General features: G+C 39.6%; 1 protein-coding gene across 2 annotated transcripts; it reads right to left on the bottom strand.

The window, feature by feature from the left end:
* Positions 1-3,971: 3,971 nt before the first annotated feature.
* MBOAT2 (membrane bound O-acyltransferase domain containing 2) lies at positions 3,972-100,500 on the bottom strand. 2 transcript variants are annotated; one of them, XM_040551317.1, is made up of 14 exons: positions 100,274-100,404; positions 94,569-95,279; positions 84,850-84,995; positions 82,220-82,297; positions 41,132-41,227; positions 37,538-37,593; positions 29,183-29,237; positions 28,172-28,355; positions 22,348-22,540; positions 19,334-19,437; positions 18,930-18,994; positions 13,919-14,051; positions 11,121-11,272; positions 3,972-10,529 (listed from the first exon to the last, which is right to left on the bottom strand). In XM_040551317.1, the coding sequence occupies exons 4-14, from the start codon at positions 82,249-82,251 to the stop codon at positions 10,307-10,309; spliced, it is 1,293 nt and encodes a 430-aa protein (XP_040407251.1). In that variant the 5' UTR covers positions 82,252-82,297; positions 84,850-84,995; positions 94,569-95,279; positions 100,274-100,404; the 3' UTR covers positions 3,972-10,306. The 2 variants fall into 2 exon arrangements, with proteins under 2 accessions (XP_040407251.1, XP_040407250.1); XM_040551316.1 differs by lacking the exon at positions 94,569-95,279 and having other exon boundaries at positions 100,274-100,500.
* Positions 100,501-117,794: the final 17,294 nt, after the last annotated feature.

The following is a 117,794-nucleotide window of genomic DNA, read 5'->3' as shown; positions in this document are numbered from 1 at the left end:
AGGCAGCTTCTGAAGGTCTCCAAGGAAGAGACCCCACCGCCTCTCTGGGCAACCTATCCCAGTGCTCTGTCAAACACACAATAAAAAAGCAAACAAAAAAACATTTCCCAGTGCTCAGATGCCACCTCCCATGTTTCAGTTGTGTCCATTACCTCTTGTCCAGGCACTGGGCACCACTGAAAGGAGCCAGGCTCCATCCTCTTTGCACACTCCCTTCAGGTATTTTTACACGCTGATGAGATCACAGAATCATAGAATGGCCGAGGTTGGGAGGGACCTCTGAAGATCATCTAGATCCATTCCGAGCTTTCTCTTCTCCAGGCTAAACAGCCCCAGCTCTCTCAGCCTTTACTCCCAGGACAGATGCCCCAGTCCCTTCGTTATCTTAGCGGCCCTTCATTGAACTCAGTATTTCAGGGGTGGCCTCACCAGTACTGAATAGAGGGGAAGGGTCACCTCCCTCAGCCTGCTGGCAATGTTTTGCCTAATACAGCCAAAGATACCATCAGCCTTCCTCGTGGCATGGGCACAAAGAACTTGGTGTCCACCGGGACCCTTGGGTCCTTTTCTGAGATTGATTTCCAGCTGGGCAGCACCCAGCATGTGCTGGTGCCTGGGGTTGTTCCTCCCCAGGTGTAGGACCTTGCATTTCTCCTTGTCAAATTTCACGAGGTTCCTGCCAGCCCATTCCTCCAGCCTGTTGAGGTCCCTCTGGATGGCATGAGCCACTCCTCCCGGTTTTGTGTCATCTGCAAACTTGCTGAAGGTGCACCCTGTCCAGATCATTAATGAAGGTGTTGAACAGAACTGGACCCAGTATTCGCCCCAAGGTACACCACTAGTTACGGGCCTCCAACTAGTCTACGTGCCGCTAATCACCACACCCTGGGCCTGGCTGTTCAGTCAGTTTTCGATCCACCTCACTGCCCACGCAGCCCATACTTCATGAGCTTCTCTGTGAAGATCTTATGAGAGACAGTGCTAAAAGTCTTACCGAAGTCCAGGTAGACAATACCCACTGCTCTCATCTACCGAGCCAGTCATTTCATCGTACAGTTGTTGGGCTGGCCAAGCACAACTTCCCCTTGGTGAATCCATGCTGATTACTTCCAGTCTCCTTCTTGACTTTGAAATGCCTCAAAATGGCTTCTGAGATTAGCAGGGGTCACCTTGCTGGGGATTGAGGTAAGGCTCACCAGTTAATTAACAGCCTAGAAACACATGAGACTCAATGAAATAATTAGTACAACTGAACAAAACTGTTGTATGAAAACCCAGAGCTCCAAGAGCACCATGAAAACAATGAGACTTTATAAAAGCAGCAGGTCAATTCATCAAAAGCAGGTATTTAATTCCTTCCCCACTGGAACAGGTTTTTCTCATCTAAGTCTGGAGGTGCTCTTACCCACTTATTTTTACAGTTTTTCCATTATCACAGCCACAGTTCTCCAGTCTGATCTCTTTTGATGTATAATACTCCAAAATCATGGATGAAACTTAGCAAGACTCACCAAAAAATCATCAAGTGCATTTAAAAACTTTTTATTTGCCTCTCTCATCCATGTATGATTTTTAATTTTTAAACAACTGAAAAGTTTAACTGTCACAGTAAACAAGCTTGTCTCAGGCACACAATTGCCCAGCTATATCAGCTGTCAACATCTGCCCAATACAAATAAACATTAAAGATGATTACTGTACTTTAATGATTAATGAGCTTATTATTCTACTGATTATAATTACTACAATACTTGAACTGTTTTCTTTCCTTCATCTGATTTCCTCAACCTAAATTGATCAAAATCGTGACCACTTAACATGCATATTTTTGTCTTTGGACCAAAGCATTAATATGGGAAGAGGCTATCATGGGATGGAGTACATTACTCATTTTGTAATGACCCAAATGATAAAGTAGGAGACTGAGAGCAAACCAGCAAGATTTGACATGAAGGCCAAGGTGTTTCAAACAAAAGAAAAGCTGGCGAGGAATTCTCCCCCAATGAAATAAGTTATTAACTACCAAGCTAGTAACTTAGGTATCCCATGGGGAACTCACTGCGAAAACATCACTTTAATTATGTGAAATATGAGTGTTTTATTTATATCATGCTTGATTCATATTTAAATGTGTTTTTTTTTGTTTGGTTGGTTGGTTGGTTTTTGTAACACCAGAATAACTAGAATAAAAAATGGAGATTCCCTTTACTGTTATCGTTTACTTAGTTTGGAAAGATAGTGAATAACCCACATGGAGAAACATTTCTTTGCTATGAGATACGACCATCCTAGGAAGAACTGTAAGATGTACTGGCAAACCCCACTGAGGGTACTCGCCTCCACTTCTAATTCACTAAGTAGGTTGGAGATATCTTCCCCTAGAACTAATTCTGCATTCTGTACTAAAACATCCTGCATGTTATCAGGAAGTTACTCAGATGGAATTAAGTTCAATTACAGGCACAGGAAAATATCTGCTTGTTCCAGGATGTTCTTAATCAGGACTTTTTCTTCAGTGTCTTAAAAAAGTGGAGTTTCAGTTTTCCATCATAAGAATAAATCAGATGCACCAACAAGTTTCATCGTCCTGAAATGGTAACAGAAAACTGTATTTTATCTTAATATGTTCATATGTTTCTCACTAAATGCATTGATAAATCAGTTAGTTAATTTAGTTCATGGGAATACTTTTCAGACTGGTGACCCCCACCCTTGTGAACCTGAGGAGGCAATTTCCATTGCAGTATCTAAGTTCTGGTTGAAATGACAAATCATGAGAGTTTCTATAACTGTATCTGTAGTCCTTTGTGTTGAAATGGCAAGTCTTTTTTTGTCCTTGTTGCTTTGTTTTGTTTTAATCTCCCATGATACGACTTCCTAAAGGGGAATTCTAAACACAACGTTTAAAAATATCATTAGCACAGTTGGGAAGAGACCACCTTTGAAGAGACCAACACGTACATTCTAGTGTTGCTCCAAGCAGAGACATATTTGTAAAGATCTCTTCACAAAATTATATTGGTTTTTCCAAGTACGCTCTGAATCATTAATACCAGATAAAGAGAAGGGAGAAAATGATTCATTATTACATAGGAAGCGACAGAAACAGCACTTGAGTAGTACTGGCATACTATATACCTTCTAGCCTGTAACAATTTATAGGTGCATGGTAAAGAGCCTATAGGTCAAGGAGTCTCAGTCTGCTTTAATATACCATCACCAGCCAACTCTCGCACTGGAGTCCTAATAGGGAAGCTTCAACCAGCAAAAGAAACGCACATGTATAGTACACATTTAGTCGTGTTTCTTTTGAGTCAGCAATTAAATAAGCAACTTGTTTGAAACACTGATGTTGGTTTGTTAGTTATGAAGTTACCAGCTGAAAAAAACCTTGAGTTGTCATGTTCAGAAACAGGGCACACAAGGTAGCAATAGGCTTTTAGACGGAATTTTAAAGTTGTGTAAGTACAGTTCCCAAGTAACAAGTAGCGGGCTTTGAAATTCTATTTACCAGCTCTACTGAAAAATAATTATATGTATACATTTGTATGCCAGCTCCAGACAACATATGGGATAAAAACAATTTTTAAACAGAATACTCCAAATAACAGTGTAAATGCGTGTGTCGTGATGCTTAGTAATCTATAAAGGAGAAACTGCATTAAAATAATGCCATTTTTAGCACTCATTAAAAACAGACAGACACCAATGAATTTAGAAAAACAAGTTCACATTTTTTTAAACTACAGTTTAATCAGATTTAAAGACACAAATTAGAAAAAAAACATTTATAGGCAAGTTAAAAACACCTTTAAAACATAACAGCATGCTGCTTCTGCAGCACTGCTGAGACAAATTAGAAATAAGTAATTATTAAAATATCACAATCACAGTGTAACTAACAGTGGTATTTTAATTTTACCATACACCAACACTTAGTTTATGGATCTGTTGAAAAATAACACTTTTTAAAAAATATATATTTTGGAATAATAAAAATGAAATTCACTGACAATGCATTATATTCTGAATCAGGAAAGGCAAATTTAGGAATACTGTAGCTATCCACACTTTCAGGGGTGTTTTCTCATCTGAACGTATGGGTATTTGGAGGCATTACTACTTCTGCATTGAGGTAAAACTATTCCCTTGAACGTTTGACCAAGGCAGAAAATAATGTAGTTCTGTATTTTAAAGTCTTAAATTCGATAACTTATTACAACATCTTCGAATAATGCTATTTTCACCCATCTTACGCTATTTTTCCATTCAATGTATTTTGAATGTTCTCTTCTAACTGATCTAGAATACATCTGAGGTCTGGGATTTACAAATGACTACCTAGTTACTATTTATCATTTTTGACACCTTTGTCACAGTAAGACACATCAGAAGGTTCTTCAGAGAAATAGTCAATACCACTGGACAAAAAAAATGTACAAACAAAAGACGTAAAGAGAACTGAAACACATAGAAAGGCAAAATATGCGTAGGCAAATACTCCTTTAACTTATTGTGACAAAAGATTGTTGCACCTTTAGTATGTAGTGTTACACTATTCTGATTGCCAGTCTCTAGGCACCCTATTTTTTATCTCAGATTTCACTACTTTTTGTATCTCAGATTACATCTTCACCATTTGGACGGAAGAAGGATACCCTCCCAGTCTGACTAAAGCATGGACCACAGCTGTCTGTTCATACTACGGATCATGGGGAAACCTAAATGTAAATCCAGCCTGGGGTATTTCTCCCTCAGAACAAAAGGAAGGAGATTCTGCAGAGATGTCTCTTGCCCAGAGGTTCCTTTGGAATAAGGTGCTAGACCGAGCCACTATTAACAAAAGAAGCTTCCTCCACAAGTGGCCCAGTTTCCAACTCAGATTTCAGTCATGTATCTGCAGTCCAATTTTGCCTACATGGTCTGCAGCAGAAAACCCAAACTGAAAGAAGCCCTTTACCTTCCACTCAAGCCGTAACCACCAGATTCTGTTTGCACTTCCAGAAGCAGAACGCTTAGTGCTCCAAGACCAGAGCTGAAGAGACGTCAGCAGATGCAGCATACAACCTGCGGGCTCAATGCTACTGTCATGTAAATATTGATATGACCTATTTTAAACATATTTGTGCACACCATAGGCAGCTACAGCTTGTCAATTCGTAAGTGTTTATTTATATGGATATGCACATGGAGCCAGGCCATCTAAAAGTGCCTAAAACCAAAACCAGGCCTGTGTCACTGGACACTGAACTAACTCACAGAAAAGGGTGAAGTGGCAAAATTTGCTTTTGCACGTTTGTATCGCTGCGAAGTGAGCAGGTTATGTTTTAGATATTATTCTATGGGGTGAAAATTGTTACACTTGATAGGTTTTGTTAAAAATATACAAAAAGCTCATCTCAAAACTCGCTTTTAAGAAATTAAAAAAAAATCGTTTAGTTTTAATCATAATAAGTAACTGTTGCAACATATGAAGTTAAAACATCTCAGGGAAACTTTGCAGATGCCTGTATTTTGTGGAGTTTGTGAAGTGTCCAGGTTAGGATAGCAACACCCACCGCAGTTCCAGGCAGATCTAGCACAGAGCGGCAGCAGCTGGGGCTGCAAGAAGCTCCTCTGTCCAGCCCTGCCTGTAGCATTAGCAGCGTGAGCCACCCCAGGAACTCTGTGCCAAATCCTCCTGGCCACTGATGGGACACGCTCAGACTGCACAGACTTCTGTGCAGGGAGCTGTGAGGAGGGGAAAGGCTAACGGTGCCAACTAGCTGAGATTCAGACCTCAGATCTGGTAATCTGGGCAGAGAGTAGGTGCGATTCAGTAGAGTATCTGCTTAGATACTTACTCAGCATAGCATTTAAGTACTTGTTTAACTTGAAGCACTTACAGCCAGCTGATGTTTTGCCAGCACTTAAAAATATACCAAGTGCTGTTCTGAGCACTACTGGACCTAAATAAAGAATAATTGTGTACTTAAATGCTGTGATGGATCGGCACAGAACATGTTTTTATATGTAGGGTTGGCATCATAATAAAAAGCTGAAATTTATTTCCATCTGTTTTTCTAACACTGATCACCTTACAAAATAAATGGCAGCATTTCCAAATTCATTGGGAAAATAAAAAATCAAACCTGCTTTCAGAATTCAATGAGAATTACAAAGTGAAAGAGTTAAGGGTAAAGGAAAAAAAAGCCTAAAATTATTCTAGCTCGTGCTTTTAAACTTCTCTGTCTCTCCAGGTCAACTTATAAAGTTGAACACGTGAAAGTTTACATGTAAGCAACAGTGACACATTTGTATGCAAACACAAGTATACACCTGCCCGTGTACTTAAACAAATTGTCAACAATTTGTTTGCAAAGCTTCCGAGAGAAAAATCCAGACTCTGTTAAAATTACTTTTGATATTGATTTGACAGGAGGCCAGGCTCTCACAAGGGTGTTTGGAAAACAGATCTAATCTGCATCAGAAGTTCTACAACCAACTAGATGAATGCCAGTAAAAGGGGCACAACTACCTCGTGTCCATCCTGTCATACAAGCTTAGTGCTTGTGTTTATATTACTTATTCCCACAGGGGAAAGGGACCAAGTTAAATAAGTGTAAAATTCTTTTACTATTTGATATACTCTACTGGTAAAACTCATATCACAAGTCAGCGTAGAGCACGGAATACACAAAGATCTCTTTGCAAAGTCTTCTCATTAAAGCATGATTTCTATTAAGAGCATATTAAAATGCATATCAATATTTTTACATGATAATGTTTTTTACATGATAATATGTTTTAAAGTGTCACCTATTACTGAAACCTTGTCTACGTCAGTGGAAGGAATGGCCACAGAAGAATAAGTTTCCTCAAGAAGGGCATAATGTAACTGTAAAGCTAACAAAGCCTTCCCTATTACAACAGTAGTAGGCACCACTGAAACTAGTCTTTAAATATATATATAACACATATCTCTTTCATTAATACAGAAGCATAAAAGGTTAAAAAAAGGTTAAGCAAGCGAATAGTTACTAGCAGGGTGACTACATTTAGTAACTAATATTAACTCATTAAGTGCCTCTTTGAATTGTTCACAATAGGCAAATATCTGCAAAGCACCATAAAATTATGAATAATATGTTACATTTACTTTTTGAAGAGTGCTCATCTGGAATACAGAAAAGACTTCTGTCTTTTGGATATACATTAGTTAAGTGAAAGAACACTGAAAACCACGTTTCCTTTATGTCCAAAATGGTTCTAGTCAATTTGCTTTCCACCTTTTTTTTTTCAGCAAGAGTAATAGTAAATCACTATCACCCTTTCAAGTTCATTATTAGGAAGTTAAGTGTGTAAAACTTGAAGATAATCTAAAGCATCTGGGCTGGCTGCTCTTGTCTTTTTGACTGACTGAATAAAAAGGATCCAGTGCCACATTTTCATTTGTGGTAGCAAGGCAGAACACTAGCAAAGCTGATGGAAAACAACGACTAAAACCCAATTTGACTAATATCAGAGTGCTGCCATTTAAAAGAAAAACCAAAAAACCTCCTTATGTAGTCCTCAAGAGAACTCATCTGCATAAGGAGCAATTTTTGTTACAACTACTTCAAGTACTTCTATATTCCACAATGATATTTAAAAAACTAAATTTTAGGACACTACAATTAAAAAGAAATTCTACGCAAAATAAAATTGTCATCATTTTCTTATGTTGCAATTATTTAAGGGGTTCAAATCATGAAGAAAAAACTAATTGTATTGCACACAGACACCAGTCATGTCCAGTTTTGAAACCCGTATCTTGCTACTTGTGACCAGCTAAAGCAAGCACATTTTCTTATCAGTTTTAACTTGCACGTAAGTTCTGAACAAAACTGTATCTGTGAATTCACTCACGCTGAAGTACCGGCCTTCACTAGCCTAAATCTGCTTATTTTCTGGGAGTGCTTGCAATTGCTTTTGTATTTCTCAATGAAGAATTCAGAAGCCTCCCTCACACGTATTGGCACTTCTGCCAAAACAAGAAGAGAATACCAGAATATTAATGGAAAAATGGCACATGAGGTGTACTGGCATCCAAAACTGCTTGTTTGAGTAGGTATATAGCCTGCACCAACAAGAAGAGGAATTCAAGTCGAACAGCAACAAATACTGAAAGAATCAACCCAAAATCTACTCACCCACCCAGAAATGTGCAGTTCTATTTGTTATTTAACGTGAATGTCCTTCCAAGAACAGAAAGTGGAAAATGTCTTTCCTGATTCTATCTCTAATAAGGATAAATAAGCATAAAGAAATTAGTGTGCCCTTGCTTATAAACAATGGAAGAAAAAAATGTCATTTTGTAGAGACAAATGATTACAATGGCAACACCATGGGGAGGTCTACTTGGGTAATCAACAGAAGGATTTAGAAATCAGATTATTTTCTTTTAAAGATAATACGGCTGTCACTGAAACACTTAACGTCCCTGCCCACCTAAGACTCATTCCATATTTAGTTCCACCTTTCTGTGTCAGTTAAGTAGTGCTAACCTACACGTAATAATTTCTAAAAGTGTGTTTTCCTCCTGGACTTTTAAGCAAGGAGACAAAGGACAGACACAGAACTACCACAGCAAGGAAACAGCTCTGACCTGACTTAGGATTTGGTTCTTCAGAGAGTAAGTCAGACAAGTATTGTGACTAATTCTGCATGGTAATGTCCTTAGAGGGCTGATGATGACCATTACGGTTCCCCTGGTATTAGGAATATTGACCCCACCAGTCCAGATACTTGATCAAAAATTTCAGGATCAAAATAGTATGATAAAACTTTTCATTCATTTCATTCATTCATAGGTTACTAACCAACAAGCTGCATTATTTTTCTCCAGTAGTATTTTTTTTCTAGCTTTAAAACTGGTACAACATGTGGATAAACAGTTCATTTACTAAAATAAAATCATATGAAAACACAGAATATAAGCAATATGTAGCCCTTTAACACAGTACTTTTGCAGGGACAATCATCACAACAAATGATCTGGAATAGATATAACCAATGCATTATTCCCTTGACTTTCTTCTATAATTCAGTTAGTTTGATATTCTCAAGGATTTCTCTCTTTCACTGTTACCCACAAATACTATGTGAAATCTGCATTTTAAATCCTAATTTAAAGAGAAATCTTTTCCTCTAATTCATATACTTATTTGCATAAAGGGCCATCAATGATTAAGCATACAGAACTTGGTTATCATGGCGATTTCACATTTCACCATATGAATTAGATCTCAAGTTAATTTTGACATTTTTACACCTCAAGCATCATCAACTAACTACTGTATGCCTTAAAATTCAAAATGACTTTGTTTTTAAGTATTAAAAATCATTTTTTGGTGAAATAGTTCTATTCTAGAACAAGTATTTCTGGCATTTAAGGGTAAAAACACTTTTTCATTGAAGTCCTGCTGCTTGCACAGTGTCCTTCAGTGTCCTACGGCTGCCTTTCCTTCTGTAGCTGCAAAGCCTACTTGGTGATGTTTTGTAGTGGTTTTATACTTTAAATTAAAAGAAACAGTATGGAGCTGTCAAGCTCTGGAAAAGGTGAACCTCCAGGTGTATGTGTTTTTTTTTTTTTAATCCATTCAGAAGGGTCATGTGTAATTAGACTCTTTATCACAGAAACCTAACTATAATTTGGCATCAGTAAAGTTTACAGTTCCATAATGTACTGTAATTGTTTGAGATACTTTAAGAAAACCCTCCAAATACTGAGATGCTTATTGCAATTCCCTTTTAAAGAGGAGGTTCAAAAACCTTCTAATGACTTTGCATTTCACATTTTTATCTTCTTTATAGCATATAGGATCATATATTTGAAATACGCTTTCCACAAAATCAGTCGTGAAAATACCACTTAGAAACAATATTTCAGTAAATAGAGGGTTTAAGGCAAGTCATTCATTTGGAAAAATTAATTTCCATTTGTTAATCCTAGATTGACACAATTTTATTTCACCCCATCAGTGCCTTGGGATACACAACGTACATTCAGCAAAGGGCACACATATGACCCTATGGACATACGTTGCAAGTCCTGAGTGCCCATTGAAATAATGGTAATATCTTCATATAAGGCGTGACCCACAGGGACATGGCATGGGAGGGGTTAATCTGTTTTGTTTCCAGTCTTGCTATTGTATGTGATTTTCCTAGGTAATGCATTCTTTTCATACTAAACATCTTTGCAAACAAATACAAACCCCTTTAAAAGGTGCTAAAAATGGGTTTCTGAAAACATACAAAATATATTCATCATAGTACTCCTCAATCACTGCTTTAGTGCTTGATATCTGCAGGTTATTTCTTCTTTCTGACTGAAACTATTATTTGTTGTGGAATAACTGTTCTTTTGCAAAAGATTTTCTTCTTCTAGTTTTTTGGACCACACAGGCTGGATGCTTTCATGCTTTTTACTTCCTTTTTGAGTTCTTTTCAATGGAAATACCAACAGCACCAGGATGCTGGCAATATGAAGACAGAAATAGCAGGAGCTAAAAAAAAAATACAAAAAAACACAACAACAAGTAAAAACACTAGTTCAACAAAACTCTTGACTAGTCTTATGAGATACTTAAGGAGACCTACTTGCATACAGTACTCTTCACATAAAATATCTAAGCAAAACATTAATATTTTCTTTTTAAATTAAAAAGTAGTAAGGGGAGAAATAGAAATAAAGTCTTCTCCCATGGTATTTAGTGCTGTATCAGAGATGGTACCAAATTTCTGAAGTACCAGATGCCAAGTGAAGAGAAATCTGCTTTGATCTCTTTACTATTTCAAAAAAGTTACTTGTAGGAAGTCATTATCTAGTCTTGATATAAAATAGGTCAAGGACATAAACTCATCTCAAAGGTTTTATTTTCCCGCTGCAAGAAAAAATAAGTCCATTATGATAGGAAAACAAGAGCACTCCATGGTTTCTTAAACAAAAACCAAGCTCACATGTTAGAATACAAATAGCTTGCTCAACTGACAAATCTGATAATTATCACTAATATAATTCAGAAATCTTCTGCCACAGAAAATACATCCATTTCCTTTGAGTTAAAGAAAAGAGAAAGGAAACAGAACACGCTTACCTGTAAAAGGTGAGAGAGGGTTTCACAGAAAGCAGTACAAATGGCACAACTGTGTAACTTATTGCTACTTGAGTTGTCATCCATGTTACAATATCATAACATAGTTTAACAGTAGGAGATTCAACAAAATAGCGTCTGATATTGTTTCTTATCTGAAAAAGCAGATAATAGTAAGTTAGATTAGTAATAAACTAATTACTGCTATCTTCCTGTATAGAATTTTTCCATAAAATTCATAGGATGAATAGAAATGCTACTGTCTGGACAAGCATCTTGTCCGTTTAAAATACTTAAAATACATTAACTTCAAAGGGAGTCAATTCAAATTCCTTGCCTTTTAGGATAGCATGCTTCATCCGGTGCAGGAATTTTAACTATTTAAGAATTTAAGCCAAATTAAAAGAATGTATAAGCACCCATCCGCCCTAAATCCAGTGCATCTTTAGACTGCTTATCTGAATGTGGCAGGCGCATTCTATTCTACCAACACATTTTGTAAATACGAAGTTTTAGAGTAAATGAAAACCAGAAGGCTTCTGCTGAAAGCCCCTGTGTAGTAAGCAGCTAACATATGTAAATGGCTAAGATATATTTTAAGACTAGTGGGATAAAAACAAAACAAAACAAACAAAAACCAAACAAATAAAAAAAAAAAGAAACCAGAAAATTCCAAATGTCAGTTCTAATGACAAATGTCAGGTATCTTAATGAGAACTAATATCAAGTGGGACTATTATAAAAAGATTTATTATTTCATATGCTGAGTCTTCTTTTGCTTGTAAAATACTGTTTGAATAATGGAATAGGAAAGGTATTTCAAAAAATCCCAAACCTGCATAGGTTTGAGTTCAATTTTGTTTAAGCCGAGACAGAACCTCTAATATGAGTCCACTAAACAAGTGTCTTAAGTGGGGATGCCATCAACCCCTCTTGGTAATATAGATACAAAATGGATTCCTCTAAGGTTTACATTTTCCTCCTAATTACATTTTCCTCCAAAATAACTCCTAAATTATCTCAATCATCTGCTGACTTCCAGACTCCAACAAGGTTCCTGCGCCTCACAAATAAAGATTTTAGGATTGACGTGGGGGAAAATTAACTAATGCCCTCCATGAAAGGTCGTTCCACTAACCACTCCTCTGAAGGCTTCCTGCCAAAACACAATTCTAGGCTGGCTTATGCTGATTTCCTTCTTTACATTAAAACCCTTTTTCAGTTTTCTTGCCCTCTTTACCCATATTCCCATGTACGTATCACATTCCCACTAAGACTTTGTTAGTTAAGCTAAGAAAGATAAGTCATTCTAGCCTCATACCCTTCTACCTTGCTGCCTGTCATCTCCCCTGCTTTCTCCTATCACCACGTACAGTGACTTGCTCCTGAGTTCTGTAAAGCTTCATCCAAGTTTTACAGAATTTCTTGTAGAGAAATGGAGTACTGTAGGACCTGAAGGATGACATTTAAGATAAATCTATAATTGCCCATAGTAAACATCTGATTATGAAGCATGTAATGATTAAAGGGAATAAAACAAGTTGAATACACATTTAGGCATGGCAAGAGAAGAAAATGTGAATCGGAGTTGCCAGTTCATTCAGTCTTAATAAAGGCTAATAGAGTTAAATAATAAACATGCTAAAGTGCCTCTAACATATCTTACCAGTTAGTATTAAGTACTTGTTTGTACAAAAACTGAAAATCTTTTTATTCAATATTTTATTGATTGATGGTATGAAATGGGAATACAACACAGCTTCCTAGCAAAGCCCAGGACTAAGTGCAGGAAGCAGTCTGATTTACTGGACTTGCGCTGCTGAGAAAACACAACTTCTACCTGTGAACTGTCCCTGAACCCTGGCTTTTGCCCCTGGTTGACAGATGCCACAGTTCACTGTGACAGAGACTGGAATGGAGATGGGAAATACACTTATTCTAAAGAAAGGAGTCAATTCTGTCAAACAAAGACTATACCCACATCTCCATGAAGTAAGAGAAGCAGGTGTTTTATTACTGTTAGCAACAATCTAAATCTGAAGTACCACCTTCCCCTAGCTATCACAGCAAGAAAGAGCAGTCTGCTTCATTTCTCAGTCTCCTGGCTCTTTCAATGGAAAAGCGGTCTGCTATTCTGCTCTGGGCTGACATCTGAATATTTTGCTCCTCTTTCCCCTTGAGCAGCTGAAAAACCTGCCTTTGTTCTTATTCAGCTTCTCCAGCAGGACTGTGAGAAATTTTTTGACAGATTTGCTGGGTCCATTTTGCTCTAAATAGCAACAGCAAAGTTTGTTATTATTACTGTGCTGCTGGTTGGACAATTTTAAATAGTAACTGCCCTACAGATGTTTATGTGCTGTTGAGGGGGAGAATTCTTTAGTTACCATCGTTGTAACAGTATTGGACAGAAATTAGGGAGGGGATGGAGTCTATAAATATCTAGCACTAACCCTCTAATTTCAAGCTAATGATCATCAATGATAAGAGAGGCTTTTTCAGAATGATCCCAGATAACATCTTGTTTAGCATGGCATAATAACACATGATCAGTTACAGGAGAGGAAGAGTTTACACAAAAGATATGCCACAAAGATGTTATAGGATGTGTACATTGCTTCATTCTGCTGATTACTCCCTCTTTGTAATTAATCATTCCCACTGTTCTCATAAATAAAAAGTAAACACTATCAGACACACTGTTTGTGTCATCTGTAAAGCACATCTGTGGACTACAGAACATGGTCTCAATTTTCTTTCATAAAACAACTTATTATTTAAGAAGATACTTGGTTGGTACTTACAGCTCGTGCTGCTAGTGTCATTAGTACTCCTGTTAAAAATGTTAAATAATATCCCGGGTAAACCCCATGCCAAATGGCAGAAAGGATGAACGTCTGGATCGTCGGGCTGAAGGTGGCTCGCTCATAGCACACTCTAACAAATGAAAGACAAACCAAGATAAATAACATGAGAGACAGATCAATCTTTCCTGTTACTATTTATACATTTATACTTTTAGCAGGTTCGCCTCTAACATAATATTTGCAATGCAACTGCAGTTTACTATTATTTAATAACATTGCCACTACATTATGACTTAGAGAAAATATCTAAAGCTACTCACAGCTGCAGATGTAACCCCTCAGTGCTAACCTAAGCTGAGTGCCATCATTTATGGTACTTATTTATAGTGAAGTGATACAGAAGCATCCAAAGACAGGTGTTGGTATTAATAAGGGATCTTGAGCCATCTAAAAATACGTTGAAAAGCTAGACTGGAAGGCACAGAATATCCCACAAGCTCTTGCAGTAAGTCCGATATATATTTTTCATAAAATGGAATCTGCTTATGGGTAAAGGGGAAAAGTAACAACTACCTTCAATTTTGAGTAACAGAGAGACCGTAGTTGTACGTGTGTGTAGGGCAATCAGGTGAGCATGATGATGAAGTGATAATTAATGAGTCTAGGGATGCAAGAATATTAAATAAGGAGAATGCTGAACTTTGCTGTTTAAAAATTGAGCCTCTGAATTACTTGGCAAGGTCCTACAATACGGAGTTCTAGAAGGACAAAGGGAAAAAGGAATCCAAGAGAGGTAGTAGCTTCTAAAAGACAACATTAAATGACACAGTGACAAACCATCATGATGTGGAAGAATGATAGGAAGCATGGTAAGGTCCTGATATGGCTTCATCAAGAGTTCTTTAATGATCTGAAAACCAAAAAGCAATAGGAAATATGGAAACAGATGCATACTAAAGTGAAGCAAAAATAAACAGCACAAGCATGCATGAACAGAAATCTAAGACTAACATATAAAAATGAGTTTTAACTAAAAAAAGGGCATTGACACCAATATGCGAAAAGGTTTTTATAAATACATAGCATGTAACAGGAAGACAGAAGAGAATGCAAGTCTACTATTGAAAGAGGAAGACAAGCTAATGATACAGAAAACCGAAACATTCACTATTTAACTATTTTACTACTACTTCCATATATACAAAAGATTGTTAAGGCTAAGTAATACAGTTGGTGTTAAAAAGCAGAAGGTAAAGAGACAGAAGCTGAACAGGGAAAGATCAAAATTGTATTCTGCTAATTTATTTCAGACAAACAGATGCGGTGAGTTTTATCTCACGAGCTCTTCAGGGTGGGGCACCACTACAGCCCCCTCCCCTCACCAAAGGGCTTTGCTAACAACAGCTGTTAAGAAAAGAATGTGCGCCTTAAGTAGGGTGCAAGCGTATACCTGCCTAAGTAATACACAAAACTATTTTGGGCGAATGACCTCAGATAGATAACCTTAATGAAGAAAGTAACACTGGCCAGATTAAACAATAACCAAGAATTTCAAAGAGACTTTTGAAACAAAGAAGGTGTCAGCCTGGAAAGAAGTACAAAAGCAGCATGAAAAGTTGCAACAATTCAGAGATGCCTTGGAATAAAAACACCGGGAGTCAAAACCTGGTTTCACGCTGCCAGAAGTCACCCCACGAGCATCACGACCTCTGCCAATGCCAAGACAGAGCAGCCTTCCCAGTGGACACCAAGTAGCCTTCATCCAGCAAGGGGAATGTCAGTACAGTAAGCAATACACAGGGAGCAATATCTCACCCCTATCAGCTGCATTCATGTGAATTCGTTGCCTGCTTTTCTAATTGGCATGTGAATCAGCAGGTTCACATAAAACTGGGGAACTCAATCTCCCACAGGCAATGTGCACAAGCAGGAGGCCCACACTTGGAAAAAGGAGGTGTGTTTTTGTAACCTGCATGGTTTTTGGCATGTAGGCAGGCTGCATGTAACTGTGGGCACGTACGTGCATTTTTAAAACTCTTTGGGATTAGCTACAGAAGAGGGTTTAGAAATTTGTTTATTAAGTCACAACACCATGCTCTTACAAAATGTTACCTGTTGTAGTACTGATATGAATCCTGAATGTGTATTTCACTGACTGCTGGCTAATTACGTATCATTAATATATTGATAAATGGCTTAAAACTCCTTTTTCTTTAGTTTAAGCTACTTTAACTGAGCAGATTTTCCCCTGTAAGGAATTCAGGAGCTAAAAATCTAACTTCATTAACTAACCAAATATCAGTCATATCAACACAAGTCAGGCAAGATACATACTAGAAACAATCATCAGGTTTTAACTGCAAAGAGTTAAAAGCAAGCTTAAAAATTCCGCTGTGGATTTTTCAATAAGAATTTCTGTTCAAATGCTTCACTTGACATTCCTAAAAGCAAACCAAGATAATAGGGTCCTTATAACAGGCTCAGAAAATCTGTTCAAATGTGGGTTGTTCAGGTTATTTGTGATTTGCTCTAGCAGTGGGAAGATGCATCAACTGCTCAGCAAGGTACTGTCCTCGGCCTGGTTCTAGACGTTCATTACTTGCTTGGGTGGTAGGCTAAGAAGTGTGTTTTTCTCCCTGTCTTCCCTTCCTTCTTTATGGGAGGGAAAGTGAGGTAGAGAAGATGTGCGTTGTATTCTCACCAGATAAAGAACTAGAATCCAAAATGATCTTTGACAGATTTGAAATGGTTTGAAATCGATAAGATGAAGTCCAAAGACTACAACACCTCAGAACAGTGGAAGATACAAACCAGTAACTGCCTACGTAACACTACTGGAAAAGTAATGATCATGAATATGAATCTACGGTATGGAAAACCTGAGTTATCAGCTGAGCATGAATAAACAGTCAATTGCTGCTGCAAACAAAGACAGATGCAATACTGATGTACTAGCAGGAGTGCTATCTAAGGAAAAGAAAGGTAATTAAGCCATTTTAATAATTCATTCTGCCTGTAACAAGCCACGGAAAGACCTTGGAGGTCTTAGAAGTACTACATCCACTGTAAGAAGAAAAGAAATCTGGGAAGAAGCCAGAGGAGAGAAACAAGGACCACTGAGGTTTTGCAAACATAATTAGATGTTTCCTTTGGGGGGAAAAAAAAAAAAAAGAATGAACAGGCTGAGGAATTTCCCAATGAGGAAACATTATCATGATATATATATTGTTGATACATGCTAATGTGTAAATATCTATTTTGAAATGCATGCTTCTAACCATAATACTTTTGCACTGCTATATTTTCTGATATGCTCATTAAACTTTATGATCTGTAGACCAGTCAGCTGAATAACAGTCTTTACAAAAGGTTTTTTTTTTTTTTTCCCCACACAATCAGGGTTTAAAACCTGTAATTCTGATGGCTTCCGAGAGCATCAGAAAAGAAACAGAAACAATATTTACTTTTGGCAGTTCTGTATTTCTTGTGAGGTAAATATCTAAGATTTTAGGTACTTCTATGAAGGGAAAATAAGTGAGATATTAAGTTTTTAACCTTTAAAGTAATGTATGAGCTTATCTTATTTAAACTGCTGTAGCATTGCAACTAGCAAAGTGATAGGTATTCGTATCATATATTCACTGTCACTACTTGTAGTCTTTGCATGTAATCATTAAAACAATCTTTTACTCAAAATTTAACTTTAAGAAAAATTTCCACCTTTCTCCCTTTCACTGCGGCAAGAATCAATACGTATTTGGACTATCCTCAAAGATTCTTCTCCAATTGTTCTAAAAACATTTATTAAAGAAGATGCATTAATTTCTTTGGCACCTTCTTTTAATGTCACCCTAAGAGCAATTGATTCGCCTTTTTTTCTCCTTTCAATTTAATGGAAATGGTAACATTTTCTGCAGTAAACCAATTTTCCTTTAAAATCATTCAATATAAGAGTTTGAATGGTTACTGAAATATAACCATACTAAGTATTAATACTGATAAACTTCTATTCTATATATAAATTTAAAACTTGCTTTATTAAATGATACACTTTTATAACTGTGGCATACAATTCTTCCTTGCTGTCCTAGCAACAGATTCTAGGGCTTATGGAGCCAACTAAAACATTCACATGAAATTCTATTTCTGTTTTTTTTTTTTGTTTTGTTTGTTTGTTTAAATTTTATTACTAAGTCAGATAAATATTCAGGGAAGAAATTATGAAAAAAGAGCACTGACTATAAAGAAATTTGATGGAGGCAACTTCCTGCTGCCAGCCATCCAAGAATGAGATAAAGTCCTCTGAGTGATCCCAAGATGGGGGTCTAGGTTAAATTTGCACCTATTTATAAAAGGTTATCTATACGGAGACTGGAAGAAGGGAAACAAAACCCGTGTACTACTCTCAAGAACACTTTATTATTTTACTTTCTAGTTACCACAAAGAAGTGGTAGAAGTAGAACGATTTACTTCACCGGGCACTATGCCTGTTTCCCAGACAAGGGAAGAAATGCATCTGAGGGATATTCATTTGCAAATTTTTTTTGATAGCACATTGTACGGTTGATATTTCCCATGCACCCATTACAGAAGGAGTGCAAAATGTTCTCTCAGGAAATATATGGAAGTTCCTGTATCACTGTGTGAATTCAGAACTTCCACATGCTAGAAGCCAAAGATGTATGCTTTGCCTACTGCTCTCAGCTACATGCACAGCTTTGAATGGGAACAGGAAAAAAAGAAAAGAGATTCCTCTGTAGATTAATACTTTTAGGTTACCTATAGCCAGTGGTGAATTTAAACAGTTTCCATCACTAGCTGACAGTTTACACTAAGTGATCAAAATTCAGAGGCTTTAATACAAGTATTATGAGAAGAATGTTCCATGCAGTTGCTAAACAACTGTATTGTTTTGTGGGCTCTAGCTTTAAGTGCTAAATTATCTTCAAAGAAATATTTATTTTAGAAACTTCTGTGCAGAATAGCTTGCCTTTAAGAAATAAATACCTTTTAAGCCAAAGAGCTGTTTGGATATTCCAGTTATCAAGAAACATCTTGAAACTTGTGGAAGACTAAAACAAAACAAAACCAGTTATTTCAGTAATTGTGAAATGTTACAAAACATTCCAGAATTCTGGCATATAAACTGCTCAAAAAGTATTTTGAGATTAACTGAATAAGGAATATACTCAACTATTTATAAGCACAAAATATTTTGGAAATCAACCGACAAGTAAAACATATTCAAAGCAGATTCTATTTTCTATTCTTCCCTAAGGGTGTGAACTTGTCATTTCTGATTTAAAACATAATCACTATCTTGATAAACAAAATGCTTAGAAAAAGTTAATGAAATTGCAATTAAATACATACATGGGCACGTATTTTATTTAAAAGAGCAATGAACAAACCTCTATTTGCTGGATTCTCAGATTTGATATTAGGTCCCAACGTGTAACTCCGTTTTTGTCATAGCCTCTAAAACCAAATCCTGCTGCATTATTAATTGCATCTGCTGCAATGGGACAAAAAGAAACAAAGGAATTATAAACTGCCTGTATTACAAATATTGCGCAGTACACAGCATGGAGTTTGTTCAAAATATTTGTGACATTTCAAAGGCTACGCACAGATTTTTAAATACTGAGGATCACTGCATTAGATGCTTGAACAAACAGAAAACAATCCAAGCAACATACTTGCTTTCAATTAAAAAGACTTGTACTGAAGCAAAAGAATGGGTGGCAGTGACAGTACAGATGCCTCCCTCTCTTATACAGCCTACTTTGATCTGCTTGAGCAATTTTACAGAAAAACAAACTCAATGAGATGCATCAAGACTATGACACAGTGGCTGGTTGTGATGACTTGAGACAGCAGCTCAACTCTCAGGTACATGCCTTCAGTGTGTGTTATGCAGCAGTAGTGATGGGTAAAGCCCAACGATAAACCTGCACGATTCAGTTAGGTGCACATTCACAGCACCCACCACATGTAACCAGTGAAGACCTAATAGAAGTACACAGCAATTTACTAAGCAGTGCACAGTTTGTCAGACTTCCACTGATGGCACAAGGCTGCTGTTTACATCCCACCTCTGAGTGTTTACAATGCACGTCAAAGCTCAAACACTTCAAAACAAACTATTTTTCTGCAGGAAAGCAGCTACCATCATGTGGATTGTGCAGGGAAAAGCAAGAGGTCTCACCCTGAACACCGCCTCTCACTTTCAGTACTCACCTCTGGCTCCGCTTTGTCAGCTCAGCCACTAAAGCTTCCTCAGCTGAACTTCTCAAATTAGGATGGCCACTTACACGTGGGCTGGAGTCCTTCCCAAATATTGCCTCTGCTGAGCCAGGCATTGGGTGCATGCACCCAACCACCATAACCACGGGGCACTTGGCTACACCAATGACCATGGGGAGGAGAATGCCCATTGCTCTCACAATTCAAAGTAATCCGAAGGAATTGGAAGCAAGGTAGCCAAAAGGCGCTGCAGCAGCAATACAGATCTAGTCCTCCAGTTGCAGGACATTAGCCCTCTGTGTGAGCTCACAGCTCTTCCAAAGCACTCTGATCAGATTGTCCCTTGCTTTTTAAATTACAACTAGCAAGGCAAGAAAAAATCCTCAACTTTTATTACGATATTAAAAAGAATTTACTTTATATAATAGTGATACGTAAGTGAAATTCATCAATTCATTTTCCTTTCTCCTCAACAGCTTTTTCAAGGTACTAATCCAACATACTCAGAAAATAAAAGATGTGATTGATCCAAACACTCAAACAGTTCCTTTCCTGAAGTTGAGTTTCTTCAACTATTCACAGGACTTGAAGAGGCTGACTTGAAGATGGCTGATTTGATTTAATACAGGGTAATTTATAATATTTTTTCCCTCTTCAACAACAATTTTAAAAGATATCTATCTGGTATAACTGATGTCACCTGCAAACATTAGACAACAATTTTACGCTGTTAGAAATAGCTGAATACATGAACTCCACAATCCCTTGCTAGCTAGAGCACAAAGACTACAGCTAGAGTAGTCATTTTATTAACTAGCATTTAGTAAGTATTCAGTTTATTAACAGATCTTTTTTCTTAAGTGCAAAGAATAGCAATATGCAACTCAGAAGTATACCATCCAATAAAAATGTTAAGGGCTCTGCACATTCAACTCACACCATTAGAAGTTTAGATGAAGGAGAAAGTTGAAAAAAGTTACTTAGCAAACCAAAAGTACAGAATCGATATGGTGTATTTTTGCAGTAGTTTACCAAAAGAATGCTAACACTACACTGATAGCAAACAGAAGTAGAAATCTATCTGAAGAATGACAGAGGGGGAAAGAAGAAAATTATTCATTTTTCAGCTGACTCCTGCTTTTGACAGATGATGATACTGGTGCATAAGAGCATAATATTCAAAAATATTTCATTCCACAACAAGCCCCAGAATTACTATATCCAAACGTGCTGAAAGCACTTCATTCATTGACCGGGAATGAAACCAGCAGCTGTAAATGAGTCATGCTGCTCTGCTACACTGAGGCTTTCTTTATTGCATTGTTTCCCACAGATTTTCTCTCCAAAGACTTATGAAACAAATATGTAAAACTGAAGAGGAGGAGGAAACCAACGAAATCTGTTTTGTGAGACACATCCAATATGCCAACTTATATAAATACAGCATTGTTTTTCTTTTTTTTGTTTTGTTTTTATTTTAAATAACATGATATGAAAAGCAAAACATAGTTTAAACTGTATCATCTATTCAGTGTCTTAGATCAGTGACTATGGGTGTCCTGTCATTTGTCAACTAGAATTTTTAGCAAGCAAAGACTAAAAATGAAGTGCCATCCATCAAATTCTGGAAAAACCACTGCGAACACTACCTACTATTAACAACACTACTACACATCTGAATTTCAATATACTCATTTTCCCTCCATGCTTGAAAAAAACATCAAGCAAATTACTACTGCTAACGAACCAGAGAAAGAGGCTAAGAATAACTTTTCAGACATGCTGAAGGCAAAGAATCCAAAAAAAACCAAAAAACATAAAAGCACCCCCAAGGACTGTACATCAAACTAGTTCCATAAATTTTTAAAAAGCAAAAAACACATTGCTCATTAAAACACCGTCACTCTCCAAAAACCCTCATGTTTCACTCAGATTTGTTCAGTAGACCATGATCTCATTTGCAATACTGTCACAACGTTGTGCTTAGTTTTATGATAGGTTTTGTTTCACAAAGAAAAGACATCATTCAATACATTTGACAATCCCTTGTAATACTTAAATATAATAATGTTTGCCTAAGGCCTCAAGAGGGCACTGTCACTTTTTAATACATACTTAGCGTGCAGCATCTCAAATGAAACTCAATACATATAGCTGAGTTTTTTTTTTCTGCACTTACCTAAAGTCCATGCAAAATAATATTTGGGTCTGGCAGCCATAAGAGACACGTATAGGTAGAAAAACCTTACAGGCCATGATGCTGTAGCTCTGAAGTTCTCATCAATGTTGTATTCCACAGGCAAAGTTTTTGTAATAGTCATGTGAAAGAGTAAGGAGAGTCCGCAGATTAAGAGTTTCTGTGCCACAGCTATCTGAAAAGTTTAAGATAAGAGACTTCGTAAGCTTCGTTTTTTGTTAGTCTAATGGAAACAAGGGCAAGTTATAATTCTCCTTCCCTAAACAGATGTGTATATACATCAATTTTTCAGTAATATTTACTACCAAATTTAAAATAGATGGTAACAATTTATAGAGGTTCATGAAATATCCTTATCTTGGTTACACTGTGAGCAGCACATCTTCTGGCAAACAGAAAAACAAATTCAACTACACCGAGCCCCTACTAGGCCCTTTCAATAAGGGGAAGATCTGCAACACCAGTTTCTATTCCATTGTCAAATTACCTAACCAAGTAAGATGCTAAGACATCGCAACACAAAGAAAATAACCTAGCACAGAATGAGATGAGTACAATTATTGCAGAGATTCCAGAAATAATGGCAAAATTTTAGTGCATTTTTGGTAATCTTTGGCGTAATACATGTGTTCAATTGCAGCCCAACTCAATGGATCAATCATCTCTGTTGGATTATTACAATATCTAAACCAGTAAAATAAAGAAATAATTTATGAATTTACACCCAAAATAATTTATGAATTTACACCCAAAATGCCTCAGTACTACAAAGATCTGTTTTCCCAACTAGAATGATCAAGCTATAAGGAGGCAAATAATATGCTCACAGACATGTTAAAAATAAGTTCTTCAGCTAGAATCTGGACTCAAATTACCCCAAAATTCAGTTTTGCTGTAACCACCACAGTAAATAGTACGCTATTTTTAGGAAACCAGTACTTCTAAGTTTCTGTTATAAAATGCACAGAGCGCTAATGTATGACATTCACTGCTTTGAGTAGTTAGGATCATCCATATGCCAAGGGTGGACAGCACGGTCTGTGCAAATGCCTAAAGGAACACACTAACCAAGCACTTCTAGATGAGAAGTTTGAGAGCTTTAGCATTTAAAAGTAATTAGCAAATTTTTGTTGTAAGCAAACTCAGTATTTAAATATTACAATTTTAATTTATGTTATTATTCCATCAACACTAAACTTGGCAGGAAAATAGTCACAGCTATTTTTCTTTGAAGCATTGGAACAAAAAGATAACCAAAAGCCTTTTTTTGCCCATCCTGCTTCCAGTACACCTACCCAAACCTTTAAGGTCCTAGTTCAATTCGAGTGCAGCTACACGCACCTAGCTCCAAAATAAAGAATAGCTCAGTTCCATAATACAGAATACAGCATTAAGTGCCCAACTGGAAACATGTTTCTGCAAGATGCACAGTATCAAAGACTCCCTCAGTCACGCAGGTGCATGAGGTGGTACAGCCTGATCAAAAAGTCTGGAAAAGCTGTAAAATGGTAACTGCTAACTTTAGAGACTGCATGTATTTCATGCGGATCGCCAGAGAGGATTAGAAAACCCAGCCAGTTAAACAAACCAGCTGGATAATTCAGGAGGCAACTACCTATCAACAGCTAAACGGGGTTTTACTTATTTTTTTTCTACTTGTTTTCTAATAATCTTCTTTTCACTATTTTACTCTATTACGAGAGTTCAAAGTAGAAAGCATTAGCTTTCTAAACGTGTTCCTTTGTTTTTCTAGCAACTATTAATCCATCTCCTTCTTTGGAAGAGCAAAGAGAAAGTTCAGTTGGCATAACTTCTTATCTTCAGGAATTTATATAGAAATGAATGTTGCTCAGTTATTACTAACACTAATCAATCTTTGATTTTGGTAGGCAATATCTAATACTTTAAAAAAGCTGGCTATTTGTAAATACAAAAAAGTATCAATCCTAAACAACAAAGACAAGTTGCAAAGACTTAACTTCAATAAAATTTTCAATGAAATTCATCTTAAGAAAAAACAATGAGCTCACATAGCTGTACTTTTACAAAATAAACTCTGCAGTTTTCAATATGTAGTTGCAGAACTCCTACGTACTATAGGAGGAAGGTGTTTTTATTTAAATGATGCATTTCTACAATTTTTTTTTAGCAGCAACATTTAACTACAGGGACGAGTATAATAATATCCAGACACAACATGACATATTATTTAATTTTGCTGTTGTTGTTTTGGGATTTTAAATACTACTTCACTCTATACTTTTAAGTCCCAGAACCCCAATCAAGCATGCTGACACCACTCACGGGGATCAGTATAGGTGTATTAAAGTCCTTAGCAAACAAGTATGGAGATAATCTCCTGACCCTACAAAGACTGGGAGCTGCGGTTTCAGGACTGGTTTAAGCAGAGTTTCTGAAGAACAATCCAAGCATAGGCTGCAATGCAAAGAAGCAGTCCTTTCTTTTTTCCTCACCTTAGCTGCAAGTTTTTCCTTCTGTTGAGTCAGATTAGGGAAGCAAATGAGGTGAAATGGTAGCCTTTGCAGGTTTTGGCTTTTTTTTTTTTTTTTTGACAAGCTAGCTTCAGATGGGATCAAATGATGTGAATCAGATCACCATGCCATGGAATGCACATTAGCATTTATATGATAAGCAAATGACTCAGAAGCCCCAAGTTGATACTTGGGTTGGCCTCAATAGATTATAAAATTACAGTCTGAGACTTGTTTAGCATACTCAAGTTGTGAATAAATTTACACAGAAACAGAAGCCCTCACCTGACACCACAGTAATTGTTCTATTACCCATATAAATGCATTTGGTAAAGCATTGATTCACGTCATTTTACTTAATCAACTAGGCTATTGATATTAACTTGTTTGCCAAGGCATAAATGGGTAATAACTGGATTTCACGTTCATGGGAGGATTGGTCAGTCTTTACAGGGATGAAGTAACTAATTTTAAAAAGTTTGAAGTTCATTTCATTCACTCTTCAAAGTTTTCAATGCATCAAGTTGAAAAGTAAAACCTGTTTATTGTGGAATAACTCAAAAACTGCACTCCAAAACAATTGTTCCATTAATGAATTAAGAGAACATCAGCTGCAAGATATCTTTCACCTCGTGTGAAGTAGAATATACAATTTACTTTACAACAAAAAGGTAGAAGGGCCTGGCTTATTTAGTTTTGATGAATAAAAATTGAGCATACCTGTATAAAAATATCAAATATGGTTAACACCGGGAAGGGAAAAAGATATTTAAGGTAGAAAACAGTGCCAGGAGAAAAACAAATGTGCATAAATCAGATGGCAATGCAAGCAGGTTGAAAGCTGGATTCCTAATCAGTGAAAGGAGTTCCGGAACAGCTTTCTAATTGAGGCAATAAACACTCACTGAGCTCCAGATTATATAAATATATCGCTGTATGAACAATATAATGTATATAAAATACATATAAAAAGTAGTAAAGGATCTTCTAAGTTTATTTGAATATTTGTTGTTGTTGTTCTTGGCTGATAAACAATAAGGAGCTCAATATAATATTGAAGTATGTTAAAGCGTATCATTTTGTGGAGGATAGCACCTCAATTAAAAATTACAGGTAATTAAGCAAGAACTTTATAACTTGTAGGAAGAGTCTGCATAATATGCAAGAAAGCAGATATCTGCTGACAGGCATCTTGAATTTTAAGGGTAGCCATAATAAAAAGAAACTTACAAAGACAGATATTAATTTCTGAGAGTTGACACCACTTTGAGCACCAACAATTGATAGCTTGCAAAAAGGCACAATAGGAGGGATATAAGAAATAAATTTTAATATGCTGACTTGATTCATTTAACATGCAATGAGCACAGCAAATATACTAAACCAAGTTAATATCATGCAGTCAACACAGTATAGAGGAGGAGGCTGGCATGAACTGCTTTTGTTATATAAATGATAACTAACAAGAAATGAAGCTTATATTATTATACTCAACTCAGCTGAAGGATTTTTTTTTCATTTACTATATTAACATTTGCTGATCCCCTTTATATTTCATTTTTTGAGTTACCTAACAATTTATTCTTCTTGAAATAATTAAGTAACAAGGAACACATTTAAAATATTAACATGAAGCTAATGGGCTGTAAGCATTCTTCTAGAACAAAACAATGAATACTTTAATTGATGCAGCAAATGCAGTAAACAAGTTATATCATCCATATTTCTCCAAAAGCACACAATACTCTCTGGTGTTATAAAATGCAGCCAGATTTCTCTAACACCAGTCAGGAGATGAAGTATCAACAGCATAGACAGCTTCTCTTTATTTTTTATGTCAAAAGCTAATACAGCATAAATCGCAAAAAATGTCAAGCACTTTAAGAGCAATACATTTTAGAGAAAACTGCTTACCTGAAAGAAGAATGTGTTATAGGTTTATGCTTTTATTTTTATTGACTTTGTTCTGATCACTAGCAAGATTATGTGGTAAAAAGCTATGAAGACCTACCAAGCACTCGGTAGATGAATGTCCAGAAGTAGTGATATTGACAGATCTGGTTAGTTCCATTTATTTGCAATAAATTTACTACACAATATTTTTCCCCAGAAATAGGATTTTAGTACATAAGATGTGATGCATCTGTTGAGCTAAGAGGACGTTTAAAAACAAGTGTGCAACTTTGCCAATACAACATATCGATGCAGTCTACAGACTGTGAGGTGCCCATCTATGCAGGGAAGTCTCATTCGTCCTCCTCCCTTCTTGACTACTTGCTCAACAGCACATTTTTATGACCTTAGGTACTTTATCAACATGTAAAACAGTTTCAAATATTATCATCCTCCAACCACTAGTTTACATTCCTGTGGTGCAAGTTACTACAACCACACGAGGCTTGTAGAACAGAATGTGCAAAAAATCATCACCCACATTCAAAGGATGGAAGTGGATAGATATCCACTTAATTCTTTGGATTAAAATAGACAAGTAACAAGCTTTGGGAGCTTTTGATTTTAACTGCGACCATAAAATCTCTCTGGTAAAGAGAGAGTATGACCAAGAGAGAAAGTATGATCAACTGGACTTTCTTCTGTACAGATGTGTTCTCTTTTCCAACAAAAAAACAAAGAGAAAAGAAATAGACTGTATGGATGACAAGCCATACTGTTACTTTTTTTTTTTTAATCTGAAGGTGTAGTAAAAGATGGACTATCCATTACAGTATGCATCTGTTTTAGATGAATTTGTAAACTCTCCACGGCATTATTGCTAGTCCATCTTCTATGACACCTTCAGATAAAAGAAAAAAATACATCCATCCTTAGTATATCTCTAGACAAATAAAAGCGAAAAAGAACTATTTTGATCAGTATTTTTCAACTTAATGCATATGAACGTTTTCTACTTGCTGCATGCAGACATTAAAAAACAGTAGCATTCAAGAATTTTCACTGAACTTTGCTGGAACTATTAAGACGTGCAGTTCGTCCTTACCAGGACACTTTTGTACACGGTATATGCTTTGAAGAAAAGATACATTAACTGCTTCATCAAAAGATGGCTTTTTACCATATAAGCTTGGTAGGAAGCACCGATTTCATTTGCTTTTGTCCACAAGATCCAGACTGGAAACCATGGAGAAAACCTGCCTTAAAGAATAAGTATTTAACTTTTGGAACAGAGAACTGTACTGTTGATGAACGAAATCCAGATACAGCTCAGAAGTTATGCCTGTAAATGAACAGTGCAAATCAAGCTTTTCATGCAATGATTACATCAGCATCGGCACTGCAAGAGTCATACATCTTACATTTGGAGAAGGATCCGTTTGTTCATATTTTGTATCTTCCTTCCCATTTGCTTCAGACTGTTGCAGTTGGTATGATCTGCCTTCAATGAAATTAATATAGTCTTTGTAAGAGCATAACGGGCCTGCCAGGATACCCATGAAATTACAGTTGTAACTTAAATACTCCAGTAGACTTGGCATGCGTCTGTAATTCAAAGACAAGCAGCTCGTGAGATGGCGTGTGTGTTTCCACAAAATTTCCACAGTAGGAGAAGTCATACTGCATGTCATTGCTCACTCTCATTGCAACAAGAACCAAACGCAGAAAAGCACTTCATGTGTATTTTGCAATCACAACTTAAAACATTCTAAACACAGTATTGCTTTCCAATCTGTACTGAGCATTTTCAGACTGATGTCTTTAACTCTGGTGACTTTCTCCTTGCCCTGAGGAGGCATTTGACTGAAGTTGAGACTGGGGAAGGAGAAGGAAGGGTGTTTCCCTAAGTGTTCAATTGTTTCTGTTTTCTTTTTTCCCCTCAATAACTGAATCAGTAAACAAAGGTGTGTGTTAACTGGCGATAAATTAAGTTAAGCAAAATTCCTCAAGTCAAGACTGTTTTGCCCAGGACAACATATTATTTTCAAGTCTCCTGAATAAAGAAAGGAGAAAATGTAAGTTAAATGCTGAAAAACAGAAATTAGACAAATATGTTCCTTCACCAACTACTTTATATGTGTACTAAATGTTAACTAGTCTCCTATCTGATCTGGCATTAATTTGCATATAATGCATAGAACTTTGTTTTTATACTTAAGAAAAACCATTCCATTTCAAGTGGTATTTTCCAGGAGAATAAATGCATGTAATTAAGTTACAAATATACAAAGCGTGGACCTGTTTTAGATGAGTTTGTAAATTCTCCATCTTGAACATGAACTGCAGCAATTTCATAAAGCATCAATAAAGCACACAAACCACTGGCTTCTCCCTGCCCCTAAAACTAAACTCTCAGATCACTGAAAGCCTACCTTACAGCCAAGCATCTTTGTGACGGTGTCAAATCTTCATTTTTTCGAAACATTCCTAAGGAAGAGCACAGGGAAAAGGAAAAATAAAGAAAAGGTAGAATACCACAAATTAATTATCAGTGTCTTTAATCAGTAGAGCAAACCTCATGCTACAATGTATTTTTTTAATGTCCTCAAGTACTTTCAGAGAAATTATAACACGTGTAACTGCTGAAATTGGATTGAACATCTCTTACCGTTGACAAAATTACAAAATTTCATATTCTCAGTTACATCCAACAGTGCCTAAACCTGAAACCACACGGATTTCAGGAAAGTGTTAAAAAGGCTTGTAATAAGCTTTGAAAAATACAGTTCCCTTACATTTTTAAGATTTCAAAATGTACAGGTTTCAAAACCTTTTATTGCCAGTCAGGGAAGTCGAACTTCAAACCCCATTAACCCAGCAGTAACCCAGGGACACCACACTAGCCACACGCCTTTGATGCGTATATGAACACAGTCCAAGACAGATTTATGTTACCCAAAACGCAATGCAGACCTAAAAACCACCATCATGCTGCAAGTAAAGATTATAAACAAGGTCCAGTGAAGCAGACAGGACAGTAAAGGGTGCCTGAGTCTTTTCCATGAGCCCTAACCCCTGCCAGCAGAAGGGGGCAGGCCAAGCCTAAATTCAGCAGCAAGGCCTAAGCTACATTCCTGTCATACCCCGCCCTTTCTGAAATGCTGGTGGCCTACTCCTGAAAAACAAGTTTCTGAATTCATGTTGCTGTAAAAGAGAAAGGTCAACAATATAACCTTCAACACTTTAAATAATTATAAAATACGTTAATCTGAGGCCAGGGTGCAGAACAAGCCGAGTTCCCTCCTTCCAACAGGCCTGGCTGCTTCAGCTCCTCCTGCAGGCTCGCCTCCAGCCCAGACCCTTGTGGGGGCATCCGTTCTGTGCTGTTCGCATCTGCAAGCGTCCTTTGTGACTGCAGACACTCAAAAATTTATTTTCTAAAGCATCGCTTCCTACGGGAAATTAAGCTTGTGGAATCCCACTTCAATTATCTTCCTCTCTAGCAGTTCCTAAACCCAAAAGCGAATTTCCAATCAAGTTTAATGAAAGAGTAGAGGTAATATAGATATGAAATTCTAATGTGTTTTATAAAAATAGGTGATTGTATAGATAATATAGAAGGAAAAGATCCTCCTCCGCTCACAGAAAGATTGCCTTCAAGGCCTGCCCCTTGATGCCAGTAAATCCACGGACAGGAGCCTTTATATTTGATGTAAGCTTATATAAGGAAAGTCTCAACTGGAGTCTCTCTCTCTATATATATTAAAAAACTATATATATATATATATATATATATACACACTATATATATATATATGTAGGATATCAAAATCAGTAAAGTTTGAGACTAGAAAAAGAGGGGGGAATCAAAACTTGTTTAATTCTATGACTCATGGCAATACTTCTTATCTAAAGAGAAGGTATCTGTTGTCTTCGTGTGACTCTAGGAACTCTGACCTATAGACACTTAGGACTTAAAAACTGCACTCTTAGTCTTCAAAGCTGAGACAATAGAGAGGGCTTAACAAACTGGCATCTCCTACAACCTGAAAAAGTGCCTTCTTCATTCCTGATCCTCCCCATTCATTCATACTCAAGGGAAATAAATAAATAAATTTTAGCACAATCCCTAATTCCACACAGGCACTTTCTCTTCCCCACAATTACAGTGTCACATCTCCTTAATACTACAGCAAAGATTTCTATGCTGATAAACTGCACTGAACAAAAACATGTGGGAGAAGCTTCTTGAAAGGTCCTTTAACCTTTAAGGCTGTAGCATTAGAGGTCTCAGGTACTGAATCCTGGAATTCAGCACCATCTAAAAAAGAAATTCAACACAGAGACTCATGTAGGATGTGGATCACAAGACATGAACTGTATAGGGAAGAAGCTTGTACAGAGACTTACAAGCCCTTACAAAACAGCCCAGAGCAGGATCCTCCCTAGCGGCTGTATCCCACGTGGATACCTTCTTCTCTGAGTAAGGAGGAGGAAGCAGTGACCACGTGTGTCCAAATTAACTTGCCCAAAGCCAGACTAACCACTAAAGAAAGGTAATTAGCCAAACAAAAGATTTCACACCATTGACATGTTATGAAAAATGAGGGGAAAAAAGCTGAAATAGAGTAATCTAACCACTGAAATATGCCCTTTGGGGCATATTTATATACATATTTATATACAATACATAATTTTGGAGGGGTAAAGAGCTGGCATATTTAAAATGAGTTAAAATGAGTACACTTACGTATGTATATGAGGATTTACTTTCCACCTACATAAGCTGGCGGGCAATACACCTGCTGTCTCAAACCTGTACAGTGTACAAGTAAGCCTCCTTGTAGTCTTCACCTCCCTGTCTCACTGACATTTCACTCCATCCATCAGCTTCGTGGAGGTCAGTGGCTTTCCCCATGAGCTTTTTTTAATGTCTTTTCAGTGCCTGTGTCACACTCTCAAAAGCTTTCAGGAAGCTGCTGCTAACACTTTTTAATTGACAGAAAAGGGCATAAGGTGCTTTTAAAATCATAGAACAGCCCAGGCTGGAAAGGACCTTGAAAGACCATCAAACCCAACCTTATCTAACACAAGCTAAATGCATACAAGTTCTTTCAATATTTCCAAGGCAGTGTATCTGCCCATGGGGTCAGAGGCCTCAAATCATAGCTGTTCCCGAACACAAGAGATAAAGAAACCCCATTTCATCAGCATGCCACTGCCAGGGAATTCATGAAGTTTTCTAACTTTTCTCTGGGGTTTGTGAGAAATATTTTCTCCTGTCCTAAAGCACCAAACTACTGCAATGGCTGCATCTTTCAGTGGCTACCAAATCACACAGTGGGGATTTGAGAGTATAGGTTTTATTGAACATCTGTTAGAACGGTGAAATGATTTGGCCACTCAGCAACTGTAACTCAGTTTTCTCATCTGTAAAGTAAGAAACGAGCCTACATTCCTTCCTTGGTGAAAGAATTTTGTAAATCACCCCTAGCAAAATTTATCCCCATTGGTCTAAATCATGAGGAAGCTGCACCTGTTCATTCCTCCTCAGGAGATGACATCCTAAAGGTAGCAAAATCAACGTCTTTAGGTACATGCCAACATCCTTCCCTCCCAATAGGCTTTATTAAAGCTTGTTTTGACTACTACCATGCATCCTCACAATTACAATACAACGTTATCATCATATCCTGGCATTACCCCAGCTTTGTAGTTAAGCTGCTTGAATATATCCACCTTTATATTTGCATGAAAATCTGGCTATTCAATAACTCATTAATAATGCTTAAACGTGAGATTATATTACATTAATAATACTTAAACATGGAGATCCTATCACAAGCCTCGTTGTAACTACAGCAAATTTTAATTTGAGGTTCTGAAATGGATCACCAGCTGAGCTCAAATGCATGCTGCTATTGAAACGTTTTAAGACCTGAAGAAGACACAGATATTCAATAACAGTTTTAGTTGTTACTAGCACGCTGGAAGCAAACAGACAAAGATGCCAGCTGAGTAAAATTGCACAGAAACTACAAAAAAAAAGAAAAAAATCAGAAATTTTGAAATCCAGAAAGCCACACCAGCAAACATAGGCTGAAAACAACACTTAAAGACTTAGGGGTGGAGAAATACAATATAACCCTTTAAACACTAATAATGTGTACGGTAGTGAACGTGATTTGGTAACTCCAATAATGGCCATGTTGTCACTAACACAAGAGGGAACACTTAAAAAAAAAAAAAGACATACAAAAATACAGATCAACAGACAATTGACAAGAAAAGCAATTCCTAGACTTGTGAAGAAAGTATCATAACTAAAAAAAGCAAAAACCAAAACCAAACCAGACAAACAAACAAACAAAAACACACCACACCATTCCTACTGAATATGGTAAGTATCTGCCTTTGAGGGAAGTAAAAGGTAAAGCGTCAATTAACTGAAAATAAAGATGGAATGTTTTGATCAACTACAACAAGAAACATTCCTCAATACTTTTGACAGCATTACGTTATTTGAGAAACCACTACTATTAACAAAATAGCAGGTACTGCAGTTTGGATAGGACTACTCATTACCTGCCAACCAAGAAGGAATTTACCTTTTTTTCTTTTAAATTATATTGCTTAAAAACATTCCAAGTGCATGGTGCGCTGCTACAATTGTATGAAGCTGGTAGCAATAGATAATCAAGACCACTGCAACTAACATGGTGTTTGCATGCAAGTTTCTCCAACTTTAGGCTTGTTTCTTTCTCCTTATCTGTTTTTTTCCATTTTTCCATGTGTTTTTTCTATCCATTAAAATCTTCCTCCCAGGGGCCATATGGGACAGAGACATAATTTTCTGGGGAAAGTAACTCTAATGGCCAATTTGGAAATCTTACAACCCTATAATAGTACAATAGTAATACAAGCACAAAACAATCCAGCCATTGCCCTCATATGCTGCTGTTGAAGTGAAGTAAATGTAGGGAGATCAAAAAAAAATTTTGGTGTACAATTATCATATAACTATATTTTGCCAAATCATGATTCAAAGGAAAAGGCAGAAGCTAAAAACAAAACAAACAAACAGAAATCAGCCCTTTAGAGTACACTGAATATGCAACTCATCTCCTTCTAGCTCTCACAGTAAATGCAGTGCCTTATCAGATCAGCATCAATGTCTACTCTATTGCTTTTAAAAATGGAGGGCGCCAGATACATCATCATAATTAGAAAAAAGCAAGCAGTGTTCCAGGAACAGCACATTTAAGCACCGGCAACTACAAAGCTGAAAACCAAGACATGAGGGATGGCAGAAGGGCGCATACAGGACAGGAAAGTTTTTTTTTTTTGTGGTCAGAAAGCATATGAGAGATAAGCCCCCGGGAACAAAGAAGAAGCTGACAGAAGAGCGTTATGGTTCTGGTTTCCTACCTGTGTCTAAACACATTTTTCTGACTAATGCAACATGGAAATATGGAGAAATAATTTGGAAGAATTACACTTCTTTCTTAGTAGATGAGTACTACATTTAAGAAGTTACTACTTTTCCTGTTCATGTATTATTTAATTTAAGTTAGAGAAAAGAAATAAGAATGAGGTTGGAAGAAGTTGTGACCATTTTGCCCCTTTTAAATAGCAAATATCAAGTCTAATGTTCTCTGTTTTTGCTGACTGAATCTCTTGGTGACTTGAAAAATAAGTATGTCGTGAGCTCCAGAACTTCCTTGGGTAATGAATATAACTGATGAAGAGACTCTTTGTTTAAGATTCATTAAGCACTAGAGTTAAAAATAAGCTGTCAAAGTCCATACAGATTAGTGAGATTAGATTTTGATATGCGTACTTCCTGTAAAGATCCCCCAGCTCATACAGAATTGCAGAAAATGAGTGAGGCTCATGTGCGGGTGCATGCATTATAAGCAAAAGAGGGAGAACTCAGTATGTAACTCATCACAAGTTACAGGAGTTAAGCAGTCACAGTATCTTTCTTCTCTTCTGCTCAACTTTTGGTACCTTATAATTGCAAAGGCTTCTCTATTTGACACCACCTTCTAGCTAGGAATTTCGCACGCACATTTTTAGCCTTTCTAAACCAGCTGCAGGCTATCGTCGTGCTTCTGGAACGGCTGCAATGCACCTTTCCTTCTCAAAAATATGCCAGTTTTGAATTTGGTGAAAAAAGGTACTTCAGACAGAATCTGAAGTACAAAAAGTTCCTTTTTCCCCCTAATTCTGTCATTAGCCTAACAAATCTGTATCTTATATCTATATTAATACACAAATCTAAATCTTGCCATAAAGAATGAATATGGACACAAGCAGTCTCCAAATAATGTGAATACTTCTGCCTTTAAAATGTACATGTGTGATGCCAAAAATAATCTGCAAGAACTTAACATACTGACTATTCATTTTTGGCAGTGCTCACTTAAGTAGCAAGAACCTGTATGAAGGCAAGAACTATCAAGGGCTTAAGTTCAAAACACAAATCAAAGTACACCAAAGGCATAGTCTAAGTTTATGCAGGTGTAAATTTGTGATCCAAATAACCTTCTGAAAAGAATCATAGAATCATTAAGGTCGGAAAAGACATTCAAGATCATCTGGTCCAACCATCCCCCTACTACCACTATCACCCACTAAACCAAGTCCCTAAGCACCACGTCCAACCTCTCCTTGAACACCTCCGGGGACTGTGACTCCACTACAAAGCAAACTTAAATTATTCCTATGGAATTTGCATAGAATTCTCCTGCTGTAATAAAAAATAAGCCCACAGTAAGTACGCAGGGTTCTAACAGTTAAAGGAGTTGTCACTGTTTATGTAAAGAAGTACTAGAGTTCGACTTGGAATCAAGGACATCCACCAAGACTAGAAAGACTCATTAGCATGCAACGTGAGTGAGTGAACTTCGTGATTACATCCAGTTCTTTCCAGGACCTTCATATGTAATACCAAAACCATCTGAACACAATGAATAGGCTGCCAGGAAAAGATCGGGTCCAGGAGACTTGCCTTTACCACAAAACCAACTGTTTTCATTGATTTCTCTTGATGGATCCCTTATAAGTTGTGTAAGTTCTCTGGGGTTAAAAATCATTGTTTTAATACAATCTCATTTTCCCTTGTATATCTTTTCTTGCCGTCTCCTGACATCAGACTCATAGTTGCTCCTGAATTTATACTGGTCTCACCAACTTTTGAAAGTCATACTCACACTGTGCTTCTAGCAGCTGTCCTTCTCCAGCTCAACTCAAGAACTCTGCTGAACTGCAAATGCAACCAGAGAGAAAGCTTTCCAGTACTTTATCAGCTACTCCCCAGAGGCTGACAAAAAATCTGGAAGATCTCTGATGTGGGGGCAGCAATGAAAAAAATTCAAGATTGATGCTCAGAATTCAATGACACCCCCAAGAAATTCAGACAGAAAATAACCTGGATTTACTAGGAAACTACAAATTGTCTGTATTAAGTAGGAAAAAAATCTAGCATAGTCCGTAATGAAAGTTAAGAATAGAGCTGACTAAATGAAATATTTTTTTCAAGACTACCAGAAACACCCACATGCTTGTCCCATACCCCAACTCCACTACTTGTGCATGATGTCAGCAAGTCTAGAATAGCTCTTTCCCCTAGCAAAATAATAGTAGGAGGAAGCATTTATCTTTGATACTAGAATTATTACTTCCTTAGAGTAAGTTGTTTCCTCTAATCTGCATACTCTGTGCTCAAATTGATTATAGCTTGCAAAACTAATACCGTATGTGTTTCCTCTGGAAGTTAGACATCAGCTTTCTGACCAATTAGACATGTCTAGCATTATTCATTCATTTTCATTCATTCAAGAATTCATACAGGAAGTGTTTTCCAGGCTTTTCATCTTTATGAATGTTGTTGCCTACAGGCTTCTCTAGGCAGTGTCTTATGAGAAAGGAAAAAATGCAACAACAGCATTAAAGTTTGTACACACATGAGACAAAAAAAATATATTGAACTCCAAATATAATGTTACTAAAGACTTCTCAGAAAAACAGGTGGCTTGATCCAGGTGTCTGGGGCCACATACCCAAATCTTCAGGTGACAGCTGAAGTTTCAAGAAACTCAAGCTGATTAGATAGATTCACTGGATACTTTCAAACTAAGAGAAAGACAATTTAAAAGTGACTAAATACCTAGATACCCTACCCTTGAAACAAACATTAGAATCCATTTTTGTCACGACTAGGGCTCATTCATCTGCTGGAAAAACTTGGTAGGAGAAAAGACATAAAGGTAATTATATAATCTCCCTGTTTGCACTTTCACACATTAGCAGTGAGTGCAGCTATGACAATAAACTACATGAAATGTATATAAAGGTTTCATACACATTGGTATACATATCACAAATTAGGAAGAGATCAACTGTTAGCATTTTAAGACAAGAGGTGCTCAACAACAGAGATCACAGGTACCACAAACCTCTCAACAACAGTAATACCTGAATTGGGAAATTATTTCCAAATTATTTCTCAGGATCTATACACCGGCACAAAAAAATGTCAGTGGTATTTGGCCCCCAAAACATCACTCATCTCTTTCAGAGCTTGTATAGTGTTTGAGCTATGTTTCTTGGTATTTCCTATAGCAAGCACCAGAAGAATCAATTGACACATAAAAATACATTTTGTCCTCAAACACAAATTAGCCTAGAGTAACTCACTGTAGTGGTTTGTGACTAACATTCCTTGAATTCATTTTGTTTAGAACATTAAATGGAAAATTAAAGACGGTTTAAAGAAAACTTACCATCATGAATCTCAAAAGCCAAACTAGTGATCTTCTGTGTAATTATCATCATGGGACTGTTACGAGAAAAGAAAGAATCATTTAGAGAAAAAGAGTTCTGAATTTTCTTTCACATGTAAACATATCAGGGAAAAGTTTATAAGACTAGACCAGGTTAATTGCTCTCTACTGGAAGATTTCTAATACAAGGACAAAGTGGTTAGTTTTTAGAGGTCAAAACATTACAGAGCTTTCAAACTATCAAAATAATTTACTCCTTAGATACAGTATTTGAAAAATCATGCCTTTTGTTGGTGCATTAGGTTCCACAAACACAGCCAAAGTATTCTACATTTACTTTCTAATAGTATAGTCTTTTGTTGTTGTTCTTGTTGTTGTTTTAAACAGCAGGAATAGTAAAGAAAAAAGCGCTGTAAGAACAATCATAGGCATTATAAATTACAGCAGCAAGCAAAGGACAATATATATGCCAAAGCTGAGCAGCATTATTATTTATTTAGATATGCAGACCATTTTCATTGTTTCTCCTAAGAGCTGGTCCTGTGCTTAATTTTTCGACTACAATTATTATGTGCTTCAAGTAAATGTATCTGGCAAAACTAAAACCTAGCATAATTATGCTGACTCTAATGGAATTCAGTTTGTGCTGAATTTGGTACACTTGATTGGATCTTGAGCTTCCCAAGAGAGATTATTCACTGGCTAAGTAACTCAGCTTTAACTGTATTGGAAAACGAAAAACTTTACTGTGAAATGGTAACCACCTCCATAATATCTAAGAATTATCAACTGATATAAATCCCAGCATTGCTAACCCCTAACAGGGGTAGTGGAGAAAAAAAGCATAAAGAAGACTATCAGAATATAGAAACTTAACTTTGAAATCAGATCTTAAAAATATATTGGAGACTTTATTTGCCTAGTAGTATCTGAGCTGAAGATATAAATAAAGAAATATATATTTAAAATATAAAATATGATATATATAATTTGTATAAAATATGACTAAATAAATAAATCATACTGTAGGATGAGTGTGTAACTTTGTTCAAGTCTTGACTGCACTCAGCCTTTTTTCACATATTTAAATTACAATAGAAAAGTAAATCCAAAAGCCATCAAGTCCTCCTTTACTGACAGTATTTTGCCAGATGGTTCAGTCTGTCAACTGATATTTTTTAGGTTTTAGGTTATTTCAAAGCACAATATATTTTCAGTCCTCAAAATGCGATCAGGGAAAAAAAGTTTTCCATTGTATTATCAGTGCCCTAAAAATCCTGTTATCGAGGCTAGAGTGACAGGCAAGTGTCAGCAAGGAAAGAACCCAAATGAGAATAGGCAGTCTGGGAAATCCCTCACATCCCTTTCCAGCATTTAAGCTGAAGACCTGCTTGGTAGTGTCACAGATCCCTAACTGATTCCGAACAGAATGGGTTTTCCTTCTGTAAATGGACATTTTCAGTGAATGGACAAGCATAGATTGGCTGAAGGATGGAGCCCAAGAGGAGCTCGGCCAGACCTTACATTAATTCTAGCTCATACATCTGTTACTGTTATCATAGCAGACCCTGGCATTTTTTCCTTCTGAGGTGGCTATTCCAGCATCTTCAGAGACTTGGCTGAGGAGCAGCAATCTAGAGACTAAAAGAGGAAGAGCCCTTCCTGGAACAGTGAGGCTGTGTAAGAGAATTTTAATTTTAATTTTAATTTCCCTTTTAGGTGCTGGCAGAAGGGCAAAGGAAGCTGTGGAAGGCTTGCTGGCAGCTGGGATCTGTCACTACTGAAGCCAGGATTGCAATGCTCTGCACAAGCAATGGCACCTCCAGCATGGGTCAAATTTCCTTGGCAGATTCTCTGGGCCTGGATACCTCAGATTTGCACAATGGGCTAGGAGAAATATCTAGGTATCCATTCAAAGCTCTGTCAGGGCTAACCACTATACGAAGCCCTGCCAATTTCTTCAGTACCAAGAAAGAACTTGATGGGGCTGGGATTCATTGGCTGTTTTGGGCATTTTTGTTAATTTTGAGCTTACTCTCCTCCCCTGGAACTAGAGAAAATTGGTGGAACATAGCCTTCTTCAGTTCAAGTTGCAGCATGTCGTTCTCCTTCTGTTTTGGAAGTAACATCTGTCTCAGGCCTCAAGGGAGCAGATGCAGCTTATGCCAGAGACTTAATACAATATGCATGCACCAAGCTCCCAAACCAAGGCATGAAAGGGTGTTTTAAATCAGGCAGCTCAAGCACACAATCAGAGAGACAGATCTAGGCTTTAGAACAGTTCCATCCAGAGCAGAGGCCTCATGGATCTCCGGACATGTTTAGACCTAGCAGAAATCTCTGCACCAAACCAACAGAGCCACAAAGACAGCTGGTATCTGAAAGCAATACGGTCCCATTTGAGCAAGTGTGCTCAAGCTACTATTAATAGTTTGAGAGCAGCAACAAGCAAATGCAATTACACTGCTTCCCGACACAGCTGAGAGCTTTGGTCACTGCAAGGCTATACCCACTTTGGCCCTACAGTGAACTGGGAGGGACAGCGTTTGGATTCTTGTCCCACTCGTAACGGTGACATTCAATTCAACATTGGTAATCTAGCTTTGTGTGTCTTTATGCTTATTTCTGCATTACAATCTCTCATTAAAGTCAGCGGAGATGTAGACAATACAGTCGGGCATATGTCAAGTCATCCAGTTCACATCAAGGTGGATACGTAGTGGTGGGTCAGCTGAGATGCCCTCCAGGCTCTGCTGTCTACATTGATCAGATCTCCTCTGCCTGTAACAAGAACTTGGATATCTGGCTTGAAGGCAGACACTTGTGTGCAGACACAAATACAGAAAGATGTTTCAGAAGGTTAAGAGCCAGCTTACAACAACAGAAAATATTAACTTAACCACAAAAGCTAGAGGCTTCAGCCTAAAGTTAGTTTCTGGGCTCTTACCAATGAGGATTAAGAAGTGATGAGGCTAACACACACACAACTCTACTACACAGTACAGGTACCACTGAACTGCAAACACCAATGCCATTCACAGTATTCCTGAAATATATTTAATGCATTTTATTATTTTTTTTCCAAACAGACTTGCAAACAGTTCTCTTGCCTTTTTTTCCAATATGCTCCCTTAAATCAAAGCACCATCAGGAGAAAACATTTATAGAAATTGTTGTGCTTTGTTTCTGTCTGCCATACAAAGAAGAATCACCATTTTTTTTTATTTTTACTTTGCATTTTTATTATATTTTGCTCATATATAGCTCCAACCAAATATAGGTTAAGCTCATTATATAAAATGAGGACACATACAGGCATAGCTGTCTATTTCCAAGGGCTGTATGATTACCCAACCACACCTCTGCTCAGCTTTCACTTTCTGAAACACTTAACATAAAACCCAAAACAGAGCAAAGCTAAAAGCTAATTTCCTTAAAACATTCAGTTTCCTCATGTTGTGGGATCAGACCGCATAAGACATACATGTGCATCAGACAATTCAGGTTTCATCGTGTGGTAGTAAAGGGTGGAAAGAAAAACAGATACAGAATCACATAGCAAGGCAAGATGGGAAGATTTTTTTTTCTCCTTACCCAGAAAAATCAGCAGAATACTGTCCATAATCAAAGATATAGACTCTGGTAATTTGGCACACAGTGAGGTATCCCAAAGCAAAAACGAAGCAATACCTGGAAGGAAAAGAGGAAAAAAATGCTTTTCAATTAAAAAACATTAACATTTCTCCATTAAGTCAGCAATCTTTAATTAGCTTTTAATCTCCAATTATCTCCAGCAAGTATTACATAATTTGCATGTGCAAATACACTTTCATCCCAACTACTTTTGCTAATATTTATCCTACAGAACCATGTAGATTTTTTTTTTTTAAGTGCACAGTATTAAATTACAAATGCTATTGTCATTATCATATTTGTATTCACATCAAGCATAGGATTTATAATTTAAATCCTGCTGTAAAAATCAGAAGCTCTAAAGAGAAAATGAATCTATTACTTTTAGATCAAAGTTAATTTTTGTCCATATGAGTACACAAATTAGGCAAATTATGCATTGAACATCATCTCCATTGAATGTACTTCTATACATTTAGAAGTCAGCACCACAAATCCCACTGCTTCTGTTTTCAGAGATTAGAAATGACTGATTTTCAAATACACGCATTAAAACATATCTGAGTGAAAAGGGAACAATGCACCTTTATGCCTCCTGTTAAAGCCAATCCTTGCAAATATAAAAAAATTAGATAAAAATAACCTTTTTTAAGTATTATAAGTTTAATTTCACATATCATTTTTCAGGTCATTTTTTTCTCCCCTTTTTAAGATGTAAAACGGTAAACCGATGAGACTTGATTTGCCAATATATCTCCCAAAATCTGCTAAAATCTTTGCAGTCAAAAAGAACGGTGAATGCCAGCAGAAGCTTCACTAATTCTTTAAAACTTTATATATGAACTTTACAGTCTTGAATATTCCCATGCAACTAATGAAGCATTCATGGTAATGAAATCATGTTCTTGCTTAATGTTCACAAGACTAATGTTCAGCCCCTACAGCAGACCATGCTGTACAATCAAAATCCAGTTAAAATGAAAATATTCATACACTAAATGGAAAATCATGACTAGGGCTGTATTTAGATGAAATAGCGAGGGATGCTACAGGAGGAGTTTGGAACAGGCCTTTCCTTTCTTTTCCAAATTATTATTTTAGCAAAACAGTGTTTACAGAATAAATTCTAAAGTCTTAGAAATTATTCTTCAACATCAAAGTGATACCCACTTTTGGCACACAGAACACTTGCAATTTAACCTTCAGTTAAGAATTGTGCTAGGTATGAACTGCTTAACATTTTCAAATGCTCAACCTTCAAATTAGAGAACTATTTCCTACCATATATAACACATACCAGTAGCTACATTAACCCATGCTTATTTGTGGTTTTAAAGCTTTAGGTTGACTGCTTTAGCAAAAAATAGTCTTTCCTGTTTTCACCAATATAAACAATCCAGAAACAACTATTAAATGGGGTGGCTAATTGGCACAAAAATGCGTGTAATAGAAATCCAACAAAATTAAACAATAATTGGCTCAGAACATTACTGAATTATTTCAGCAAGGAAAACAATTTCACACAAATAAGTAGTATGTAGTGGCTGGCCAATATCAGGATCATGATACACTGTAAAATGAGTTCAGAATTAAAATTTTCACAGAGTATTTTAAGAAAAACTACTCTCCCAAAAAATCACACAGGTTTCACATGAACAGTGACTTTGCGAGTTTGATTTGCCCACTCTGAAATCGGTCCTAGTTCTTCTGTTTGCTAAAATTCCAACATGATTTTCAGCTTTACCAGCCTCTTGATTTACACACTAAATAATCGCAGACAAAAAATAACTTGCTACATGTAGGGATACCTACATACCCACCCACAGATACCAAGAAAAAAATAAAAATTAAAATTAAATACTGTAGTTTTCTTTAAGAAAGTCTCAAGTTATCCTCACTAGGGAGAGGATGCATTTATTAATGACAGTCTACTCACCGTATATTGCAATAGACCTAAAATAAACAGAATAACACATGACGCTGACTGCAGCCTTCCTAACTTACAGTGCTACCCATAGCAGCAATGCTTACTTTGTTAGGAGAAGGAACACGTAATACATTAGTGGATCAGTCACATCCCACCAGATGAATAAAAGCAGGCACCAGTTTCAAGCTCACAGTTTATCTTGTAAATACATTTACACCAAGTTTTTAACAAAACATTATGAAGGCTTCTTTTTACAAAGCAGAAAAGCTACATTGATCCTACGGCTGAAGAAAAACAAATATCCTAAAAGAAGAAAAACACTGAAAATTGAGGAAACCTTAGGTTTGTTTCTATATAGTCATTATGATACGGGCCTGCAGCACTATGTGAACATGCAACTCAAAATTCCTGTCTCATTATAGAGATGGGTCATTACTGTGCATATCTTTAAGGCTTTGCATTCAAGTTCAGGACTCCTAGTGGTTTTACTTATTGTGTACCTTCCACAAGCTGTACCTGAGAAATTTGGGATCTCCCACAAGTACTTCCTCTGTTACTCTCAGTGCATTAAAAAAAGCATTTCATAAAAATTGCATTCCTCTTATTCCTCTTTAAGACGAATTCTAGCAATACTCAGCGTTATCCCAATTCTACATAAAGCAAATTAAAAAATAAATAATTATGCAGGTCTGAATACTAAGCTCAGTGGATGCAAGGTCAATTCTGGCAAACTCAGCTCTTCTAAAGCTGAGAGAAAGCACATTAGGAGGAATTTCAGTCACACAAATGTTCTGTATTTCTACAACTCTAACCCAAAGTGTTTTGTGAAAGATGTCCAGAAATGGCCAGTCATTATTTATATCTAAAGCAAGTAGTTTAAACCAAATTGCATTATACATTTCCACTTAGGAACACAGACTGAGGCAATGATCCTACCTGGTTATGGACCGGTAAAATGTGCAAGAGTTTTAAAGGTACTGGCAGGTGGCTATGGAATTGCTTAAATCCTTTACAACTTCTACAGCAAGCTAACTTTCTACAGTGAAATGACTGTCTTGGCAAACAAGTGGAGAGCAGTGGATATTATATACTCAGATTTCAGTAGGGCTTTTGACACCGTCTCCGTAAGATCTTCATAGAGAAGCTGTTGACATATGGGCTGCATGGGCACTGAGGTAGATCGAAAACTGCCTGAACAGCCAGGCCCAGAGCGTGGTGATCAGCGGCCTGTAGTCTTGTGGGAGGCCCGTAACTCGTGGTGTACCTCAGGGGTCAATACAGTGTCCAGTCCTGCTCAACACCTTCGTTAACGATCTGGATGGTGGGACAGCACCCTCAGCGTGGCTGCCGATCGCACAAGACTGGGAAAAGTGCCTGATATGCCAGAGGGCCATGCTGCCATTCTGAGGGACCTCAACAGGCTGGAGAAATGGGCTGACAAGAACCTCATGGCAACAAGGGAAAGTGCAAGGTCCTGCACCTGGGGAGGAACAACACCAGGCACCAGGACGTGCTGGGGGCCACCCAGCCGGACAGCAGCTCTGCAGAAGAGGACCTGAGGGTCCTGGGCCCGGTAGGCCTCCAAGCACCGCTTCCAGCCTCAGGCCTTCTGTGATTCCGTTACGCAAATGTCCAATGACAAGAACACTTTTTTACATTTCATGTTCTTAAACACTGAGCAACTTCCAGATTACTACGCTTTGACATCCTTATATAATCCAGCCATAAATTTGCATTAATGTGCATAGCCTAGACTCCAGGGCAAACAATCCTACTTCTGACATTCCCTGATGCTGGAGCACCTGTCTGCACACATTAACAGCTCTTTGAGAGTGGAAGCTGTTAAAAATGAAGAGTAGAAAAGCCTTACATTTCATAAAGGATTTCCTTTTTTCCATTTTCTTATAAAACTGTAGAGGTTCATGCTCACCATTAAACCCAATGCATTTTTTACCAAAGAAAGCGGCCAAAGTCCTAAAAACTTAAGCAATGAACTTTGAAACATGAATCAGCTCCAAAAAAGACTCAAAACCTGAATTCAGTTGCAAGCTAAATTTAAGGCTTTGATTAGTCAAACGTCAAATAGACTTTGACGTCAAAACTCCGTGTTCCTTGTGTCTGAATTTTGCCTAAGAATTTATTAATTAATATCCCCATCCAAACCACAGCTTCAGTGATAGAAAGGATGATAGAGACAGCAGGGCACACGCCTTGTCACACACCCTGTATGACAGCCGCTCTGCTACACGTGTCAGTAGTCCATATAATAGCTCCCAGCAGAAGATAACTCAGACCCTTCTGCCCTGCTGTGACAAGCTGCAGAAACTGTTGACGAAGAAGGTGAGTTGAGCCAATTTGCAGAAGTGAAGGCCATCCAGCTGGCTTTAGATGTTGCTGAACAAATTAAACAGGAAATAGTTCCTGCAGTAGCCCTCGGGCCAGTCTGGGCAGGGCAAGATGTAAAAAAAAAAAAAAAAAAAGTGCTGCACACCTCAGCTGGGGAGAACAGCCCCAGCTGGAGCCCCTGGCAGAAAGAGCCCAGGGAGACTCAAGGTCAGCCCCTAGGGTTTTGGAGTCAGGCATACAGAGGATCCAAGGCCCACTATACTCCACCTGAAAAAGAGGTATTGGCAGTGCATGAAGGGTTTCAAACTGCTTCAGAAGTGATTGGTACTGAAGCACAGCTCCTCACGGCACCCCAGAAAGAATCGAGTCAGACAACGGGACTCATTTCCAAAATAACCTCATAGACACCTGGGCCAAAGAGCACGGTGCCGAGTGGGTATATTACGTCCCCTAACACACACCAGCCTCTGGGGAAAAAGAGTTGAACATCACTGTTAAAGAGACTGCTCTGAGAGTAATGGGTGCTGGGACATCCAAACATTGGAACACACATCTGGCAAAGGCCCGCTGGTTAGTCAACACTACTAGGGGTCTGCCAACTGAGCTGGCCCTGCCCAGTCAAACCTGTTACGTGCTGTGGAAGGGGAAAATGTCCCTGCAGTGCACATAAAGAACCTGCTGGGAAAGACAGCCTGGGCTATTCCTGCCTCAGGCAAGGCAAACCCATCCATGGGTCTGCTTTTGCCCAAGGACCTGGGTAAGGCAGAAGGATGGGGAAGTCCAACGTGTATCTCAAAGGGGCCTGATGCTGCATGAGAATAGCCCATGATTTGAATTGTACGGTGCTAATTTGTGCTACATAATATCGTATGTCATCACCGCTATGGTTGCTATATGCCAAATCAATGGTATTACAGTAAAAATCACCCAGATCAATGAAAAATGAATTCTGACAGAACCAGACAAGCACAGCAGTGAGGGAACCAGAACTGGCTTCAGCAACAATCTGATTGCTACAACAGATGGAGCCCAAAGTCATGGATTAAATGAACTCAGACATTTTAGAGGGATGGCTCATAGATTAAGGGAAAGTTATCTGTGTGTGTATGTATCAAAGGACAGGAAAGGTGGGGGTGATTAATTGGAATGTAGTGGAAAGTGGGGGACCTGAGGATGATGGATAGTATGGAATAAGGGGTGGATATTGTCCTGGTTTTAGCTGGGATAGAATTAACTGTCTCCCTAACAGTTGGTATGGTGCTGTGCTTTGGGTTTAGGATGAGCATAGCGCTGATAGCACAGGGGTGGTTGAGCTTTGCAGAGCAGTGCTCACACTGCCCAGGGCTGTTCTGCTCCTCGCGCTGCCCTGCCAGCGAGGTGCCTGGGGGGGCACCAGGAGCTGGGGGGCACACGGCCAGGACAGGTGGCCCAGGCTGGCCAAAGGGGTGTCCCACACCACGTGGGGTCATGCTCAGCAACAGAACTGGGGTAAAGGAGGAAAGGGGAGAATGCTTGGGTTGATGGCATTTGTCTTCCCACGAAACCGTTCCACGTGCTGAGCCCCTCTCTCCTGGCAGGGGCTGACACCTGCCTGCCGAGGGGAAGCAGCGAACGGGTTCCCTGGTTTGCTTTGTTTGCACAGGCAGTTTCTGCTTGTCCTAGCAAACCATCTATGTCTCAACCCATGAGTTCTCACATTTTTACTTCTCCAATTCTCTCCCCCATCGCGCCTAGGGAGAGCAAGCAAGCAGCTGGGTGGTGCTGAGTTGCCTGCCAGGGCTAACCTACAACTTCTTATGTTAGGACGCAACCATGCACTACAGCCAGGTTTGACAAAACAGGCTTCTGGAGATTTATTTTTATTGCTTTAGCACTGCAAGTTTGAGCATGATACATAATTCTATGCAAAGACCTTCAGTAATAACTGAAAGATCAATACATACAGAAGTAAAAGATAGAAAACTTGGTGCTTCATCAAGTGAAACCTACCATTTCAAAGTCGTATTTGCTTTACGTGCAAGTGAGAAATACACCTTTCTAGCATGATATAACCCGACATTGTCAACACTTGGCATTTAAGTCTAAGTAGGATTATTATAGTTTGTCATGTGGCAGACCAATAGGTCCATGTAAAATAGGAAAACAACACTACACACTTTGCAAAGACAGCAATAATTAAGTACTACCTAAATTGACTTGAAAGAAACCTGAGATTGTTTCTGGATGGGAATACAGACTTTTTACTGTTAGCAGTGACAATAAAATAAATCGCAAGAACCATATGGCAAGACACAGAAAACAAGTGGCCAAAGTAAATATCAGTAATCCTCTAACGATTTCTTACATAGATAAATAAAATCAGAGAACCACAGCAGTAATGCCTCCAATTCTGCAATATATAATTTACTATTATTTTTCGTTGGGATTTTGCCTGATAATTAACTTCTGGTTATTTCCAAAATATTTTATGTTTACCTTATCAATGAAGAACTTGAACTTCCCAGGTAGTAAAACTAGAAGATTATTTTCTAAACATAACAAAAAACTTGTTCATCACTGTAAAACACAGTAATAAAAAATGTCTAATTCTGTCCTGTTACAAGAGATGAGAAAAAAAATAAGGAAAAGAAATCCATAATTATAAGCCAATTCCCTCATTCCCCTAAATTTGGGAAAAGGGGTGTCAATGACATTCCCCTCTCTGCTACCTCCCAGAAAGGAGGAAATAGAAGGAATTATATACTACTACAAATGCAAATCCAAGTTTGTGTTCAAGATTCAAAGGAAGTGTTTAGGGTGCACAAAGTTGCTATAACCATCCATGGTGAATCCCACTGTCCGTACAGGAAAAACAAATATCAGAAGCCAAGACGAAAACCAAGATCGTAAATTCTCTGAGCGTTCATGAGGGGTTAGAAATACAAGGGACACCTGCCTATGACGAACCCGACTATCAAATGTGCGTATGAGTCTTTCAATAATCCATCAATACAGCTCCAGAGCTTACTGGCTACAAGCTCCTTGTTTGCTCTCCCCTTTTTTCTGTTTCTTCATCAGATTTACTTTAAAGTTTTTTCTAAATAAGACAGACAATGGAAACAAGGTGATACAACTCAGAAGAAAACTAAATGAGAAACCAGTGATATTTTAGCCCCACTGAATGAAAATATCAAATCCAGCCATAGCAACCAGGAGTTGACAGGCAGTTGTCACAGTTAATGACAGAAAAAAAAACAAAGCATCAGAGCCATGTGCTGAGCAAGTGTACCTATGTGATCATCCTGTAACAAAAAAATAAATAAATGCAGCTTTTATGGCACACTTAGCAGGAAAATGGGGGTTTACAAGTATTCAATTATTTTAACAGATTATTAGATGATACCTTGGGGGGGATGGGACAGACATCTTTCCCAACATCTTCACAAGAGTTATTCGTTGTGACGCTTGAGCAGGAGCCCGACTAGCACCTTGCCTCAAGGAGAACCAGAAATATCCAACAGATCCAGCATCTGCTATGCCCACCAATATCCTCTTCCAAAGCAAAACCTAACTTTATTTATCAGCTGACCAAAGCATCAGCCACCTGGGTACTTCCAGATAACCTTTGAAATAGATGTTGGCCATCATGACCTACGTGGTAGGATTTTTTTTTTGCCACATTCAGCTGATGTCCACACTGAAGTTATCATGCAGAAATGGAAAGAAAAACCCTCAGACTTCTTGATGGGATTTCAGATTCCGTTTTATGATTTCTCTAAAACGGAGCTGTCTTCCCACAGAGTAGTAAAACTTACTGCTGTGTTATGTTAATGAGTTACAACTGAATTGCAACTATCTTCCTACTATGTCAACCACCAGCCCCAAATTACACAGAGCTCTGAAGAGCTCAGATTTTTAACTGATGAGGGAGATGGAAGAACTTGCAGTAGTCCATGCAATGGTTTTCATTTTCCAAGTGAATCACTGCATTTCTTCCATGCAACACTGTATCCCTTGTTAATGAGAACTGTAACTTAACCAGGGAAAGTAGAGCACTGTGTTCTCCCCAGAGGAGAGCTAAAAGGTTTAGAGCAGCTTGCGTCAGTCCTGTTGGTTCTCCTGCAGGTTTGTGGTGCAACTTGCTGAGCATCTCAACTCCTGTGCATGTTCAGGTTTACTTGAAAGGATTCAAACCAGATGTGAAAATGCTTCAAAAACATCCAGGAGTACTCTTCCTGTACCTTTCCCTGATGTTAAAGAACCAGAAAAACAAGCTAACGGACCCTTTCACCAAAAACACCCCACAGAAAAGATCAGAAAAATGAGTAAAGTTTTGCAGAGCTCAAATACATCAAGTTCTTTCACCCAACTACCACAACATTAATCATAGGCTGTACATGAATGCAACATTACTCAATGCTAAGTTTTCTCCTCCAGTACAAAAGCTGTTGGTCTTAAAAAAAAATCCATGTTATTCTTCTACCTATACCTGCTACTAGGTAAATAATGTTCTCATGAGCAGAATTACAGAAGTAATTCACATTGGAAGAATTACTAAAAACAAGTTGCAACATGCTTATACTAATAACTCTAAGACACAGTGACCTGTAACGCACGTTGTGCTATATATAATTAATAGACACCAAGACATTAATTTAGAATTTGTCTAGGACTAATTCACAGGATCTCTGTCAAAATGACCTTGCTTATCTATCAACAGCTGCAACGAAGTCAGGCATGTCTGAGACATTGCGATAATGAAATAGCAGAAAGCAGAACAGATTGTCTGATATGTCTAACTTCAGCTTTAAAGTTTAAAAACAAAAACAACCAAAAGAAAAGAAAACCACCACCAACACCCTCACACACCAGAAAATAGATTATAAGCAAACAAGACTAGATATCCCATTAGAAAGAAGGATTTTTGTTGTACAAGTCTGCCATATTGTTTTAATTCATTACTATTTTGGACTTCAGACAAATAAAAATAGTAATATTTATTTATTTCCCCATTAAATTCATTCCTTTTAAAAACAAAAATGTTAAGTAATGAACGTTTAAATATGTTTACGTATATTCTAACATACTATACAGTAAATATAACATGCTATATATATACACACATGCATATATTTTATACTATATAAAAAAGTACTAAGCTGCCTCTACCAGTGGTACTCTGCAGAACGTGCAGATCAAGAAAATTTGTTTAACCTTGCTAAAAAAAAAAGAAATGCAAAGGTCTCTCTTATTAGCAAAGAAAGTGCATTGCCCTATAGCATTATTTCTTGTCCAATCTTTTTTGGTGTTGAGTAACATCAAAAAAAGGTTTTTTTTAACCTGTATATATATATACGAGTCTAAATATATATGCCAAAAGATGTCCTATATATATATATATACACACATATATATATATATATATATACAAAAACTTATAAACACACATACAGATATGCACAGGCTTTAGTTCTTTTACCACATGGATTTTCTTTTGGTTTCTCAACTTCTCTGTGGAATTCAATATATATTTTCTATTAGTCGCACTGGTTAACAGTACAGAGTGTACATTTAATAGATTCCTGGGCATCATTTCTGCCAGTAGTTAATACTTCCTAAAACTCATCCCTGTATAATCCCTCTTGTTGATTGTCCCCACAAACACAGCAGAACCAGTAGCACATTCACACCAGCACAGACCACCTTGCGCTGAAGTAAATAAGCAGATTTTGGTTGAACAACTAGTTTTGCTTTTACAGGCAAACCCTTTTTCATTTAGCATTGCCTTATTAATTCATTCCACTTGATAATCCTGCCGTTCTGCCCAGCACCTCATCTATAACAAAGAAGGATATGAAGGCCCCATACAAGCAAGCAGTACTGGGTCAGGCTAAGTCTCCATCTAGCCCAGCATCCGGGTTCGTTTTCCTCCCCAGAAGGGGCTAAATGCAGATACCCACAAGCAGACCAAGGAGAGAAACTACTTCCCAATGCTCTCCAAGACCCAAACCATCAGCATCTTAAAAGCCTGGAGTCAAACATTGCATCCACACATTTAATAACCTGCTATAAACTCCCCCCACTCCTCAAAAAAAATGCGCACCCTTATCTTTACCACCCTCTGTTGCTCCGAATACAGGGCAGAAATAGCTGTTCGGCATTTCTAAGTTTCCAGCATAACTACATAAAAATTAGGTAGAGCAGAAGCACCTGCAGATACAGAGCTTCAGTCCCCGTGTCCCTCAGAGTCTTTGGTTTGCCAGCTAAGAAAGAGCAACCACATCCATAGGTTAAGTCCAGAGCTCTGCATATGCTGACCAGTCACAGTCCCAGGCTAACCATAACATACATTAGCTGGTTGTATTTGTATAACCGGGGGCAGGAGTTGCATTTTTGTTTGATTTTACACTTCTGGGGGGACTCGTCATCTTATAAATACAATATTTGGCCAAGTACCTAACATACCTATCTCTATTTGCACAAAATCCAATGAAAATAGGAACCATGACCTTGACAAAGCCACCCTTCGGGAGCTGTCGTAACAGCTTTTGTTATTTTAGGCTCTTCCCTTGCAGTGGAAGGACAACAACATAGTACGCTATCTTGCTGGAAGAAAGTTAAATAAACCAACCAACCCAGGGCACTTTTTCACCAGCTAGTCGGCACATCCTACAGATTTAGCCTTGAAACAAAGCTTTCATGTCCAGTCAAACCCCATTTCTTCCATTACATTAGGAAACAATACAGGCTTTTTTTTTTTTTTTTTAAGTGTCTAGTTATACAGTTTTAAAAGGCAGACCTGACCACCACATAGCATCACACCACAATTTTTTCTGAAATTGATTTTCAGAAAAGGTGACAGAATAGCCTCAGAGTTTCCCTGTGGCCGTGTTCCAGCCCTGTGTTGAAAGCTGCTGCCTGGGTTGGGTGGTTTGATTTTTTCCCATTGCTTGTGCCAAGGTAAAAATCACTAAGAAATAAATTCTTGTCCCTAGGGTCAGAAGTGACTTGTTATTAAATGCAGCTATATTAGCTGTTTCACTTCTAATGAGCATAATTAGCTTTCATTGCTCACACAGCAAAATTCCACTCGATGCAGTTACAACATACAACACGTTTGCGAAACTTCTGAGGGAAAAACATCAAGCAAAAAGGTCCAAAGTGCCAAAGCTCAACATCTAATTCTGTAAGCATCAAGTCCAGGCCAATAAAAATACTGATTAGAATTACTTTTGACTGTGTAACATTTCACAGGGTAAGCTAGCCTGCCCCAACCTGTTGTTGTTAGAGGCAGAAGAGATTCCTTATTTACACAATTCCTGTTCAAAGTATAGATATACTACTGACGTACATCCTCTGGATTGCTTTGCACATGGAGCTGCTTTTAGGGTACAGATAACCAGTCACAGAGTCGGATTATGTGGCCTTAAACAAGTCACAATTCTCTGTGTTTCAAGAGACAACCCTCTAAAACGTGAGCAATATTAATCCCTGTAATTCATCTGGACATCTTCTGACCCATATGCTAGTCTGTACTCTCATTACTTCAAGCAGAGATCCAAAATGCATTGAAACAAAGTCAAAAGAGACAAAACCAGACTGCCTATTAGTCTGTGGCCAGAAGGAAGTGCTTATTACCATCACGCTTTGGCGATGAGCAACCTGGTCATCCCACTCTCCTCAACCTCCACGTGAAGGCTGTTGGGTCCGATGGCCATCCTAAAGTACACTTACCAAGTGGACATGTAGAAATAACAGCAGTCCTACATAGCTTTTGGCACAGCTGCTGCACCTAGCCTCCAAAGCCATTTGCTTGGCCTACCTGCCATGAGTTGGCTTGCTCAGCCAGTCACGCAGGGTGCAGTAACATGGCGCTGACAGGCCTAGCAGCTGGCCTAGCCTCAGGGCCTCGTCTCCAGGCTAATTAGCATCTGTAATACATTCACTCAGCCAGAGAAATATATCCAGGCCCATTGGTTTTCCTGCATACAGCCAGGCACATGAAGCCAGGGGAAAGGAGGCTTCATTAGCTCTCGTACACCCAGAAGCACTGGGGATCTCTGGAAGAGCTAGCTTTGTTTACTACAGATCAGCCAGAGATGTTACCGCTCGCCTAACATATTTTGATGTTTTTCTACAGAATGGTAATGTAGTGGCCTGGTAAAGTAAATCTCAGACCAAGCTAAATTAAACAATCAGTCCATTTATATCTGCAGGCCGTGTTCCAAATGCACCATTAACATATGACAGACACAGCCACAGACATTCTTGTCAAAAATGAATACTCAGATTTTGCTATTATCCACATGCTCTCACACGGTGCTCTCTCTCACTTTCTGACCTCTTCCCCCTGCTCCCTCCAAATCTGGAACATCTCAAGGACAAGGAGATCAGCTCTGGGCTCTTGTACAAAGGAGGAACATCAACCGCAACTGAAGCGTGGGGGGAGCACTTTCATTGCTTCCCTGGGATGGAAGAAATGTGTTGTTCACTTCATTCTTCCTGTGTGTCTCCAAAGAAACGTGGAACCAGGAAGGATGGGAATAGAAAAAATTGCTTTATCCCTTATTGGACTAGAAGCTGAGAGCTGAAGTTGATCCTGTCCAAACTCTAATATTAAACTGAGATGATACCTAAGAGGTCACCCAAGTTCTCTCTCACCAGCGTGTACCACAGTGTGTCATGCCAACCCTTATTTCTGCAATCACTTGGAAGTGTAACAGTAAACAGTGTAGATAAGAGCACCAGATCTGACCTTTATATTTTAAAAAGCTGCTAACAGTATCTAACAGTTAAAAAACGTGTACAAAGAAGAAAACCTAACAGCTTCACAGACAGGAAACACAAAGGCAAAGTTCTCTAACCTTGGAATCTGCCTTACAAACCCCCAGGCGAGGGAAGGAGATCCCTTACACATCTTCTGATCAAGATGAATAGGCATAGCTCAGAAATAAAATAGCTGCTAAATTCCACAAACGCTGCTATTCTAGTGCTGTGAATTTTCAGCTGTTCACCTATATTGTTATACAATATTTGCCTGTCTATATGATATTGCAGCATCACAGCATGCTATTGATTTTATCCTTCCTCTTTCTTCCACGTGATGAACACTAGAAGCATTCCCAGTGCCTTTACTTCTACAAACCAGCAGAAATCCATGGGTGGAAAACAGTTTCCTTTAAGGAGGCAGGCAGCAAGACAATTTCTGTAGAATATTTTTCAGGAAATAAAGATGTTAGTACAGAACACTGACAGTAGCAGGCCTATTGATAAGAAAGCACTATTTTAAAAGACAGCCCTACTAGCCATAATAGTTTAGCAACTGTAAACTAGAACTGCTAAAAATAAAATATTTTGTAAGACTAAAACATTTTGTTTCGGCAGACCATAAAGTTAGGGTAAGCGCACCGGAACAAGTTCTCAACTGGCAGACCCACAATGAGGTCAATCATTAAACCCATTACCGTCGTAATCTCAGTACTTGGCAAGTATCATCTTGGATAAAGATAAGAGCAAGCTGTTATTTTCGTTCACCCACTCATCGCCCCACTCCAGCTCCACACCCCTCCCTGGCCCCACTCACACCCCCACGTGTCGCAGCTGTTGTCTGTCCTGGCCAAAGCCCAGGGCACAGTCCCAGCTGTCTCAGCCTCCCCAGCTCTGCTGCTACCCCCACATCTTCTGCAAACACCTGAGACAGAGAAACAGGGCAACTGCAACCCCACCAGGAGAGAGGGGGAAGTTTTGCTCAGTCCTGAGGTGATGCCAGCTGGAATTTGCGTTTGGCCAGCCAGGAGACGTTCTCTACAGGCGTTAAGGATGGCAACAGCTGTGGGGATGTGATTTGCAGAGAAGGTGGTTGTGCAGTCAGAGTCAGGGCACGCAGCAGGTTGCAGATTAATAAACAACCCAATTCCTGAAAGGTGGAATATGCAAAAGGAAAGGCCACAGGAATCAAATTTAGTTACAGGAACGGAGGATTTGAATGATTTGTGTATCACGGGGAAGCCCGGAGTTTGTGTTAAGAGCCTAATGTATCCAGAACACTGCTGAATTTTCTTTTAAACTGTTCATCAAAGCAAAACACCTTTTGTTTTATAGAGGTACTCACCAGAGGGAACGATGGCACTATTTCCCAGCCTATTTCTTGCTTCTCCAGAAAGGAAAGACACAGCCCTTTAGTTTCAACTGGCTACAAGTAACCCTCTGCCCTCTCGCCAGCAAGCCCCACAGCCAGTCCAACCTACACCAGATCTGCAGCTCTACTCTCAACAAGGGAGTGATCGATCTAGTGGGTCAGGCACATAACTCAAACAGTGCATTTGGAATAAAAGCTTATCTGAAAAAAATCTTATTTACAATATTGTTTGAATTAAATTCCTGCTTTGCTCTGATGCATAATACACTTCAAACCTGGAAACACCCATTCCTGCAGATGACTTGTTTCATTTTGGGCTGGTTTTATCACATCTCAGCCATCCCAAGCTAAACTAAATCACCACAATCACCCAACTGTTTCATATCTTCGACATCCTTTAATTAATGCATGGCAACAGATATAACGCATTCACATGATGCATCAGCTTTGCCACTGTCACAGTCCTTGTCATATGCTCCTGCAGAATCATATTTAGAGATCAAAGTCAGCTCTCTCCTACTCCCAGCCTGGAGAAAACCTGTCGGTACCTCCATTTTCTTTCTTAAATGGTGAAGCCTGAGACAAGTTACTCCTGAAAACAGGAGTGGTAACTTACATTTTCATGCAGATTTCTTTTGTCCCACATGAAAGGAACACAAATGAATCATTTCCAAGAGCGAATCTGAGCTGCTCCACAAAAAGGATATGCAATGGAAATAGCATGGCAGGAAACCAATTGTCAGCACATGTGAGCTGTACACATAATGATTATTTGTGATATATAGGAATCCTATTGCGTATTAATATGGAGATACTTCAAAATGCTGATTCCTGAGAAGAATTAGTACTTGCATGCAAGTGTAGAAGGAACCCTTTATGAAAAAAACCTGCATTTAATTTTGGAACGTTTTTCCTTATTTCAGATAACAATGGGACACTGAAAAATGAATATTAATAACTTGGTGACAGTCCAAGACATGGCATAATCACTCATGGAAGTGTCACACTTTAACCCCAAACAATAATTATTCAAAGCTACATTTATGATCTCTAAGTTAGAAGGTATTTTCATAACCTATCTATATATTCTATACATATCTATTCATAATTATATATTTAGTTTTACTTGGATACTGTCTCGATCCTGTCTCCATATGCATTTGAACTTAGTCACACGTTCAGCCTACAGTTGCTGCTAAACTGCTTGCACCCAGCTTTGTAATCCTGCCATTCTTCAGTAAAGATGATCTTCTTGTACACTTTGGGCAACTAAATCATCTCACAATTAACTAAAAACATTAATAAAAATTAGAATTGCTAAGTTTACTCTAGCCAAAAGAGTCATACGACCTGTCCCTAGAAACATACTGTATAAAGTCAACAAGCAGATGTTTTAATAACAGGAAATTTAGTAACAATATATGCTTGTTGAAGAGGCTGTATAAATGCAGATTTAATGTCAATGCAAGAAAGATAATGAACATCAGGTTGTTCACCAATTATCCTTTGAGATGTGAAATCAAAAATCATAAATCCTTCACTTATGTGTGCACCCATATTAGTGCCATTTGCCTATAGCTCCTAACAAAGGTGTTCCATTACATTCCCAAATTCTTCTCTCGTATTTCCTAAAAAACTCACTATAGACCTCAGTTTACAATTAAATAAATTCATATATTTTAGAAGAAAAGTCACTTCGAAATCTTTTTTTGGTGTAAAAAATAAAAGCAATCATCTGAATCTTACTTTAACAATTTATTTCTCCCAGCATTCAATCACTTTTCATACTCACGGAGTAACTGGGAAAGTTCTTCCTGCTACGGATTTATTCTGTTTTGTACAGGCAGCGGTATGTCCAGACACAATGAGCCATTCTTCAGTTGAGCTAAGACCAGTTCTTTTTCTCGTCACAAACAGGGTGTCCAAGGAAATAAATTCTCACTCCTGAACCTTTTGCGACACTGTCTTATCAGCGACAAAAATCTTTTGCTGCTAGCACGACTGCAGGCTACAGATTATATACAAGAAAGGTATCTGGCAATAATTTTGCCAGTTTAAAACTTCCTTTGTGAAAATTTTCATTAAATACATATATATATATTCCTTTAACTATAGGTAACAACAGTCAAAACAAAAATCTAAAAAATAAACTTACGGATTTTAAGCACAAACCACGAAGAGACTGAGAAGAAAGTTTGTCTAGCATCAGTCTTGAAAAATAAAAATCAAGACTGAATTAAGAAAGGAAGTATGCTGCTATATCTTTTTATCACAATTCTAGACAGTATGGAGTGAAATGTGTTTAGGCTATTAAAATACAAATATTATCACGTCAAAGCAAGTTAGTTAAATCAACAGCCAAGAAGTAATTTACATGGAATAGTTTATGCCTATTTGTTCATAGCAGGAAATAGACCTGCATATGTATATAAACAATTTAGATAGTTCACCATAACACCACTCAACAGCCAAAGCAAAAAAGTAGAACTATCAAGGGACAGAACACAACTCGTGCAGCCTGGAAACCCATCACATGCTTATTGTAAGGCTATGAGCAGGTGACTTAAACCAAGATCCACAAATGTAAGCGTTCCTATTTATGTAGTGCTTGTTTAGGCATACAATTTCCCAGTGTATAAGTCCACAGAAGCTTGGGATTTAGGAGCTAAATTTACAGAAATATTTCAGTCCCTCCGACTGCCTCTTCTATGGAACATGAATAGAAACACTTACCTAGCTCGCAAGAGCATTCTAGGAGCAAGCGTGTTAAAGATGACAATTTGCTGAACTAGTAATGGTCACTCTTACATGAATACCTAAACACTGAACTTATCCACTCTTCAAAACAAGTTTAGTTAGAAGACATGAAACACGTAGCAATGTATTAATTCTGTTCCAGTTAATTAAAATGACTAATTTTCAAATGGAATGAAATTAAGATCTCTTCCAAGCATGTTAGGCTTCACAATGCAACCCTTAAGCCTAAAAATAGACTGATTGTCAGTCAGCCAGAAATTCTGCATGCATCCAGAATCTCCTACGCTGCACTTGCCAGGAATGTCAAGACTTCGAAAAATCACGTATATTGTAACAGTGAAGACAAACTAATCTGTAACACAAGCACACAATGTGCAATCTCTGATTATTCATTGTTGTGATGCCTAGCAGTGTCGCTGCAGCTAAGCTGCCTTCTGTGTGGCCATTATAAACCCAATTTGAGCAAAGTTTCAGCTAAACGTGCATGCCATGTTGTACATGCCTTAAAAACAGTTTAACGTGTTTGGGTTTTATGACACTCATTAGCGACTTAAATTGAGCGGGAAATGGACTGTATCTTTTAAGAGAACAGAATTTCATACTGGTTTGGCCCCTGAGAGCCATGGGCCCCACTGCATATCTGTATGGTCACAGACTGCAGTAATGAGCACTCCCCCAGGACGTGTTTGAATCAGCTATACTCTCTTCTGGTGAAATGAAAACCAGGGTTCATACTCCTATTTTTGCCTCAGTTATTTATCAGTTAATGCTATTTTCAAAAGGTAAATAACTTCTTGACAGCATCTTATATCCACTCATTGCTTGATCACCAGGTACCCATGTTCATATCCCTCCACTCATGGCTCAATTTCAATTATTCAATAGCCAGTCCTTCTGCAATGGTTTGTGATGCTCCTGCTGATCTAGTCAGTCACTCTCTCTCCTGCCATCTTGTTAGAGCAGTTGAGAAAGCACTCTGTAAAGACAGTGCTAGTCTGAAAATATATCATCTTTAGGCCTTTTTGTTCCTTAGAAAATTTAAATGGTTTTATTTCGGAAAAATGTCAAGACTGAATGCTTTTCAAACTTGTCCTAGCTGTTAAGGGACAAATCCAGCTTGCTGTAACACTCCTTCACATAGTGAACCTTACCCAAGCGCACACAAACTAGAAAGCAGCAAGAGGAAGGGAAGTGTTGGTGGCAGCGTTTCGAGAAGAGCCCAGAATTAACAGCAAGCAAACAGCTTGTAGCATTCATGTTTTGCTTTGGTGAGTTCAGCCAAGCACCAGAACTTCAAGTCATGCTGTCTCTGGAGATGCAAAGCCAAGTGTGGAACGAAATAGGAGGGGAAAAACAAACAAGAAAAAAAAACAAGTAACAGACATCACCATGTGAAAAAGCATTCTGCTTCAAGCTGCTTAAGATACAGCATCAACTGTAAACTACACTTCCAAGAGGGAGCTTTATTCTTCTCACAATTCATAATGAATTGATTAATGGCTAAAGCCCCAACAATCGTAAACTTCTAGGTTGTTTTACTGAAGTATTCCCAATCCGTATGAAGGCTCCGCCATACTAGTTGGATCAGACATTTCTACTACAACTGAACGCACGTAAGGTAGCCTTCAGCTGCTAGTAAATTAAAATCAGTGACAGCAAAAAAAAACAACCCACAGTGTTTCCTTAAGTTATTTGTATCTTTGCCAGAGAACACCCTATGAGGGTATCATAAACATGCTGGCACGCCTTTAGGGTAAACTCACTACTGCCATTAGGTACAGAGGTAATACACCTCTATAACAACTTCTGTCTCAATTTATTTCAACAATGAAGCAATAAAGCTTGGTTCTCAAGGTCCACTTGGGTTTTTTAATACATCTAACTTTCTGATTATCAGCTTTAAGGAGAACAGCCTAAGTTGTTGATGGTTATCCAGACCCAACGGGAATCTGAGCAACCTGGCCTGACCCCACCTCTGACCCTGTTTTGAGCAGGAGGTTGGCTCAGAGACCTCTTCAGGTTCCTTCCACCTGAATTAAGTAAACGTTCAAAGGCTCCAGTTAGCTGTTAATTTTCTAAGACAAAAAGTGGTAACAAAAATCGGTGTTTTTCTTAACAAAATTTGCCATCTAATGATGAAGTAGCTGCATCCTGCACATACAGTAGTTGGGTCTAGTAGCTTTTTTGTTCCAAAACAAGTTAATTTTCCTCAAATAGTTCAAGTCATTCCTAACACTTGCAAGAGAAGAAGTTTGTGAGATTTCTGCAGGATGCAGGGTGAGGCCGACCACTAGTCATCAGTGCTCCAAACCTGGAGCACAACTGAGATGTTGTCACATGGGATAAATATACTAATGACACTTCTGCATGTACATTTGCCTATTATCTACACATCACCAACTAGTAAGTTATCAAACATTAGTGTATTTACAGAATTGTGCAAAAAGCACTGAGTGAAATATTTTTATTAGATATATATATAGGAGGTACATGTTTATACTTGTGTATAAATTTGTAAATTACCCAAACAAGGATTCAAATAAGAAATTCTATTGTGCTGTAAGCACCATAGTTACATCTCAGGTTTCTCTTACTGCTCTAAAGGCAAAATAATTTAGTCCTGAAGACATATCGGTAAGTTATGGATGCCTGTAACAACGAGAGCAAATGCATCATCACAATTTTCAGTATTAGTATCAAAGATTAATAAAAAGATGGGGAATTTTCTGCAAAAACACTAAAGATTTGTAACGATGCTTCAAAATAAATTATCAAAGAAATGATAGGGGAGTATCTGAGAGGTAAGGATTCAAAAAAAATCATTTACCTCACTTAACCATATGCTCCATCAGCCACTATGAAATGATGTTTTCCCACAGCAAATAAGAAAAAAATCTCCAAATGTGCATGCCCCAAACCATTTAGTCTAAGAAGGACAGGAGTTAAACAAAGGACCCAAAGTTAGCCACAGTTTTAAAATTATGTGTCTGGATCCCTTCCTTATGGGAAGCTTTCCAGAACTTAAGCTAAACAAAAAACAACCTTTCCCCTCTCGCCAAGCATTGCTAGAACAAGAACCAGAACCCTAAGTTTTAAATACAAAAAGATCCCTGAGCAACTAGGGCAGGCAGAACAAAAAGCACATCTCTCCTTATGTTCATTGTGTCCTTGGCAGACCAGCCCGCGCTTCCAGCCAACTCTGCTGCTTTCTGAATGGTGGCAGACTCTGCTCCATTACCCCGAGTTCCTGGGAAGCTCTTCGTGTCCCTTCCAAAGCCTGGCTGCCCACTCCTGGCTCCCCTCTGAAGCCCCACAGCCTCCGGACGAGTCCTGGGCATCGTCTCCGTCTGCTGCCCCTTTGCCCCACTGCGCAATCCCTCATTGCCTCCATGCCTAAGCAAGCTCTCAGAAGGATAGAGCCATTTCCCCATCCTCATTGAAGATCCACCACATCACAATGTTTGTTTATCACTATTTATTTTGTTAGTTTAAAAAAATATATATTTTAGATAAAGGATCAAACCACTAGTTCACTTAAACCAGTACCCTTACCAGCACCAGCTGAAGCAGAAGCAGTTGGGAGAACCCCACGGCACAGCAATTCAGAATAGAAAATATCTGATTACAACACAAATGTTACTGTCAGAGTGAAAGAATGTGAGGTCCATTAGGAAACCTTTTAAAAGGCAACAAGTGGGCATAACAAGAATTAATGGCAGGAATATAGCAACAAAAGATTCAGTTTAGAATCAGTAAGAGTCATTACGGGAATCAGCTTTTAAATGAAGGCATTTTCTGACTCTCAGAATATTTCACAAAACCATCCGATCTTGAAATATATTTAATTAGTAGTGTTTAGTTTTCATAACTGTCAAAAGTACCATGTCTATGCTGTATATCAGAAGCCAGGTAAGAAGAACAAACACTCCCTTTTAAAAGTTGAGCCTATCCTCGTGAAGACCTTATCTTGTTCTTACAGCTGGAAGCCATTCCAGATTTTGAGGCCTAGCATTAATAAATCTTCCAGCATCCTTCCAATTCAATTCATCAAGGATATTCAAGCTCTTCTTGGCTTTTGCCTCTGGTCTTCGCCCCAGGAACATCCTACAAAGTTAAAAGCTAGATTTCCATTATGTACTAAGATAGAAGCAATTCCATTACATACTGAGATAGAAGTGATCCCTTGCATCTTTTAGCAGTGGAATTTTAACAATTTCTTTTTACATTATTTGTGAGGAAAAAAAAAATCTCATGCTGTCTTATACGTTCATTTACATCACTATTCGTAGCCCAAACTAGACATAGCATTAAAAGTAGGTACTTTCTACAAGCAACAGATTACCAGGAACAAAAATACTTATTTTTAGAAACGGGTACCCCTATTGGACAGGGCAGTCATAACTCCTACAACTTCTATTTTCCCAGAAGCAACAGGAACATCAAATCCAGATTTCCAGCCCAGATCCCTTACCAGTCTCCTCCCAACTGTCCTATAACAGAATTGCAGCTTCACCTGTGCAAACTTCAGGTAGGTTGTGACCTTATGCACCTTCTAATTAACTTTCTTTTCAAGATAAACTCAAATTCTCATCGAAGTTCCTCATCCAAGCCTCTTGTTTTTTAGTGACCTCTAAATCCTCAGTAATTCTGCGGTACTCCACATGAGGTAAAGCGTTCTGACCTTGACATGGAGCTCTATATGACAGCAGATTCCCAATCCATATAGGGACAGCATCACATCTCCCTTGTTATTCTCCACTTCAAATCTGAGGCTTCGTGTAGTTTGTTTTATGAAGCTTGTCTTATCTGTCTTCTATGACATGCAGGTCTCATTCCTAATTTCAAGCCAACTGTTTTAAGACCAAATGAAAAGTCAGCTCCAATGACTGCTTTTCTGGTGTCGAACTAAAAGCCTGTCATTTTTCTCCAGTTATTGACTTCTATTAGTTTCAAAGTTCCTCAAACTCCTCCCCTGTCTCAACAAAACACTAATATCTGCAATTACTTGCTGCATTAGGCAGAGCGTTGCTAGCAAGTCAAGGGAAGTGATCTTCCCCTTCTGCTCAGCACTGATGAGCCACAGCTGGATGGAGTATCAAGTCCAGCAAAAGGGCAGAGGTGAAGGTACCGGAGCATCTCTCCTGTGATTAAGGGCTGAAGGAGCTGGAACTCTTCAGTCTAGAAAAGAGGTGACTCAGGAGGATTTTATAAATGTCCGTCAATACCCAAAGGGAAATGCCAAGAGGATGGTGCCAGGCTCTGCTCAGTGGTGCCCGGTACTGGGACAAGAGGCAACATGCACAAACTGGAACAGGAGCAGTTCCGTCTGAACATCAGGAAGCACTTAATATGTTGGTGATGGAGACCCAGCACAGGTTGCCCAGAGAGATTGTGAAGTCTAATTCCTTAGAGATCTTCAGAAGCTACGTGGTCTTGGACAACCTGCTCTGGGTGGCTCTGCTAAGAGAAGGCGGTTGGACCAGATGACCTCCAGAGGTCCCTGCCAACTTCAGCCATTGCAATTCTGATCTTCAGTGTCTAATCTCCTTCAGACCATTAGTATGTTTAATTCTGAGTTGTGGGCCTGCTAAGCTTTCATCCACGTTTAATTCTACTAGCTTCCTTTTAGTAGGAATATTCAATCCACAGCAACATTTCGCCTCTAACAAGCAAACGCTGCTTTTCACAAGGAATGGCTTTTGATCGATCTTTCTTTCTAACCACAACTACAAAACATTCAAAAGCATATAAATCAAAGGGCCAGTAAGCCAGGGACACTATTGCCAATTTCAGAAAACTTCAGAGATAAGGTTCAAAGCTCTTCTCTAAGGTGTCAGTGACAGGACCCAAGGAAACATCATAGAGCTATGAGGGGAGGGTCAGGCTGGGTGTTAGAAAAAAGGTTCTTCACCCAGAGGGTGGTCAGGCACTGGGACAGGCCCCCCAGGACAGTGGTCACAGCACTGAGCCTGCTGGAAGTGAAGAGGTGTTTGGACGACACTCCAGACATAGGGTCTGATTTTGGGGTGGTCCTGTGTGGAGTCAGGAGTTGGACTCAATGATCCTTGTGGGTCCCCTCCCTCCAACTCGGGATGTTCTGTGGTTCTATGAAACTGGAAAATAGGGTAAAGAATCTTTATCTTTAAAAGTAGAAAGGGGACCTCAGAAAATCACAGACCTCCAAATTTGATTTCAAGTACTAAGCACAACACAACTGAACTACAGGATTGTCCAGAATTAGTATGATCAAAATAGTCTATTTAATGACTTGGTTAGGTGACTGTAACAGAGGTTGCTGTCTCCACTGTGAACACCCAAAGCCTAATGACTGCCACAAACAAGCCTACGCAAACAGCAAAGCCAGTGTGAGATAAGGGTATGCAGCCAGTAACTCCAACTGAATCCTAACGTTTTAGTTACTGCAGACCACCTGCCAATAGCCAGGTTGTACAAAAAGGTATTGGTGACACAGCATCAAGTCATAAGGACATATCAGATACAGTTCTGACTCAAATGTGTACCAGAACAAGAAACAGTAAGTATTTTGTTAACAGTAAGTACGCCGATTAAATCAGCAGGTGGACATTCTACAAACTGCAAATACTTTCTTAGCTGGATCGGAAAACAAAGTTACCTTGAAAGAAAATGAAGGCAGGCTTAAAAGCATCAGATGGAGTGGAATTAAGTTGCGTGCAAAGCACCATTCTGGCTGTAAATAATCAACCATAGAAATCTGTAATGGAAACCAACTATTAAGGAGCATTACAGCAGAAAAGGATCCGTGGAAAGGCACAGCACTGCAAAACTGACAGACGAAGCTTTTATTCTGCTTAGCATTACAAATGCCTCAACCTGTTTTGAAAAGCACATCTCCAAATGACATAGAACAACTGAAAGAAGTCCAAAAGCAGCTACAGAAAAATTGAGAGAAGTCTCAAAAACACAGCCTAATGAAAGATTTAAATAGCCTTGGTCAGTCCTTGTGGGAGTGAAAGGAGACAACGTAAACAGAGGACTGCTGTGAAAAAAGCAAGAGAATAAGCCTTCCTACAGAAATGCAGGAGCTGAAGCTACAGAAAATTTAGATTTATGCTAGTTTCTAGAAGAATCTAGCCTAACTGAGCACCTATACAGATTGACTAACAAGACTGTGGAAATTCTTTGTGGATTTTTTTTTCTTAATCTCAAACTGCATTCGAGTAGAGGACCAGAAGAACTCTCAAATCCCTTCTAGCCTTCTCTTCCACGATTCCATTATCAGATTTTGTTTCCTGAAGAAAACAAACACTTGTAGATATGAGAGAAAAGGGATCTGGCTAAAACAGATCCAATACGTAGATGAAAAGATGCCTGCATTTGAAGTATTCATAATTTACTGTTAGGGGGTTGAGATGCAATGAAGAGAAAAAACAGCTGTGAGAGCCAGTGAAGATGCTGATGATCTGGCAAGACAAACACAAGAACAGAATGAAAGAGACACACCTATGGGAGTTGTTTTTGTAACATAGTATTTTATTACTACCCAGACTTCCTTTATATATTTCTAAAACCAAGGTTCGGTGTGCTGCTGATTCACATTTTGCACGATCATTTACTTGTTTTTGAACACATTCTGTACGTTAAGTGTTGTTTGATTAAGGAGTGCAGCTCTGCTTTGAGGGCAGGCAGTCTACACCTCTCTTATCTTCTGGTCAATGCAAATGAATATTCCTGAGGGAGAACAAGGCTTCAGCACCAGTAATTTCAGAAACATTTGTTTGGTAAGAGGGAGGTAACCCAAAACCTCTTCTTTTGTTTTAAAGACTGTTCCAATATTTGCTGTATTGCATTTCTTTGCAATAAGCCACACATCATGAAATGTGAGAATAAAATGAGAATAACATAGGAAACTGAACTGACTCAAACACATTTGTTAATTTTTCCCCTCTATGTGCATCTCGCATGCACCCCACATGCTTTTTTTTCCTGGAAAAGCCACATGGAAAGCTTCTTAGCATTACCTCTGGAAAAGCAGGGACTGCAACAAAGAGGACTGGATCTCTGAAGAAATTCAAAAATCCAAGTTACATGCTCAGAATATTGGATTTCTTAATTTCTGTAGAAAGGGGAGAAAATATTGAGCAAGATGCAAATCTAGTAAGAGAACTATGGACAAGAATAAAAAGTTTGTGGCCAAAGCAACACTGATGGCAGTCCTACATAAGGCTCTATTCCTAAAATATAGGTTTGGAAATAAAAAACAAATACAAACATGTTTACCCCAGGCACAGATGTCAAGAACTTGCAGATTTTTTAAAAAACAGAAAGTTACATTACATCAAAAGCCTTGCTCCTCCTCCTTGAACAAAGATCTTGGACTCCGTAGCAAAACTGCACCCACACATGGATTCTCAGAAGACATACCCTCATCAGCATAGTAAAAAAAAAAAAGCAGCAAGCAGAAAAGCATAAAGGAAGATGAAGACTCGAAGTGCTCAAAGGCACTTCCAGCAGTGCTAATCTGATGGCATGGAAGACTTGTTTTCTCCTTTCTAGTAACTAGAAGACAGTGTAGGAAGAATGGAATATTGTTTCTAGCCTACTCCTGCCTATTCCCAGTGGTCTATGTCATCTGCCATGGGGAATAAAAATCAAAACCAAAATAATGCACTTAAAGCAAAGAAAACCTCTGTGATTTAAGGAAACTAAGTTGAAAGTATTAACCTCTTTCAACTCCACAAAAAAAAAACTTCAATTTCCAATTCAAGTTTTCCTAGTGACAAATCATTAAGAATCAAACTCTTTGTAGAAGTTTAAATAAAGAAAATATAAACCTGTCTTTTAAAAACTTTAAATGACGACCTGCACATTAGTAGCTGGTTGGTAGACTTTCTCCACCTTCTATTTCAGGCAGCTTTGTGTACCAATGAAATACCCAGGAACAGGACTTCCAGGACATCAAGGAAGTCCAGAAATGCTCCTACTATCTAGAAGTGTTTCCTCTGGAGCTGGATCTGTATTTATGTACTCTATGGAAACCGCATTTCATTGTATTTACCTAGTTCAAGTAGCAGGGAGATCTGAAGTTTCACGAACGATATATCTTTCATTACTGCAGCCAAAATCTCCAAATAGCCTATGACATTTAAAGGGTAAAGCTGCTAGTCTCCTTTTAGAAATTAAGTCACCCCCTCCCCATGGTTTAGCTGGAGAGCATGATGCAAAGATCAGGAAAAAACAAAAACCACTAACTGCATTTCTAGAAAAAGTACCAACAACCAAGCTACAGATACAAGCTGATCAAGTCAGAAAATGCTTTCTCCCTACTCTCTTCCCTTTCACATTTTACATAACCCTCTTCTCAGTTTTTGCTATGCTAATCTGTCAGAATGTTGACAAAGGGACAGCAAACATGCAAGGATTCTGATTTAAGAACTGAGATATCCCAAGCAAGGAAAATCATCTCAAAATGCTACTTTACAAGGATCCTAAAGGAAATGAGAGAAATTCTGGCACGTGCTCTGATACCCTTATGTATTTGGGAGAGTTAATTAAGCCTTTGGAAAAGAACAGGAGCATTAAAAACTTTTGGGAGTAGCAGGCTCTCTTACTGATACAGTTCCACATTTATCACCACAAAAAGAAGGAAAAGAGATGCAACAACTTCTTTCCTGCCTGAAGCCAGAAGGGTCTTCCTCTGCCCAAGCTTCGTTTAGAGGTTGACCTGCTGGAAATATTTATAGCAGACATGAATACCAGAAAGCACTGGAACACTAAGTACGTGACAGATGAATATCACCAGTTCAAATTCAAGAAAAACGAACAAGCCACCCACAAACTGGAAAGCACGGAAATGCACGGCAGTTCACTGATGAGAGGTCAAGGCAGCAGTGTGCTACTGCAAGACAGAAGAGGCAGGTAGCAGGCTGAAGGAAAACAGTAAGGAGTTGCACAAATTGAGAGGAACACAACCACTGCCAGGTTCTCAGAGTGAAAACTGAAGATCCAGCCTGTGTGGGTACAGGAGGATAGGTGAGTTCAGTCTGCAGGACAAAGCGAGCCCACAAGAGATGGGTGAAGGTTGTGAAAGTGTCACAGTCTTAGGGCTGTAGGAGCTCTCTTCTTCACTCAGCATCCAGTTTTCACTACATGTACAAGAAATTATCTTGAAGAAACTCAAATTTATGCCTAGGCTGACTGAAGCAGCTGACCAATTTCAAATGTACAAGCATAGCATGAGCTTACTCTCGCTAAGAAACAAAAGGAAAAAACAAAAAGTCCATTGTGTGCTTCCATTTTTGAGAGGGGAAGGGGATCAGAAATGGATTGAATGGTAGAGGAACAATTAGCCCAATTAATACTATAACGAAGACCCCATCTTTGGAAATGTTTGAGTGGCTTAAAGTATTGTTCAAGTACTAAAAACTTAAAAAGCAAAACCCAAACAGAGTAATGTCTGTGGCGTCAGACACAGCAAACAGGCTATTAGATACTGCAGGTAGAAAGATTCATAGAAAAGTAAATTGGGATTATTTCAAGGCTGATGGTCTTAGGTATCTTAAGATGTTTTCTTAATGGAAAACATCCAAGTGTTTGTTATCCAAAACCAAGTTCCTTCTACTCCGATAATCCCTCACATCAGAGGCAAGCCAGCAGCATGCCCTTGCTGCTACAAAGGCTAACAGTATCCTGGCTGCATTAGGCACAGAACCACCAGCAGGTTCAGACGATCTGCTCAGCACTGGTGAGGCCACACCTAGAGCGCGGTGTCCAGTTCTGGGCTCCCCAGTACAAGAGAGACCTGGGCATACTGGAGAGAGCCCAGCAAAGAGCCATGGAGATGAAGGGACTGGAGCATCTCTCCTGGGAGGAAAGGCTGGGAGAGCTGGAACTGTTCCACCTGAAGAAGAAAGAGTTCAAGGATCCCTCTTTGCCTGTAAATACCCGAAGGAAGGGTAGGAAGATGACAGTCTGGCTCTTTTTAGTGATGTTCAGTGACAGGACAAGATGCAACAGGCACAAGAACTAGAAAACAGGAGATGCCAACTGAACACTAGGAAGCCATCTTTTATTGTGCAGGTGATGCAGCACTGGCACGGGCTGCCCACAGAGGCACCGGAGTCTCCCTCCTTGGAGATCTTCAAAAGCCACATGGACGTGGTCCTGGGCACCCTGCTCTGAGTGTCTCTGCTTGAGCAGGGGCTGGACCGGATGCCTCCAGAGGTCTCTTCCAGTCTAAACCATTCTGTGATCCTGTGAAGACTTTTCAGCCTGTTACAATTAACGAGACAGATTCCTTCAGGTGAGCATCAGAAAACTAGGACTTGCTCCTGTGAGTCATTCCTTGAACTCCAAGCCCAAAATTTTGCCATTGGAAAATAAGGTGCTGGCAGAGCAGACAAAGCCACCATTTGCTGCAGGAAAAGGATCACTGTTGAGCCTTTAATGAGAGATTTCTGCCTTATATCGAGGCTATCATCCATTCTTTGTCTCTGCCTCCTCAATGCTCTTGGCATCTAAAGCATCCAGCAACCACTGTCCATCTGGCAGGAGTCCCATGCTGGGATCCTTCAGGCTCCCTCTAAGAGATGAAGCACTGAGTTTCTCTAGCAAATCTAATCAACGTTCTCCCTTGCAAAAAGATTTCCCATGGCAGTGAATCCTTAACTGACCACATTGACAGTTCAAGGATTGTCTGCTGAAGTTACCCAACGACAAAGGCTAAGTACTCAAAGATAAGAGACTGAATGGGTCAGGAAAACAATAAATACACAAAGTCCAGAATTCAAATACTAATTCTGTTTGGGTTGTTTGGTCTCCTCTTGTTGCACTCCATCTTCACTCAGCTGCCAAATCAACCATGAGTTGCAAGAGTTACCTATTAATCACTATATACTACCATTCTTAATCACGTTCGCACACAAGGACACAAACATTGCAAGAATTTTCCCTCCCAAGGACAGCAAAGGAAAGTGACCTACACAGGTTGGTCAGGCACCTGTTCAGTCACTTGATCTAATGCCATTTCAAACATATGTCATCACTGTTAATGTCCTGTGACATGGCAACTGAAGCGGGGCCATCAAGAATAAACCAGATGTTCTGCCACCATGTTCCTGGGTGTTTGTAGATGGCAAAAGAGTAAGAGCAATTAAGACATAAGAACAATTTGTTGATTGCTGACATTTTCACTCTTCCCATGAGAAAAAGACAGACATCAAATCAAATTGTGATTGTAAAATAATGGAGAAATACACCATGGATCATCAGATAATAGCTTCATTTCACAATGTACACAAGCACCCAGTGACCATTCTGATAAAAGATATGTTAACTAGTACCCAGTGCTGACCCAAAGAACAGATTTCCAAGAATCTCTCAGCAGGCATTAACTATATCTAGTTAATTCCTAAAATGGAAAATGCAAAAAGTTTGCATCTTGCAGAAGATGCAAAAAGAATTATTTTACTTCTTTGATTTTGCTTATCAACACAAGCAGGTGATGCTAGTCAGGAATGGACGTATTAGACATAACAGCATTACTTTTATATTGCCCATTTTACCAAGTTTAGAAAGCATCACATGCATCATGAACTGTTAAAATACCTTTTTTCCTACTAACAGCAACAGGTTGATCACCTACCATAAGAACTGGACAGCAATAGCATCCAATTTAAGCATGCATTCTAAATGATTTATTTCATCCTTTATACTTTAATTCTCCTTTATATAATGATAGCATTTAGGAGCAGAAATCATTTCATAGTCTTGAGGTACTTGCACTTCTACACTGCAAAGGGAAGGCCTTTGCAAGATCTTAGAAAGACGCATTGAGTAATTACATTTTGTGTCAGCAGTGTGTTGCTATTCAAACTAAACTCAGTCTGTTTCTAGGTGCCTTAGACTCCTTTCAGATCTTTCTAATGTTTAGCTGAATCGTCTCACAGACACTAATTGCCCAAACATGAAGCATGGAAAAGTGCCAGAGAAAAACTGGCTCCTAAAAGACACACACTTTATATCAAAGCAACATCAGAATAAAGCTTTTTGTCAACCTCCTTTTCAGAAGCCACCTATGGAACCAGGGTTTGCTTTCATACCCTTCGGAAAGGATTAGAAAGCCTTCGATATTTCAGTTTGCAGATATCCTGCCTGGATGTAGATGTTGTTATATCACACGTTCACATAAAACAGTAAAGAAACAATGAAGAAACCCTTGGCTTCTGATGGAGGTCTGACAGCATCTCGGCAGCAAGTCCCTTCCATTCTCTTACAGAGCTCCTTCGGTCCCATTCATACTGTATTACATTCACATAGACCAGTTCTAATTTTGTTCCCATATAATCTAGTAATAAGTTGCTGTATAGACAATTCTTCATAAATCAATCACATTGCTTACACAAATTTCCAAGCAAGTCTTCCTATCTAGCTAATGTAGTCATCAGCTGAAAAAACAGCTGCCTCAAGACATGACATTCATGGAATAAATATCCTATGCTTAAAGAATGTACCTCCAACACGTACTGATCAGATTTCTAGATCAGCACGATCATGTGGAGGGAGAACCAGAGGAGCTTGGTCTTTCTTTACTATCAGAGACAGAGAGAGCATTGCTGATCAGAAAGAACTACCTACATCTTAGAGGGACAAGGAAAAAAAGTAAAGTTGTCTCTACAGTTTTTCTTAATACATCAAAATACGTTTGCCAAAAGTTTCATCTGACATCTGTACACCTTAAAAGAGGTATGCCAGAATCTTACTAGTTCTCCCTATACTCGCACCATCTCATTCGTACCTCAAGAAGTCCTTGAAACATTTCATAGATTATAAGAAGCTTGGCAGAAGAAAAGCTTCTCTACAGAAGCAGTAATAAAAAAAGAATCACAAAAAAAAAATAGCCCTCAATATCATAGCCAGAAGACTGTGATTAAACAGGGTTGATGCCACAGTATACATGAAATGGGGCATCAAAAATGGATACCATGGTGGAGGCTTCCCTCAGAGGGGGAACTCCTGATGAACTGAGAAGCCTGAGACTTACTAAGGACTTTCCAGGATGTGGGACTTAAAACATCACAGACACTCCCAAAAAGGTCAGAATACCAAGAAAAAGACACCCATTTACATGACTGTTGTTTATTTAAAGTTATGCATTACTTGTACGCATTGTGGATTTTCATGTAAGATGATCTCTTAATAAAATACATTACTCACTCTAATCATGCACCGAAATATCCAGAGCCTCCTTTCGCAAGCCTACTGACTTCACAGTTCCTGTTGTGCCTGTGATTAGTAGTGACTGCAAACTGCTCAGCACTTGTCTATATTAAGTATTTCACATTTCATTTCCAGCTTTGAAGATGAACACCATGCTACATTGTTCACGGTACTTGCATGTTCTTAAAAGACAGACAGAGGAAAAACTGCTTCCGTACCATATAGTCAAATTCTGTTAGGAAGTAGGACATGGAAAGCTCCATCACACTCAGGTCAGATTAAAGATGGGTGTCACAGCCAGCCATTCACAATTTATTTTCTTATTACTTATCCACTTCTCTTAAAACATAATCAAGTGTAACTTTCAAACAGCGGAGTTGGAAATTTACCATCAGAACTGCAGATTTGACAGCTAAAAACTATGCCACCTATCTACAAGTAAACATAACTTTTTTTTTTTTGCACAATTGCCCTAAAATCTCCAAGTAATCCAACCATTCTGAAAAGTAAATCTCCTACACATCATTTCATGGCATATAACAAAAGGAGGAATTTGTTGTTTGTACACTGAAGACACATTTGTCTTCAAATGCAATCGGAAAGCAAGTCAGAAGTAAAAACAACTTGAAATATCAAATACTACCTCTGATATCTCTTTATTACCCAGCCTGGATTCCACCTGTTTCTACTAACTTAAAGATGCAAGACACATTTTCTCTTGTAGTCTTTGTCTTGTGTTTCTCCCCCACCCCTTTTTATTATTGGTATTACTTTTTCCTCAGAAAGAAAGACGGGAAAATAGTTTAATATTCGTTGCCTAACACGGTCTCCTCATACCAAAGTAATTGTCTCAGTTGTTTCATTTCATGTTAATTGAAAGGATCCTAGTACACTTGAGTTAACAAGGCTAAATCTGTGCAATTTCAAGAAAACTTGACAATACTGGGCTATCATGGAACAGAAGAAAATTAAAGAATAAAAATAAAGCTTTTGTGGTTAGCCCAGATCAGAAAACTACACTGCATGAAGTCACCTCAAAGAAATGCTAAGCTGTAATAGCCATTGAAGCAAGACACCGAAAGGAAATGGCTGGCATGCTTATGACAACTGGAACGATCCAGGATCGTGTTCACATTAAGGAAGGCTTCAGTTTCATAGAACAACCTGCTGTTGTTGATCCTGCTCTAAACAGGAAGGGCTGGACTAGGAAACACTTCCCAACTCAGCTATGTCATGATTTTATGGTCTCATATATTCCCAGTAAAGGCATTTTACCTGCAAAACTGATCAGCTTTCTAAGTTTGTTAGCATTTTTAATAAAGATACTACATGAAACTTCTTATGTTAATGGATTTTAAAATGAAGTTCATATTTTTTAATATCCTTCCTTTTTATTTACATCCAGCTTCCCTTAAAAGAAACAGTATACAAGCAGGCTTTTCTGTTTGTTTGTTGGTTTGCTTTAAAGTAACGTGCACCTGTATAAGGGCCATGCTCTTTCATCTCTTCACCATCTTTTAGCTCCAGCCCAGGCACTTCATACACCACCACTTGCAGTTCTGCAGGCAAAACGGACTTGCATGATTTACAGCCAACAGTTCCATTAAGGGCAATGAAACGATTGTTTGCTGAACTTGCCATTATTACTCAAGTCTGTCTCAAACACAACAATATTTCAAAGAATAAAAGTATGCAGAAGCACGCTCTTAGAGAAAAAAAGTTGACTGCAATATACAGAATCCTTGCATATAAGCCCTCTATCACAGGCGCAACTGGTTCAGTTCAGTCAATGCCATACAACCAGAATTTTTAATCAACTCTTATTAGCAGCTGTCTTTGCCAGAAGCTGAAGACGAGCACAGCTTTCACTGAACTCTTCTAGGTACAATTTATTCTGCCATTTCATTTTGTAGGGAGCCTGATTTATTTGACAACGATAGTTTGTTGAGGTAATAAACCATGCAGCAATGATACCATGACTCAGAGCTCATTTGCTAGCAGTCAAGTTGCTTGGCAGCATGACAGGCAGAGTAATGTGCCTTGAAGAAGTATCTATATAAATGCTACAGCTTTCAAGGATTATCAAGCAAATGTGCTGCCCAGAAAAACATGACTTTACACTCACTACCAATTCTCTTTTGTTTGATTAATTGTGCCCAGCTTCACTTCAAGCACAAAGATTACAAAAAAATTGAGATCTATGAAAGCCAAAAAGCAACAGCTACTCAGTACCAACAGATTCCTCACGCACCCAGCCATTTTACATTACTGCTTCTTTCCAACAAAAGACTCCTCTCTCTGCTTATAGAAATGATGTACACAGAGTGAAAAAAGCTACCTATCAATTTGGTTTAGGGAAGCAAGAGAACTCTTTCAATTAAGCATCAATACTTGATCTATAGCTACTTCATAAAACCGAAGTCCAGAAATTTTTCACCAAAGTTTCCTCAGGAGCGATGGACGCTCTGCATTCCAGCAACATTGTTAACATGCCTGTTCTTCTGAGAACTCCTTTCCTTGAAGGACATCAGCAATCAAGTCAGAAATAAAGAGGTTGGAAATTTTAAACATGCTAACTTAGACTCTTCTCCCTGGAAATACATATTTTATCAGGATTTGTTGTAGTTGCACTGAGACAGCCTATGTCTCCTCTGTACCGATGCAACTGAAGACCTAAATGCAACACGACTACAAGACTTGAAAAATTATTCATATTGCTTTGCAGTTGGTCATCTTTACCAGCCTATTTTTAAGTGCCAAACTTCACAAAGCTGCAGACACTTTATAATTTCTGTCCCTCCTTCTTCCTCCTGATATATAAACATCAGGGGAAAAAGAAAACTAAATGTATTTAGTCATCTAAAAATAAATGAAAAATTTACACACATTAAAGATAACAATTCCAGTTCTAATTTTCATTTAATTTCTGTAATCACAAAAGTATGATCAGCAAAGGCCTTTCCATTCAAACACTTCAGTTTTAAGAAGGATATTATATCAAAATGCTTTCAACTTACACCTTTATTGTTTTAAGTAACTCATTAAGTTCTATCAAAACACAGCCAGGAGAGTTACAGGAAGTTATTGAAGTGGATGAGCTTGTAGCAGCTATTTAAAACAAGCGCTTTCAAAAGAAATTCACAAGGATTACTAGGAAATTCCTTCACAGCTATTTACTTCGACAAGTGCTCACTTCAAGTCATTGAAGGCAGCCATCTATTTACATGGCTATTTTTGTAACGGCCAAATCTTCAGCATACAGAGAATCACTGCCTGTTGCTAGCCACTGTTTTCATGCACACTCTTCAGAATATTTAAGTTTGATCTCTAGGTGAGGCTCACAAGAAGAAAATGTAACGAATTTGGGGGATAAATAAACCAATAAAGGACACATGATGGAAAACAAACAACCCCCCTGGTACTAACAAACAATTTTCAACCTCCACAAAAATAAAGAGGGATGTAAGGTTTGCTTTGTTAGTACTTCTGTTGTCGCTGTTTTTTAAAACTTGGTCAGTTTTTAACTGTTAGTTGTTTTGATGAGTAATTTGATGTAGAAGAGATGCAGAGAGCACGTGGGCAGCAGCTATTAAACTTTAAAGAACTACAGGACATGCCCCATCCAAGTTCTAACTCCATAAATTACCAAGGCAGCACCAACATGATAGTGGAGCTCTGTGCAGAGGTCTCACGTGCGTGGGTAAGACAGTCGCAAGTAGGTCATCTGACTTAACCACATAAAGAAGTAACTTGGCAGTGAAGAACAAAACTTCTTTAGAATAAAGTTAACAAAAACATAGAACCTATTTCAAATCATAAGCTTCGGTTATCTCTGTTAGTTCTATTTTTAACTCTGTTTTTAACCTTTTCAGTATACATGCAGAGTTAAGCTACGTTCCTGCAGAAAAGAAACTAGTACTCACTTCTGCAAACAAACAAGTCTTCAAGATATTTTTTATCATGGCAAAGACTTTATATAACTAGGAAGACCATCTAGGAACCAGACCGTACACTTTCCAATTTAAAAAAAAACATGCTAACCAATTCAACGAGCGAGGCAGAAGCCTATTAGCATTTCTGATAGCAAAGAACAGTCTCCAGCTACATTCCTGAGATGGGAATCTTGCTTCCAGTACCTTTAACTCACTTTGTGCAGTGCTCGGTTAAAACAAAACTTCTCTCCATTTAATTTCCTGTATAAATGCTTTACTCTCTTGTAGTCATTCAATGAACTGAATAAACAGGACCTGACAGGGTTCTTAATACATGGGTTCAATCTCCCAAATCACTGCTATGGCTCTTTCCATGAGATTCAGTTTTTCCAAATCATTTCTTAATCACGGGTACTAGAACGGGACAAAATTCTCCAAGTAATCTCACTGCTACTTATGGAAAAGAAAATAAAGGATTATCTTTTCATATATTTGAGGTTTGCATTAGGTATTTTAGCTACAACACTGTTTATGCTGAAGCAGTTTCACTGTAAAAAAATATACACCACTTCAAGATGGAAAACTTAGTCTTGTTAGTTGATAACTATTGAAATATTCTCCTAAATACAGTCACTGATTAGCCTTCAAAGTTATTTCTAATAGGAGAGGATGAAACTGTTATGCAAACAGTGTAACTTCTACAGTATAAGATGTATTTGATTCTCATCTATGCAGAAATTACTTTTAAATGTCTTTTTAATTAAATACACTTTCCCTAAGAACAGAATTTTTGGGGTTCTTTTTGTTTGTTTTGCATACAGCATCCATCTGATAAAGCAACAAAATTTGCTCACAGTGACAAAACAGTACTTGCTTCTTCTGTTATTTAAGGCTACAGAAACCTTAAACCTGTAGATCTGATATTCCCACACCACCACCACGCCCATCTTGAATTTATCTTTGGCTGAATGATACAAAAACTAACTGTACAGACAGAAATGCAGAAAAATTTTGTTTGTATATGAAGAACAGCTTCCAGCTGCTAATACTTCAATGAATTCTGAATCCAGGTATTCTTAGTGCTATGGCCACTGTCCTTTGGCAGCTACCTACGTAGCAGACATTTTATTCAAGTTACATAAATGAATTACAAACTTCAACTGAAAAGTTATGCCAGATAGCTTACAGTTCTCTGGATGCCCTCGTGCCTTCAAAGAAATGTAATTATGTTGACAGGCTTCCAATCCTAGTTTGGCTAAAAATTACTACTAGAAATTGATAACATTTCTTATTCAAATCCTTAACAATTATTAGGTCGTTGTTTCAATCTGTTGATTTGGTGATGACTAATTTTAGATGCTTCATCAGATTCCCTTTTGAAGACAAAAAAATTCTTCTTTATCTACATCACATACATTCTTCATAAACCTTCAAAGCACCACGCTTGCTTTTCTCCACCAAGGCCTCCATATTAAGACGACAGACTTCTGCAAGACATCCATATTATCATTAGGTTTACTTATCTGCATTTCTCTGGTGGACACTGACTGTATTTGTAATCCCTTCAGCACAACATTTATAGATTAAATCTGTGGCAAAACATTAGGAGCTCAAAATGCTAGTCTTCAACCAGCAGCCAGTACTTGATCAACTTCTACAAAGTATTTGAATGATTAACCTACTGAAGTTAGTCGAAAACAATGTGACTGTGGTGGCTTCTCTTCAACTGCTAAAAAGAGAACTAAAACAATATATTAAATCCTCTTTTAAAAATAGTCTTCCAAATAAGCAATCACTACTATTCTACAGAAGTGACATAGTCCCAAATGAAAAGTATTATACATAATTGTGAAAGGAAAGGAAAGTATTTCCATAAAAGACGTACACAAGTGTTCTACGCAACAATCAGTCAAATGTCTGAAACCTTTACAAAGCTCTGGGAAACCAGAAGTTTCTATAAAAAATATCAGTTCTATGCACACACATACCCAACTCATTAAATATTTACCACTAGTAGTTTCCAGGTCCTTCATTCATTTTCTTTTTACACCTTAAATATGACAGCCAATAGCTAAGTGAATTTTGTTTTCTAAAGCCAGAATTTACCCCCTTAAGTTTTAGTAGTTCAATGCCAGACTTCTGGATCAAGAAACCTGTCACCCTGCAACTGTGAGCATAACGCAGAACATCTCAGACACCAATAGCACACCCATGGCTTGGTTTTACATCAGCAGATTTACAAGGTTTGACAGGACTGATGTTAAATGAACAGATTTACTTTCTACACAGGCACAGCTGGGACTTCAGTCTTATCAGTGAAGTCACTGAGGAACTACTGACTTCAGTGAAGCAACTGTGAACCCTATAATTGACTTTCCTTTCCACATAGGCCAAGGGACATTATTTACCAACCATAAAATGAACAATTAGGTCAAAAGAGAAACAGTTGCCTAGAAGCCTTAAAAAGCTTGTCATCAAGTCACCTGTGCAAGATCTGCTTACATAACTCCTAATCAACAGTAGACAAATGCTTTAAGGAAAAGCCCTCTGACATTTGGGGTTTTGTCTTCTATAGAAGTAGCAGTTTCACAACCACAGAATGAAACAGAAAAATTTATAAGGAAAAAAAACATGAACACCGTATCAGTTACCAAATGCCACCTTATTGCAATTGAGAACTTGTTAAACGTGCCTTGCATTTTCACAACTGAGCCATGAAAGTGTTGCAAGTAAATATTAACACAGCTCAGTTGCAAATTCAAAAAATAAGAACTTTTGAGCTGTTCAGCAAAGTTAATGTCACTATTCCACCTTTTGCAGGAGTATGCTCTTTTAACTAAGACTGATGTATAAAAACGATAAATTCAAGTCTCAGATCTCCTTCCACTAATTAACCTTATCCCCAAAGTTGCTAAAACACAAAGGCAAGGTTTCCTTCCTTCTTTGAGTTCATTTTTTATTTATTTTTAACCCCCCCACACCTTCCCCCATGGACAGGGATGATTGTTTTCCCAATCCATGTACTCACCTGCAGGACAGCAGGCAGGGGAAGAAGGAAACTTATTTCCGTGAATTAATTTGAATAATCAGAGACAAAAATATTTAGTACAATATGCAAGTGCTTTTTTAATATAAAATCATCTGAATCTGTATTTACATTATGTACGGGTATTTGATATTTTATGGTCTAAGTTTAAGAACATTATGAACAACAAAGGTAACCTCTGACTAGGACCGCCAGCAGCGGGTGGGCCCTTCTACCACCTCGGAAGTAAATCCCAGAACTTGAACTACGCAGGCATATATAAACAGTAATCTGAAGAGCTGGGTATACACACATACCAGTAGGACATGGGCCATACCACCTGGCCTCAGGACTGGAGAGCCAGAGTGAGTCCTGGAAAGCTATCAGAGTAACATTTTCATAGCAGAAAGGTCCAGGCATTTAGGGATACCACGAAACATTACTCCTCCTGGAATGCTGTGGCAATTGAGGGAGAAAACCTTGTAGTCTCCTCTGTTACCTCCTAGAAGCAGTTCTTCTAGTTTCCTAGACAGCATCCAAGCATTGCCCTAGCGCTAGCTGATGGAGGCCACAACTGTACCAAACGGGTATTGCCCACAGTCCAGCACTCAAGCTCGCCTCCTGGCCCTACTTGTGTGTCCTATTTATTTGGCAGCATGACCATCAATACGTTTTTTGAATACAGGAAGCTGAAGTCAAGTTTTTCTACTGCTGCCAGAAAATAGCCAGCAGCAGAACTATTGTGCTTCCACACTCCCAGATGTTTAAAACTTCTATTCACTCTGCTGTATCAGCAGAAATCAGCTGAAAGGCTTAACTATGAACGGGCTTATAAAAAACACTAGACACCAAGCTAACTATATTTCAGGTTTAGTTTCGACACCTGTTTTTAATGACTTTAATACTCTCACCAATCTTGTGCTCCAAGTGCTATTTCTAGACTTACTGTTCAGTCTTAATATTTTATTTTGCATAACTATGCAGCATAAGTTATCCTTTTTACTTGAAGTAAATTCATTAAATAGCATCATTAAAATAAGGTCGGTGAAAGAAGCTCATTGGGTATTTACTTGAGACAAAAATATTGCAGTTTGAATACAGCCTATTTTTCTAGTCAGCATGAAATATGAGAACTTATTTGCTTTAAAAGTTACTTGTTTTAACCTACTTGTAACATGTGATGCATGCAATTTGAAGTAACTGCTTTGTAACTAAAATTGCTCCATTTGTTACATTTTTTCCCTCCACTGAAAGAGAAGATTTCCAGTTTTATCCAATTAACTCGCACTGTGATACAGCAACAGAAGCCTGGTACCCACATCTAGGTTTTACCCTCACATGAGCAGCGGCTAGGAATAACAGAGAACATACCTAAGGAGTTGTGCATCGCACAACCATTTCAGCAGATCAGGCCATGGAGTTGAACCATTTGGGTTGAATCAGGAGAATCAGGAGCTAGTTCGTCCCATGCTCCAACACAGGAACATTAAACACACTCATGCCTATCTAATTACTAGCAAGCACATGACCACGAGATTGCTTTTTACAAGAAGCATACATAATTTGTTAGAACAAAGACCCAAATAGACCTGCCTGGTACCTCCCTTTGCAGCACTTAACTGTATTCACACTTTCTTTTAGAATATTAAGCCATGTAGCTTGTAATTGACATTCTTACATTTCTGAAGAGAAATCAACACCAATAGTTGCTTCTGAGCAACTTCTTACCAAATTAACTATTAGGAAATAAACTGGCCATCCAATCAACTAATGTTCTCTCACGTCTGTAGTTGTTTGGATGTCAACTTTTGAAGACAGTCCTGAAAATATGAGCCTAACATGGTGTATTTCAAAAACCAGAATAAACTTACATTCAGTAACAGTACAAAGCAGCAGTGTGTTCTAATAGACAGGATCACAAATGAAAGCCGCCCTGGCTTTGCACTTTCTGTGTAAAGCAATTTTCCTTTTTGGTTCTTTTACCAGCATCTTTCCTGACAGCTTCCTACATGTCAGGAACCTGTTCAAGCAAGGATTTGCTGTTTTGCTAAACATTTATGCAGGAATTAACTCAGTGGGAACCTAATTTGGTTCTGAACTCTAAACTAGCAAAATATTAAAACATACGCATACAGTAATAAGAGACATGCATTTCCTGGTTCTAAGAATGATTTAAAAAGTTCTGTCCTGGATAGATTCAGATACTGCTAATCTAACCAATTTATTCATGCAAACCTCAAATAATGTCCTACAAATATAACTCTATGACAATATTTTTAACTTAAGACAGTATTCATACCATGCTTTTCTTACAAAGAAAGGAAAGAGAGGAGGGCAAACACTTAGTACCTTAAAATCTCATGCAAAATTTCTTCCCTTCAGACATCCTCCTTCTACTAGCACTGTATGTTATCAAGTCTCATTTCTACAGTTAACTCATACTTGTGAGACACTTAGGATTATTAAGTAATAGCAAAAAAAATCAGGTGCTAAGAGCACAAGCAAAGTCTCAGTGGGGATACTGCCAACTGTAACAAGCATTAGACATTATAAAAGGCAGCAAAAATACCCAGATGAACCATTTTCTCTCCTAGAAATAAAACCACAGTTAACAGAATTCGAACACTGTAAGACCTGAATGTTCCAATACAACCAGAAGCACTGCATATATGCACAGTTAGAAGAAAGCTTAACAGTAACATTCTTTAAAAGTTTTTTTTTCATTTTTTTGAAAAGAATGAATACTTACTTGTGCATATTTTCCACTCCTATTATGATCATGATATAGTAGGAAATTCCACTTTGTATAACAAAATGTAAGGCATACCTAGGAAGAAAAAAATAAATCACTCAATGCATTTCTATTAATAACAATAAACCACATACATTTATTTATTTAATGTAAAATTAAAAAGACTTGTCAAAAATCTAACTTAATCGCTTCTTCCAAAAAAAAGTTCTATTTAGGTTTTCTGCAATCCTCCTTTCTGTTGACAGCTTCCCCTTTAGCACAGCATGGATGAACAAAGACTACGGACTTAACTAGAGTTTTCCAGCTGATAAACAAGAACATAGCAAACGTTAATAATCCTCAAAAATACAAAGACTAGGTCTTGTAATACTTTCATCTGGCATTGTTTCATATACCATAAAACATTCATGTTATTTATACCTTTTTGCCTGTTTGCCACAACAGATCTCAAATAAGGCCAACTATATTACTCATTTTGCACCTCTTCACTGTATTTTTTTTATATTTATGTTATGTATATTTTCATATTTAAATATAATTTTCATATTTTGTATTTATATTTACTTTAAAGGAGCTAGTAGAGCACTTGTGGCAAGCCATTGCCAGTGATGAAGAAACAGGCTTCAGTAAGTTGATTCTCTCTCATTTCAGTATTCTAAATGCCTCTGTAACATATTTACGTGTGCTCAAGTGACACACTGATCTAGTTTGGGAATTTTTCCCCATGAAAAGCAGCCTAAAAAGCAGCTAATATTCTGCTATACTGATACTGTGAGGTTTTATTTTCAGCTTATCAGCTATTTCCCAACTTCACTCCTCATCCATTCACATGGAAACATCTTCAAAGCGATTCAACCAGTTCTATCCAACTAAAATCCTATCAAGTCTAAACATGATGAACTGAGGGAAGACAGCTCACTTCAGTATTAACTGACCTTGAAAATTATGACTTTTTATGGAAAACATGATCCAATCTGCACTTGCTGTCATGATTCACTAATAGCTAGTCTCATCTAAGTTATAACTACCTAAAATTCTTCCTGTCCAACATCACCATCACAAGTATTACAAAAAAAACCAAAACCATAAAAACCTCAAAAAAACATTGCACAATATACACTTCAGCAATAGGAAAAAGAATTGGCACAAGTGAAACAAATATCAGCCTTTTACAGAATAGGTACTTTTAATATCTCGCTTAAATTACATTCTTTTCTGCCTTTTTAAAAAGCCTTTCATTCCAAGATTATAAGAAAAAAGCATTTAGTAAAATACAAGTTCATAGCTAAAATAATTGCTCTAAGTATGATACAGAACTAACTAGAATAACCTGGATCTCTACCATGATATAAGACTTTCTGGTTTGTTTTTTAGGGCATACTGCCAATGAGAGTCTTCCATAATCTTTATTTATGCCTGTTGGGATTGAAGGTCATTTCTTTCTTTCTCAAGCCTCCCATCCGCAACTTGAGTTACGAATATTTGGTAACACTGAATTCCAAGCTGCAGTTAACAATTCCTTTCTCCAAAGCAATGGATACAGAACGAGCTTCTAAAACTGTTATGGCTCTCATGAAAATCACACACATTAGCAAGTCTCCTGTATCATTCTCCTCATTTCCTGCTAAGGGCTGTAAGTCTTCAGATCACTGTCTCAAAGCAGAATACAAGAACCAAAAGTTTAATACATGCATTGGAATTATGCAATTACATAAGCAAGTAAATTGCATATGTAAATCCAAAGAATAAAAGTTACTGATTTTCCTTTCCCAAAATTTAAAAGTAATATCTACCAACTAATGTGGGAAAGCCTCTGCAACATGCCAATGTAGAGGCCAAATCTGTGGTTTGGAATTCCAGATTTATTTATGCGCACATGGTGCGTGCACAGCCACACGTGCACACGCTGTATGCATCTTCCCACCTGCACTCCAGCTTGCGGGAAAGAAATAATTCCCCATAGTTCAGCAACATTTATAAGAGTTGGTATAAATCTAAGCCCTCTATACACTTAAAATTGAGAGAGCAATTTGTTTATCATGCAATAAAACCAAACTGGTTCTTAATTCATCTTAAACCGACTTGGGAAGATAGGAGCCATTTGGTAATTTTGAAGAGAAAATATTACTGAACTAAAAGTATCCTCTATATAAACCCTACCATCGTTCTGTCTTGCTATGCTGTGTGAAGATCAAAATATGAAAGCAGCAATCACAGAAGACTTTCTGCATTTCCGGTTACTTTTTCTACAAGAAGTCAGATTATATTCAATATTCAGAAAAGGACATGGTGAGTTAGCTCATGCAGAGAATATTAAAGAGAAATTCTTGGACATCACATTGTGCAGTGCCTCAGGAGAATACTTTTCAAGCAAGTTTACAGAAAAACTGGTACAAGTTAAACTGCACCTGTCGTATCCTCCCAAAACCGCAGAAAGTGTGTTAGTTAACAACTCACAAATGGAAGGTCTTTCAAAACTCATGCACCGCATCACAAAATTTAAGCCCCTTTCTGTTCGTTTGCAGCAGCTAAAAGAAACACACGTAATACGGTTCTTCATATGAAAGCTGCACACAAGAAATGAAAAAATTACAAATCCCTGAAAAGTGAAATGAAGTGCAACTTACCATCCAAAACAAAAAAGTGCAAGATAAAGGCCCAAAAGGGTTGCAACAACGTGTCTTATAAACGGGCTAGTTTTGCTTGAATGAAGGTATGTTCGAAACCAAATAGCCGCGAGCAAGGCAAACAGTTGGCACACTACAAAGTTGACCTGTATAAAAGAGAAAAAGCAAATTCTCACACGCTTGTGCATTAAAAATTCACAAAAATATTTATGAACTATTAGCAATCTGCAGAACCTTCAGCTCTCCCATGGCTCTTATCACAGCACATCACCTTCAGAGCTTCCCCCAAGAGCCATCCCTCCATAAAACACAAGCCAATCCTCCCATGAGCCACTATGGAGAAGACAAGATTCATCAACCCTGTAGAGACAACCTGTGCATGTATCAAAAAAAAGTTATAGCTTCTAAATATTTTCCTGCAGGTTTTCTGTATACCAAACCAGCCTTCTCTCAACCATGGAATCACTTATACTCTCCCAGTAATGCAATGATCTGGATTTGCAGGGGTTTTTTTTGGTTCTTTCTTTTTTTTTTTTTGTGTGTGTGTGTGTGTGTGTGTGTGTGCACGCTGTTTTTTTTTTTTTTTTTTTTTTAAATTAACAGACCTTGGAAATGCACATCACACACACACACATCACTGGCAGACCACCTCCATGGCCTAGGCAGAAGCAAGGCCCATGGCAGCATACTGCAGTGGTATACAAGCAGATGTGGTGCACACTGCATTGTCTTCCTCTACAGAGAGGTAGAGTGGATGCAGAAATTCCTCCTCCCTTCAGGGTGTTTATTCCAGAACATAGAAAGTCTCCTGTATATTACATATTTAAAGGCAGTAGGGTACTGAAAGCAAAAGCAGAATTAAAAACACCAAACCAATGAGTAAGAAGAATTATTCTGAATGTGGCCTTGAAAAAAATTTACCAGTAACAACACACGACAAAGAAATAATTTCCTGAAATACAGCAACTGCTACCAAAACTGGCCTAAGCTACAAAAAGCTGGATGAATTCCTTTATTTAGAAAGGAGTATTTCCCACACCACTGATTTTCTCCTTGCTAGAAAACTGCTTAACAACTTTTTGTCTAAGAGCAGCATCCCAAGCCATCCCAAGCAAGACCTTGGGGACCACTGCTTTGCCCCATAAGCTCGTTTTCACATACAGCATGCTTGGCTAGCCCTTAGCACAACAGTTTTAGCCTGTTTGATGTCTCTTAGCTGAAATATACACATAATCTTAATTCCACAGGGTCCAACGACAATGCTATTTTTACGTTTGTGACAGCAGGGCTAATATTGGTGCTGCAGCCGCACAGGGAACACCGCTGGCACCGTAAGGCAGCTGGCCCATCCCTTCAGTTCTCTGCCAAGCTTCAAGCAGGAACAGGTACAGGTATGAGAGTGCACAACCACAGATGTATTCCAAGTAGAAATTAAATAACACCAACTACCTGCAGAACTCATTAACAGTTTCATAGATAGCCCAGTTGTAAATTCAAGGAGAACTCCCCTTTTTCCGTACTACTCTAAAACCATTAAGAGTTAGCAGGGAAAGAAGCTGTGAACACAGGCTGCTAAGAACAGGGGCAGGTTCCCTAAACCAAACCATTACACACACTTTGCCATCCATTCTTGTACTCCCACATTTACATTATGCTTTTACCAGTATCTGAAGAATCCTAAGTGAAAGAGGAGATATCCTGTCAGGGCATAACTTGACCTGTTTTCTCTCCATTATATGTAATGATGCAAACGAAACAGATTTATGACTTGGGATGAGTCTGTGGATTTAGTTGAAAAGGTTCATACAAAACAGTCAGGTTTAATGAACCCCTGAAAAAGGAACAAACTGATGTTTTAAGGAGAGAGCAAGAAAGAAAAAATAGAGCCAAAGTAATTGACTATGAATTCAGTACTGACATTTGTTTTGAATATTTGTACAGCAATCATGCTATGTGTACTGCAAAGCAATCGTGTTTCTGACCTCAAGGACCGGCACTCCTGACAGACTTGGACAGGGAAGAAGACAGAAGAAAATTGGGACAGATACAGAGCAAAAGTGAGGAGAAGAGGCAGAGGGAAGAAGAGGGCACGTACACCTGGCCAGAACCGATAGCACAGCGAACAAGTTAGCATTGCTGGATTTACAACACCCAGAGATCACTGTGTTGGCTGAATCACAGATCAGTTTGGTGCCTCATGATGCTCCTTTTTCTGAGATCACCCCTGCAAGCAAGGCAGCAAGACCTGGGGAAAACGAGTCATCACCTGGCTCCTACGATTACCATAGCAAGGGGGAGAAGTTGAAAGCTACACACCTCCAGGTCAGCCTTTACGTGTACCTACTTCTGGTAATACTCTGCTGCTCTATTCTGTTCTCCACCAGCAGGATTTCTGCTTCATTCAGCAAATGGACAACTGCCAAGTCTTTGCCCTCACCCTACAACCCATTAAATACTTACATCTGCATCCTACGCTGAATACAAAACCTTACATTTCCCCAGACGTGTTTATGCAGATCTGACCACAACGTGGAAGACTACATAACAAAATGCCAAAGTGAGAAATAGATGCCCACTACTTTTGGTTGCCTGATTTCAAACACAGCGTCTAGTTTTTTAGTCAGTACTTTTGACACAACTTGAATCGAAGCTGTGCTTTGAAAATATAACTTCAGCTGCTCTTATGAATATTCAGCATTCCTATAAATAAGGCCCAAAATACCGCAAAATGCAAGGAAAATTGAAAATCATCCTTAGGACATTTTCATATCATGACTTCTCCAGATCACCAAAACTCCGTGGTAGACACAGAGGTGGAAACCAGCCAGCCAGGGACTGGCATTCTGAGCAAGGAAAGGAGCTCACGTGGAAGAGTTTGTCTCCTCTGTGGGGCTGCATGACAGTCGTATTGATAATCTTCACCTGATGCTTGTCCTGACTTTTAAGCATATGATATCACAGGCTAAACATTCACTTAGTATGCATTTTGAATATCTGATTCCTTACATTTTCAACAGAAACAAAACCCAGCACCTCTACCACTAAGTCAGTGCTTCTATCTAATTGCGATTACCAGTTATTGCTTCAAACCGAAGCGCAGATTTCGACCACTCTCCCAATCCAAAGTAGCAACTCTTTTCTACATAATAATAATCCCTTGCTGCCAACATAGGAGGTCAAAGGAGAACCAGAGGTTCCCAAATCCCATCCTATTCACTTCGCATTTCAGCGCCTACAGTGTTTTAGTGAAGGTCAGGATGGCATCTGAAGCAACTCACCCAATCACCCTCACTTAAAGATGCTTTGGCACACGTTGTACACCAGTGTCCAAATACCACAATTCATATAAACATATCGGTAGTTTTTTTAAAGCCAAACTGAACGAGAAGACATATTCCAAAGGAAAATGGACATTTAGTCTATGGACTAGAACTAGGCAGGTTTAGGTTTCCCAAAATCATTACAGCACCAGTGCTGGGTCCTCAGTGCAAACAAGGTCATTCAACAGGTACACTCCTACTGCCCTGCAGTTCTTACCGAAGTGAAGATAACCAGAACTTAGCATTCAGCCTTTTCTTAATTACAACTCCCATCTTAACCCAGCATCAAGCTTCAGCAAGAGCTCCACGCTGAGCTACATGAAGATCTACAGATATACAACTTGCCTTGAAACAGAGCACAAGAATTATCCAGCTGGCTTGATGACAAAGAGAACAGCCACTCAGATAGCAAATGAGGAGGGATGTACAAGGACAGAGCTGGACATGATCATCCTGAAAGTTTCCACAGAAAACACGTGGAGCCAAGCAGCTATTTAGTTTGCAAATGTTACATACGGTAACCTCAACATCTGGGAACGATATACTTGTGTACCTTCTGCAAACTTATGTCAAACTCATATAACGTTTTGAGTACAGGCATAATAAAGCTTAAACACCTCGTGATTTGGTCAGGCTTGAGCAGAACACCCACAAAGAACAAAGACGATGTTCATGAAAGCAGGACGACTGATTCCTCAAACCACGCTCTAACTTGTCTCCCCCGAGTCATAAAAGCTGTCCCTATAAGCAGCTCTAGTTTTACTGAGGAAATAAAAGCCCTGATCCACTTGAAGCTCAGACTTCATAGGGGTGAAAAAATCTGAGCCAACGCATGGAATGACAAGTTTCACCCCAAATAGTTGTAATTTAGCAAGTTCATAAGAAAACTAGAACTTTTGGCCTCCTCAGGTTACAGGTCATGCCAACAGCTCAGCTTATAGTGGCACTGACACCTGAAAGTCCCAGACAGCTTTCAATTACATATTGCTGTATACGTATAGAGAAGGATAAAAAAATCTTACAACCATGATGCAAATTATCATTTGGCAATGATTCACGTAGGTACCTGTTAAATACCACCCTGACACACTAAGCTATTACAAAACCTGCTGTATGTATTTGAGCAATTTAGTCCTCTGGTGCAAGCCCAGCTGTATAGCCAGTGCAGCTGATAAGCACACTTCGTGCCAAACGTAAGCCATCAGGACAAATTCACAGTTTCAATGTTTGGACTACTCTTCCCCAGCCACTCTAGCAAATCCATCATACTATTAACTCCATGTTAAACTATCTACATCATAAATTTCATAAATTGCATACACTATGCAAAAAAAAAGTCAATAGAAAGTTTATTATAAAGCTTAAAAAAACATTAATTTTAGCCTTTTCAAAGTTTAAATGCAATTATGACACGCATTTGTGATAAAAATTGTTTCTTGGGAAAAAAGTGTTTGAGAGAACAATTCTTTACATAAAAGAGGAGGAGAGAGGTCAGTGACTGCTCAGAAGGGTTTTCATCATTGAGAGGGAGTTTTGGCAAAACATTGCATTTGAACAATAGAAACCGCCAACCTTCTGACACAGTCAGCATCTTTAATAAACCATTAATTTTTTTTTTTAAAGTCCATGTTAAAATGAAACATAGAAGATTATTTTTCCTATGAAACTCATTTTTAACATACTGCTGTGCAATTTTTATGTACTAATTAAGACTCTAGGCCCAGCTTCCTCTTCAGCTATATTTCAATACCAAAAGCCAAGTGTCGCAGCCAAACCCTCCAGATCCTCCTTCACAGCACAGAAGGCATTCGCCTCATTCCGAAGAGCAGCCAAAGCAGCAGCAAGGGATGCTACCGATATAGATGATTCCTAACTGGATGGCACAAATTAATCACAGCAGCTCGTACAGCCTACATTCCTGGGAGAAGCAGCAATATCGTTGTATGAAGTTCTGCTCACCAGCAAGGCACCGGCAGGTGGTCGGACATACAACACACATGGTAAGGTGCCTTGCAAAAAAGGTAAGGTGCGGGGAGTGCCAAAGATTGAGGGATTTTGTGTTTTACTTTCTCCTCTGCCAATGATCCACCCAATCTCTCCGAAGTCACCTCTTCATTTCCTTTTTTTTTTTTTTTTAAGAAATCTGCTCAGATCAGAAGAAAAAGCGTTCAAACCTGTAAGCTGCAGTGAGCGCCTATGGCCTCAAGAGCACACTTTTGATGTATTAAAGTCTATTCCTTCTTTAATTCTTCATTTGAAAAAGAAGAAAAAGCAGTTTAGTTCTTATTTTCCCCCTTTATGCCAAACAGTGGTACATTTCTTCCACGGAATTGAATTTTCCTGAGCCGCAAGATGCCAGCATCACTCCATATCTCCCTGTCTATACCTATTTTTTGGTTCCCCATTCTGTCACAGAAACAAAGTTATCTTCCTTGTTTCCCACATCGCCCTATAGTGCTAGTAAGCAAAACACATTGAGCATTATTCCTTTTTCTCCTGTCTTTTCAACAACTATGGTCATTGGTGAGAAAAGCCAAAACATTTTAGAATATCAATTATACAAACACTTTGAAGAGAGCTCTTGCAAGAGCTGGCAAATTAAGACAGAATAACGTACACTTTCTTTAAAAAGCAGCACTGATCTTCAAGCTGAGGCTTTGATTTTATTTTTTTTTTTTAATAACTGTTATTAGCAGCAGCATTGTAAACACAAACCCTTCCAAGCATCGGATTTGGTGACACACACTTGTCATAAATTGCCAAACCTTACTGTAACTGGTGAAGCGTCAGTTATGCCTGGTTTCTCAGATGTCAGTATTAGCTCGTTCCTGCTGCCAGTTAAGTCAAAGCCGTTTCCCTTCCCACCAAAGCAGTCAGCTGAAGACTTGAAAACATCTACAGATGTTCCCAAAAAGTTCCTTTTCACACAGGGGAGCTGATGCTTCTCCACAGCAACTACAGAGCAGTACAGATGGATCATCTGCTGTCCAATTTCTAACCTTCATCCAGTGCGAGAGAAAAGGAACAAACAGCTTGTACAATTATCCAGTAACTGCCTACTGCCAAACCACTAAGAAACAAAGAGTGAGAACAATTATTGGAAAGCAACAATCAATTTCCCAACTATTCCCCCAAAATCGAAAAAAAAGCAATCCCATGACAAGACTAAATCAAAGCATTTAGTAATTTTCTTCAATTTCTTGGGAGAAGTTGGAAAGAAATCCAGAGAAACAGATTAAGTTAAATGACATTTGATAGTTCAATTCAGAGCACATTTCTCTAACTGGCAGGAAGAAGCTGGCATTCCTCTTACAATTCAAAGGTCGTAAATCCTGTGGCAATGCTTTCAAGCACATTTTTGGTTCAAATAATACCAAGCATCTTCCATGATGAAGATTTAACTAATTAGCACTCTGCATTGAAGTCTCAACCTCACCTCATGTGTGAAATACAAGGAAACGGAGGATAAGCAGCAGTGGTTGTTTTGGGTAGTATCAGGACGGGAAATGTTGAGACACTTCTTTGTAGCAAAGATTGTGTTATTCCATGTTCATACAGCACCCCAGGTGAAGGGATGGCCATTTTCAGGCTGGCCTTCAAGCACAGCTCCTCTTCTAGCAGCCCGTGCTTTAAGTCCGTGCTCTAGCCATTGTCAGCCGCCTTCAGCGCTACTGGCAAGCACTCTTCAACATCACACTAATATACTTCATACAAATTTACTGGCAGCTGGAAGGACTTACTCAGATTCTGGATGCTGTCTTGCCAAGCTGATTTGAGTCCAAAACAAAAGACAGACATGACATACGTTAATAATAGTATTTCTATTTCCAGTATCGACTTTCAATTTCTAGCACGTAATTTTTCAGCATGCTGGAGAACATCCTGAAGAACATGGAGACCCCAGGAATCTGGTTCATGCAATAAGTGAGCATCAAATCCAGCCAGCTTTTCAAAATAGTGCTTACTAAATCATCACTTAAGGTATGAAAAACTGTAGGACTAAGGGCTTACAGTAAAACCATGCATGTGTTTTACAGTAAAAACAACCAACACTCACTCATTCATCAAGGATGGGAAGAGGACCGTTGAAGGGTATGCTTTCTGACCAGCTCATAAGGACTTAGCATTATAGATACCGAGCTTTGAACAGCTACATATTCACAGCAATAGCCAAGATCTAGGAAGCAAGCTTGCTTCAAAGGTGAAAATTGGAATAAGAATGCTGTTTTTTGTTGTGTTTTTTCCCCCCCCCCCTTTCTCCCCCTCAAAACTGTAGCAGCCTAACACTTCTGGTGAGCAGAAACTGGTTTGGGCAGGTAAAGATCACAGATTACCAAGGAAAAAAGGCTTGCACCATCAAAACACAACAGTCCGGGACTGTTTGGAAGCACACTTTGTCAAAGACCAACTCTACAACTGAGTTTCGGGAAGCATGCCTTTTTATCATATGCTCGCAGCGCACATGCACATCACGACTAACACCAAAACCTCTACTGACACAGCAACATACAAGATATCCAAAGGTGTATTTGAATGACAAGCTCTTAACACAGAGCATTAAATACTTAGAGCCTGATTTTTTTAAAAACAACTTTCAGTTTATTTTGTTTTTCTAGCTATTTAAAAAGACAGCAAGAAACTACCATCTATGGGAGTATCCTTTTCTGATATAAGCAGAAGCAGACACATTCACCAGACAGTACTGTTGTGTTCTGCTATGTGAGAAATTGAAACTGAAATGCAGCTCAAAACAAGCAACACAAGCTTACAAATTAAGACCCTTGTTCATAAAGCTCACAGAAATCCAGCAACAGCACTAGCCCCTCTGCTTCGCAGGGGAAACAAATGTTCCCCATCCCCAAAACATAACTCAGCTTTGGTGTTCTCCATTAAAAAAAAAAAAAAAAACGACTTCAGAAAAGACTTCAGTGCCCTCTCCCTTAAACAACCACTGTTCACCTCTAAGAGTCCTTTCTCCTCTGCTTCTACTCTCCTTCTGTTCCTCCCAGTTCAGGATCATTTAGAACCACCGAATGGTTTGGGTTGGACGGGACCTTAAAGCCCATCTAATTCCAACCCCCTGCCATGGGCAGGGACACCTCCCACCAGACCAGGCTGCCCAAAGCCCCATCCAGCCTGGCCTTGAACACTCCCAGGGATGGGGCATGCACAGCTTCTCTGGGCAGCCTGCGCCAGGGCCTCACCACCTTCAGAGAAAATTTCTCCCTTATACCTAATCGAAATCTTCATTTGTGGGAAGTCAGCCACCTCCAATGCCTCCAAGCGCCAGAACAGCCCCGTGCACTCCTGCAATACACCCTACAACCTGCAGAAGCAATGGGCACTACCCAGAGCTGTAATTGCTTTTCAACTGAAGCGCTTTAAAAAGGAAACGGAATTAAGTAACACCTAATAACTCTTAAGCAATGAGAGCTACGCCTCTACATTGACATACCTTCCCTAACTTCTTATATTTAACCCCAAGACAGAAGGATCGGGAATTTCGTACAGAGGAAGAGTTTGCAGTGCAGACTATAGCTCAACCAAACAGGCTGCCCACAAGCACCAAAACACCAGCACCTTCGTCTTCAGCTTAAGCCACTTTCGAAGTAAATGGAAACTCTCAAATCCCAGCTAGGGCAGTAAAATTGCACTATTACAGCCGACCCGAAATAGCTCCTTCCCCTTTGGATGTATCACTGCAGAACGGAAGGCAGAGGTATGGATCCCTTGCAAGGAGGGCTGAGCTGCTGGAAACCATTTGCAATAAGCAGACAAATCGAAAGAGCCAGACAGCTCTGCTCACTTCAACGAATGCTGAAATACAAAAATACATATATACACACCAGCTTAAACTACGTTCCAAGGTAAAGAAAGTGGAATATCTGCATCAACGTGCTTTTTTAAAAGAAATACTGTACCGATGCACACGTTAAATAAACAGGCTTTCACCTGGCTACCTGCAATTTCCCCACCTTCTGAGAGAAAACAGAGCCCCACAGCCTAAACTCCCCTGGTCAAAAGCTTGGGAAACGAGCGAAAACCTGGGCAACTGTTTCTCATGAAACGCACACATCGCCCAAAAAAAGAAACGTAATAAAGACATGCCATAATTAAGGCTGTAAAACAGAGCTTCATCAGGTCAGAACAGGAGCAGGCAGGCAGGAGTTAAAAAAAAAACCAACAACTGTTGAGGCTAGTGAGTGACCAAGAGGACTTGTTTCAGCTTTAGCCGTGTTCAGAGCGCCCTTTAAATCAGCGCTGTGCCCACCCCAGCCCGCAGAGCGGAGCCAGCCCTACAGCTGCAGGGAAGGGCTTTACAACAGCAACTCTTCGAAAGTAAACACAAAGCCACGCAGTAGCAACTGCGCTTGCGGTAAAATAAGTTCTTCTTGTCACCTTCAGTGTGCCTTAATGCTTTTTCTCTGTTAGCCTGTTCTCTGGCCGCCCCAGTATTTCTTTTCAGCATCCCAGGACTGCAGCGTTCCTGTGGCAATTTCGGAGCAGCACTCTGAAGACAGAAATGACCTGTACACAAGTCAGGAAGTTGTTGTTTTTTTTAAATACCAGCTACATGAATTGCCTAAGGAAGGGAAAAACAGTTTGACAGAACAAAGCAGGTGACTCCGGGCTGTTCAGGTAAAGCCTGTTTATTTTAGACGCTTGCTGCAGAAACCCTGGGTTGGAATTACATTTGAGTGTTTCCACTACTTCACCAAAACTGGGAGAAATCCGCACTCTCAGTGTAAGGCTGTACCAAAATGAAAGCTTACTGCTGTCTCCGTAAAAATTAAAGAATTAAAGTAGACATATAGTCTTTGCAACAAGATTTATAAACGTGAAATCAGAGGTACTCCTTTCTTGCACCGAGACTTTCCTCCACCCAGCAACTGATCCATCTTCTCCAGCAGTGTATCCAGTGTCTGTCATCTTTTCCAGTTCTGTTGCAGCTCCCACTCCTTTTTTTCAAGGCAGTCGCTTCTCCCATTGATTTTCTTTTATTCCAACTCCATCCTTCTCTGCACCTCTCACACGACAGAGCAATTTCAGCCAGCAACACCCAGAGGAGTTAGGTCAACACCTGAACACTAAATTCCAGGAAAGGCGTCCCTGCAGAGAAACCGGACCTGTGTGACGATATATTCCCTCCCTTCCACTAGTCCAAGGGAAGTTAATTAAGAAACTGGTAAAAATATCATCCCTGCACTTTGCTAGCAAGTCTAAAATATCTGAACCATCCCTTCCTTGGGCACGGCACGCACAGAATGGACATGGGCACTTCCTTCAGCTTCTTTTCACGCCCTGCAGCTTGTGTGGATTGTCACAGGAGATCTCGCTTCGCTTCACACCCTTCATTCTTCCGACTGCTGCTAGCAGCAGATAAGGAAAGACCAGCACAAAGTAGGGGCACAGGTTTCTCGTCCTACCGCTCCCTTATCTGCGGTGTTTGGATTTTACACGCCCATCAATGCTACTCTTACTCACTTCTATTACTCATAAGTTTCCTGGGTTACATCGGGGTTGGGGGGAAATCAATACGTTGCTTCATATTTCACAGCCACACACAGGATGTGATTCTTAACACAAACACGAGGTCTAACAAATTCTGGATGGCTAGACAAACTTTTTAATTTCTCCTCTGTATTTGAACAAAAAAGGCTTTCATTAGACTAAGGCATTTCAGCCCTCAGGAGACTACGTTAGGTTGCCTGGGTAGAAAACAAGGGAGACTAAGGCATCACAAATGCCTAAAACTTTGGAAAACAACAGGAGATGTGTGTCCAGATGCTTCCTGCAAGCAAACCGGGCGCATGCTGCTGCTAAGCAAAATGATTCCCTATACCAGCTCCAAGCCTGGTCTCCTACACAAGCTCCAGCTGTGGCTCATCTCCGAAGCATCCAAATAAAGTCAAAAAAAACCTAGATACATCTTGCCAAACATATGCATATATGAAGGGAAAAAAAAATAAGATCTTGCCTACTCTCCTTGACGAGAGCAAGGAGAAAGGTGAAGGCTCAACGCACGTCAGTGCTCACCACTTGCACGCCAAGCATTCAGGGCACGCTGAAAGGAACTCAGGCAAATCCTCTGCACGGGGAAATGCATGCTCCAAGAGATGCAAAGATGCAGCAGGTTTGCCTGCAATCTCTAAATTAAGGAAGTTTATATGCTTCACATAGCTTTTCATGCCTATTCTTCTTAAAAAAAAGGTCAGTCTAGATTCTGTGAATGTTGGTGGCGCTCATGTAGAAAATTCTACAGATCTATTCTACAGAAATAAGCAAATTATTCAAATAAAAGCTAAAATTAGCGTGGGGGGAAAAACAAGTATAGAAATACCAATGAAATTTGGCGACTTCTGCTGAAAAATGTTGCTTATCTTTATTTCCTACGTGAAGCGTATAACCACACACGACATTTTATTCAATCCACGTATCTCCACGTAGTTACACCATGGCTACACTCTCCACGCAGTAGCTGCGGCTGCACTCTTTCTTTTCTTATCTGGAAGACGATCACCACAGTTAGCTGATCCAGTTCCCCAGCCCATAACTCCAAATCTCAAGATCAATCTCTCAGACAACCACACCGACAGCTGAGGCTCACGTATTGCGGTAACTGACCTCCCATCTCCCCTGCCGGCTACTCCTTTATAACAGTTGGCTGTTTCTATGGCAAATGAACCGCAGGAATATTTCAACTAATTTTTGCCAATTTTCAGACAAGAAAAATTTTTTGCTCCCTCTGGTGGAAGCAGTGAAAGCAGAGATTATGCTCTGAACTTGACTTACCCTGAGGAGACCCAAAGCCAAGAAGAAAGCTCTGCTCTCCTAGGACCATTCTCATTTCAGAACAAATTTAAATGCCTCCAATTTAATGGCAGATGAGCTGATACATCAGCAATAGAAGCTATTTGCCAACACATACTCAGCAAGACAGTGCCAGAAGTAGAAATGGACCACAGCCCAGCACGCTATCCTGTCAAGGCTTCACCTTGGAGAAAGAAAAACGTGGCAGACACACAAACATGACAGGAGTATAGCCAGGAAAACCAGAGGCACAGGTGAGACACAAGACGGTAATAAAACACTTAGAGTTGCAACCCTGATGCATTATGCAACATATAATCCTCAAGCAGCCACGCTTTCACGGTAATTCTCGCCACACTTCTCTTTATCTGTAAGGGGCGGGAAGGACATTACTTTTATTCCCTCTCTCCTCCAACAAGACAGAAGGAGAACAGCAGTACAATTATGTGCGTTCACTCTTCATTAACTCTAAGGACCCAAGAAGACAGTTGTCATCAACAGGACGCTTCCTTTGCTGAGCGGCAAACTTCGATGCTCCAAGAAGTGAGGAGACAGACTTCTTACAGCAGGCTTCTCACCCCTATGGAGCGCAAAAAACTTTTTGCTATGACAAAATATAAAAAAAGTGGGCAAGTTTGCCTTCCCAAACCTACAGAGACTGTTCTAGGTTACTGCTCATACCAACCATCTTCCCTAGCTAGAAAGGACTGGAAGTAATAAGACAAAAAACCTCTTTAATGAAGGAAGCAGCCCATGAGGAATGCATTAGCTTTTCCAAGCAGACATTTCAGTTACCTTGGTGCAAGAGAACAGCTAAAGGAAGGGTTAAGGTAGGGGCAAGTTATCACGTAATACCTTGTTGGGGGATACACACAGGAGAGGAAAACGAGTTTGTCTCCATTCCAGTAGCTACCCGGTACTCCACTACCAAGAGGAAAAGTCGAGGAAGAGCAATCTTAAAGAAACAAAGCTTTTATCTGGCAACACAGCTGAGCACAGAGGAGATTCTTCTTACAAGTATGTCAAAGGGCTCTGGTGGAGCTGTCACTCTGCATCTTCCACAGTGGTCCCTAACCAGCATGTAACCAGGCTTAGGTCTGTGCCTCCAGCTCCATCAAACACGAAGTCCGAAAGTAACTGATTCCTCACGCTCAACCACACGAATTCCGATCTGATTGATTAGATTGAAATTAGAGATAGAAGCTTCACCTTTCACTGAAGTTTCCACTTATGCTCACTGCCAAGAAGGCGAGCTTCTCGGTCCATTTGTTTGAATACCCGGGCAGTAGAGAAGCACTGACACACGCTATCTGGATTTGGCTCCCAGAGTTACACACACCTCCGCCTTCAGTAAAGCTTTAGAGCAGGATAATTACAGAAAGTAACGGCTTAATTGTAGATCACCCTCATGGCATTTCAGATATAATTAGCATCTACTTGTGGTCAAAACCAAAACATACAAGTGGAGAAACAAATCTCACCCATCTATACCAAGTGCTACTGCAGCACATCGTTCTAGAGCACCCATTTCAAGTACCTGCTCCACAGTCAGCATTCGGATTAGGTAGTAGAAACAACCTACTTACTAATCAGAACCCCCTTTTTCTTTTTTTTCCCCCCCCCCCTCACACACAGCTACATTTTCATACTGGTATGTGTATAGTATCACTAAATGCCACACGTAACCTTTGAGCACACACAGAGTATCAGCACTTTCTCTTCTCTGCCCTCATTCTCCCCCACGTTTGACTTGATTACACTGAACACATTTCACATTCTTTCTGTATTACAAGCTTACGATCAAGACAGACTCTTAAGCTGAGAGGTTACAGAAATCTGACTTTGAGTGTTGGGTTTTTCACTTGTTTGTTTGTGATCACTTAAAGGTGCATTCTCCTTAACGCTGCATAATCCTGTAACTCTTCAATTCATGCTTCAGTCACAAGGCTCTTCATACACACCTGGGCCTGTATTTTCTATGGTCCACTGATGTGGAAAAAACAAAACATGTATATTTTTAGCTGCTTATCAGAAAGTCTTTTAAACCATGCCGTTAGCCACCCTCCATTGTGATTATCCCCCAAAGCTTCAGAGCTTCAAGCACAGCGCTTTACAAAACCATCTTGCCTTTGCCTTTCCAGGGGCATCTGTTGCAACACATTCAATACAGGGAAGTTTTCCAGGCTTTGATAAAAAGTAACTTCATTACCATCAAAATGCCATAGCAGCAGTACTTAGAATAAATTGGGTAGAAGCAGCACCACGTCACAAAGCCATTAAATTTATGGCTGCTGTTATGAATAGATAATTACACGACACCAGCATCACGCCACAAAGAGACAGTCATCTCTTATTATTTCCTTTACGGTACCCTGAGGGAGCTGCCCATTTAATGGAAATAAACGTGTGGCACCTGCCTGGCAGGGCTCACAGTCCACACGTCGGAGGCACGGAGCCATGCGGCGCCACCGACCCAGGATGCGGGCAGCACTGCAACCTGTGCACCACATCCACTCCGCCACAACCAGCTTGGCTCAAATTCACCGGCTTTTGGCAGGTTTCTAGAAGAGACATTTCTGTAGGTGTACTTAACCTCAGGTTGTCTCACCTCCATCCGAACAAAAGGAAGAAAAGAGTAAAAGCACATAGTTTGGGCACTCCCAGAAGTCACTAAACGTGCTCCTTGCTCTGTGTTTGACATCCGATTGCTTTTTTCCACTCAGGAGGTACATTTTATAGAGAGGAACCACCACCTCCCTCTACGTGAGGGAGCCTCCTGACCTGCTCCATTCATTCGCACGTTAATACAGATTTTTTTTTTGCCCCTAAGAATGCCTCATATGAAGTTTCTCGGTGCTGTAAGAGAGGAGCCACTTCCAAGTTACTCACACATTTATAAGCCCGTATACATCCCGGGGGGCGACACCACTCCCCCCACAAGCACCCCACACCACCCCAGTCCCCCGCAAAAAAAAAAAAAAAAAAAAAAATCCCTAAAAACCCCAAACCCCCATTCCCCAGCCCTACCGAGCACCCCCCAGGACCCCTCCTATCACACAATGCCCAGCCACCGGGGCTGTGGCTCCCGGGGGGGGAGGGTCACCCCACACACACCCCGACCCCAAAAAACGACTCTACGATCCCGGTCACCCCCCTTCACCCCACAGCAGCCGTTCCCCGAGGGGGGGGAGGGAGGCTGACGGGGGGGGAGGCGATGAGTGGGCTCCGGGCTCGGTGCGTTGCCCCCCCCCCCGTGCATCAGCGGCGGGGCTGGGCGCTTCCCTCCGCCTCACCTGGTCGACGGGCAGGCGCACGGCGTTGCTGAGGGGCTGCAGCAGCGTGGAGCCCGTGGTGCTGGTGGCCATGGTGCGGCGGCGGCGCCCCGCTCCCCGCGAGAGGAGGCCGGAGGCAGCGCTGCCCTCCCCGCCGCTAACGGCAACAACGGCGGCCGCAGCCCCGCACGGAGCCCTGACAACAAGGGGCCGAGCGCGGCCCCGCCGCAGACTGACGGCGCCGCCGGCCAATCGCAGAGCGGAGCCGCGGCGGAGTGACGGGAGGGCCCGCCCAATCGTGAGGCGGCGCTGAGGGGTGCGGGAGGGGCGAAGCGGCTGGGCGGGAGGGGGTTGTGGGGAGGGGGGAGATGGAGGCGGGAGGGGCGGTGGTGGGGGTGAGGGGAGAGGGGTTCGCGGAAGGTGGCCCCAGGGAGGGGGCGGTGGCGACGTGTTTGAGGATCGTGGGGATGGGTTTGGGATGGGGATGGTTTGGGGATGGGGTGGGTGAGGTGAGGTGAAGCGCAGGGCGGCCCCGCCTTGGCTGCGGGACGCTGAGGTGGGGCTGCGCGCTGCGCGCAGGTAGCGCGCAGGGCCGGGGCGGCTGCCTCAGGGCGTCAGGTCTGGGGTGACAGCCACTGGGTGTCAGCCCCCGTCCGGTTTCCCGTGTCCAGCGAGGGCTTCAGGCGGGCAGGACCTCCCGAGGCCCCCGGCCCAGCCCCTGCTCCAGCAGGGCCACCCAGAGCAGGGTGCCCAGCACCACGTCCAGGCGGCTTCTGAATGTCCCCAAGGAGGAGACCCCACCACCTCTCTGCGCCAGGGCCACAGCAACCGCCCAGCACAGAAGGGCTCCTGATGTTCAAATGAAACCTCCTGTGCTCCAGTTTGTGCCCACTGCTTCTTGTCCTGGCCCTGGGCACAACTGGGAAGAGCCTGGGTCCATCTTTGCAGCGTTCCTTCAAGTATTGACAGACCCTGATGAGATCACCCTGAGCCTCCTCTTCTCCAGGCGGGGAGCAGTCCCAGCTCTCTTAGCCTCTCCTCACAGAAGACCTGCTCCAGTTGACAGTATCCTAAAGAGTTCTCAAAAAAATCCAAAAATGTTCCTACAACCACCCATTGATTTAAGGAGGGCTGTCTACCATGGCTATAAGCCACAGTTTTTAGTTTATTAAGGGCCTGTTTCTTACATACAGAAACCTGAAACACTACAATCCCAAGTGCCTTTCCAGTAGGTTCAGGCTTGCTGTAGTTTCCCTAAAGAATCACACAAGCAGTAATAAACGTGTGTGAAGCACAGCTCTTCCTCCTGTCCAGTGAATGCTCTGTGACACGAAACAAAGAGAAGTCTTCAGTGACTTGACGTGAGGACACGCAGCAAACGCTGCCAGATGATCTCGTGCAGCAGGGTATTAATTAAATGGTTCTGGTTTAGTACCCTGCCCTGCTTTTATATTACAGTTTTCTGTTGCGTTAGTGTTCAGGTTTTATAAAATCAACTATTACTTTTGTTCTAAATGATGTGGAGAAGGAGCTCCCAAAGGAACATACTGCCCTTATCTATAACCACTCAAGAATCCCAAGTCTCTTGAGAGAAAACTGGTTATTCCTTGCACTTTATTAAACATTCTGTTTTACAATTATTGTGTATTTTATCTGTAAGCTATGCTATAACCAGTAGCGAGAATTTCATTTTAAGTATGTGAAAGATGAAATGCCTTGTCCTATATCATGCCAACAGCCTGAACCAGTCTGGAATAGCGTCGAGGTGGAGTGATTTGCATACCCATTTAAGTTCACAGTTAATGCTAATTGGTAGTAGCTGGAAAATGGAGGTAAGTGTAATTATCTGAAAACATCCGGTGTTTCTCTTACTGAATTGAAGACCACACTCTGTACTTACGTTTTAGCTTCTGGTACGGTCTTTTGTCTGCATTTAAAGAGACTGGTTAATAGGTACAAATAAGTGGTTTTAATTAGATTTCTTCACTGCGTGACAGGCAATTACAATTGCGGTAGCATCTGCAGCTTCAGAAGAAATTGCATGACGTTTTTGTAGCAAAGGAAAGAGAGTTGCTTTCAGAAAGGGAAAAAAAAATAACCCCCACCTTCTCCCAATTAATTCTGAATCAGGTCCTTAAATCTGAACCTGCGAATGTATATGCATGTGAGTAACTTTAGAGGAGTGCAGTACCACTAGGCTCAGTCTGCATTAGCCTATACATATGTATATATGCATATAAAGACTAAGCTCATTGTACCTGGTTTAATAAGTAGACATATACCTACACACAAATCTTTGGAAATCTTAACCTAAACATTCTCACATAAAACTGCAGAAGGGCTGCTTTAGAGAAGGCTGATAGCTAATTCTGAATCATAGTCTAGTCACAAGGAACGATTCTGGTGCATCTATATAAATCCATGGAGGTGGTGTTACTGAGAGTTTCATGAAATATTCCCAGCAAGTAATTGACCTACTGAATGAAAATCTTGGTTTCAATTAACAAATAGTCTGAAAACAAGCTCGTGATATCACAGCATAAAATATCAGTTGGTTTCAAAACATAACCCTTATTTTTCTGTTAATTTTCACTCTTTTTTCAATGTACATGTTCTTGCAGTGCTGAGAAAATACAAAAATACGCTCCCTCACATGACGCCCAGGATCTTAGGAGTTCATACTCAAAGATATGATATCTATACTGTAAACCACATTATCATTATAAACAGTTTGCAGCTCAGGCTTTAAGTTACATAATTTCATCTGTCACAAGTTTCCATTGGAGAAATGCAGTGTTTTGGGAAGATGCTCTTGCGCTGCTATTTAGGAAGGTGTGCGTTGGGGGAGACAATGACGGAAAAAATCATCTTGAAAACAGTCAGAAAATAACAGTCCCTTTGTACTGACATGGCAGATACATTAGGTGCAAGAAGAAAAAGGATCCTGCCCCACAGAGCTTAAAACCTAAGTTTGCAATCAGAAATGAAGCATGCAAATGTCACTTGGAAAGAAAGCAACAGGAAAATAAGCAACTTTTGCAGTAGAAAATGTAGCCTGTCTTTGATATTGGCTGTAAATTGTATGATGAGGACTTTTACAGGCATTGCAGTAAAACTAGGTCTCTTGCTGCTTTTTTTTTTTAATTCATTACATATGTTTTCGTATGTTTTCAGAGAATTTCCTGCCTCTGTGAAAACATTGTGTTGCCTGTGGGAAGACAAAGCATTGGCTGGAGAAAGGTGGCATCCCACATTGTACTGACATGATGATAGTGCAATTAGTCCCAAAAGTTAAATACAAAAATCTTTTGTATGATTCCATGAAAAAGAAGGTTAGAGACTGCGACGAAGAAGCTAATGTACCCAGAGTAGTGAACCTATAAAACTTGGTCATCGCATAAGTGGAACAGTTTTACTTAATTCCGTGCTGTTAGAAATATTTGCATGTAATGAGCAAGAACTTCCATGAGGAAATTCCAGCAAAAGCTGTCAGTCAAAGTGCAGGAGGGGATGTGTTGATTTAAATAATCCCTGGAGAGTGGCTTGGCATAGCATGAACTACTTTTGATGTTCTGCGATTAAGTTTTTATGGTTCCATAAGTGCTCACAGTTCTTGTTTAACAATGAGCACAAAGGCATCTCTCAGCCCTAGAGAGGTTACTTGATCTGTCAGAATAGTGTAACACTGAGGTAGCAAACACTTCCTATAAACTTTGTTTAGTTGAATGACCATTGAAGAGAGTCAGTTGTTTACAGTACTAGTCCTACCAGATGACACTAACCCATGAAGAACAAACAGAGAAGGTCTGCGGCAGAGGATAGGAAATGGCAGTGGGACAATGTTATTAGATGCTCCTTGTAGTATACATTTTTTTTTTCCTACAGTTTTTAGCATTAGCTATATCAAGTTGATTACTTTTCCACAGTAAAGTCTTATTTTAGCTTTACCTACTTGGCTTTGCTTAGCCCAAAATATTTGAGACTTAATTCCAAAGAGAAAAATACTTTTGCAAAAGCTAATGCCAATCAAACTGAATTACTCTTCATAAAAATTTTGCTATTGAAATTTTGCCATTTGTATCTTTGTCTCACCTTTCCTCCAAATCAGTCTTTTGCCATCTGCTTGAATATTCCAAATAATCCAGTACAATAAGCTTCACATGCATTGGCTGTTTTCTAATCTAATATAACCTTTAATTAGTCAGTTCTGCTATGAAGTCAGTGTCTCCTACAAGGACAGCCTGAGGGAGTTGGGGTTGTTCAGCCTGGAGAAGAGAAGGCCCCAGGGAGATCTTATAGAGGCCTTCCAGTGCCTAAAGGGGGCCTACAGGAAAGCTGGGGAGAGACTAATTGTGGGGGAGTGTAGGGATAGGACACAGGGGGTGATGGCTTTAAACTAAAAAAAGGTAGATTTAGATTAGATATAAGGAAGAAATCCTTCACTATGAGAGCAGTGAGGCACTGACGCAGGTTGCCCAGAGAAGCTGTGGATGCCCCATCCCTGGAGGTGTTCAAGGCCAGGTTGGATGGGGCTTTGGGCAACCTGATGTAGTGGGAGGTGACCCTGTAAGTACCTTTCTACAGTCAGTAGCTCAAATGTACCTTTCACTTTTTTAGCAGAACACTTTGGCTTTAGATTTTTGACTTGTGCTTGTGTTTCACTCCTACAGCTGTTCTGAAAGCAAACAAGCAAACAAGCTTCTCAGCTTTAAAGACAGCAATCAGTTTCCATCATAAAACAGATTTGGGCCAACTTTCTTTCACCTAAGTACTTAAATTCTGTGGTAGGAAAATGCATTGGTGTCACTTGTGAACATAAGCTCCTGTTCCACTCAGACCATTTTACGTTTCAATTATACGCTGTCTGCTAACAAAATCAAGCAGAGCTTGTAAAGGCAGACAAGGAAAAGCTCGCTTTCCTTTTCAACTGCTGCAAATATCAGCTCTCAGGTGCAGATCTTAGAAATGATAATTTTCTCACTAAAGGAACTTCATGCTTGCATGACAAGGACAAAACAACTGACTTCAGCAACAAGAAGTTGCTCTTCGGAATGAGTTGCCTTTTTAAAGCAAACTCTACCCGTGAAATGGTTTATGGGAAAGCAATACAGACAGTGCACAGTATTTCACAGTGTAATAACTGAAGTGCCATGTGCAAATGGGGTATTGTTGTCACTTTGGTGATTGAAAAGTCTGGGGAGGAAAGGCCCTTTTTCAGAACAGAAATAAAAGCAATGAGCTTCAAAGCTGAATTACAAGTTCAAGAGCAGTTGTTCTGGGCTTTGTTAGGTATGTACCAGGCTATGAGACATAAGGTAGATGGGAGAGGCTGGTGGAAACCTGGAGAGGAATCTACTTGTCGGTCTATAAAACAATAGCAAAGAACTGACAAGTCTACCTATTTAACGGCCTTAACTACAAAAAACAAAGCAAACATTTGTATTAAATGCATACAAATAAATGTACCGTTGATAAATCATTTAGTTTACTTTCCTGTTATATTGCAACAGCAGGCCATGGAAATAACTGCTTTTAACAGGTTTCTCAGGTTTCTGAGCTGTCTTTGTATTGTGTCTCCTTTGCTGAAAGGCGAGACCTGACTTTTCTTCATATCTGATGTTACAGCTTCTCAAACTGATCCTTGCCATTTCGAGAGTTTGGTTCCCAGGGTTACTCCCACTAGCCCTAGGTGAGTGCAACAAGATAGGACTAAGCCTCTTCTTTATATGGATTAATTGTTTCTGAAAGAATAATGCACTTTCTTCTTGCCAGAGTTGCTTAAGAGTTGCTTTTAATGCCAAGATAAGCTTAGAAAGTAAAGTAAGGTTTTTCTAAGAGCAAAGGTTGAAGTGTAGGAGAGGGTGCGAAATATATAATAAAAACGCAATTTAAAATTATGCTTACCAAATGTTTTTTTCCTTTCAGTTGCTTTATGCTGACAGTTAAGAGAGAGAAAGGGAGAACTGTAGGACTTTCTTTTTCTGTCCCTCAGGACTGGCTTGCCCTGAATAGCTTTCTGAGTCCTTATGGCCATTGCTACTTAGCTCAGGATGGTCCTCTCTGTTCTTAAGAGTGTTTGTGTGTAATCCTGATCCTACTGCTGTTCTCCTAGAGGGCTTTCTGAAGTTAGTCCTTGTGTTTTCTTTTGAGCTTAAGTTGCTCTGTTATTTTTGCAAGATTTTGTAAGTTTTTGTCGTAAGACATCTTAAGAGTCTACACACCTTACTAGTTCTATTGTCTGCCATTCATTTTAAAATGTTTAAAAGCTGCACCTACCAACATTAGAAAGGATGGGTTCAGTCCTATGACACTTCATTTCCACTCCTGTCATCATTCCCACTGTCTCCTTCACACAGAGTTTTGAAGCTCCTGCTCTTAAAATTCCTCCCTTGCTACTTCTAGCTCCGGCAGTCAGCGCAACACGAGGTACCTCTTCTTTGCCAGCCAGTGAGTCATGTCAGGCTGCACAGTGGACAAAACTGATGGTGTGAGCAGAAATAGGGTGTCAGCTGGTGAATGGAAAGGAGGTACTAGGGATGGGATGCCGCAGCCTGGAACAGCCCAATGCAATTAAATTTGTCACTGAGTCAGAGCCTGAATGTTTCTGCGTTTGTTCCAGGACCCACCTGCTTCCCCAGTTCTTTTCTCCAGCTTTGTATGACAAGCAAGAAGCTGTTGCCATATGTTCTAGTGGGGAAGCCTTCCCTTTGCAGAGCAGCAGGGTAAGGGAATCTTGCTCAGCTTGGAGACCTGAGAAGAAATGGTCCTGGAGCCCTGCACCAGCCAGCCACTGAGCATAAAAATACTTCATTGCAATTTAATTTTGTTAGTTGTGTCTCGATGTCCCATCTGTTAAGTGGCCCTCTGCAAGCATATGGGCCTTGTCCAAACACAAATTTGTGAGATGTAGTTATAATAATGTAGTCCTCCCCACAAAACACACAAAGCTTTAATGAATAACATTCTGGGCACTGTAGCCAAAGATGCACGCTAGTATTCAGGTTTCTGAGTGCTACTTCAAGTCATGTACAAGCTCGGATGCATGTTCTATTTATATATGCAATGTTATTTGCATAAGTAAATTCATGAGTTTGTTGGATCACCCTGTCAGTCAAACAGCAGCCTCACCAAAATTGCAGTGCACAAACCTGAAATGCTCTAGGATATAATATTTATTTATTTATTTACCTTGCAGAAAACCTACCCAGTAGACCGAAGAAGCATTTTAGTGAATTGAGCATAGTAATCATACTAATACGTATATAAAAATTCAAATTTTCTTCCTTCTCAGTTAAATTATTATCACATTAAATATATTTTATATATTTAATACATATCATGCACCATGCTTCATTCTTTTGATGCCCTAGACTGTATGTAAGAGCAGAGCTCGGTTACTATGTCCTCCGTGATTTCCGAAATTGATATTTGTGGTGACAGTAAATTTAACCTGTTCCTAAAATATACTGTACTTGTGGAGAATATTTGAAATAGGGCTGTGAAAGTTTAAACAGCCTGAATTAAGAGGCAGTATTCCATCTCTTAATTTGGTAGCCACTTCATCATTTCTGTGAAAAGTAAGATATCTGTGTGTAACAAAAACAGTTCATAACACCAGCTTGCTCTGCTCTCTTATGGAGATGAAAATAGTCCAACTGCATGTCATAACATTTTGTCTACACAGCATTCGTGTAGTGAGCAAATCTGTCTGATACCTTGCTGCTTGTTTTACTTCCTCCTGCTCTTAACTTCGATATTTTTATTGAACTTTATGACTTTTATTGAACTTTATGACTTATGACTTTATTACTGTTAATAAGGGGTTGTGAGTACTAAAGATTTCATAGGAACACTGGCTGTATCTCCTTTTCTTGTTTAAATATGAAGTACAATTACTACAAAATTGAGAGAACAATGAAGAGCTCGACTGTTCTTAGTTTCCATTTCAAAGTACCATGCTATGATGAAATCCTGTGAGAAAATGTAGAACAGGCAATAAATTCAAAAATACATAGTTTTTCTGTGAAAGTCACTGTCAGAAAGTAACAGCCATTTTAAGGGCATTTTAAGTATCATCAACAGTAGATATCATTTACAATTACAAGGGATATAAATCTTTAAGTTCTGGGCTTTTAGTTATCAAGCTAAGCAATTGATATCTGTTCTGAGGAAGAAATGTGTGTGCATGTTATTGTAGAGTTCACTTTTCAGATTTTTTGCACTTCTTTTGAAATATTTAGCTACCATCAGAGAGGATGCTAGACCACTGATCTGATTCCCTAGCACTGTGAAGGTGTTCCACCTCTTCCTAACTGTACCCATTTCTATTAGAGAGTTATTGTGTCACGGTGGAGAAATACTAACTTTGGGATCCTGCAGTGTGTGGCATTACAGGGGACTCTTGAAGCTGACTAGAGCACTGTTCCTGTAATGCTGCAGCCGGGCTAATGCTGTGAATCGTATGATTGATGTCCTAGGGGCTGCACTCCGTGCTGGTTTAAACAGGAAGCTCTTCTCGTATCATTTCAGTTCAGCAAACAAGGCCACTTCCTTAACAATACAATAACAGGAATTTGATCAGAAACTTCAAAATTCAGTTCGCGAAGGCATGAAGGTGATTGCTTTCATTCTTGCATTATCTGCAGTTATTAGGCATAAAAGTTGTGCTTCTTGTTTAAAAAAAACAGGTTTTCCTCATTCTTTTTACGAGGAGGAATCTGGCTTTTTTATGATTGCTAAAATATCATTCCCTTTTTGCTAGAGATTTCTCATTCTTCTTTTTTCCCCTCGACTAAATTTACATTGCCAATATCACAGTGTGATTCGGCAGGAAAATGCACTCGGCTACTTCTAAGTACTTTTCTTCTTTTAATATCCCTGTGTGGTTCACCACTGAGAACAGTGGTTTTAGGCACACATTGTTCAGGTGCAGGTTGCTCAAGAGGTAGGCCTCTTCCACTGCCTGTGTTCATTTGCTGCTTCTATACAGATACAAGAAATATTACAGCTACATAAAACAGGATTATTTATATTGCAGAACTAAATTATTTGCCTTGTTTTTTTGCTGATAAGATTTGCTTTCAGGGCCGTGGAGGTCAGTGGAAAAGACTGGAGCTCTGAAGACTTAGCCTCAGCAGAGGCAAATCGAGTTAGGAAATGTAGGAACAAATAAAACATACACAGGTCCATAGGATCTGGTGAGATTCATCCATGAGTGCAAGGCTGCTCTCAGTGATATATGAAAGGTAATAGCAATTGGAGGAGGTTCCTGGGGACTGTAAGAAAGCAAATATCACACCTGTTTTCAAGGAGGGCAAGAAGAAGAATCCAGGGAACTATAAGCCTGTCAGCCTCACCTCAGTCTCTGGGATGGTGATAGATCAAATCCTCCTGGAAAATATTTTCAAACATACAGACAAGATGGTTGGGAGTTGTCAGCATGGACTTAAGGGAGGAAATTGTGCCTGACCAATCTGGCTTTGCAGACAAGGGGAGAGTGATGGATGTCGTTTATCCCTATTTTAGCAAGGCTTTTGACATCGTCTCCCATAACATCTGCATAGACAAACAAGTGAAGTACAGACTGGATAAATGGACAGCGAGGTGGACTGAAACCTGGCTGAACTGTTGGGCTCAAAGGGTTGTGATCAGTGGCACAAAGCCCAGCTGGAGACCAGGCCCCCGTGCAGTACCACAGGGACTGACGCAGGGCCCACTCCTTGTTTAACCTCTTCATTAAGGACCAGGTGATGGGACAGGGTGCGCCCTCAGCACATTGGCAGATGATACAAAACTGGGAGGAGTGGTTGATAAACTAGGTGGGCGTGCTGCCTCTCAGAGGGACATTGATAGGCTGGGGAAATGGACAGACAGGAACCTCACAAAGTTCAACAAAGGGAAATGTCGAGAATGTTCCCAGGGAGGAACAACCCCACACGTAATACATGTTGAAGGCTGACTGGCTGCAAAGCAGCTTTTCAGAAAAGGATCTAGGGTTCCTGGTGGACAAAAAATTTACCATGAACCAGCAATGTAAACTAACAGCACAGAAGGCCAACAGGTCAAGGGTTGGGAATCATCTTTTCTAGTGAGTGCTGGGTCCAGTTTTGGGCTCCCCAGCACAAGAGAGGCATGCACATAGTGGAACAAGTTCAGTGAAGGATCACAAAGGTTTAAGAGAATGTGTCATACAAGGAGAGGCTGAGAGAGCAGGAAATGTTTAGCTCGAAGGAGGGAAGGCTTGTGCAAATCTTATCCATGTGTGGAAATACCAAAAGTAAAGGACAACAGAACCAGCATCTTTTCAGTGCTGCCCAGTCAAAGGACAAGAGGCAATGGACACAAGTTGAAAGACAGCAAATTCCACACACATATAAGAAATACCCTTTTTACAATGAGGGTAGTCAGACACTGGTGCAGGTTTCCCAGAGGGGTTGAGGAATCTTCAGCCTTGGAGATCCTCAAAACCCAACTGGATAAGGCCTTGAGCAACCTTCTGTAGTTGATCCAGCTTTGAGCACAGTGGGGCTTGAACTGGACAGTCTGGTGGGGTCCCTTCCAGCCTCAAATACTACTATTTTGTGATTCTACCTAAATAGGGTAAACACAAAGGTTTGAGGTAAATTCCATTCTTTGCAAGTGGAGCATAACAGCACAAGGAGCCAGGCACAGCCTCAAGTTTCATTGCTGGCCAGGAGTTTCTAGTCAAGAATCCAGGATTTGTGCATACCAGAAGTGAAACACATATAAAAAGACAAATGCTTGAAGAGCAGACTTCAACAGCTCCCTTTGGCAGTCTGTGCTAAATCACTAATAGATGACCTCCAAATTGGAATTTCCAATGGTAAGGAGGCTTTTGACTGAAAAGGTTATATAAAATCCTTCTTAATTTCTGTTTAAAACTGTTAATTCAAGGAACCTGCTGGGAAACAATGATTCAACCATGCATAGACTTGTATTTTTAATGTATTTGAAGAACCTGATTAAACTCCTAACTTAAGAAATCGCTAACTGTGGCTTTTATGTATACGTACAACAATATCAGTAAATAAAAGGGAAATAGCACAAAGATGCTTTTCTCCACCTTTTTAATGAATCCTTGTTTAGTAGCTCTACTTATACTTTCAGGCCTTTGGAATTGTCTGGGTTGGTGCCATGTCTTGGATAGTGCTATGGGTATTGCTCAGATAAACCACTCCTTTCCTTGCCCTGAAAAAAGAGCAGTTTATTCCTAGCCGTGGTTATACCTACTCAAGATTAAGTTCTATTTTCTCTTTCTCTCTCTCTTTTTTTCTTCATTCATTTCCCCTTCCATCTCCTTGTGGGCCATGGCACAGCATGTACCTAGAGGCACACCACACATAAACTTCAGGTTCTCCCTTGGGTAACAGATCCTACAGCCTTTCTTCCTCTACATGTTCTTCAGCAATTCAGACATTTCTCTTGGATCCTCAGTGTGATCTGTGCAGGCCTTAACAGAAATTCGACAACTTACCTTTTTATCTTGATAGGCTCCAATAGTCTCTTTTAGGTCAATGTGAACTAGCCTGTCCAGAACAACTGCAAAGGCTTTCCCTTTTCTCTGTAGTAACAGATGGGTGCTTGCATGGCTGGGAAAGAAGATAAAGACTGGACCTATATTTTTCAGCCATCTGCTTCCTTGACTATCTCTTTCTTCAAACTGTGTTATAGAAGAAGACTAGCAGAGTCTCCAGAATGATGGTTCTGTATAAAAACATGAAAAGATTTGGTTCTTGCTCTAAAATTTTACACTAAAAGGAGAGAAATGTCATGAAAATCAGTTAGATTACTGAGTCTTGGCACGGGCAAGCAAGTTTAATAGAGGTAAAGCTGGGTCACATAAGATAGAGAATATTCATCAATCTTTGCAATGTATAACTATTTACCTTGTATACCGTTCCTCCCATAGATTCTAAAAAACCTGTCAAAATCTCATATATTAAATTTTGCGGCACTGTAGAGTAGAAGCATAGGTATGTGTTTTATACCTGACATGAAAAACCCTGTTGACAGATGTGCTTGTGTTGAAGGGATTATATGGTGTATGCTCCTTACTTGCACAATTCTCCTTCTTGCTTATGTACACACTTTGGTTTGTCCTGCAAGTTGGGAAGTGCAAAGCTTTATTTTTATTTTTTTTTTTTTTTAAATCCCATGCTGCTTTTTGGAATTTATCCCAGGTCATAATACCCATGTGCATGCTGTGCTGCTTGGAACTTGTGGGCTATGTTATCCTGGGAGGAGCATTGTAGGTTTCCTACAGGATCCAGTAAAACAGCCTATTTCCCCTTGGGAAAGAGTGGTTTGCCTTTCTTTACTAACCCAAAGCTAGAGACTATTTTAATCCTCCAAAGTCTGCACTTTGCTGACCTAGCAAAATACTCAGTCTTTCATGCTTACTGATGTGTGGAAAAGAAATAAAAAAGAAAAGAAGTAAAAAAAAGCATAGATCTTTGTCTGCAAGTCATGTATCCTTATGTGGGAACAATGCACAGACACATTGCACAGACAGTACAGTCCTAAGCAGGAGATAAAGCAGGAAGGGCGGATGCAGTACAGATGTGGAAGATCGAATACGTGGCTACCTAGTGGGCTTTTCAGAGCAGGATAACTGCCATTGCCTGCATTGTTCATATTTTCCCTGTGGAGAGAACAATACCAATGATCCCAGAACCTTTGCCTGAGGAACCTGCCTCAAATCTCCGATGTCTGAGACAGAAAATGGTAGAGACTGGCTACCCCAGCCTGGTGTCTGGTGTTGGCAAGTCCACTATTAGACACAATGGGTAAACCATGCTACCAGGAACACATCTGAAACATTAGCTTTTTTTTTTTTTTTAGAATGGTCTAGAATGGAATAGAATACAAATATCCACTTGATTGCATCATTTGAAAGAGCCACATTAACCTCAATAAGTATTACTACTTTGTCCTGCAGGATTAAGAGGCTGTTGGGGAGTGTTCATAATCACCTCATGAGGCTCTGCTTCCCCATGTTCTGAAACAAATGATCACTGCCCTCCTTGGACAGCTGAAACCTCCTGCCAGGCGTATTGCTCTGTATCACAGTTCATGGGGATGTGAGCCTGTCATCTCCTGACGTGGCCTGAAAGCATCCTCAGATAATATGGGACATGCCAAACATTTTGTTCTTACTTGCTCAAAGGTAACAGAGTTCCACAGTCATAAAGCAATCATGTAAGAAATGTTGACCTAGGCCAAGAGAGGCTAGTGAAATTAATGTCAAACATGTTTACTTCCCCGCTTTTAACAGCCACTTTAATAAGTAATTGCCTACAACCATGTACGGTGTTAAGTTGCAAAATACCTTGCAACACGTTGCCCTCATTTCTTCCAGACCTTGTGGTCTATATTTGCTTAAGCTTCTAGTGTCTAGGGCTGTTCTTCTGCCTACGGTGTTTTGTCACAGATTAATTTTTGGACTTCATTAGGCAAGCGCTTAATTACTATGGGGAGCAGTATGACATGTTTAAACAGAGAAGCGTACTATATTCACAGAGCGTACAAGAAAATATTCAAGGAGCCCTGTAAGATTGCTAAAAGAAAAGTAAATGTACTTTCTAACTGTGGGAGTGTGTGCAAACAGGTCAAAATTCAAGCACCTGAAATGCCAGCACTGGGGTATGAGGTGTGATTTCTTCTGCATTTGAGGGTCTTTTCCCTGACATTTCTTCATTTGACAAGGACTAAAGAGGTTGTCTGACCATTAAGTGAGACCACACAAGCATCTCCTAAAATGTTTGCCTTTGCCTTTTTCATTCTCTGGGAAAAAACAGACCAAAGATTCAGAGGAGTTTTGGATGCCTGCCCCTGAACTTGGAGGGAAAGTCATGAGATAGGAATCGTGTGTCTTTGTGTCCGTAGTGGCTGGTTCTCAGAGCTCCGGCAAAAGTACCAGTGCTGGGACTTGCACATACCCTCATTCCTTCATGAGTGTTTATGGACCTTCATCACTGAACCACATGCCTCCAATAACTTTTGCAATTATTTTTTTGCCTCTCACTTTGGATATAGAAGAGCATTTTCTTCTGGCTCGACACTATGGTGACCACATGCTCATGCTCCTCAGTTAGATGGTTAGGTGGTTAGTCCCTCTGTTTTCGTAATGTCTACAATAGGAAAAAACAGTCCACTCTGTATTCTTTTTCAGATAGCAACACATGGATTCTCAATACAAGAATTACCTACTTCTACATACAGAATCACGGTTTCAGATTTTATTTTGTGTCATTTCATCTTTGATCTCAGCGGTCTGTAGCAGTTTCTGGCAAAACGTATCAAGGCAGCAACAGACCATATTAAGAGAAGGGTTTTTTTTATTATTTATCACTTTGTTTAAGTCACTTCTATAGGCTTACTGACTTCCAGTGGAAAGTGATTTGCCTCTCAGCATTAATGTGGTTAAGCAGATGATGAGAGCCCCAGGCATGGCACTGTGTGACTTTCTCACAACCTGGAAAAGCCACTGGGTTAGACGATGTCCTAGAGATCCCTGAATGGGGAAAAGAGGAAACCTTCAAGGCCAGCATGGCCAGTCTCCCAGCCTGCACAAAGCTTTTTAAGAGCCTTCTGAACACACAATGAGTAAGTGAAAGGACATACATTCTCAATTACACAGAAGCTTGAACACAAAGCACACTATTAATTGACCAAATCCATTCCTAACATGCCTTCTCCCTTACATATTGGCAGCTGTTACTTCAGAGCCATCAGGGTGGATCTGGAGGAGCACTGATCGGCTGCCGACGTACCTGCCTGTTGTGTGATACCTGCCGAGCAGCCCGCCCACAAGCACAGCTTCTCTGGCACAGAGGGAGAAGAAGTGAATGGTTTGCTATTTATCACCAGGAGCTTCCATGATTTAGCTCTGAAAACTGAATGCTCAAAGGAACCGTTGCCAAAAAGCATTGGCTGCTGCGCTGCCTGGGACAGCTTCCATGTGAGACAGACCAGTACAGACTTCTGGTGACTTTTAGCTTTAGCAAATGCCATCCACTAAAGCAGCCTCATAACTGAAAAGCTAAATCACAACTTAGCTTTGGTAAAACTTTTCCTCAGACTAGTTCACCAACACTGTGCTTATGCAGATTATTGTTTTTATCAGCGAAGCGCAAGCTGCAGTATTTCCCCACACTATAAACCCTCTTCACCTAGGGGACAAACCTTCTGTGAAAAAAAGATAACATTAACATAAATGAACCCACCAAGTGGACGAAGATTCATCAGATGGTTGACTTAAAAGCTCTGCAGCATTGGTGCTGTTACATGATTTTGGTTAAGGTCCTTGAGACAGGGCTGGAGAAGCTGCCCTGTCATTCTCATAGGTTCTGAAAGAGCAGATCCATACAAGAACTCTCGCTGCAAAAAAAATTGCTCAAGTATACAAGTTTATTTAAGGGAAAAGACATCAGGCTAGTTATAGTTTCATTTGCAAATCACCACACCACACCTGGCTGGAGGCAGCAGTCAAACCGAGCAATGCAGCACAAGCCATCAGCTGCTTCTGACGGTTACTTTCCACATGAGTTCACCACACTTGCCTAAAAATGTACAAAACCAGCCTTGTTCCCCTAGTTCAAGATTTATGCACATAACTGCATATATAAAAATATTTTAACTTTTGTGTGACAATTGCTGAGACTTGTTTTATTACGTAGTTTAAAAAAAATAATAATAATAAAAAAAATCCCCATGGCAATTCTGTGTGGTACAATTGCTCAGTTGATGTATATAAAAACACCCCTGGCTGGCAGTCCTTCAGGCAAGCAGCAGGCGTGCACCCATAGCTCGGTTTCTTCCACAGATCAAAGCCTGCCCATCTGTCAGGAGAACAGGATCCTTCCTGACGGCGTGGCTCCCTGCAGTCATCTATCCAGAAATCTCTTCCCCTTTGCACAGAAATTTTCCTCAAAGGTATAAATCAGCGCTTGCTGCTTTGGGGCTCTCATTCAGGACACAGAGGGATCTCTCCTGGTCCACTGGGGCCTTGGATTATTTTTCTGACTGCTGGTGGAATGGTTTGTTGTGGTTGCTCCAGACACTGCTTCATGACACCTGGCCACGTCTGTGTCCTGGTAGTACTTTGTTATATACCCTTCTACTCTTTTTCTTCTCTTATCCTCCGGAAATGTGACTTGTGAAAAATGTAGGATCGCAGAGAGCTCTGTGCTCAGGGCCATGTAAGCTCTTTACTAGACTCCACGTAGCCAGGGCTTGAAACTTGGGCACGTCCAGGCATGGTTCGGGCCTTTCAGGAAGTCGGTCTGCCTCTGCTGCGCTCCTTGGACGCCGTGAGCAGCCTGCCTCCACACGGAGTTGCTGCGGTGTGCTGGATTTACCAGCTGAAGGCACGGGGCCTCGCGTGTCCCTGTCAGGCTATGGCCAGGACTCGCCCAGGCTCTTCCTGCTTGCGCGATTTGGGCCGGCAGCCCAATTTGGTGATGACAGGTTGAAGGCCAGACAGAGTTGTAAAATACTGCCTGTGTAGTGTAGTGGGACGGGACAGCTCGTCCTAAAGGCACAATAATATGAGATCTGGGGATGGTGAAAGAAGGACGGACGCACTTAAATCCCTGCATCTTGCGGTTTTGCTGCAGCCACGGTGCAAATTAGCAGGATCAAGTGCAGACAGCAGCTGAAGCAGGTGTACAAGTGCAATCTGATCCCGGCTTACAGAGTCAGGCCACCCTTACGCCACAGAACAAATATAGGGATACGGAGGGCTGGTGCTCAGCAAGCCGGGCAGAAGCGTGGGCATGAGCGCACACCCAGGCCCAGCCAAGCAGGCAGTTATCCCGGTGTGGTCATGAGGGCAAACCACATGAGAGATGGATCTGGAACACTGGGAGGCAAATTTGTAACCACACAGCCCTGAAAGATGGCCTCGCCATTGCCAGGCCTGCTCTGCCTGAGCTTTTCTTGTTCTGGCTGCAGCGTTGTTTTGCTTGGTTTACCTGGGACAGCAATTTCTTTCATTGACCAGGTGTCTATCTCATTTGTCTTTGTGCGGTACCACAATCGCTTTATGTAGATAGTGGTAACAAGAGGTTGTTCTAGACAGGGAGATTTGCAACAGCCAGAATTCACACACAGCAATGCGTGAGCTGCTACGATGGCACTGAGCAGCGGAGATGTGGGATGCGAGGTAGAGGAGCACAGATGCAGGAAGATAAGAGATGAGGCACAGGCAGGCACTGGAGATCCTGCAGCTATAAACAGCTCCATAATGGCCAGCTAAGAGAGACTGCAGGCCTGCAGCTGGACAAGACTGGGTTTAGGAGTAATAAAGAAAACAAGGAAATAGTAAATGGCACCATATATCATAAATTCAGATGTTACCTGGAACTGCAGACCAATAATAAAGGTGTAAATGTGTGTTAGCAAATATCTATGTTCCTAAGTAGAAGGAAGAAGAGGGAGGAGAAAAGAAGAAAGGAGGAGGATATCATCACCATAAGCGTCATATTCCTCCTGGCAAAGTACTCCAGCTTGCTGTAACATC

This window comes from Cygnus olor, chromosome 3 (assembly GCF_009769625.2).
Source record: "Cygnus olor isolate bCygOlo1 chromosome 3, bCygOlo1.pri.v2, whole genome shotgun sequence".
In the NCBI taxonomy this organism is placed as follows: Eukaryota; Metazoa; Chordata; class Aves; order Anseriformes; family Anatidae; genus Cygnus; species Cygnus olor.
The sequence above is the reverse complement of the archived record's forward strand: the minus strand, read 5'-3'. Positions and strand labels throughout refer to the sequence as shown.

Coding starts and splice junctions, on each gene's coding strand:
- MBOAT2 (XM_040551316.1), bottom strand. CDS start 100,345: ATGGCCACCAGCACCACGGGCTCCACGCTGCTGCAGCCCCTCAGCAAC. Junction 22,541..28,171: donor AAACGGATCCTTCTCCAAAT/GTAAGATGTATG, acceptor TAAACTTTTCAG/ATAGCTGTGGCACAGAAACT. Junction 10,530..11,120: donor CCCTCTCTCACCTTTTACAG/GTAAGCGTGTTC, acceptor TTTTTTTTTTAG/CTCCTGCTATTTCTGTCTTC.